The sequence below is a fragment of the Mirounga angustirostris genome, unplaced genomic scaffold (genome assembly GCF_029215605.1).
Source record: "Mirounga angustirostris isolate CCGP_5_RB_7025 unplaced genomic scaffold, mMirAng1.0.hap1 SCAF_8, whole genome shotgun sequence".
Taxonomy (NCBI): Eukaryota; Metazoa; Chordata; class Mammalia; order Carnivora; family Phocidae; genus Mirounga; species Mirounga angustirostris.
The window spans coordinates 64,530,465-64,674,643 of record NW_026991716.1 but is presented as its reverse complement, the minus strand read 5'-3'; the positions used below and the strand labels follow the sequence as shown (position 1 = coordinate 64,674,643).

The 144,179-nt window shown below is 38.8% G+C and overlaps 1 protein-coding gene and 1 long non-coding RNA gene across 5 annotated transcripts in view; both read left to right on the top strand.

Moving 5' to 3' along the window:
- Positions 1 to 13,433, top strand: part of LOC135365576 (uncharacterized) — a 20,656-nt gene extending 7,223 nt beyond the window's left edge. The window contains exons 4-7 of one of the 2 annotated variants that reach the window (XR_010413673.1): positions 50 to 127; positions 9,830 to 9,951; positions 10,753 to 11,208; positions 13,010 to 13,433. This is a non-coding gene — a long non-coding RNA (uncharacterized LOC135365576). The remainder of the gene's footprint in view (positions 1 to 49; positions 128 to 9,829; positions 9,952 to 10,752; positions 11,209 to 13,009) is intronic. The other variant, XR_010413674.1, reaches the window with a different exon arrangement.
- Positions 13,434 to 23,086: 9,653 nt separating this feature from the next.
- Positions 23,087 to 142,122, top strand: COL12A1 (collagen type XII alpha 1 chain). 3 transcript variants are annotated; one of them, XM_064597776.1, is made up of 66 exons: positions 23,087 to 23,532; positions 27,006 to 27,113; positions 33,809 to 33,925; positions 36,016 to 36,159; positions 36,594 to 36,653; positions 39,332 to 39,595; positions 39,771 to 39,935; positions 40,607 to 40,780; positions 42,926 to 43,216; positions 43,418 to 44,020; positions 45,177 to 45,449; positions 48,903 to 49,175; positions 50,803 to 51,075; positions 59,762 to 60,034; positions 65,071 to 65,337; positions 65,794 to 65,986; positions 66,865 to 66,986; positions 68,761 to 68,910; positions 68,992 to 69,111; positions 69,211 to 69,375; positions 70,136 to 70,282; positions 71,845 to 71,984; positions 72,575 to 72,704; positions 80,461 to 80,603; positions 80,915 to 81,044; positions 82,950 to 83,090; positions 84,216 to 84,341; positions 86,949 to 87,088; positions 87,524 to 87,656; positions 87,767 to 87,793; positions 88,240 to 88,382; positions 90,976 to 91,105; positions 91,544 to 91,683; positions 92,111 to 92,240; positions 93,697 to 93,839; positions 95,141 to 95,270; positions 95,953 to 96,095; positions 97,762 to 97,891; positions 100,071 to 100,190; positions 101,291 to 101,437; positions 102,171 to 102,287; positions 102,457 to 102,603; positions 103,141 to 103,215; positions 105,410 to 105,549; positions 106,872 to 106,995; positions 107,169 to 107,312; positions 109,054 to 109,218; positions 110,565 to 110,603; positions 110,707 to 110,845; positions 112,943 to 113,085; positions 113,575 to 113,684; positions 117,441 to 117,590; positions 119,473 to 119,550; positions 120,885 to 120,971; positions 122,424 to 122,477; positions 123,637 to 123,732; positions 124,935 to 124,988; positions 125,562 to 125,615; positions 129,852 to 129,905; positions 131,581 to 131,652; positions 134,893 to 134,928; positions 135,036 to 135,102; positions 136,466 to 136,654; positions 137,612 to 137,680; positions 138,680 to 138,850; positions 141,074 to 142,122. In XM_064597776.1, the coding sequence occupies exons 2-66, from the start codon at positions 27,041 to 27,043 to the stop codon at positions 141,247 to 141,249; spliced, it is 9,363 nt and encodes a 3,120-aa protein (XP_064453846.1). In that variant the 5' UTR covers positions 23,087 to 23,532; positions 27,006 to 27,040; the 3' UTR covers positions 141,250 to 142,122. The 3 variants fall into 3 exon arrangements, with proteins under 3 accessions (XP_064453846.1, XP_064453849.1, XP_064453847.1); XM_064597779.1 differs by having other exon boundaries at positions 139,872 to 142,122; XM_064597777.1 differs by lacking the exon at positions 87,767 to 87,793.
- The last annotated feature ends 2,057 nt before the right edge of the window (positions 142,123 to 144,179 follow it).

The window sequence follows — 144,179 nt, the reverse complement described above, 5'->3', positions numbered from 1 at the left end:
CAAGGAATGCATGATTTTTAAAAAAAATTCTAAATTTTAAATCCTTTAGTGCATCTTCCAAGAGGTTTCCTGGTTTCAAAAGTCACAAAGGGAAGCTGAAGATAGAACTTGCATTTGATAAAAACAGGTACTATTTTACTGTCCCCCCCCCCTCAGGATACTAAGCCTACTTCAGCAAGTAGAAGTAAGTTAGGAAACGGATCTGTTTTTGTTCCTTCTGTTTCTGCAAATATTCTTGTGTAGAAAATGATTTGGAATCCCAAAGTGAAATATGAAATGCCATGGAAGATAGTTACATTTTAGGATTTTGTAATCAAAGGCTGTCAGGGGTTGAAGTAAAGTCCTTCCCTGTTTGATTTTAACATTCTAGAATGGTCAGCTCTTATGGGCTGAATTACATCTTCCCCAAATTCATCTGTTAAAAGCCTCCTAGTATCTCAGAATGTGACCTTATTTTGGAAATAGGGCCTTAAAGAGGTAATTAAGTTAAAGCAGGATTGTCAGGCTGAGTCCTAACCCACTACGCCTGATGTCCTTATAAGAAGAGATTAGGATGCAGAGGGAGCAGCCACACCCGGTACTGGGGAAAGCGGACGGATGGACGGACAGACGTGTGAACACACAGGGAGAAGGCAGCTGTCTGCAGCCAAGAAGAGAGGCCTCAGGAGAAATCAAGCCCGTTGATACTTTGATCTTGGACTTCCAGCCTCTAGAACAATGAGAAAATGAATTTCTGTTATTTAAGCCGCCCAGTCTGTGGTATTTTGTTATGGAAGTCCTAGCGAACCAATGTGACAGACATCTGCCCATTGACTTATGGTGATGTAAAGTACAGTTTTTCGTCCCTTCATTTCATCACTCATAAGGGAAGGGATGAAAAAACTGCAAGTTAAGAGACATTTGCCAATAAGTCAAAATACAGAATTATATCCAATGCCACTTTTCTGGAAGGGGCATACAATTTTTATGAATAGGTAATCAGCTTCATCCCACCTGCACTGTATGTTAAATAAATGTTTACGGATTCTGGTTTGAAGGTGACATTACATCATCAGGCTGTCAAGTTTGCTCACAGGTCTCAATCCAACCTCAGAAAGAATAAGGGACTTGGAGCTACTTGTGATAATGAGGTGTTTGTGAAGGAGAAGACAGGGAATAAAATTTGACTCCTTGGTTTGACGCAGTGGATGGCTATGAGACAATGATGTTAGAGCTTGTTAATATTTTACATTTATTAGTAGATAAGGAAACACTTGATTTTATTTTTGTTCAGAGTTCCCAAAAGATGAATTAGTTTCCTGAAGAATATGATTCAAGATCTGTTGGACTAACTCCTTTATGTAAGGTTGTTTGGAGGCAAATTTGTTTCCTTTGTATAATACTTCATGTGATTAGTCTTTTGGCCTAATTATAAATTCAGTTCTCAAAACAGTTTGTCCCTAAGTAAATCGCAGTGCTGTTTTCTATTTGATTTTCTAAAAAAAGAAAATCTAATGGAGATGTCCTCACTAGTATTTATTTGTTATTATACTGCAATTAATGGAAATACGTAGTTATTACTCTTTTTCCTCCCAGGTCATTTTGATGCTATGGAAATTACCCGGGATGCTTTCTAATAAAATAAAAATAATAGCTCAACAATCTTATCTAGGTTTTCTCAGGCCTGTCTTGCAAAACTGGCCATCAGGAAATATTTTATCTACCAAAATATAGCACTAGCATATACAACAAAATGGTATTTCTTGAACTGTGGCTCACACAAAAAAAGATACACAGGGAGCTGAACATTTTTAGTATTTTCTTGCTCAGTTTTCAGTGACATTCTTGGAAATAAAAGCCTGACTTATAAAAAGAAAGCCAATTCTCTTTGATATGTTGATATGTAAATTTAGGAAAGGTCCTCAATGGCTATGGAATAAAAACTGGAAACGGCAACTGTAATTTTGTTCAATTTTGTTAACAAGAATGTAGTCGATTTGTTAGAAAAGGTGCCTGCTTCTAATAAGTCAATAATCAATAGTTAAAAAATAAGCATATATGTGTGGAACCTTTTATTAGAAAAAATTTGCCACTATCATCTACAGGAACACAAATTTTGCTCTTCCCAAGTGAGGAAAGAATTCACACAGTTGCACTTAATAGAAGCAGGACCAACTAGGCATATTTGACGAGCCACCTGCTGTGGAAGCTTTAAGGAAGGCCTACAGAGATGAAATTTAATACGGTAAAAAAAAAAAATATATATATATATATATATTTAGTTTTATTATTTATTATTCACTTATTTATTATTAACATATAATGTATTATTTGTTTCAGGGGTTCAGGTCTGTGATTCATCACTCTTACACAACACACAACACCCACCACAACACATACCCTCCCCAGTGTCCATCACCCAGCCACCCCATCCCTCCCACCCCCCACCACTCCAGCAACCCTCAGTTTGTTTCCTGAGATTGACTCTCTTATGGTTTGTCTCCCTATCTGGTTTCATCTTGTTTCATTTTTTCCTCTCTTCCCCTATGATACTCTGCCTTGTTTCTTAAATTCCACATATCGGTCAGATCATATGATAATTGTCTTTCTCTGATTGACTTATTTTGCATAGTGTAATAACCTTTAGTTCCATCCATGTTGTTACAAATGGCAAGATTTCATTTTTTTGATGGTGCGTAATATTTCATTATATATATATCACATCTTCTTTATCCAGTCATTTGTCAATGGACATCTAGGCTCTTCCCATAGTTTGGCTATTGTGGACATTGCTACTATAAACATTGGGGTGCATCCTTCAGATCCCTACATTTGTATCTTTGGGGTAAATACCCAGTAGTGCAATTGCTGGGTCATAGGGTAGCTCTATTTTCAACTTTTTGAAGAAATTCCATACTGTTTTCCAGAGTGGCTGCACCAGCTTGCATTCCCACCAACAGTGTAGGAGGATTCCCCTTTTTCCGCATCCTCGCCAACATCTGTCGTTTTCTGACTTGTTAATTTTATCCATTCTGACTGGTGTGAGATGGTATCTCATTGAGGTTTTGATTTGGATTTCCCTGATGCCAAGTGATGTTGAGCACTTTTTCATGTGTCTGTTGGCCATTTAGATGTCTTCTTTGCAGAAATGTCTGTCCATGTCTTCTGCCCATTTCTTGATTGGATTAGTTGTTCTCTGGGTGTTGAGTTTGATAAGTTCTTTATAGATGTTGGATACTAGCCCTTTATCTGATATGTCATTTGCAAATATCTTCTCCCATTTTGTCGGTTGTCTTCTGGTTTTGTTGACTGTTTCCTTTGCTGTGCAAAAACTTTTTATCTTTTTTTTTTAATTTTATTTTATTATGTTATGTTATATGCAAACAATGAATCATGAAATACTACATCAAAAACTAATGTTGTACTGTATGGTGACTAACTAAAGCTTTTTATCTTTTTTTAAAATTTATTTTATTTTATTTTTTAAGATTTTATTTATTTATTTGACAGAGAGAGAGCACAAGCAGGGGGAGCGGCAGGCAGAGGGAGAAGCAGGCTCATCAAGCAAGGATCCCGATACAGGGCTCGATACCAGGACCCTGGGATCATGATCTGAGCTGAAGGCAGACGCTAAAGCTTTTTATCTTGATGAAGTCCCAGTAGTTCATTTTTGCCCTTGCTTCCCTTGCCTTTGGCAATGTGTCTAGGAAGAAGTTGCTGTGGCCAAGGTTGAAGAGGTTGCTGCCTGTGTTCTCCTCAAGGATTTTGATGGATTCCTGTCTTACATTGAAGTCTTTCATCCATTTTGAGTCTATTTTTGTGTGTGGTGTAAGGAAATAGTCCCGTTTTATTCTTCTGCATGTGGCTGTCCAATTTTCCCAGCACCATTTGATGAAGAGACTGTCTTTTTTCCATTGGATATTCTTTCCTCTTTTGTTGAAGACTAGTTGACCATAGAGTTGAGGATCCATTTCTGGGCTCTCTATTCTGTTCCACTGATCTGTGTGTCTGTTTTTGTGCCAGTACCATACTGTCTTGATGATTACAGCTTTGTAATAGAGCTTGAAGTCCAGAATTGGGATGCCACCAGCTTTGCTTTTCTTTTTCAAAATTCCCCTAGCTATTTCGGGTCTTTTCTGGTTCCATACAAATTTTAGGATTATTTGTTCCATTTCTTTGAAAAAAGTTGATGGTATTTTGATAAGGATTGCATTGAATGTGTAGATTGCTCTAGGTAGCATAGACATTTTAACAATATTTGTTTTTCCAATCCATGAGCATGGAATGTTTTTCCATTCTTTCAATTCTTTCTCAATTTCTTTCATGAATATCCTATAGTTTTCTGAGTACAGATCCTTTGCCTCTTTGGTTAGATTTATTCCTAGGTATCTTATGGTTTTGGGTGCAATTGTAAATGGGATCAACTCCTTAATTTCTCTTACTTCTGTCTTGTTGTTGGTGTATAGGAATGCCACTGATTTCTGTACCTTGATTTTATATCCTGCCACTTTGCTGAATTCCTGTATGAATTCTAGCAGTTTTGGGGTGCAGTCTTTTGGGTTTTCCACATAAAGTATCATATCATCTGCAAAAACTGAGAGTTTGGCTTCTTCTTTGCTGATTCGGATGCCTTTTATTTCTTTTTGTTGTCTGATTGCTGTGGCTAGGACTTCTAATACTATGTTGAATAGCAGTGGTGATAGTGGACATCCCTGTCATGTTCCTGCCCTTAGGGGGAAAGCTCTCAGTTTTTCCCCATTGAGAATGATATTCGCTGTGGGTTTTTCATAGATGGCTTTTATGATATTGAGGTATGTACCCTCTATCCCTACCCTCTGAAGAGTTTTAATCAAGAAAGGATGCTGTACTTTGTCAAATGCTTTTTCTGCATCTATTGAGAGGATCATATGGTTCTTGTCCTTTCTTTTATTAATGTATTGTATCATATTGATTGATTTGTGGATGTTGAACCAACCTTGCAGCCCAGGAATAAATCCCACTTGGTCGTGGTGAATAACCCTTTTAATGTACTGTTGGATCCTATTGGCTAGTATGTTGGTGAGAATTTTTGCATCCATGTTCATCAGGGATATTGGTCTGTAATTCTTTTTGGTGGGATCTTTGTCTGGTTTTGGGATCAAGGTAATGCTGGCCTCATAAAAAGAGTTTGGAGGTTTTCCTTCCATTTCTATTTTTTGGAACAGTTTCAGAAGGATAGGTATTAATTCTTCTTTAAATGTTTGGTAGAATTCCCCTGGGAAGCCATCTGGCCCGGGGCTCTTGTTTGTTGGGAGATTTTTGTTTACTGCTTCAATTTCCTTGCTGGTTATGGGTCTGTTCAGGTTTTCTCTTTCTTCCTGATTTAGTTTTGGTAGTTTATAGGTCTCTAGGAATGCATCCATTTCTTCCAGATTGTCTAATTTGTTGGCATATAGTTGCTTATAATCTGTTCTTATGATTGTTTGTATTTCTTCAATGTTGGTTGTGATCTCTTTCATTCATGATTTTATTTATTTAGGTCCTTTCTCTTTTCTTTTTGATAAATTTGATCAGGGGTTTGTCAATTTTATTAATTCTTTCAAAGAACCAGCTCCTAGTTTCGTTGATCTGTTCTATAATGTTCTTTTGGTTTCTATTTCATTGATTTCTGCTCTGATCTTTATTATTTCTCTTCTCCTGCTGGGTTTAGGCTTTATTTGTTGTTCTTTCTCCAGCTCCTTTAGGTGTAGGGTTAGGTTATGTATTTGGGACCTTTCTTGTTTCTTGAGAAAGGCTTGTAGTGCTATATACTTCCCTCTTAGGACTGCCTTTGCTGCATCCCAAAGATTTTGAATGGTTGTGTTTCATTTTCATTTGTTTCCATGAATTTTTTAAAATTCTTCTTTAATTTCCTGGTTGACCCATTCATTTTTTAGTAGCATGCTCTTTAGCCTCCATGTATTTGAGTTCTTTCCAACCTTCCTCTTGTGATTGAGTTTCAATCTCAAAGCACTGTGGTCTGAAAATATGCAGGGAATGATCCCAATCTTTTGGTACTTGCCGAGACCTGATTTGTGACCCAAGATGTGACCTATTCTGGAGAATGTTCCATGTGCACTAAAGAAGAATGTATATTTTGTTGCTTTGGGATAGAATGTTCTGAATATATCAGTGAAGTCCATCTGGTCCAGTGTGTCATTCAAAGCCCTTATTTCCTTGTTGATCTTTTGCTTAGATGATCTGTCCATTGCAGTGAGGGGGTGTTAAAATTTCCTACTATTGTTATATTATTGTCAATGTGTTTCTTTGATTTTGTTATTAATTGGCTTATATAATTGGCTGCTCCCATGCTAGGGGCATAAATATTTACAATTGTTAGATCTTCTCGTTGGATAGACCCTTTAAGTAGGATATAGTGTCCTTCCTCATCTCTTATTACAGTCTTTGGTTTAAAATCTAGCTTGTCTGATATAAGGATTACCACCCCAGCTTTCTTTTGATGTCCATTGGCATGATAAATGGTTTTCCACCCCCTCACTTTCAATCTGGAGGTATCTTTGGGTCTAAAATGAGTCATTTGCAGACAGCATATCAATGGGTTTGCTTTTTTATCCTACATGATACTCTGTGTCTTTGGATTGGGGCATTTACCCCATTTACATTCAGGGTAACTATTGAAAGATACGAATTTAGTGCCATTGTAAGGTGACTGTTACTGTATATTGTCTCTGTTCCTTTCTGGTTTATGTTACTTTTGGGCTCTCTGCTTGCTTAGAGGACCCCTTTCAATATTTCTTGTAGGGCTGGTTTGGTGATCACAAATTCTTTTAGTTTCTGTTTGTCCTGGAAGCTTTTTATCACTCCTATTTTCAATGACAGCCTAGCTGGATAAAGTATTCTTGGCTTCATTGCAGTAAAAAATATTGTTAAAAGGAGACACAACTCTGCAAAAGACATTTTTCTCATTTTATAAATATATTATTAAATGCTACAGCACTATTCTACCAAATTCATCTCCTTATGTTTCATGAGATTACCAAGATAAATGAACATCTGAGTCAGGAGTGGTAGAGGGGGCAGAGATTAGACTAAATTATCTCTTTTGTAACCTATAAGAGTCTGTGGCTTCAGGACAAAGAAGCAATGAGCGTGATAGCCAGTATTTATCTAGCACTTCCCCTATGCTAGGCACTGTTCTTAGTGCTTTTTAAGTCATCTCTGAGGCTCCAGGGTTATATGGAATGAAAAAACAAATAGCTCCAAATCAGAGGCAAATTTTGACCATTATTCTAGAGGTTTTGGTTTAACAAGAAAACACATTATCTCTATGGCCCCAGTATTTTGAGGGATAGGGAAATCTCATCTTTGATTCAGCGATTCCTGCTTATCCTACACTACCCATTCTTCCCATTTCTAGCAGCTGGCCTGTGAGTGCCTAGAATAAAGCCTATGTGTTTCTTCCTCCCTCCCAGTTAGGTAGGGCCATGTGACTAAGTTCTGGCCAACAGAACAGAAACAGAAGTATTATGAGGTAACATGTAGGAACCTGCTTTCTGAGACTATGTATATGCTTTAGGTGGATCATCAGATTGTACTCTTTTTGTTGCCTCTTTGGGAAGGGACTTTTGTCCCATGAAGTAACACATCAGGCTAAATGATTTCTATATGTCTCTTGCAAGGACACAGCACAACAGCCAGCCAGTTTTTTGTGTGCTTAGCTTTTTTTTTTAAAAGGTGAAAATGTACAAAGAGGAAAGTTGAAGTCAAGCTACTACATTAAGGAATTGAAGTAAGTAGATAGAACATAAAGTAGGAAAATAGTAAATATTAGAAATGGAACAGATCAGTAAAGTCTGTGTTGATCCTTGAATCACTGAAGAATTAATAGGTCACTATGCTAAAGCAGAGTGCTTGTTTTTAACATGTAACAGTCTCATTTATTTTATGAACTTGGTTCTCTGGATTCTCAAGATCATCTGCTACTTTCTTGGGAAAATAACAGCTCACATTTTAATAAATCTCACTGCCATGGAACATACTTTCTGATGCATCTAACTTTTCTCCTATTCATTCATTACCTTATTCATTTTGGAAATTTGCAAGACTAGAGCTGATCCATAAAAACTTCATCTCTCTTCCTCTGTTTTTGTACTTTATACTTCCTTAGTTAAGGATGTCCTTTTCTTATCTGGCTGACTAACTCCTACAGCACCTTGGCTCAAGCTCAAGCATTCTCTCTCCTTAGGGAGTCCATTGTTTCTAGAAACCTGGTTTAGGTACCCCATTGTGTGCTCCAGCCCACTGAGCCTATCTCTACCAATGCACTTATTACTCAATGTTGTAGCTCTGTTTGCTCCTCTCTTCTTCTCCCCTGGACTATAAGCTCCTTAAAGTCACTATCTTTCATCTCTGTGTTCCTAGATACCAGCAAAGTGCCTGTCTTATAGCAAATCTACAATAAATTCTTCTTTAAAAATTTTTTTTCTCAGATCTGAGATTCCAAATATCTCAAACACATTTTTCTTTAATACATTTTTAAAGTTAAATTTATCAAGGAGTGGGGTGCCTGGGTGGCTCATTTAGTTAAGCATCTGTTTTTGGCTCAGGTCATGATCCCAGGGTCCTGGGATCGAGCCTCTCATTGGGCTCCTTGCTCAGCGAGGAGCCTGCTTCTCCCTCTCCCTCTACTTCTCTCCACTGCTCATGCTCTCTCTCTCTGTCAAATAAATAAAATTATTTATTTATTTAAAAGATTTTTATTTATTTATTTGTCAGAGAGAGAGAGAGAGAGAGAGCTCCCATGCTGAGCAGGGAGCCTGATGCAGGGCTCGATCCCAGGACCCTAGGATCATGACCTGAGCTGAGGGCAGCCGCTTAACTGACAGAGCCACCCAGGTGCCCCAAATAATATCTTTTAAAAAAAAATTTATTGAGTAAATTACATTTACAAAATACAATAAAATTAACATTTAAAATTGTACAGATTGATGAGCTTTGCCAAATGTATACAGTCTTATAACCACACTGCAGCTGTGGTATAGAACATTTCCATCCCCTCTAAAAGTTCCATTTGCTCCTCCGTAGTCAATCCCCTACCTCATCTGGCCCCTGGAAACCACTGCTCCAATTTCTGTCCCCACAGTTTTTTTTTTTTTTTTTAAAGATTTTATTTATTTATTTGAGAGAGAATGAGAGAGAGCACATGAGAGGGGGGAGGGTCAGAGGGAGAAGCAGACTCCCTGCCGAGCAGGGAGCCCGATGCGGAACTCGATCCCGGGACTCCAGGATCATGACCTGAGCCGAAGGCAGTCGCTTAACCAATTGAGCCACCCAGGCGCCCTGTCCCCACAGTTTTGCTAGTGCTATACTGTCATATAAAATGGAATCACGTGTAGCATGTGTGGGCATACATTTTCTTGCACTTTGGTTTATTGCACTTCACAAATATTGTGCTTTTACAAATTGAAAGTTGGTGGCAACCCTGCATTGAACAAGTCTATTGGCACCATTTTTCCACAGCATTTGCTCACGTCCGGGCTCTGTGTCACATTTTGGTAATTCCCGTAATATTTCAAACTTTACTGTTATTATTATATTTGTTATGGTGCTCTGTGGTGGATGATCTTTGATGTTACTATTGTATTTGTTTTGGGGTGCTACAAATTGTGCCCATATAGGACAGCGAACATACTTGGTAAATATTGGGTGTGTCCTGCCTGTTTCCCATCTCTACCTCTCCTCGGGCTTCCTACTCCCTGAGACACAACAATATTGAAATTAGGCCAATTAATAACCTTATAATGGCCTGAAAGTGTTCAAATGAAAGGAAGAGCCAATTGATGTGGAAACCTTCATTGTTGTCTTATTTTAGGAAATTGCCACAGTCACCCCAGCCTTCAGCAGCCACCACCCTGATCAGTCAGCAGCCGTCAACACTGAGGCAAGACCCTCCACCAGCAAAAGGATTATGACTTGCTGAAAGCTCAGATGATGGTTAGCATTTTTAGCAATATAATATTTTTAAATTAGTGTACGTACATTGCTGTTTTAGACATATTACTATGGTACACTTAACAGACTACAGTTTAGTGTAAAGATAACTTTTATACATGCTGGGAAACCAAAAAATTCATTTGACTCCCTTTATTGCAATATTCACTTGACTGTGGTGGTCTGGAACCAAACCCACAACATCTCTAAGGTGTGTCTGTCTGTATTCCTTTGTGTTTCACTTTTTTCACTGGACAGAATGTGTTTGAGACCCACCCACATTACACATATCAGCAGTTTATTCCTCTCCATGTCTAAGCAGTACCCATCTTATGTGTGGTCTAAATATGTTTAACTACTTGATGGACGTTATAGTTGTTTCCAGTTTTATTATAGGGATAACACTGCTAAAAACATTCACATGTAGATCTTTATATGGGCATATATTTTCATTTCTCTTGGGTAAATGTATAGGATTGGGATTTCTGGGTTGCATGGTAAGCCTGTGTTTAACTTTATAATAAAACATTAGCATTTTGCAGAGTAATCGTGCCAATTTATACTTCTACCAGTAGTTCATAAATGCTTTTAAAACGAGTATCATATGTATACTAGATTTCTGATTCTTTAGTTGTCAGATATTGCTAAGTTGCTTTAAAAAATGTGTAAAAATAAATGGATGGATGTACTGAGGTCTAGCTTTTTTTTGGTTGCCAGAGTAGAAAGAAATTGAATAAGACCCATTCCTCCCAAATAATTCCTCCACTGTTTTAATTATCAATATTTGAAATTCCTTCCTTGCAGTGTCATTGTCCCCCCAATACTTTGTTGGAACTCCAAGTCCTCGGGAAGCTGATCTGATAGGATCACTTCGTCAAGATTTATGAGGACCAGTTTCCAAAGCCCTAGCTGTGAGTCGAGTGGGAGGGCCATTCCGGGTACGGAGAGTCTGAGTCTGGGGACGAGCCAAAGACGGGAAGAGCAGAGGTCCGGGATGAGGGACACACACAGCAAAGGGCCAACAAGCCGGCTGGAAGGAGACTGGAGCCGGCCGGCCGTTGTATTCCTCTGCCAGCACTAGCAGCCGATCGGGGTTTGAGAACCAGCTGCACCACTTTCTAGGCACACGGCTTTAAGCAAATCCTGTAACTTTTTATTTAAACGTCAGATTTTTTCGCCCCTCCATCTGAGATGCTGAGGAAATAATAGTAGCTCCATCTGCTCAAATGATTGCTGTGGGCATTGCACTGAGACGTACTGGTAAGTACAATATATACTGCATGAGTGTCTTTTATTTTTTTAATTTTTAAAAGATTTTATTTATTTATTTGAGAGAGAGGGAGAGAGAGCACAAGCAGCGGAGGAGGGGCTGAGGAGCAGGAGAGGGAGAAGCAGACTGCTGCCAAGCAGGACCCAGGGATCATGACCTGAGCCGAAGGCAGATGCTTAACCGACTGAGCCACCCAGATGCCCCCAGGAGTATCTTTTAATTGGTCAATTTTAAAAGCTGCTTTCCGCCCTAAATTCTCTTCTGTTGAACCTTCTTTTGACTTTTGCTCTATAACTACCATGTCAATGGTCCCCTCTCTCAGATCCATTTAATCTCTTTTCCTGCCCCTTTAGAACATCCTATGTGCTTTAGAGTAGTAGTCTGTGATACTTTCATAAAATTTCTTCCTACCACAGTCCATCTCAGACCCAGAGAACAAAATTGTGAGGTTTTAGATGTGACTGAGATGTGCCTTCAGTTTGGGGTTGTGTGACATGTCCAAGACTACTCAAATTACATTGTGACAAACAGCTCATCAATCTGAGATGCTAGGAGTCTTCTTAATTCCTGAGGGGGTGTAGAGATCCTTCTGTGACTCTTCCCCTGTCTCTCCAACACAAGCATCGTTTCACAGAAGTTCAGACATAGTCATTTATAAAACGCCTACATTTTCCTGGACATTTTCCTATATTCCCTTTCTTTTTTTTTTTTTTTTTTAAAAGATTTTATTTATTCATTTGAGAGAGAGAATGGGAGAGAGAGCACGAGAGGGGGGAGGGTCAGAGGGAGAAGCAGACTCCCTGCTGAGCAGGGAGCCCGATGCGGGACTCGATCCTGGGACCCCAGGATCATGACCTGAGCCGAAGGCAGTCGCTTAACCGACTGAGCCACCCAGGCGCCCACCTATATTCCCTTTCTATTTATAAACTGCATTTGTTTTGCCTTTTTTGTGTTCCAGCATAATGTTTGTTTATAAAAAAGATGTCATGTAATCCTTGCAATGCCCTCCATGATAGGAAAGATGACATGAAGTTTTAGGGGAGTAAATGACTCGCTAGGGAAAACACATGTCTATGCCATGATGTCATCATTGATGAGTCCATGGCCCCTTTGTTCTCTGGGGACCTGCTGTTTCCATAGGCAGTCTAGCTCACAGGATGGTTTTGCTTTCAAGTAAAGCCAACCTCAAAATTATGCTAAGTGCAAGGGCCAGAAGTTAATAGGGGTTAAGGAATTTCTGAAGACAATAGTGCAACGAAGTTTCCTCTCTTCTTGGCAGCTAGTTCTCTAGACTGAACGGAGTGAGTCAAAATTCTTATTAAGGTCTTATTAAATCTGATGTCAGTAACCAGGATTATTTGGCACCTTGAATAGGGACTGGCTGAGCTTACTTTTTAGCTACCAACTGCCCAGCCCAGCTCAGCTCAGCTCAGCTCAGCCCAGATGTCCACAGAAGGTGGATATTTACCACTGCATTGCTATTTATCAGTGATAGTCTGCTGCTCATTCCCTATCTTCTCTTCTCTCTTTCTTCCATAATAATGAAACCTCAGAGTTTTAGATGGGCACCTGGGTGGCCAGAATAAACTACGTTGTCAAGCCTCCTTTGCAGCTAGATGTGGCCACGTGACTAAGTTCTGACCAAAGAAATATAATCACAGTCATCCAAAAGCAGCTTGTGGGACTCTTCCTCTGAAGACAACAAAGATTCCTGTGTGACCACCGTTCCCCACTTTTTTTGTGGTCCTTTGCTTTTTTCCTTTTGGCTAAAATTTGTGTGTCATAACTTAGGTCAGAACAGCCATCTTGGGCCATGTGGTACCTTCAGAGAGAGGCCTCACTGGTGGAACACTAAGATGATGGGAGCCTGCATGTCTGAGGACATCATGGAACTGTCACTGTCTTACCTGTGGACTGCCCACCTCTTGACTTCCAGGAGTGTTTTCGTCCCTGTTAGTTCTGTCCCCTGTTCCTAGCAGCAGAACCCTTCTGAGGCAACAGAGCACCAGCTGTGGATGCTTTGAGGAGAGGTGAGATTGGAAGTGGGGGTGGCGATGTTCTCATTGATTCCCAAAAGTGGTCTCAGGAAGGAAGGAGACACTGCCTGTGGTAGGATGTGAGGCCAGTGGGACGGGTCGGTCCTTCCACCTGCACTCAGACCACATGGCAACTGCCCTGCTGTTGCTTCAGCATCTGCAGCAGGCAGTCCTCGAGGCTGCCCCCCTTCTTGCCTGCTCTGCAGCAGGAACTAATGGTTCTGAGGCACCTGGTCTCCTTATTAGCAGCTCTGTCAGCTGTGCTGGTAAGAGCTAGGTGGGCCAGGCACATCTAGATGCATCCATCACTGCCTATTGGTGGCAGTTTTGTGTTGCTTTAACTTTCAAAGAATTCGGATGCAGATATCCTGTAATGGTGGCAGGCTTCCACTTCCAATCCCGTTCTTGAGGGGGTGCGGCAATGAGTTCCAACATGTTTTGCAAAATGAATGACTTGCCCAAGAATAATGGAAATAAGACCAACCAGGTGCTGGCACCTGGATCCTAGTCCTGGCACCAATGATAGAAACAAGACATTGAGCAGGCTCCTGAGTGGCTCTGGTTCTCAGGTTTTGTAAATGTGAAATGGCACACTGGGTCATGTGATTTCTTTCTTTCTTTCTTTCTTTTTTTGAAGATTTTATTTATTTATTTGAGAGAGAGAACATGCACAAGCAGGGGGAGAGGCAGAGGCAAAGGGAGAAGCAGGCTTCTCACTGAGCAGGGAGCCTGATGCAGGGCTTGATCCCAGGACCCTGGGATCATGACCTGAGCCGAAGGCAGATGCTTAACCGACTGAGCCACCCAGGCGCTCCAAGGGTTACATAATTTCTAAGACCCCTTTTGGTCTTACAGCCTGCTGGTTGTCCCTCATTATCCTTTCTCTCTTTCTTCCATAGGAATAGAACATCTGAGTTCTGTTATCATTCCGATAATTTCTATCACCATTAGATAGTTGAGGCCTACCATACAATTCTATTTCTATCTCTGAAAGTATTCAACTCACCTGTGTAATATACGTATAGTAAAACATATTACAATCTTTCGTTGGAAATGGAAGAAATATAGCAAATTTGTCCTTATCTTTGGTCTTACATTAGTAAGAATAAGAAATAAAGAGCATTTTTGAGTGTCTTTTGGCAAATGAAACTGGACCATGTTTTCGTCTGATTTCATCTTTAAAGCCAATGACGACAATGAAGCTGATTGTCTCCAGGTGTCACCTGGAAGGTGGAGTTGTGGAAACTTGGGAAGCAGGTGGGGATGGGTTTGATTCTGGCAGCCCCACTACAGACTCTATGGCCCTGGCCAATCAACTTTCCCTAAGTTTGCTGGTTTCCTCCAAATAATTTTCCAACTACTGCTGGCAACACAGAACCCACATTTAAACACTTCCTTGGAGCGCTGATTTGGGAACCAGCCCTACAGGTGATTGGCCCTCCTAACCTGCCAGTACTAGATGACCCCCTTAGTCTCAGGTAGTAGTTGGGTTCTCAGCCTGCCTTAGCACAGACTTCGTGAATAGCCAAGGGGCTTGGCTTAGAACAGCAGGTGTCAACCCTCACAGGCCATCAGAATTTTCCAGGCATCTTCAAAAATGTACAGATGCCCATGCCCCACTATGGAGAACAGATTTGATTAGTTTAAAGGTGGTGCTCAGCCACCTTTTTACAGGTGGTACAGGACTTTTTCGGACTCATTAAGTGATTATTTTATGCAGGTAGGCTCGAGACCCATTGGCTTAGATCTCCTATAGTCACCTTAAGCCCCATGGTAGGGCAGTAGGGCAGAAGTGGGAGGAATATCCCGAGCCAATCACAGAGCCCACACAAGCCATATTGGGAAAGCCCATTATTTATTTACTGAAATCCTCACCTTAGCTCCAGTGTAGACATGGGAATGAGCATCACACACTGGTAGAAAACGCAAGACCAGACCTCTCAACTTCATCTTCATAGGTAGCAATAAAAAGAGTAAAGTCACAAGACTTCATTTCAAAAGAGTGTTAATAAAAGCATAACCTCAACACTTGGTTCCCTACCTCTGTGTTGTGAGCATGGCCCTAAGTGTTCCTAATGTCAGAGATCAGAATCTTTTATTTTGGCGGCAGTTAGTGGTTCTGTTCAAAGCTATTGCTACCAAGAAAAAACCCAAAAATATAAGAAAAGAAGCCATTCAATAAATAAAACTACACTTAAAAAAAACAAAAAACAAACCTAGACCATGTGTGAAAGTTTGAAATGATTTTCTCAGTTTAAACAATGAGCGAGGACTTTATGTACTTTCAGTCTGATGAGTCCAGCACTTGGGCAGCATAGACAGGGGGAGGATGGAGAAAATTGTTTAAGCATTTCCCAGATGCTTTTTGTAATACATGCAAGGTTATGTATTCAGCCACCCATGAACAAGCTTGCAGGAGGGCCAAGGAACAACAGTGCCATCGGTTTCCCTTTGAATAACTAGCTGCCTGTCACATGGAGTGCAACTGTGACTCTTCAGTAGTTCTTCACACTTTGCAAAATTCTGGCAAAAAAGGGAAGGATGCATTTCTCTCTCTTAAAAATATCTGTAATGAAATCTGAGCTATTATTTATATTTTATATATATATATATATATATATATATATATATACACATATTAATAAAATGTAGTGGAAAGTTCCTCCAAACTTTCCTTCTTAGGAAAAAATAACCCCCCCAGGGATTTTGGTCATATGTAAGGCCATTTTGTCATGTTCTCTCTCTCTTTTTTTAAGATTGTATTTATTTATTTGAGAGAGAGAGAGCACAAGCAGGGGGAGCGGCAGAAGGAGAGGGAGAAGCAGACTCCCCGCTGAGCAGGGAGGGCTCCCCCCACCGCCCGATGTGGGGGGCAGGGCTCAGGGCTCCATCCCAGGAGGCGCTCCATCCCAGGATCCTGGGATCATGACCTGAGCCAAAGGCAGACACTTAACTGACTGAGCCATCCAGGCGCCCCTTGTCACGTTCTCTTAAAACCAGCTTGCCTGTCCCACTTCCCTAATTTTCCCCACGGCACATCATTCTTTCAGTCATCTGATTTTGCTCAGTCACTTTAAGATATTTTCCCATCCTGACTTCCTAACACCATTCATCTTCCTCTTCTCATGCCACTGTTGTGAGCGCCACAAGACAGACCCTCTGAGTCTCTCACCTGGACTCTGGCCCCCCTCTCCCTGTCTCCTTGCTTGCAGGCTGTCTTCTTAGCAAGTTACTGTGAGCCCCATTGCCAGATTAGTTTTTTTACAACAAGATTTTTATCATTCTTTTGTGTAACAAGCATTCATTTTAATATACCATGAAAGACTGTGAACTCAGATATCAGAGAGCTGAGTTCAGATCTGAGTTCCAAAATTAACTAGTAAATCACTTGACTCCTCTGAGCCTCAATTCCTTATCTATTAGCCTAGAGATAAGAATTAAATATCGTGGACTGACATATGTAAAATGCTTCGTGCAGTGTCTGGAATACAACCTGTCAATTATTTGCTCAGTAATTATTATATTTAAAGGAGTAAACTCCAGAATCTCAGCCACTTCCAAGCTCTAATACTATTCCATTGTGTTTACAAACTTTGTGCTAAAACAACTCTGCTTTATTTATTGTCCGACATTTCCTGTCCCTTTGCTATTTTTTCAACTTCTCATTTTGAATCTTGGGCTTAGAATGTTAACTGCTAGTCCTTTAACGTCTTCCTCCTCCAGAAATTCTTCAGGAACCGCTTCAGCGTATGCTGCCTTCTCCTTTCCATGAACTTGCAGCAATTCCTAGTGTGGGGAGACATGTCTTCATGGGTCCCTCATGCTTCTCATGTCTTGTGAGCAGGGGCACTTATTGCTTTTGCTTCAGAGGATCCTTCTAGGGTGTTTGTATATTCCTGGCCTGAGAATACAGAGGTAATTTCTCCCTGTGGGGCAAAGGGCAAGTTTGTTTACTGTTGAGTGTAACAAAGAGAATGCCTCCTTTCAGGGCAGAAGTCAGGCAGGCTCACTGCCCTCGGAAAAGACATGGGTTCCCCAAGCTCGGTTCTCTTCCTGTAATGCAACCAGCTGTGTACGGAAGGGTCACTGGGTCTTCTTTGCATTAGCCTGGGGGTCGGGTGCAAATGATGATCCTCCTGCTGCTGTGCTTGCTGTCAGTCCCAGTCCTTTGGGTCTGGTTCCTTGTGGTCGGTCCCAGTTCCTTGTGGTCGGTCCCAGTCCTTTGGGTCTGGTTCCTTGAGGTTGGTCCCAGTTCCTTGTGGTCGGTCCCAGTCCTTTGGGTCTGGTTCCTTGTGGTCGGTCCCAGTCCTTTGGGTTCCTGCCAGCATCCGGAATCTGTAGTATTGTTAACTTGTTAGCTTGCAAGTAGGATACCATTTCAGATCCTAGAATAGTTCTTGACAACTATTACTGTTATTGTTATTATTTGGTTGCTATGGCTCCGAAATATTTTTTCATAACAATCTCCTCTTTCCCCCCGCTTTTTTCTTGTCATGGGTCCGTGGAGAGACTGATATATAGAGCAACTGGTTTGTGGGGAAATTGCTTTTTTTTTTTTTCCTGCAGAATGTTCTGAATCATGGGTTGAGTTGATTGCTTCCTACGATGTCATTTGTCTTGGTTCTGTATACCATGATTTCCCCCCAAATTATTTTTCATGTTACACACTGTCTCCAGACCTCTCTTGAATCATTTGACTTTTGTTCATGTTTATTTCTGGCCTTTGTTACTACATTTATGTTTTTTTATGGATAGGATGTCTTTTGATTTGTCTTTAAAAAAAAAATTCCCCCACAGTTTCTAGTGAATATCATGATGAGAGCAACAGCGTTTGCTGAATGAATGCTCAAGATAGAAACGATTAAAGGAGGAGTCTAGTCAGATAATGGCCATCCTTTCCCTCTTTTCCACCAGAGGCCGCATTCCATTTCACCTTAGATTTAGGAACATTTCAAAGTCTGGGATTTGGTCTGCTTTGAATACCTGGGTATCTGTGCTTCATAAATGTAACTGAATGAAGTGGCAAGTGTATAAAAATGCTTTCTTAAGTGAAGCCTTAGTCTGGTTACACTTTAACTTACACTGGAGCTCCAACTGGGGCCAATGAAACCTACTATGATTTCATCACTGTTTCATTTCAGTCTACTAGGTAGTGAGTTTGAAGGCCAAGACCAAATCCTGAAAAATGGGTTCCTGTGATTTTTCACATTTTCCTGCAACCTGAAAGTTTATGTCAGTGCACAAATACCAACTGTCCACCCACAGAGCAGTGGTCTGACTAGAAATTCTGGACCTTATGCTACTTTGAGGGTTATAAAATAAATAGATATCAAGTCCCGAGGTCGTAAGGATGACTTGACCAGTATTGAATCTGATAGAAGTGAAGTGACAAAGGGTTGCTTTCTTAACTTGGAAGTGAACTTACTTCCTTGTATCTTTCACAGTTTCTCAAGGAGGTCAGAGCTAACTGAATAATCAACTCCCACCAGCATTGGACTTTTATTAAATTTGGAGGGTTCATCCTAAGAAGATACTGAATTAAGATGCAGGGTTTTTTTTTGTTTTGTTTTGTTTTTAAGCTTCATAGCGCTCCACGCAACCACAACTTTTTGAGGTCACATGCGGCCTGAGCTAGCCACCTTGGGGAGGAGGATAAATATGATGCACTTACTGTTTTCTACTCCAAATTGCTCCCATTCTGACAGGGAGAGATTGTTTCAGGACAAGTGAGAGGTGTGGAGGAGGTACACGCAAAGCCTGTAGACTTCATGAAAGTATTCTTTGTGAAGAAGCAGAGACTGTCGAGAAGGCAGGAGTGCAGAATGTCCCCTTTTCCTTCCTTTAGTGATGGCTTTGGCCTCTGGATTCTTCAGCTTTGCTAGTACAGACAGGGCAGTTGTCCACTGCTTCTCATTTTTATTTTATTTTTTTAAAAGATTTTATTTATTTATTTTTGTGTGTGTGTTAGAGAGACAGAGAGAGAGAGAGAGAGCGAGCACAGACAAGTAGGGAGAGTGGCAGCCAGAAGGAGAAGCAGGCTCCCCGCTGAGCAGGGAGCCCAATGTGGGACTCGATCCCAGGACCTGAGCTGAAGGCAGCCGCTTAACCGACTGAGCCACCCAGGCATCCCTCACTGCTTCTCATTTTTAATGTTAAAACATTTCGAAGCCATAAACTCTTCAGAGATGTGAGGGGGCCAGTGAAGTTGCCTCAGGTGACCCAGCTCTTCCTTGACAGAGTTTCCAGGGCAAGGCCTCATCTTAATTATCTTCATATCCAGTGCTCTGAGCTTGTCACTATACAGGCACATGGAAGGTGCTCATTAAGTGCATTTCGACTTCTTGGGTTCTAAAGGAGAGGATTCAGATACACCGTTTCTGATGCGACTTCTTGACTCCTCAGATACACTGCCTCTCTGCTCCTGAGAATTAGTGTAGCTAGAGGACCGCCTCCTCTCTTCACACCCTTACTAGAGGGCTTGTGAGGGCTTTCTTCACCCAAGACCCTTAAATCCACTCTGGATACAGCCTACACACAGCCCCCAGAACTGGACAAACAGTGCATGTTCAGCTCGGGTTCCTCTTCCCCTCCTCACCAGGTACCTCAGCAAGCACCCGCACCCGTACCAGGAACGCTGGCTAGGTTAACCACAAGCAAACCAGTGAGGAAGCCGCTTTTGCCTTTTTATGAATTAGGGACGCCCCTGTAATCTGAACTCCTTCCTGAAAGTAGCACCTCTTCCTTTGTTTACCCCTGACCAGGAAGCTTGCTCCAGCTTTGGGGCAAGAATTTCCATAGGCGGTTAGTTAACGGACACAAAGAAAGCTTATGCCACCTCCTCACTTGTTCTGCCATCTTGTCGGCTCTTAGTCATTCCTGGGAATCAGACAGATGAATGACACATTTTTCAAAAACTCTCTGAAAATTCTCAACCTCTGGTTCTACATTGTGTAACTTTGACCTCCGGCGCCAGTGCTCGCGCTGACCGCTAGATCGCGCCGTCGGACAAGGAATCCGAAGCTCCGGAACCGCCGGGAACCCCGGAGTCGGAGGGAGAAGAGGTGAGAGCAGACGACAGGGAGAGTGAGAAGAGGGAGATCCCGGGGTATAACCTGAGGACGAAAAGCCACAGAAAGCAACCAAACTGAAAATTCAACCAGCTGTGCCTCAGTCGATAAATATCAATTTGTTGCAAACATTAATGGATTCCAAGGGTGTAAGAACAGGACGCCTACAAAAGGGCAGATTGGAAGAGGATTTACGCGTTTTTTTTTTTGTTTGTTTTTTGTTTTGTTTTGTTTTTGTTTTGTTTTTTACCCGTTTGTTCACTTACCGTGCTAGAAGTCTAGCTTGCGTAAGAGCCCCCGGAGGCCAAATCTTGCAGATGTCGTGCTGGAAGGCCCCTGAGGAGCTCCTTCGGATATCCTTGAGTTGCACTCCTGTCCCCTGGGAATGGGTGTGTTTGCATTAGCTTGTCGATATTTGTGTACTCCCCGAACCAGTGTCCCTTCCTTCCTCTTCCTCTCATCCTACTTTGGAAGCATTGCAGAGAGATCTTTTCGAGGGACAAAGGGTGTTTTGAGGCCGGTGGCTTTGTTACAGACCTTTGCAGCAAATGCATTTCAAATGCATTAAACCTGTCTGTGAGCGACAATGCCTTAAGAGAGGATGGCTACGGGGGTCCCCAGGACGCCACTCTGCGTTGGAGAGCGGCATTAAGTGAGCGCTCTTGGGGGCCTCCCGCCCCAGGAAGAGGCACCCCTCAGCTCCCCGGCGGGTGACTGGCCGCTCAACTCCCGGGCTGACTGATACATGTGCAGCTCTGAGTCAAAGCAACAGCAGAGAACTCTTTTCAAACCAGTAATATCAACACCCAGAGTTACACTGCTCCCCAGTCAACAACTTCGCCATCACAAATTAAAAAACAACAAAAAGTACGTAAAGAAAAACACGCGCGCGCACACATGCACACATACACACACACCTGGACGAAATGCAAACCCCAGCCACCCTTGGCTGGCGTGCAAGGCAACAGTTTTCCTTTTCTAGACGGTGGGTGTCGGTTTCCCAAGGGGCGTCCCTGGCCGTTCCAGGCCGCTGCGCGGGCCAGGGCGTCTGCAGGGCGCGGCGCAGCGCGACTGGGTGTCCGGCCGGCGGCTGCTGGGACTTATCTGGCTCTCGGCTCTGTCCTTGACTCCGCCACCAGCCCACGTGCGTCTGTAATAAGGAATTTGAGTGAGGGTGCGGGTGGGGGGCTGGCCCGCGTGCGAAGGCTGGCTCTCCACTGGCTGGGGATAAGAGCTCAATGGTACCCGGCTGATGACCTCTTTCTGCGTTGTGCACGTCGGGTTATTCACGCCCAGGATGCGCTCCGGCCTTGGGGGTTTGTGCCGAACACCCGGGTTGTGAGAGTTTGAGAGCGGGGGAGGCTCTGCACTGTGCGCGTGTGTGGGCTCTTTGTGAGAGCTGCGCAGCTGGACTTCGAGTGGGCCGTGTGTACTCAGGGAATGTGCAGAGGTGGTGATTCCCATTTTTTTCCCGTTCTTTCCCTCCAATTTTCTCTCTGGCTTTCGCTGGAGGCAGCTGTGAGTGGGGCAGAGTGGAGTGGGGGCGGGGGAGGGCGCTCAGCAAGTTCTTGTAATTCTAAAGGCAAGTTCAGAGGACATCGCGCCTGTTGGAGGGAAGGCCAAATTTGCAGACGTCAGATCAAATAGGGAAAGAGAGGTTTACATTAGCGACAAAAACTCCGCTTTCACTATTGAGGGCGGTCAATTCCAGGAGCACAGCTCCTGCGTTCGCCTCCGAGCCCTCTCCTCCAACCGGGTTGTTCAACCTTGCGGGGTTAACCTCCCGACGTCAAGAGGCCAAAAGTGCAGAGCTTGTGCCGAAGGCACAGACGTGGGTAATCTGAACCTCTCCTGGAGCGTTTTTCTGATGCCACCGTTTACGAGCCCCGCGCTTCCTCCCGTGCGCCTGGCACCGTTTGGCAACCCTGAGTGCCAGGCTCCCTGCTCAGGCCAAGGGGGTGGAGCCGAGGGGGCAGGGGGCGGTAGAAAGGAGAAGATGCTGGCAGAATGTCAGCCCCCATTTGGCCTCCATTTCTTTGGCAGTTGGGGGAAACATAATTTCATTCGTCTCCTTGACCCCGCGGGGTTTTAAGGGCAAAGTTTTTGGTCCAAAGCCTCCGCCCCGGGGTCAGCTTATGCTCACGGTCTCTCCTGTGATTGCAACTGGTTCTCTGGCGGCTTCTTGTTCTGCGAATCCCTAGGTTTCATTGAGTCCCTCGCCCTCTCTCTTGGCTCAAACTAAGCCTCTCAGTTCCGTCCCAAAGCATCAGGGAAGCAAGACAGGACTGGGAAAGCCATCCCGTCGGTGAGCCCCGCGCGGGCTGCTGTACGGGCTTCCAATCGCCGCTCCGAGGTTGAAAAAGACAGAAGGCGCGCTGCGTGCACAGACAGTTAGTTAATGGAAACCCTGTAAATCGGTTTTAAGTGCACCCAGGACGGAGGGGGAGGAGAGTGTAGGTGGTGATGATGGGGGATGGGGCGAGGGTGGAGTGGGGTCGGTCGCACATTCTTGCAGTTCTGAATATAAGGCAGTCGCTCCCCTCCCTCCCATTGTTCTTAATTTAGAAAAATAAATTCATTAAAGAAAATCGCAAGGATAGGGAAACCCGAGCTCTCCAGCCCGCCCCAAGCGGAGAGTGCGCGGCTTCCCTTGGCAGCGAACCCGACTGCGGCTGTCCCCCTCCTCGCTTCCTCCTCCTCCTCCCTGCATCCCTCCCCCTCCCCGGCGGGGCACTGCTACTACGGGGATCGCCACCTCACGCCGAAGGAATGCTGGAAGTATGCACACGTTCCCAAAAGTAGACCTCCTTCACCGCCGGAGGAGCATACATCACCCCGTGGCAGCCGTCCACCTTCTCAGGCGTTTCGTAACCGAGTAAACTGAGAGCTGGGAACAGCCCTCTATTAAGTAGCCCGCGGCGCGGAGCCTCTTCCCACTCGACGAAGGCGAGCCATCGCAGACGCGTCCGCGCGCGGGCAGCTGCGGTCCCGGGCAGTCTCCGCGGGCTCCGCCGCGTCTGCCGCCCCTCCCGGGATCCTCATCCTCTTTGCCTCCTCGGTGGCCCTGCCGCTGCCCACCTCCCGGCAGCCGCCAGGTGCTCCTCGAGCGCAGCGCCAATTGCCTGGGCGTGCGGGGGTCACACCGAGCCCCGGCTTCTACGACGCCGGGAAGCCGCTGTCGCCGCCGCTACCTCGGTCACCACCGCCTCAGGTCGGTCCGGCTTCTAACCATTTCCCCTTACCCCGTACCTCACAGAGGTAACTAGGGACACTTGCTTCTAGCCTGTTCCCTAAGCCCTTAAGGGTCGCAGGCAAGAACCGTTTGGACTCCTAAGAGTGGAGCTGTGCCCGAGATTTGCCGGGTATCCTGGGGTTCTGTGATTCATTTTATCTTTGAGGGAGAAAGAATTGTAGCTTTTCTTTTCCTTCCTTCTTTTTTTTTTTTTTAAGATTTTATTTATTTGCGCGCGAGAGAATGAGAGACAGAGAGCATGAGAGGGGAAGGGTCAGAGGGAGAAGCAGACTCCCTGCCGAGCAGGGAGCCCGATGCGGGACTCTATTCCGGGACTCCAGGATCATGACCTGAGCCGAAGGCAGTCGCTTAACGACTGAGCCACCCAGGCGCCCTCATGTATTTCTTTTCTTTTCTTTCTTTTTTTTTTTTTTTAAGATTTTATTTATTTATTTGAGACAGAGAGAATGAGAGACAGAGTGCATGAGAGGGAGGAGGGTCAGAGGGAGAAGCAGACTCCTTGCTGAGCAGGGAGCCTGACGTGGGACTCGATCCCTGGACTCCGGGATCATGACCTGAGCCGAAGGCAGTCGCTTAACCAACTGAGCCACCCCGGCGCCCCGAATTGTAGCTTTTCTTAAGAGCTGTGCAGGGCGGCGGTGTGTGCGTAATGCACCCTGTTCAATGTTTGTGTTTGTAGAGAAATTTCATCTGTAAATGCTGTCGATTTCGATGAAGGGCGCCCCAGGTTCTGTGGCCACCTCGTTATCTCTTGGCGGTAGCTTTCCCGGGGGTGCGGTGGTGCAGCCCCGGCGCTGGGAAGGTATTTTAGTGACGCACAGTGCGGAATTCTTTGGAGGGCCGGCTGAGTGCTCTGCAGCTCGTCGAAGCTGCGCGGGTGTGTGTGGCATCTCGAGACAGATTCCTAGTCGAGTGTTCTGCTCCTTTGCTTTTCAAAGCATCTGAGATGGTGGGTTAATCCAGCTCTAGGGGACTCATCCTGGGCCGACTTTCTCAACTTCTGGAGAAAGCTCCCCCTCCCGACCTCTTCCCGAGTGCATTGGTCGAGGCCCTACTCGGGGTCCGTGCAACCTTTGAAGTAGTTTCCATCCAAAATCCCACATAGTGGGAGAGAGATCAGAGAGTTTGGGGCGCCGGGTTCATTTATGGAGCGGAGACGCGAAGCCAGGGAGCAAAAGAGGTACCCCAAGTCGAGTGTCCTTAGGGAAAGGTGACCCATTCAGGGCGTTCCAGGACCCCTTCCCCCGTCCTCCTCCCGCCTCAGCCTGGACTATGTAACCTAAAGTATGCGGGAGCACTGGGGAAGGATGGAGCAAGGAAGGAAATGAGCGCTAAACTCGCCCTTGGCTAACTAATGTCAAGGTCGCAGCGGGTAAAAGAGGAGGTAGGTGACTTGCAAAGGATCTGGAGGAACCCCGCGGGGTGGCGGGGGGGAAGTGTAATTTTCTTTTTTAACTGGACGCGGGAGTTCAAGAATTGGTCTTTTCCAGCGGGGTGGGGGAGGGGGCAAGTTGGTGGAAGGAGACCAATCCCTTAAGACCTCTACCCCCACCCGCTCCTCCGCAACTGACTCATTTTCATTCATGAGGGTGAAGTGAGGGAATCCTTCCTGACACGTAGGGGCGGCCGTTTTCATACATTTATGTCTGAGAATGTTCAGTGAAGCACTGAGCTAAGTATTCACATAAATGTTTTGGCTAAAAGGAGAGAAAACTTTTTTTTTTTTTTTTTTAACATATGGACGGAATGACTGGTGGGCTGGTAGAACTGACTGTAGGTTCCGATATCCCAACGCAACATGATTCATTCTTGCCGCTGAGTCAGGCAGCCAATAGGTGGCGCTCTAGACCCAGACAAAAGAACTTCCACGATTAAGGTTTTTGTGGAGTTCAGCGTTAAAAAAAAAAGCTGCACAGAGCTTTTTGATGGGTCGATTGTCAGCCTTTAACTTTTCGCGAGCACGACTGCCAACTGAGTTGGAAATTACTGTAGCAAAGTTAAGGCCAGCTGATGGGAACAATGGGCCAGTCTCACCTCCTGCTTTTCACTGATGGTAGAAAAGGGTTAGAAATGTCAAACAGCTGTTAATTAGGAAGAAAGAAATCGCCGGAGCCCTTGAATCTTCAGAGCAGCGCCAACATTTTAATCTTGGCTTCATAAAAAGGAGCTCTGGGCAATTTGGCACGCCTGCCCATCAGACGTTTAAAATGCAATTTACACTCAGGCTGAGGAAAGATGCCCTAATACATTGTGCCAATAATTTGGAAGGGCATGGTTGGAGCTTGTTAGTTTCTTTTCTCAAGGAGGGCTGGACCTTTGGCTCATTTTTGGATTCCCAAGCAGGACTTCGTTTTTCAAGCGTCCTCGTCTGTTGCCTTACAATAATTTATGTACTTCACCGTCAAATCTCTTTTTATGTTTTGCCTCTGGCAGCTTCCCAGTTCAGTTCATTGCTAGTAGCTTTTGTGTCTGGATTAGACCTTAGAATATTTTAGAAAATTCCCTTCTGCCAACATAGATTAAGCACCTACTGTGTGCTGGGAGTCACAAAAGATGAATAAGACTCTTTGTCTTTAAGGAATTAATAACCTAGTTACAGAATCAGGAAAAATCAGAATAGAACATATTCTCCTGTGGAGTGTATATACCTGTAATCTTTTGGAATCTGTAATCTTCTGTAATAAGTGAAGTGAAAATATGTCAAATGAAAATATTATTACTGAGAATTTTTATAAAAAATATCTTGGGAAAACAGACAAGAGTGTTTTTTTGTCTCTTCTATGTCTTGTCCTTTTCTAATTATGTATCTTAGAGTTGTTTTCCCCTCATCTTGGGTAAAGGATTTATCAGTTGTGAAGACAAAGCAGCTAGCAGTAGGGTCAGGTTTCAGCTGGGCCTTACATATTTCTGTGTAATCCATTTCAGACCTTAAAGAGCTGCATATTTGTAGGCAGAACAAAATGAAGAAAAAAAGAGTAGAAGAGGTTTATTATACTTTTCCAAATTACCCTGAGATCACTAAAGTACAGTTACCTAAAGAGTTCAGCAGCTAGGAAAAAGCTGAGGGCCAAATAAAATCCCCAGCTGGAAGAGACATTTAGTTGAGTCAGGGGTAAAATGACCTCTGAATTAGCCATCACCAAGGCAGGATGAAGTCATGTGGGGCCTGGTAGGGGATGCTAAGCAGGACCAACCTCCAGGAAAACAGGACCCTCTTTAAACTAGAAATCCCTCTTAGTGCCATGATTAAACTGCAGTGGATGACCTTGACTTCCACCGCTACACAATAGGCCCATTATGTGCTGGGTTGGGCCCTGCGGTTATTAAGGCAGATCTGGTCGGGTCCTGGCCTGGTTGCAGGCTCCAGTTCTAACCTGGTTCCAGGCCTGCCCGGACCCGGTCCTGATAAAGGTCACTGCTTCCTCCCGCAGATCCCTTCATGCGGCTGTGAGCTCGGAGGACGAGCATGCGGACCCGGCTTCCCCCAGCGCTTGCCGCCCTGGGCGCGGCCCTGCTCCTGTCTTCCATTGAGGCGGAAGGTAAATTGCTCTTCCTTCCCCCTCCCTCGGTGACAATGTAGAATTCTAGAAAGGACAAAGCAAACGATCTTGCCACTATTGCTTGCTCTGTTTTCCCTGTACTGCGTGTTTTCTCGGGATGTTTCTCTCCTCTAAGAGAAACGCCCCCTTCTCCTGAGGTCTGTCCATGTTCCAGCTCTCAGGTCCAGCTCTTTCGCATTCTGCTTAATCCATTCCGTACAGTGCTGTGTGGTCTCCTTGCGCTTGTCCCTGCGGTGTGCTGTCCACACTGCCAGCTACACTGCTGCCTTCCGAGAGGACCAGCCGTCCGGGAGGGGGCGACAGCTGCACCCAGCTCTACGAACAGGACGCCTCCTGGTGCTACCCGGGAGCCCCGGAGCGCGGGCGCGCTCGCTCGCGTGGCTGTTCACCACCTGGCTCGGGGCTGCGACCTCGGGGACAGCATGAAATAAAGGACTCCAACAGTGCCGGCTCTGCGCCTCTGTGTGTTTTGTGGGGAGCTCAGTCGTTGAGGCGGGCGGTGCAGGCGAACGAGGTGGCAGCCAAACAGCCTAGAGGATGGGTGGCAAGCAGAGATCCGGACCCAGAATGTGTTCTCGTGGCCCAGGGTCACTGCTGTCCCTGTTTGGTTTGCGGGGCTCGGAGGAACGTGGCTCAGGCCCAGCCCCGCGCAGACAGCTTGGGTCTGCGTCAAGGTTTCCAACCCAGGAAGCAAGCGGGCGCCAGGCAAGCCAGGCTCTCTGTCCCTCCCTTCTTCCCTCCCGCATCAGACCTGAGTGGAGTCGGTCAGGGGCTGGGACATGGGTGTCGTGGTCCCCAGGTCTGCAAAACGGCTCCGCCCTGTAGAAAACGAAGGACCTTTGCGAGATTTTTCAACCTCACTTTATTCTTTTCATTGTGTGCCCTCGATACCCTCATTTCTCAGTATTTATTTAAAAAGTTATTTCTGTATATTAACGTAGTGAGAGCTTCTGTTCCCTCAAGTTATCATTCAAGACCTGACAAACTAGAGTTATTGTTTTGCAAGGTAAATCGGGTAATACCATAATAGACATCTTAATTTTTTTTTTTTCCCAATAAAATGCCCCTGATGGAGTTAAGGGAGGAAAGAAAAGCGTGGGGCAGCTGTGGGAATTCTAGGGTGGATGGCACTTTTTTAGAGATTATGGGAAAGGAGAGCCGGCTCATCACAACACTACGATTTTAAAAAACTTTCTATTGTTTAATTTTCCACTTCAGGAGGGCAGGTACCAAAAAAAAAAAAAAAAAAAAAAGAAGATTAGGAAAAACAGAGAGGTTCCAACATTTGTGGCCTGCTTAGAAAAGTGACAGAAACTTGGTGCTCTTCTTATCTGACCACTCTGTGAATGTAGAGGCTTTTCAGAGTGACTTCCGTGAAGTAATACTCAGATGAGGTTGCCTTTAATGTTCCTCTCTATGTCGTTGTTAGGAAGGAATTTTATTTGAGGAGCTTCTGGAAACCCTACTAAAGATATTTTTAGATAATTCACTGAAGTGACCTATTTATCGCTCATTAAGAAAATACTTATTTGAAAATCAGAAAGATTTGAGAATTCTTAGGAAAAGAATTAGGTTGGAAATGATGTAAGTGGAAAAAAATCCATTCTCAATTGGATAATGGCTGGTTAGCAAAGTGCAGTTAAAGAGAACATTTTAACATTGTGTGTCAACTATACAGCAAGAACAAAAAGAAGAGAACATTTTACTGTCTACATTACTGATTATTTCTGCATTTCTCACATTTTATCTTTTCAATCTTGCTTTCTTAAGCTGTGTCTTTCTTGTCTCCCACCTCCTTAGGGTCAGCATTTAATAATTATATTTTAATGTGATTCATTTTTTTGGCCTTATTCTCTAGTTTGCTACTGTCAAAAAGAAATATATTGTAAGCCACAGTAGCAAGCCACATGTGTAACTTAAAATTTTCTGGTTGCCACATTAAAAAAGGAAAAAGAACCAAGAGACATTACTCTTTATAGTATATTTAACTTAACCCACTATATCCACCGTGTTATCACTTCAACATGTAATATAAAAATTTTTAGTGCGATATTTTACAGTTTTGTACTAAGTCTTTGAAATTGGATATGTATTTTACACTTGCAGTGTGTTTCATTTTGAACTGGCCACCTTTCAAGTGTTTGATAGCCCCATGTGGCTGGTGGCTCCCATATTGGACAGCACAGCTTGGGTGTTCACTACCAACTAAGTGGTCTCATGAGCTTGTGAAGGGCTAACAAAATTTGTGGCGAAGGCCTTTCTGGGGACAGTGGCTGGAAAGAAAATTTCTTGGACACATTGGGGGGCATTTCAAAATTTCAGGCACCCCTGTTTCCTACTATGTCATTTTGAACTGAGTTGTAAATTGACCATAGTTACTTTTCTTTCCCTTTTACAATGTCATGCTTGAACTCTTGAATTCATACTATTTTCCAACCAATTTCTATTTACTTAACTTTTTATATGTTGAAAACAATACTTTTTTCGATATTAATTAAAAGGTTTTGGCATACACTTTTTTATCTCCTCTTTTTTATTGTGGTACCACTCTCTTCCTGCTGTTTTCCTTCTATCTGCTTATACAAGGAACTTTATTTTTCATAATATAGTATTTTGTCTTATGGAAATAAGAGTGAAATGAATTTTTTCTGGCCTTTAGTATTTGTAATTCTTAGCCATAGCATAGACTTTATTGGCCTTGTAACTTGGCCAGTGTTCTGTATGACCTAGAATGGATGAATCATTTTTGGTTCATGTATCATATAGTATGTTAATTGTCATTTAGAAAACCTAACACTTTGCATTTAAAGTTTAATGGCCAGTGTTACCTGAGAATTAGACACCTTTCTAATTAATCTAGAATTCAAGATGAACATGTCTTGTGAAAAACAGGGTTTTAATTTTAGTAAGTTTGACTTGTATTTATAATTTATGAGAAATAACTGGATATTATCAATTGACCAGTGAGTTGAGGCCATTAAAGACAAGCTTTCATTGTCTTGTGTCTAGGTTAAAAGGCTAGTTAATATATATTTCTATAGTTCTGTGTCTATGTTTATCTGATAATACTGTGTCATAACAGAAATTTTGGACTATAGGGCAACTTACAGATCATCTATTCTAATTTTCTCATTTGCAAATGGGAAATGAGGACGAGAGGCTAAATAACTAATGTAGTTACTTCAGGACAAGGTACAGATGAGACCTAGGTTTTCTTGTCTTACTTTAGTGCTAGTTTGCCTACACTGTGCTTCTTGCTGGAAAACTGGTCAACCACGAAAGAACACATTTTGTAATGTGTACAGAATGATCCATCACTTGCTAGGTCTTGCCAGTCCATCAAGATAATATTTTGGTATTATGTTTTGCTTTATCTTTAACATATTTTGTATGTTACCAAAACTTATTAGACAATTCTCCTATCTGTCCATCTTTCCATCCATCCATTCATCTCTGCACGGTTGGTAAATTTCCTTTTGGTTGACATAATGAAAAAAACTGTTTTGTAAAATATATATCAAGATAGATACTTTAGATTTAAACAAAGTGTGTAAAGTTAATTTGTCAAATTCTATCTATATCTGAACTGGAAATATCTGAATACTACATATTTATTATTGAACAGGCATCAACTAATTTTTTTATAGAATAGAAAATATATAGGTATATATTAATAGGCACCTATATACAAATATTGCTTTCTAAAGTTAGTCATTCATTCAAATATTTCTTCTTCTTTACATTGTATGCTTTGGAGTCTGACTATGGGATCAAAGTTTTGCTGCTTATTAGCTGTGTTAATCTCTCTGAATTTCACTGACTCATCTGTGAAACAGGGAAAACAGGGCACATTATGAGGGATTGTTATGAGAAGAAAAAGAGACAATATATAAAGTGACTTGTACTCTGCCTATTGTATAGTAGACACTCAGAAAATGCTAACTATAATTATCATTCCTAAAAAGCCCCACATCCTGCCAATGTAGGTAACAAAAATAATACCAGAATGCAGTTTTTATAGCATAACTTATTGATAAGGAAAAGCATTGTTCCTAAATGGGAGATTAAAACTACTGGAGTTATGAGTACTTAAAATTTTAGTCTTTTCATTATTGGTATTCAGGTTTTTGAATATATGTCTGATTGCAATATTATTTATTTATAATTTGAGTTCTATTTCTCTTGGTTTGGATTCTCATTCTATGCAACTATGGCTCTCTGCAATCATAATCCATTGTAGATAGCTCATATTGGAAATATTCTGGCATCTGCATTGTCTTGGGGAACATAGACACAGCTTGTGACAATGCAATGGCAGGTGTGAATTATTTTTATGCAAAAGAAAAGATTTTCAAAATTAACGAAAATACGTTTTGCATTGATTCAAGTTGACATGGGTCCATACTCACACCTGCCTTGTTATCTTTTTTCATGAAATGAACAAGCAAAAACGTATAAATGGAGTGGCAAGCCTGGAGGGTTTTACACGTGATACAAGTGGCAGGAAGGAAAGTGGAGTGGGCTCTCTGGTGCACACATGCTAGTTGGCCATTCTTTCCTGCTTCTGATTCCCAAGTACCACATCTGAGTTTCTATGAACACCTTAAAATCCTCTGAAATGTTAAAGACTTTTCCCAACAGTCAATTTTTCAGTTTTTCTGGAATCCTGGTCATTTGGAAACCAACAAGGTGGGCCGCTGCTGCCCTTCAGCAGTTTTAACCTAATGTCTGCTGCTTCAGGTCAATTTCCCTGCAAGGTTGGTGGTACTGTTTTTCCATGTACTGATTTTTTTAAAAAAGCATGCTCAGGCCAGTTGTGTCTGCCTTTGCATTAAATTTGTCCTGAGCCATTGCTACTGGAACAATATTTTATAATGATATTCTTAATACCTCTTGTTCTATTAACATTTGTTGCATGCTTGTTATACTAAGAGATGACTCCAGCTAAACCTTGCAATATGACTACAGACAGCAGAATTAAACTATGCATGTAGATTAATAGTCTAATCTCACTGCCTGTGTATGGATAGTAAGAAAATAACATTCATTCCATTGCTAGTATATCCAATGAAAATAAAAAGCCATCTCCTACAGTTGGAAGCCGCAGTTCATCAAAGCAAATGTTTGCTTAATTCGTTTTATTTCCATTAAAACATGCTATTAATATTACATAAATCCCTAACCCCAGTTAAATTCTGTGACTCATGTCTCAAAGCTACTACTGTATTTCAATTGACCTCTATGAAAACCTAAAAAGGGATTGTAATCCCTCAAAAGAGATGCAAAGAATCTGACTCACAAGGAATACTTTCAGACTTAAATACCTTAAGAAAAGGATGGCTGAAAGTCATCTTACTTTGTTGACCTACTTCAAGAGTAGTAATTTATAATGCATTGACCATGCACTGACAGTGAGTCAGTACAATGCTGCATGATGAGGCATGAACATTGCAGAGAGAATATCATTATAAAATATTTCTGAAACGTCTTTGTGTAATGACTATTGTACATGGAGGCTTTCGTTCATTGTGGGAAACTAAAAACAAGTCAACATTTCATTGACACATGCATGAAGCTGTATAGTTTTGTATGTAAACTATTTCTTTCTGTACTTTTCAATTATTCCTGTCATTGACTTCTCCAAGTTTTTATGCACAGTCATGTCTTCAGATCGCTGATCCTTCTTCACTGTTTCCTTTAAGTTCTGTAAATAAATGTCCATAAATATATGGTTTGATGTTGTCTTTTCATAATTAACCATCATTTTGTAAAGGACCATACTGGCATTTTAATCTAAAATGCCACTTCTAGTATGGAGTATACCTGCTGCAAAGGAAAATAACAGTGTTGGTTTACACCTTGCAAACATACAGCGTATTGGTGTAAACAGGCAGAATATTAGTTTTATAAACATCTGTATATATACTTTTTATATATTTATAAATTATTGACATCTTTTATTACTATTTTTGAATATTTGTCCATGTGAATGTGAATATACATTTAAATGTATATTTCCTTGTGCAACTGTTATGTTGCACAAGGAACAGCAGAATGTTGTTTAGCAGAATGCTAAATTTCCCATGACTTCTCCCTTTCATTAAATTTCATCTCTGCACAGACTGAGATTTATCAAACAAAAATTATAACAAGACAATGATGCAGAGAATCAAAAACATCAGTGATTCTTTTCCACATTATGGGAAAAAAGTACTATGTCAATGTTCTAAATTAACTTCTATGGTTATAAGCAGGTTGTGATTTGGCATGCTTATTCAAAATGCTCTCCGCATGTATTGAGATCCCTTTAATTGTTATGTGAATTGTTTGCATATGTGGTTATTATCTGTGATTTCATTGTATTTGTATGTACTTGTATCCAAATATGTTTCTATTATGCTTGATTTTGCTGGCCATTCTTGGATGACCTAGCAACTCAAGAATCAAGAGTGTTTTGTGCTGTCTTCTGTAATATGTATACTCTCTGATGTTTTGTCATATCTTGTCAGCTTTTAATTTTATTCTTATCCAACAAGATATCTTCTATATTTGTTGGAAACAAATTTATGCAAAGACAATTTTAGTAAGCTTTGCTCGACACAATTCTTTATTGATTAATTTAACCACTTTGTGACATTGGAAAATGTAATTGATATCAACTCTCTCTTTTGCAGTTGACCCACCTTCAGACTTGAATTTTAAAATAATAGATGAAAATACCGTTCATATGTCATGGGCAAGACCAGCTGATCCAATTGTGGGTTACAGAATAACAGTGGACCCTACAACAGGTAAGTTTTGAGATATTGGGGTTTTAAAACAGAGACATCAAAGATGATATAATTCAGTCATCTCTCCTCCTTCCATTTCATTATGAGAAAGCTGAAGTTTAGAAAACTTTAGGAATTTAGCCAATGTCACCAGATATTTGGTGAACTCAGGTCTCCAGATTTCCAGCCTAGTACTCACTATTATATTTTTGTAGTGTTGAGCTTTATTAAAATGGTTCACTGTGCTAAGCTGCTGTTATTAAAAGTGGAGTTTTTTTTTTTTTTGCTTGATCAGAATATTGCTGGTAATATTTGATTTTATAAAATAGAGTTCTCACTTCTTGATATTCTTCTTGAATTAATCTTTTCAATATTTAAAGTGTCAGGTGTTGAAGTGAGTTGTTATGCCTTACCCAGTGTCCTACACATTTCAGTACTCAGGAAACATTATTCTGGAATAATGGTGAGCTGCCATGATGGAAGAGAAGAATTTACTTTGGCTAGGTGGATTCCACAGATCCTAGGCTAAGAGTCTTTGAAAAACAAAACAAAACAAAATAAAAAAGCACCTTGTTTTGGTTGTTCTCAGGAGTTATCTTTAGTGTTTATGATGTTGCCCAAGGGTGGAGAACTAATCTCTGTTGATTAACTTTCAGTTTTAACTTGGAATGGAAAAACAACCATTTCTACTAGCACTGGCCAGGTGGTAGGAAGAAGTCTTATCTGGCCGATGGTAGAGAGGGATGGTATTAATATAATTTATCACTACAGCTGTGTTTAAATATTAATGCCCTTTAAAAATACTAATGATTTAAAATGCTAATTTCTCAAGGAATTGGGAAAAAATTTTTTTGATAGGATCTGGGAACTTAAGGGGTCAAGAATTTACTTTTTCTTCTTTGAATCTTTTCTCCCCAAATGTACTGGCAGTTAACACATTCATTCATTCCAAAGCAAAAAAGCTGTTGAAAAACAATTCTATCCAGTTTCCATGTGTTGGAAATTACTGACTCCTATACTCCCCAAACTGGCACTGACACCCCCCAACCCGGCAGAGACCTGGTGTCTTGTCCTGCGGGGGCCCGGGTTGGTTCTGCATGCTCCACACTTAAACCAGGAATGTTTCTCAGGGTTCTATTATACTACCTGTTACTTTTCTTGATTATTTCTGTTTTTTTTTTTTTTTTAAGATTATTTATTTATTTATTTAATTGACAGAGAGAGAGAGAGATCGCAAGAACAGGAACACAAGCAGGGGGAGTGGGAGAGGGAGTAGCAGGCTTCCTGCTGAGGAGGAGCCCGATGTGGGGCTCGATCCCAGAACCCTGGGATCATGACCTGAGCTGAAGGCAGATGAGTAACGACTGAGCCACCTGGGCGCCCCTTGATTATTTCTGTTTTGATGAAAATTTAATATAATTAAAAATCCTAGCAGGCACTAAGTCCCTAGGAACTACTGTTTCCTGATTGAATTAAGAATGAACATAATCTAGAAGGGAGTACATATCTGTCAGTATATAAGTATATACCTAATATACTGTATTTTGAAATGTTTGATATGTAGTTAAGTCAATTCAGAGGACTGTGGCTACCCATTAATGTATGCAACCATTTGAGGATGGAGAATGCATTGCTTCCACACAGACTGCTTCCCACCAAAGCTTAATTTTAACCTATGTGTTTGTTGTTCTTGAGTTGATTTTCATCCCCTATTTGCCTTCCTTCACTCTCCTCCAGCACATAATTTAAAATTAAATTATTTTTTGTTTTATGTCTCATTTATGAAATAATTTTGTTACTACCATTCACCTTCAGAAAAATGGGAGATTTTGGTTTGATATTCTGGTATATCTTTATTCCAGAGGAATCCTTGAGTCCTCAAACAAATATTGAATATGATTATCATAAGTAAATGCTATGCCAGTCCATTTGTAGAATTTCAAAGTTTTGGTTTCAGAAGATAGAAGAAGATAATGTTTGGATGTTCTGAAAAAATGTATATATATTTAATTTTTTAAATTTTGAGTATATCTGGGAATTACATTATATTGTGTCATGTTATATGTGAAAGATATTTTATTGCATTCATATTTTCCTTCCTGTATTTCCAGATGGGCCCACTAAAGAATTTACCCTTGCAGCTAGTACCACTGAAACTTTATTATCAGACCTTATACCTGAAATAGAGTATGTGGTGACAATCACTTCATATGATGAAGTAGAAGAAAGTGTACCCGTTATAGGACAATTAACAAGTAAGCACACATATAAAGTACCCTTGTGCCTTTTGTTTTGCAGAAGATTTCTCCAACTTTCAGGTTTAATCTGTTATGCAGAGTTACTTTGTATCAGTATTAACTATTCTTTCTATGATCCTACTCATTTATGGATGTTAATAATTCATTCTTGATTTATAACCCTGGTCTTTGGAAGCAGCAGGAATGTTATGAGTGAAAACTATTAAAAACAGCAAACTTTGCCAGGCAACAATGTCAATGTCTTTTTGAAATATATCTAAAATCTCACTAAAGATAATTTATTTGCAAGGCATTGCTTATTTGGCAGTATTTTCTGAGCAGCTGGGCACGGATCATGTATTTGAAAGACAGTGGTGGAAAACAATATGTATTTTTTTAGGAAGTATTTGTACGGGTTCATTTCTTTTTGTAATAATCAAGTTTTGACTCAGTTCAAACAGGTGGTCCGGCAAAGCCAGGAGAGAAGAAACCTGGAAAACCAGTGATACAAAGTAAGTATTTCCCTTAATATTTTTGCTCAGATTTATAGAAGTTACAAATGTAATATAAAGGAGATGTTCCAACTATATCCATACTTTGAATTTATTCACTTAATTTCTATAGGTGTTATCTAGGAGAAATATGGACAATATAATAGTAATATATGACTAAACAATTATACTACTTACACTCTGAGTTTCTAGTCAATATTTCATTCTACTTACTAAATATTCATTTTACTGAGAGTAAACTGAATTGGTGTGTAGCTACATTTTTTTTTTTTTTTTTGCAGGACTTTGGCAGTAGGTGAAAAACAAAGCTCACCACTAGACTTAACTCATTTCTCAAAGACAAATCAATAGAAATAGGGATATATGAGGAATATAAAGCCAGAACACCAGAGAGATGCCCTCCTTGTGTTTGAAGAGTTTCTTGCCATGAAAATATATTTCTAAATCTCTGGATGTGTTATGCTCACCTCTATGGTATTACATGCCTTTCATTGATGGCAGTGTCACCATTTCCAGTGTCTGTAAGACATCTCTGGTAACACGTGGGTCTTAACATATCTAAAGAATAGTACACATTTTCCAGAGATGATGTTGGGGTGAGAGATGGAAGTGGAGTCTTATGCAGTTTGAAACAACTTTCCTGGTCATTCTGATACATTCTGGCCCCACCTCTATTATTATTTCACCTCCACAAAGAATCATGGAGGCAAATTAGAAAAGAAAAAGGCACGAGAAACGCTGTTTACAGTGTTATTTATTTATTTATTTATATTATGTTCTTTATAATATACAAATGGGAGCCCAACCCCAAACAAAACAAGATACACAATGTGCACTTGTAACCAAATAAAAGGGATTTTATTCAATCTAGGTTTGGCAATTTGTAGCCTCCTGCCTCCTTTGTCTTCTATTGCTTCGTCTGACTTACCAGGATGGACCCTTAAGGGGTTTCTTGGACTTCTAATTTGCCACCTTATAAAGGTTGGATTTATAACCCAGGAGGACAATAAAAGGATTTGAATACAAAGTCCCCTTTATCTGAAATTTTTCCCTACAAATGCCTGTTTATCATTCTTTCTGATGTCTAATAATCTGAAATGAACTTTGTAGTATGCAGTTATAATGCTAATATTTTCCCTGAACCATTGATATTTATTCTAAATCAAAGCATTATACCAAATATTGACTATTTAATAGACTTAAATGGGCCCATTAAATGGTATGCAAAAATTATTTAGGCATGCAACTTGTGATTTAGCTTGCAAAATTTTCCAAGACCATTTCCTTCTCTTCGTAGCCAAGTATTTCCTTTATTATCTACCAACTGATTACAAAGATGAAAACATCTTGGGCGCCTGGGTGGCTCAGTTGGTTAAGCGACTGCCTTCAGCTCAGGTCATGATCCCAGGGTCCTGGGATCGAGTCCCGCATCGGGATCCCTGCTCTGCAGGGAGCCTGCTTCTCCCTCTCCCACTCCCCCGCTTGTGTTCCCTCTCTCGCTGTGTCTCTCTCTGTCAAATAAATAAATAAAATCTTTAAAAAAAAAAAAAAAAAAAAAAAAAGATGAAAACATCTTCAGAAAATTCACTTAGTGTTGCCTTTCAATACACATTTTCATGAAAATCAGCTTGTTTTCCTTCTGACTGCGGAGAAAAAGAAAGATATGGTGTTCATTTATAAAAGCCAATCATTGCATTTAAAGATATAATATGCCTTTTTTACTTTTGAATGGAAATATTTTTCTACTCTTTGTTTTGTAAAAGTAGGTTTTAGATGTCAAATTTAAATACACCGATAATTAGGACAGTAAGATATTTTTGACTATCTTGCATCATATTTATACTTCTTTTTACATCTTTTTTTTTAAAGATTTTATTTATTTATTTGAGAGAGAGAGTGAGAGAGCATGAGCTGGGGGGGTTGGGGAGGGGCAGAAAGAGAGAGAGGGAGAAGCAGACTCCCTGCTGAGCAGGGAGCCCCAATGCAGAGCTCGATGCAGAGCTCGATCCTATGACGCTGGGATCATGACCTGAGCCGAAGGCAGACACTTAACTGACTGAGCAACCCAGGCCCCCTTATGCTTTTTTTTTTACTTCTGTTAGACTCTATTAACCCTCTAGACTAACCCACTGCAAACTTTAGACAATTATATTCTAAAATGCAGGAGAATTTTAAAAGATTTTCTCTTTTCTTCCACTTAAATACATCTCCTTGAATAGGCCAGCAATTGTTTTGTATTTATTGCTAAATACCAAGGATTGAAGACACTGCTCATTTTATGTATCTCCCAGATGTTTTGTGTAATTTGTACTCGGAGAGAAGAGGAAAAGGATGTTGTTTATAAAAATAGGTTGACAGCATGAATACTTTGGTCACATGCTCTTGGAGAGTAGGTCATGTATCTATTTCTCTCTTCTTGCACAATGTCTTATATAGTAATTTAGAGCCATGTAGTTCCATAAATGCATCTCAATGAAGGCACTGAAAATGCTTCTGTGTTTGTTAATAAAATATTATATTCTTTTGTGCATGTCAGTTGTGGGTGAAGAACAATGTGAATATGTTCTAATGAACAAAATGACTTAAGGATACAACAGTTTTTCAACGTTAGTTTGTATTCATTAAAGGTGGATAAAATTAAGAATACATCAATTAAAAATATATCAAATGTATTTCAGAATGCTCTGTCAGTGCCTGGACTGATCTAGTGTTCCTCGTGGATGGCTCATGGAGTGTGGGAAGAAATAATTTTAAGTACATTTTAGATTTTATTGGTGCTCTTGTGTCTGCTTTTGACATCGGAGAAGAGAAGACAAGGGTTGGTGTTGTTCAGTACAGCTCTGATACCAGGACTGAATTCAACTTAAATCAGTACTACCAAAGGGATGACCTTCTTGCTGCAATTAAAACAATTCCATACAAAGGTGGCAACACAATGACAGGTATGTTTTACAAATTTTATTATTGTTGAAAATAAATGAAATACCTGTTTGGGGAAGAAATCAAACATTGCACAATTTTCATATCTTAAATAATCTTGAAATTAATCACATGGTTTTTTACTTTGGCAAAACTGTGTGGTAAGGAGTGAATGAATATGTTTCTTTTTCACTTCAGGGGATGCCATTGATTACTTAATTAAAAATACTTTCACGGAATCTGCTGGAGCAAGAGTTGGCTTTCCTAAAGTGGCAATTATTATTACGGATGGCAAATCGCAAGATGAAGTGGAAATTCCAGCAAGAGAGCTTCGAAATATAGGGGTTGAAGTTTTCTCTTTGGGTAGGCCACATTTGGTTAAGTATTTTCTCTTTAGACCTCCCTCAATACCTAATGCTTATGAAGAGGAAAGGTGGATTCCTTAAGGAAGGATGCTATTAGAAGTATTTAGTGCATTTTACAGTGTAGTGTTAAACCATGTCATCTTTGAGTAAAAATTCTGCTTATGTATTTCTCTCCTATAACTCCCTTAGCCTATGCATTGTGAGGTGGTATTCATATTTTTGCCAGCCCTCTCTACTTTTCAAAGAATGCTGGGCCAGTGATTCTAAGAAAGATCCTCCTTGTATTATCATTAAGTGCTTTTTAAAATGTGTTTCCTATATTATGTAATACTTGAAGAATTTGGAGGGTTCCAGCTCATTCAGGACTCTGGAAGAAAAAAGTATTATCTTTACAGATGGCAGGGACAAATGATGGCATGCTTAGGATGAGAGCCTGCTCTGTTTTATTAACCATTCATTTTCCTTTTTGGCTGGCCACTTTCTGTGAAATTATAAAATGCCTTTGTCATTTGAACAGTCGCATATTCGTTATGAAGCAAAGCAATTCTGGTTTATGACTAAATAAGGACTTACAAATGTCTTTACTTTTGAAGGACTGAGAAAGCAAAGAACTTCCCTAATTCAGCACATTTTTCTTTTCAATATATCCTTGTCCTTTTGTTTTTGAAGGCATTAAAGCTGCAGATGCAAAAGAACTCAAACAAATCGCCTCCACACCTTCATTAAACCATGTTTTCAACGTGGCCAACTTTGATGCAATTGTGGATATTCAGAATGAGATCATCTCCCAGGTGTGCTCTGGTGTTGATGAACAACTTGGTGAATTGGTTAGTGGAGAAGAAGGTGAGTGAATTGTTCAGTGTTCCCCTGTGTTAACCTTTTCCATTATTGGATAGCTTTTATAGATTTACAGGTAGTCTAAAAGTAGACACATTTACTCAAATACATCTTCGGTGATTCTCCAATTGTATACTCGATTATATGGTTTTTCAGTAACTCAACTTGTTGATATCATTTCCATTGTTCCCCCTCCCCCAGTAGAGCATGAAGTAAAATCCTTAAAAATCTTTTTTGGAGAAGTTTGACTTGCTCTTTTTCTCTGAGACCATTTTGTGCATATTGAGTGTCCATAATTACGCTATCCAGGTACTTGCTTTAATGATCTTACACTCCGATGTAAACACTGACAGGCTGGGAAGACATGTATTTTAGCATACAGCAACATCAACTAATGAGAACACTGTTTCTATTAAATGGTGAAACAAAAAGATTTTCTATCATCATTCTCTCCATGTTTTCAAAACTTTTAAGAATATTTCAAAGATCAGTTTGATCCTTCCACATCTGGAAAATCTTCCCATTTCTATCAGTTATTGCTTCTAAATACATGGGAGAAAGAAAAGACATTTCAGAAGACATTTCATCAACATCCTTTTGGGCATTAAAAAGTCACAGTTTCCATGATTGTTCTCCTCTTAGCCTGAGAATTGACAAGTGATTAAAGATAAGTTCTAAATAGCTACATCTTCAGTCATATAAACTCTTTAATCTCCAAACCCCAAGTATTTTGGCAATGTTCGCTGGCTCTGATTCTAGTTCAGAACCCCTTCTCATTACTTCATGGGCTCCAAGCCTTTTTCTTTGTTTTACTGCCTAATGTCTGATTTTTTTGCTCTGTGTGATTACAAAATTGACCCCTTCATCCCACTTTCCCCTGATTAACCTCTCTTTACTTAGTCTTTTAAACATTCTAATGCTGACCTATTTTCCCTGGGGTGCATGTGTGAGGGTAGACCAAACGTCCGTCCTGCCACTGTTTGAAATCTGCTTGTATGAGGTGCGTGGCTGCATTGCAGGTGTTCATGCTGTTCCTCGGGGCCTCTCTTTCTTCCTGGCTTAGCCTGTGACTTGTTTTCCCTGTACTGTCTCTGCATCCCACAAAAGTTTTGGCCAAACATCCAGTTGGCACATCTGTTTCTCCCCCTTGCCCCACTACTTGTCATGTTTTAGGCATCGTTTTTAGGCACTCCGTATGAATGCCTTTTCGAGGAGGCTGTGAGGAGACTTGTGCCTGTTTGATCATCCACTTCTTGCAGGATGAGATAAAAAAAAATTGAAGTATAAATTCTGGGAAGTTGGTTCCACTGATAAATGTAAAAGTGTGAAAATTTGATCTGAAATATCTTAAAATATTTTATGTTATCTGTTAAGTACATGATTATGTTTCTATGTTGTGTAAGGATAGAAATGTTTTAGGGAATCAATATTTCCTTGTTAGTATATGTGTTATAAAACATTGAGTCCCTCTTGGTGGCATTATGAACATAGTTGAACATTTTTTCTTGGCTTAAAATAAGTGAGAATAAAATTGTCTAACATTATAAGAACTGTTATTTAAGAGCTGCTGAACCCTTCATCTTTATGTATTATAAAGTGTCTTTTAAAGATTATATTTTAGTCTTTATAATATCATTAAAAGAGAAGAAGAATTGAGTAAGTCATTGATTTAACAAACATTTATCAAGTGCCTACTTTGGTACCTAAGAATAAAGACAATGAGTAAAATATCAAAACCAGAGTGGAAATCTTGGTCCCAGAGAATTAGGCTTCAGACATCTTATCATTAATTTCTCCCAATGACTTCCTTTTCCCCTAATTTTCTCAGCTCCCTGACTAAAAATCAGGCACTGAGTCTCTTTTGGTTTTGGATAGGTATAGGTGGAAGTGGAGAGTTGGGATTAGGCAACTCTTCTTGACTAATTCATGATTAATTTGGATAAGGAGAATTGAATGTCCAAACCTAAGGGTTGTATCTCACTGTTGTTTTTTTTTTAATAGTTTATTTATTTATTTAAGTGATCTAAACACCCAACGTGGGGCTTGAACTCATGACCCCGAGATCAAGAGTCATAGGCTCCTCCAATTGAGCCAGCCAGGCACCCCTACATTTCACTGTTTTTAATCACTGTTCTGCTTGTTACTTTGTAGTTATTGAACCTCCTTCAAATTTGGTTGCCATGGAAGTCTCATCAAAATACATTAAGCTAAGTTGGAGTCCATCTCCTAGCCCAGTGACTGGCTATAAAGTCCTTCTTACACCAATGACCGCTGGAAGCCGACAGCATGCTCTCAGTGTGGGGCCTCAGACCACCACGCTCAGTGTTCGTGACCTTTCAGCAGACACAGAATACCAGATCAGTGTTTCGGCCCTGAAGGGACTGACATCCAGCGAACCCATTTCAATAATGGAGAAGACTCAGCCAATGAAAGTTCAAGTGGGTAAGTGAATAGGTCTATCATTGGGTTTGGTATATGTGATGGTCTGTTTGACAGTATGTCTTACTGGTTCAGGTTTAGTTTCAAAATATTTGCAATGGTTTTCTTTTAAATAAGTGTGCTTACTAAGAAAACCAGATATCTATATTTCATGATTAATTTATATTTGTTGAACTGTAATGGGCTTTTTTTTCCTTTTTACAGAATGCTCACGTGGTGTGGATATAAAAGCCGATATCGTGTTTTTGGTTGATGGTTCCTATAGCATCGGGATTGCAAACTTTGTTAAAGTAAGAGCTTTTCTGGAAGTTCTTGTAAAAAGTTTTGAGATTTCACCAAACAGGGTACAGATAAGTCTTGTCCAGTACAGCCGGGATCCTCATACTGAGTTCACTTTGAAAAAATTCACCAAAGTTGAAGATATAATTGAAGCAATAAACACCTTCCCCTACAGAGGAGGATCTACAAACACTGGGAAAGCAATGACTTACGTCAGAGAGAAAATATTTGTTCCTAGCAAGGGTTCAAGAGGCAACGTACCAAAGGTCATGATTCTTATCACTGATGGGAAATCTTCAGATGCTTTCAGAGATCCTGCTATAAAACTAAGGAATTCGGACGTGGAAATCTTTGCAGTTGGTGTGAAGGATGCTGTTCGCTCAGAATTAGAAGCTATTGCCTCTCCTCCTGCTGACACCCATGTGTTCACAGTGGAAGATTTTGATGCTTTTCAGAGAATATCTTTTGAACTCACACAGTCTATCTGCCTTAGAATTGAGCAAGAATTGGCAGCTATAAAGAAAAAAGGTTAGTAGGCTTTGTAGAGCCAAAATTATCCCTTCATGAACAAAGCATTTTTTGGTTCTAAAATTGTGGATAATACGCTTCTCCGATTCTTTCTACATACAGGAAAAAGCAACTTCCCTGTCTTATAGAAACCTATTGAGCTTAGTTTATTTAGCTGAGATATGACTTTCTCCTGGGTATGGATCATGTATTTATTGGTGAAAAAGCTATTTACCATGAGCCATGAGATGTTTTTGATCCTAGATCCTTAAGCTGAGCTGGGCACCAGCTTTATCACACCTATTTGTCATATTCAATTCAACAACCTGTAGTTGAGTGTCTACTATGTGCTAGATGGTGAGCCAAGTCCTTTGAATTAAAGGTGACGAGAACATAGTCCTAGAACTTTGAATTCTTCTTATGCATTCCCTTCCCTGGACCAATTTTGGGCACCGTTCCTCACAGCTGGAATTCCTTATCCTCTTTTCTTCATTTGTTCAAATTCTATTTGTCAGCATTCAGTAAAAAGTCCCAACTCTTTCATTAAGTCTTTCTTAGCTGTTCTAGTGCTGTAACACTTACTACCACTTCCAGTCATCCGGGTTCATAGGTACTGCTCTGTTTTGTTAATAATGTGACACTCTCCTGTCTTTTCAATTTGATTGTACATTCCTTGAGACCAGCAGTGAGCCTTAAACATTGGCTCTTCCTATTATTTAGCTTAATGAATATTCTTTGGTTAGGAAGAATTCCTTAATCATTACTTTGAAATGTCTGTCTACCACCAAAAGTTAATATCTGATTGCCGAGGATTAATGGGAAAATATTGCTGGGTTCATTTTAGGTCTGTTACTGTTTGAATATTCCAGTTGTGGGCAGGACCATTCCATTACTGCTTTGTGTTTAGAAACCCCATTCAGTTAAATTTTAATTAAGCATTTAAACAGTGTAACTTAGTATTGTGAATGGTCAAGACAAATGATCAAGACCGCCTGGTAGGGCTGTAAATGAGAGGCCTTCTCTCAGAGGTCAGGTGTGGAATATTTACTCAGTACGTTTGTCTCAATGACTGTTCCCCCAATGAACATAAGCCATTTCAGAAACAGTCATCAGGTCCATTTTTGCTTTATAGATTTAAACATTTTAACTGTGTCCTTTTTTTTTTTTTTTTAAATAGCTTATGTGCCTCCAAAGGATCTTAGTTTTTCTGAGACGACTTCTTACAGTTTCAAAACTAACTGGTCTCCTGCTGGAGGAAATGTTTTTTCATACCACATCACCTACAAGGAAGCTACTGGGGATGCTGAGGTCACAGTGGTGGAGCCAGCGTCAAGCACCAGCGTCATTCTCAACAACCTGAAGCCAGAGACGCTGTACTTAGTCAACGTGACTGCAGAGTATGAGGATGGCTTCAGTGTTCCCTTAACTGGAGAGGAGACCACTGTGGAAGGTGAGATGAGGTTTCTGACCCTATTTTCCAAAAACTAGCAATTTATTGTGGAACCAAGTTACAGTTTGAAATAACCGTCTCCCCTATAGAGATGGTGAATGCCTCTGTAAGATTCAGCATCTATAAAGTACAGCTCTTCATACATCTGTTTAAAAAGCGAAAAACTTTTATATAAAAAAACCCCTAGATTTATTTTGATGAATTAGAAGTTAAGAGGTATAGAGAACTGTTAATAACTATGGAATTGACTCTTGAAATACTGCTTAAGGCCAGATTTTTCTGTCCCGTATTTCAGCATGTTACGTGCAAATACTTCTGAATTTTGTTTACTTTATCTATGGATGTGATGGCAAATATATTACCAAATGTTTTTTCTTTTTAAAAATTGTGGTAAAATACATATAACATAAAATTACCATTTTAACCATTTTAAGTATACATTTCAGTGGTATTTAGTTCATTCATATTATTATGCTACCATTACCACCATCCGTCTCCAGAACTTTTTTCATCTTGCAAAACTGAATCTCTGTACTAATTAAAAAATAACTCTTCATTTCCAACCCCCCCCGCCCCACTGACCCTGGCAATCACTATTCTATTTTCTGTTTCTATGAATTTGACTACTCTAGGTACTTCATAGGAGTGGAATTATACAGTATTCAACCTTTTTTTCTGACTTATTTCACTTAGCATAAGGTCCTCAAGGTTCATCCATGTTATAGCATGCGTCAGAATTTCCTTTCTTCTTATGGCTGAAAGATATTCCATTATATGTTTATATCACATTTTGATTATCCACTCACCCACAGACAGATACTTAGGTTGCTGCCACTTTTCAGCTATTGTAAATAATGCAGCTGAGAACATGAGTGTACAAATTTTACCAAATGTTTTAAGGATTATTTGTTTAGATATATCCTCTTTACTGGATAGAATTGAGTACTTTCTGATACATTTCACTACATTGGACATTTAAAGGATACCAAGGAACCTGGTTACGAGAAGGCTAAGACTAGGCAATTACTCTTTAAGATAAATATCGCAAATAGTAAAAGACATGTCAATTGTTCTCTATTTTTACTGGGGATAGGTGAAGAAGCTGAAACAGATGCATGAGGAAATTAAGATAGTTACAAAGAAGTATTTGCTAACAGGGAAAACATATATTGGCATATCTTGCTGATAAAAGCTAGAGAATCTTTTTTCTCTGAAAGATTTTTAAAATAAGATTCATCTTTCCTTTTTATGCATAGTTTAGGTATATTTCTACCTGAAGGCCAGCAAATAAAATAATGGCCTAAGTTGACTACTTTTCTTATGATTTTTGTATTGAATAACCTAGAAGTCCATACTTAGATATTTCTGATTTCCTTTTTTTTTTTTTTTTTTTTAAGATTTATTTATTTGAGAGAGAGAGAATGCGCACATGAGTGGAGGGTGGGGCAGAGGTAGAGAATCTTCAAGCAGACTCCCCGCTGAGCGCAGAGCCCAATGTGCAACTTGATCTCAAGACCCATGAGATCATGACCTGAGCTGAAATCAAGAGTTGGACCCTTAACTGACTGAGCCATCCAGGCACCCCAATATTTCTGATTTTCTGATGATTTCTCTGTAATGCCCATATTGTTGCTTGAAGAGCCTGGCCCTTTTCCTTCAGCACTTTAGGATGGGGATGGAAATATGTCTCAAGAAGAAATTTAAGTCTAGAGGGTCTTTGAGTAGAGCCAACTGCATTCATATATGCTCTAGTTTTCCCTCATTGGGCTCCAACAAAAGCATTTGGTAATACATTTCCAATTCCATTGTCTGAGTGAAATCTGGAATTTAAACTTTCTTTAGTCAATAAGGAAGTTTCTGATTTCAGTACCTTTGTTAGGCCAATTATTGAGCTCCAGCTTATGTGTCAGGTACTATGATAATTGCTTTCCATGGATTATCTCATTTAACCACATCAATAATCCTATAAACAGTCATTTTTTTTTTTTTTTTTTACTATTGGGTAATCTAAGGCTCAAAATTACACATTCAGCTTCAAAACTAGTAAAGTAGTTCCTCTTGATCCTCAGCTTCACTTTCTGTGGTTTCAGTTGCCCATGGTCAACCACAGTCCAGAAGCAGATGATTTTCCTTCTGACTATTGTTAGAAGGTCAATAGTCGCCTCATGCTGTGTCATGATGCCTGTGTCATTCACCTCACTTTATCCCATCACGTAGGCATTTTATCATTTCACATCATCTCAAGAGGGCTGAGTACAGTAAGATATTTTGAGAGAGAGACCATATTCACATAATTTTTGTTACAGTATATTGTTATAGTTATTCTATTTTATTATTAGGTATTGTTGTTAATCTCTTACTGTGCCTAATTTATAAATTAAGCTTCATCATAGGTATGTATAAGAAAAACATAGTATATATAAGGTTCAGTACTATTGATGGTTTCAGGCAGCCTCTGGAGATCTTGGAATGTAACCCGTGCAGATAAGTGGGGGGTGGGGAACTATTCAAATTCATCAGTTTATCTGCCTCATTTGTTCTGGCTAATTTAGTCTTTTTCCTTGCCATGTAAAATGAGTCATGGGTGTAAGTCTGCCAGCTGCCATTGCTTTTCTTAAGGGATACACTTTCTTTCTCCCTGAAGTGATCTACTGCTGTGTTGGCTATTTAGATAAACTAATTATATGTGGGATAAATGCAGATGTATTGCACTGTGCTTTCACTCCAGCAGATTGAGAAGAACGTGTGGTCCAAATGGACAATTTACCCCTTAAATGAATAAGTAATTTAAACATGTTTGCCAACTACAGCCAAATGATGTTCTCCTTTAGGCTCAATGAAAATCCCATTTAAGATTGTGAGTCTATGTACATTACCCCCATTGCAATTTGACCTCAAGATTTAGATCCAACTAGCATTCATTAAGTACAGTGTGTTTGGTCCAACACATGTATAATCTAATTATCCAAGTCAAATGACTATATAGATAAAAAAGTTAGCTGTGGAACTGACTGGACAAGACACTTCATTCAGTTGGATAAATATGGTAGAACTGGGTGTTTGGTATTATTTTTCTACTTTTCTGAGAAAATCTAGTTAGAGGGAAAGCCTTGGCTACCTGTTTCAAGAAATAAAGTATTTTTATTCTTGAATTTTATGTCAACATGAATTTACCATTTAACAGAGTATTTATGATTTTAAAAGTTTACTATTAGATACCTCTTTATTTGATTAAAAAAATTAACAGTACTTTGTTTCTTTCTGTGTATTGCAGAGTATTAGTTGTTTCAGCATCTAGTTAATGTCTGGCTAAATGAATGCTGTAACCAGAATGTTTGACAATAAACTGCTTTTGAATTTGCTTAGAAAAATGTTATAATTTGGTGATCAAAAGCTTAGTTTGCATTTTTTATGTAAAATAAACTTTTTTTTTTTTTTTAAAACCAATTTCAGTAAAAGGAGCACCTCGAAACCTAAAGGTGACAGATGAAACTACAGACAGCTTTAAAATCACCTGGACTCAAGCTCCAGGGAGAGTTTTAAGGTACCGAATTATATATAAACCAGTTGCTGATGGAGAAAGCAAAGAAGTTACGACCCCTGCCAATCAGAGGAGGATAACACTCGAGAACCTGACTCCAGACACAAAATATGAAGTATCTGTAATTCCTGAATATTTCTCAGGACCTGGCTCTCCGTTGGCTGGAAATGCAGCCACTGAAGAAGGTAGAGGAAATATGCTGACTTTATGGTAACAACCCAAATCTTAGACCTCAAGGGATCCTGTAGGCAGCTATCCAGACACTACAGCACATGAGACATTATCTCAATTATCTGAGTATCTTAGACTGTAGTCCTTTCAGACTGGGTTACTCAAATTTTTCACTTACTTGTGACAGTGATTTTTTGTGTTGATAGAACTCAAATGCTATCATATGGCCTAAATATTCTTTAAAAAATAATATTATTAAATATTCTAATATAAATTGAAGGATGACTAGGGATTAAAAATCAAACTGCTATGCACCATTGAAACAAATTAGCTATTACTTCTTCAGGAAGATTTTAAAATATTAACCTGTTTTTATTTAAATGGGATGGTTAGACTCCCAGGATAGATTCTGATATTTGTTGCAAATTATTAATGTTTAATATTTATTTCATTGAGAAAAATTAAGGCATTTCTAATTTTCATTTTATTCCCTATCTTTAAAGTTAAAAATAACAACAACAACAACAACAACACATTAGCAATAATGAACAGTTATTAAGGACTTATTTGTATCAGGTTCTGTGCAAAGAGCTTTTCATATATTATCTCATTTGATCCATGCACGGAGTCAATGGAATTGTTAATATTATTATCCCTTTTTATAAGGAAATCAAGGCTAAAGATACTAAATAGTAATTGAGTCATGCTGCTGATAAGCAGTGAATCTGAGGCAGACATTCATAAGGAATATCCATTCTCAGCTCAGTCTGCATCCCTACTTCCCTCCCTGGGGAACCTAGCTAAATAGCCTTTTCTGCCGAGACCCTTTCTCTTTCCATCTGCTTTCTTCCTCCTCTCTGCCCTTTGGGAAATCATTACCTTCCTTTTTCTCTTTCTAGTTGGGGATCTAGGGGCCTTTGTGCTGGGGACCATAAAAAAGACACTGACTCTTCATCTTTCTGTTTTCTAGAGTAAAGTGGCTAGCTGTTGTGTGCCCGGTGGAGAGTGTCACAGGGTTGGGTGACTTGGGACCCTTTGGGGATGACATGACCACTCTACCAGAAAAGTCATGAAATGCCAAACATCATAGTTGTAAAGGGATAGGCAGCCTTTGAGTTTTACCTAAGGCAAGGTCTCACTTGGGCTGTTTCCTCTCTTAAGTTTTTTTCTGGGGATAGCCTTTGATCATTTATCATTTTTATCACATCAGTGTATTTTCTGGCCATTACATTTAGTTCATAGCCAATAAATCCTTTTTTTGAGGCTTTCTTGGGGGCGTTGATACCTACATTGTGATACTAATCAGTGTATTTACAATTTGTAATGCTTTGTTCCACTTTCAGAGAAAAGACTGTAGTTTTTAATGTCAAAGATTCTAACCTGTGTAAACACAGAAGAGGAATTGGATGCATTTTGCTTTGTTGCTACTAACACATAAGGCCCAGTTTAGAAGTGCTGAAGCTCTGTTTGCTTGTCAACAGTTAACAGTTGCTGTGATAGCTCTCAGGATATAAATTTGATGCACGTGCGCGCGTGCGCGCACACACACACACACACACACACACACTTAAAGCAACGAAATGTCTTTCAAGTCATTTTATTAAATAATGAATTTCAATGTTGTTGTTTTTTTTAATGAAGTTAGAGGGAACCCAAGAGACTTAAGAGTTTCTGACCCTACAACGTCAACTATGAAACTATCTTGGACTGGGGCACCAGGGAAAGTGAAACAGTATCTCATCACATACGTCCCAGCGGCAGGGGGTGAAACTCAAGAGGTCACTGTGAGAGGACATACGACCAGTACTGTGCTGAGAGGATTAAACGAAGGGACACAATACTCCTTGTCTGTGACGGCTTTGTATGCATCCGGGGCTGGAGATGCCCTTCATGGTGAAGGAACGACACTGGAAGGTAATCACTGTCATGTTTTGTAGAAATCCCTGAGTTTATTCGGGATTGCATTTAGGAAGTTGCAATTGTTTGCAGAGAATCAAGTCTAGAAACGTGCTTTCCTTTCTCTTAAAAGGAATTTGTATTGAAAAGTAAGTAACTACAAAACTGCCTCTTATTCAGAGATGTAGAATGTAAGCAACTGTAAAAAATTAAATTTAATCAGGAAAAGGCATACTGGGAGCTGAGTGCATAAGAAGGCCATAGAAATATGTTCTTAAAGCCATGGGCTGGGTAAGTGGAGAATAGGTAAGTGTGTGACATTTCATAGTGAGAAGCGACCTTGGGAAACATCTGTGGATGAAAAGGATTTGGGTTGCCCACAGTAACAAAGCTGCTTCCATCACTAGGAGCAGACAGGAACCCTTTCTGACTCCGAGTCTCTTCTCATTCACCATGCATAAAAGCATTTAGCTTGAGAAATATGAGGATCCAGGTTTCTGCTTTGTTTGTTTTCTAAACGACCTCTAAAGTTCAGTTCTGTGTTGTTAGAAGGTTGAAGTTAATGCAGTATTTAGCAAGAACCACCAACAAGACTGGAGCTGTGTGCTTGGTTCTCCAGACTTAATTGTCAGAGGGCTTCATATTTCTTCGAATCTTTTGAAATATAATGGCAGCTTCCATTTAACTCATCGCAACTACAAAGTAAGTTGTGTAAGAGAGAGAAAATACAAATTTAGCCTAGCCACAGTAAGAACGTTGTGATGTTAAAAAGAAGTATCAGTGGATGGTTATGATAATGAGTCAGTACCATAGTCTGGGGCCTAAATGAGAAATCAGGCATTGATTTCTTCTTGTTATCATCATCTTTTATATGACCTATTTAATGTAAGTATAGGAAGAAAATGAATCTGAAGTATCTTTTGTGATGCGAAATCACAGTGACTTTAGGTAAAATATCTGTCAAATTTGGAGGATCCAGGAGTTTGGAGGTTTGTAGATGTTGTAGTTAACAGGGACAAGGCCCACAGTAGGCAGTTTTCATTAAAACTACAAGATTTAGTCAAGAATTAAAAACAAACAGCCGGGATGCCTGGGTGGCTCAGTCAGTTAAGCATCTGCCTTCAGCTCAGGTCATGATCCCAGGGTCCTGGGATTGAGTCCCACATTGGGCACCTTGCTCAGCAGGGAGCCTGCTTCTCCCTCTGCTGCTCCCCCTGCTTGCACACTCTCTCTCTGACAAATAAATAAATAAAATCTTTAAAAAAAACCCACAAATAGCCAAAAAATATTCTAATCAATCCTATCTCTAATATTAATCGAGAGTTTAATTCTAATAGTCCATGAAATTTATTTTTAAAAGAGGATTTAAATGAAAGATTAAATACCAGCATGTAAAATACTGATTACTACAAGAGTCCTGGTTTGACTACTTAGCCATGCGACCTTGAGATGGTTCCTTAACCCCTCTGAGCCTCAGTATACCCATCTATAAAGAAGGGATGATCATTGCTTCCCCTGCATCCCAGATTTACTGTGGAGATCAAATGGGGAGACTGTACGTGAAACTTTTTGGGAACTGTAAAATACTATATGTATATAAAATTCATCAGGAGGAAATGACATTCACTTTAGAATTGGTATCTAAAAATATGGCTTTTGTAAGTATTTCAGAGATATTGATTAGCTGCACTAAAGTTTTGAAAGTAAGAAGAGGTAGAAATAGAAATTGCCTTAATTACAGACACCTAATCCGAACAATAAAACATGTCATCCTTGTATCTGGAGCAACATCCAGAATTTCTGACAAGTTTGTTCTTCTGTTTTGACCTTTTGAGGTTCTCCTTTTCTTGTGCTTCCCAAAGGCTTTCAACATAGATTGTTTATAGGATGTTTTTTAAGGATAAACTTTTGAGCTTTTGTTTTTTCCAGAATAATTGTAGATTATTCATGTTTGTGAAAATTTCTCCCTTATAGGGAATATCTTGGAAATACTTTAATAGTTTTCCTTCTTCTTGTACCTTTTAACCTTCTGATATTCTTCTGCATTTTCTTACCTTAAAAAAATATATTCATACATAGAATTTTCTTGGGGTTAAAAATTAGGCATTTTTACTGAGAATGATATATTAATCTTTAGAAAACAAAATACACATTTTAATTTAACAGCAAACACATTCTATCAGGCTTTGATTTTTCTGGGCCAGGTGAACAGCTGAACTGTTTATAATTTTATAGCTTTGTACAAGTAGTATAGAAAATCTACCAAGTTGTATGCATGTGTGAGTATGTGCCCATGCGTGCATGCACACACACACACACACACACGTATTTGATCAGAAATTATGTCTAAGGGAAATACATGTGTAGCAAAATAAATCTTAAAAATTACTGTTTTCCATTTCCTGAGAAGGAGGGAAGCAAGATGATTAACTATAGTTGATTGATAACTAAGTTGTAATAATACATTTTTTTCTATTTACACCAAAGCTCTTTACTACAGTGAAGGATTACATAAAATGCTGACAGCCTGATTTTATGAACATATTTATCCCATTGCATTATGTGTGGTAAACTTGACAAATATGTGAAAGCATAGTTGTGACTAAATTAAAATAGTAGAAGATTTTTGCCCCTGGTTATTCCATTTCATTTTATTGTATTAACTCAGCCAAATCCACATACCATATACAAGAATAGGATATGATGGTAAATGCAGGGAATGGAAAGCCCGAAACAGAGCCAGGCAACTGCTTTTGAGGGCCGCTGTTTTTCTAATCTGTTTTTCTCTTGGGAGAGAAGGTGGTAAGAGCAGACCTTGAAGGAATGTTTCTTCCATCCAGAGGCATGGCTCAGCCGGCAGGAGCCTTCTGTAGGTTGAAAATTTTATAGATCGCCTCAAGTGCATTCTATTCAAATCAAAAAATGTAAAAAAAAAATATTTAGTGTGGTCTACAACCGTCCCTAACTTGAATCTGTTTCCTAGTTTGTTGAAATGTAGCCAATGATCAGAAAATGCCCCTGTCCCTGGAAGAGACATTTATAGCATCGGCATCAGGGAAGTTCATGGTTTGCTCTAGTACTGTATGAAATAGAATTACACAGGCAGTGTTTATTACTATTTCAGATCCAAACTTTAGAGGAATCTGAGCACAAACTATTAGGTTTGATTTATGTTGTTCCCCCCCGCCCCGGTTGTTGTTGTTAAAATAGATTTAACGTAATTACTAAAAAGACTGTTGTACATGTAAGTGTCCTTCAGGTTGTGGTAGAACTTTTAGTTGTCACCGTTAGTGTGTAGAGAGAGGAAAACCTGCTCTTACAAACCTTGAAATGAATAATGCCCATTTTAATTCCGAGATTTACCACAAATGAATGAAAACTTCAGTTTGGGAATAATACGGTTCTTTTTGTTTTTGACTGTTGGTTTTTGGCTATGGAAAAGATGACTTTTCAAAATTTCCTTTGTTTCAGTTGCTATAGCAACCTGCCAATGTCCTAGACACAGACAGCTTCCTGTACATCAAACCAAGCTCACTCAGCTGACATTTTGTTACAATGAGGTTTTTAGCACATCATAGGAATTCCTCTGCATGATGTTGAGTAACATGGGGCCTCTCCAAGACGGACTAAATAAGGTCTCTGTTTCCCTAGATTTACTGCTATCTCATAATTTGAAAAATCATACATTCTGGGTATAGCAACGCTGAGGTTTCCAGGGAACTTTAGCACAATTCCCAAAGAACAATTCGTATTTCATTTCCTGCGCATTAATGGCTCATCAGAGAAATATCTAGATCACATCGGAGACATAACAATTATGGAAGAAATCTCACATAGGCTTTGCGGTTGAAGGGTGATTTAATTGTTAAGAGGTTTTCAAGAACTATGTATTGCTTAATGTAGTTGTTAGCTTATCAATAGGGAACTTTGTACTTTGGGATGATGGCTCTAATTCACTGGGGTTGTAAATCAAGTGTGTTTCCACATAAACGTGGAAGCAGATTTTCTGTATTCTGCTGTGGAAAGTTGGATGACTTTTGAGCTGAGCTCTAACGGAAAAGACAAATTGATTTAGAAGAGGATTTACATTACATTTTCAATTTAACTTCTATTTTTGAAAGTGATATGTGAAACTCAATAAAAGCCGACTGGAACAATTTATACAGTTTCATTGCATTATGATTAATTTTTCAGTTATCATCATTGGCTAATTTGTGTTATAATAATTATATTTGAATTGGATGATGATTTGCTTTTCAGAAAGCAAATGGAAAAGGGCTAAGGAAACGTAGGAAAGTTACATAAATGAGGCATTAGTTCTCTGGCCTTGTATGTGGAAAAAAGTAGAAATCAACCCCTTGTGGATGTTCAGATCATGAGAAATACACCTGTCTAAATTACTTCCCACAGTAGTAGCTCAGAGACGCATGTGAGCAGGCATGAGAAAAATGCCTTTTGAATATATCTAAATATGGTTTAAACAGAGCAGAAATGCTGAGTATCAAAATTTCAAAAAACTGATAAATTTTGGGTGTTTAAACGTATGACAGAAAAGAATGTTATTCCTTATAACTATACTGGTACTATACTGGGGAGACTAGGATAGCTGGGAAAACTATTGAGAAGGATAAAGTTGAAGGCATACCATCATTATAGAAGAGGACTTATTTGAAACGACTGCCAGAAATTCTATTACCAGAAATAAAAGTAATATACAAAGCATAGGCATATGCCCCAGAACAGCAGAAAAGAGGTACTGTGAGATTAAATATTATTGAAAACAATGCCACTTATGTGAAATCCTGAATAAACTGAAACATCATAAAACAAACATTTATAAGTCTTGGGGGCAGAGCAAAAAGAGGAACTTGAGCAAGTTGGGAACCTTTGCTAGAGCAGAAGTGGATTCAGGTTCTGGGAAGCATAGTGACAAAGGGGCAAAAAGACTACTGGATTTGGTTCCTATTCCCTGGACCTGTCTATGGCTTCCCCTGTTGAGATACAGTAATGCCTCCTGCAGAAAGGCTATAGGCTTGTCTTCTGACATCTTTCCTTTCTTATTCCTCTCTCTTCCTAGGTTCTCTAAAAAGAGACCCCCAAATCCAATCTAACCAAACCAAACCAAATAATCTCTTCTGTGTTATGGATGTCCAAGTTCCTTATATTGAGGACAAAACCTACAGTTCAGTATTTTATTTTATTTATTTATTTATTTTATTTTATTTTTTTAAAGGTTTTATTTATTTGACAGAGAGAAAGACAGCCAGAGAGGGAACACAAGCAGGGGGAGTGGGAGAGGGAGAAGCAGGCCTCCCGCAGAGCAGGGAGCCCGATGTGGGGCTCGATCCCAGGACCCTGGGATCATGACCTGAGCCGAAGGCAGACGCTTAACGACTGAGCCACCCAGGCGCCCCTATTTTGTTTATTTTTTAAAAAGATTTTATTTATTTATTTGTCGGAGAGAACACAAGCAGGGACAGTGGCAGGCAGAGGGAGAAGCAGGCTCCCTGCTGAGCAGAGAGCCCGATGTGGCGCTCGATCCCAGGACCCTGGGATCATGACCTGAGCTGACAGCAGACGTTTAACAGACTGAGCCACCCAGGCGTCCAAGAATAATAGAGATTTAAAAGATTTTTCAGTGCTTAGGCATATCTCCAGATATTCCAATTTAATTGATTTGGGCAAGGCCCACTCTTTGACACCCCAGGTGATTCTGCGTATCCTATCCAATCTGGTCCAATTCTTTTGCCCCAGGGCCCCAGGAGGTGACATAGCCTGCTGGTAGCCTGCTCAGCTGGTTACACACCAGGTCTTAAGGCCAAGCTTGGCTTCTTCACAGCCTGCCAGTTGTATCACAGGGTACAATTCAATTGCTTCATTTTTTTGTAATCCAATATTTATCCAAGCCAAGATTCCATTAAAAAAAATATTTTTTAAAGGGTTATAGGTCTGATAAAATTTGCTTGTCATGAATACATCATATTCTTCAAAATTCTTGGGTGTAATGCAGCAGCTAGGATACCCAACCCTCTAGCTTTTTTGAAAAAAAAATTATCAATGTGCTTGACAATGGTATAAACTTAATATTTAGGAATATTCTTATCAAACTGACTGACTGACATATAAGAAGCTTATTGAAGCAGTTTATCTTTTCAATCCTAGCTTCTGGATGGAGGTGCCTTTCTTCTTTCTTTTGATTCCATATTTCTTTGTTACTAACATGGAATGTTGCAATGACACCTTTGGGTGTCAGAGGCAGATTCTATAATTTTTTGAGGATTGTTTTCTGTAATTGAGAATTTACTCAGTGCTCATTGGAATTAGCATTGTCATGCCATTAATTAGAACTTAAAAATGTTTTTTAGTTAGTATTTCATTTGTATTTTTTAAAAAGTGCTTTTACAGACTCTTTTTGGGACACTGATACCTTGCAAAGGTCTTTATTGCAATTTCACTAGTATTTTGTTCCAGGTTTATAGCTTCTGAGAGTGTTAAAACAGTTGATTAAAATCCATGGGAATGCATGTCTAGCGAACTAGGCTCCTTTTGTTTGCAGCCCAGAAATATCTCTGTGAATGTATTTTTGCTTCAACCACAATTCTTTTCCTATTGTTTTCTCACAGTGGAATCATTAGCCTGTGTTTGTGAGATTGATGTCTGTTGTCATGGAAATAAATAATGTCACAAATTCAGTGCTATACAAAGTAGGGAGGAGAATGTGCTGAGACACACAACCCTGGAGCAGACGAGAAGCTGAAATGATTGTAAACTACTCCAGTGTTAATTTGGAGGATAATTCCCACAGTCTAGCCAACTTATTCATCTTATGAATGTCATCAGTGCCGTTTTTAGCTCATTTAAGTTCAGTCACTTTCAAGTACAACAATTTTGCAATGGCTGCAATACCTAACTGCAATTTAGGCAATTTGGAAGGGGCACATGTGAAAAAAAAAGGTGTACATCAAGCAAAGGAAACATGTGCTCTGCCTTTAAAACTTAGAGACCAGTTGCTGGGATATCAATGATCAAAACAAAATAAGACATAAAAAACAACAACCAAACTAGATCAAAGGAACAGTTTGTTTATATTCCCGTAAGTAGAGAAAATATAAAGCTATGTGGCCATTTCAGTAGCCCACACAGTGAAAGAAGGCCTTCAAGTGACAATTAGCCTCAAATACTGAGGGAGCAAAGTCAGTACGTTCTTGAAAATAAGTATTCTTGGTTTCAGTGAAATATGTAACTAATTTCCCTCCAGAGATGAGATGTCCTGTCAGCAGTTACAGTTATTTATAATGGAGTTAGAATTTTCCATTTGTGCTTGGGGTCTGGTAGGATGCCCAGCTCCTGTTTTATTTATTTTTCCCCTCTAAACTCTACAATATGATAGGTTTCTGTCTACCCAGATTTCTTTTTTTTTTTTTTTACTTAGTGTTATCTTTATTCTTTGTGTTGAAATTTAGTTGTTTAATTATGAGTATTTTTAAGGTATTCATTTTTACTCTTTGATTCAAGTAAAGTAATGGTTCAAAAATCTTGTAACAGCATTATATATCATTTGCTTGAATTTACAACAATTACTGGTGAAATGTATGCTGTAGAGGCAGATAGTTTTATGTTTATGTCATGCTGTGGCATAAACCCTAGTAAAGGTAGCCAATATAAAGTGACCTGTATATTTATCTTACATTTAAATTATGGAAAGTGAGGGTTTTATTGGAAGACATCTGTGCCTCCTATTAAGTTTTGGTTTCCATATTTTTCCATTTGGGTTGTATTTTTTTTTTTTTTTTTTGAATTGAAAGAGCCAAAATTTAGTAGCAGACATTTTCGATCAGCTAGAACAAGTGGTGTGTTTTATTTTGATGACTAATCGCTTTGAAGTCTTCCAGAAGAATGATGGTTTTTAGTTTCGTTAGAGTTAAGCTATATTGCAAGTTTGCACTTCTCCTTTTAAATTGCATGAGCAAATAGAGTTTTCACCAAAAAATGATGCTGGAATTAATTTTTGCAAGTGATATGCAATTGTTGAAGTTATTATAGGTCATACATTGAAACTGAACTTATTTAAATTACATCAGAGAGAAAAAGATGATGGTAAAGAAATAAAGATCTTTGTGAACAATGGCTATGTCATAAAGTAGACTGACATAGGTAAAATTTTGGGATTTAGATGACTTTTTTTCCCTTGGAGAACGATTTTTTTTTAAAGATTTTATTTATTTATTTGACAGAGAGAGAGAGAGCGAGAGCAGGAACACAAGAATGGGGGAGTGGGAGAGGGAGAAGTAGGCTTCCCGCCGAGCAGGGAACCTAATGCGGGGTTAGATCCCAGGACCCTGGGATCATGACCTGAGCCGAAGGCAGACACTTAACGACTGAGCCACCCAGGCGCCCCTGGAGAACAATTTTTTTAGGCATGTACTCCTTCATGTTTGGGTGGCGTCCTTGTCCTGAAGGGCCTTCCAATCTTACTGAACATGAGGGGAGCAGGGTGATAGGTAGGAATCAGAAAGGAACCTAGAGTTTTATTCCATCAGTCTGCTCCACTAATGGGACAGGACAGACAGCTCAGAAAGAAGAAATGGTCAACTTTAGACAAACTGAGTTTGAGTCCAGCAAGTTAGGATGTCCACCAGGATGAAGGACTATTTACATATCTAGTAGACATTGAAAAATGATTCCCCTTTAATTTCTATTCTAGAACGTGGTTCACCTACGGATTTCGTTACTAAAGATATCACCGACACATCAATTGGGGCGTATTGGACATCTGCTCCAGGAATGGTTCGAGGTTACAGGGTCTCATGGAAATCGCTTTATGATGATATTGAGACTGGAGAGAAAAGTCTTCCCGGAGATGCAATTCATACTGTGATAGAAAATCTGCAGCCAGAGACCAAATACAAGGTTTCAGTCTTTGCAGTTTACAGCAGTGGAGAAGGAGAACCTTTAAATGGAGAAGTCACGACTGAATGTAGGTAACATCATGAGTGTGTTGGGTGTGTGTTGGTGCTAATTAATAGCTATCAGCTCAAGTGACAGTTTAATCACTTGCCTTTATTTTTCGTTATATGATAAATGGGGATGAAAAATTAGGATCTTTAAAGACTGGTTTAAATTCAGGTTGGTTTAGTTCACTTAGCATAAAAATTATATTTTGAAATATTGAATACCATCCAACTACCTATATTTGTCTCTGTCTTTTTTTCCTGATAGGATGGTCAACTAGATAAGAAAGTCAACTAGTGAAAAGATCAGGAGCCTTGGAGACAGAATGCAGGCCCATTTATAGCTGTATGACCTTGGGCAAATTACTTAACCTTCTTTGAGTCTCTGTTTCCTTATCTGTAGGTTGCAGTCTCAAGAGTTGTCTTGATTAAATGAAATAACGATGTGCAAAGCACCAAGCATAGTGCCTAGCCACTTAGAGTTGACTGAGAGTGGCTATGGAGACTATGATTATTATATGCCCAAGACCAATCCTAGAGACTTGACTTTATCCCTCTTGTATTTGGTAAGGTTAAATCAAAAGTCCACTCAGTTTTCTGGTGGCTCAGATGTACTTTAATGTCATTAATATTCTTTCTGGCGAATGATTTTGACTGACTTATCATCATTTAGTATCAGCTGGTTGGTGAAAGATGTGCCAACCTTCCTTAATTCTCTTCCCTAAGAAGCCGTTTGTTAAGCATAGGCATTTCTAAGAATTTATAGGAGAAAATTGTATTCCTTTTGTTCTGGGAAGGTTTTAGGAAAAGGGGAAAGAATGGCACATTCTTGCATTTCCTTTTATTAGAAAGAAATGGAGGGACTGAGGAATTTTTCTGGTAAAGGAGGGGAGGGGGGGTGCCATGAGCAATTGCAGATAAGCCCCATATCCTGATTTTAAGTTGTCCTTGAGTTAAAGTCTTTTGGTCTGAGTTGTCTGAAGAACTCATCTCTCTTTTTTAATCACTGGCAAATTCAGTAGGATGTGTCTAAATTTAAATTTGTGTCAAAATTAACCAGATTAAAAAAAAATCAGACTCCTTATTGGAAATTTAAATATGTGAAAAGGCTTATTTCTCAGATATTCACATGATTGGTTTCCATGGTAGTAAATGAAATGTTGTGTCTGAATATATTGGCTCATCTAGTTCAAGAATCTGGCAGAAATTCATTCCTATTTCTGGCAGAAATTTATTTGTTGTAAAGAGAAATCATGATATAAACTAGGTCAGATATGACAAATACAGCTAAATTTATCTGTAGGAGTAAAGATACAATTCATGTGGTTGAGCAATTACGAAAGTATATGTATTTAGAGGGAAGCTTTTCCAAAAATTATCCTCCATTGTGTCTTCTTCCAAAAAGACTGAGTCTTCAGATATTTATTTGGGATTGAAAATTTCCACAAGGGATATGTTTTAGCTAAATGCAAATATGTTAGCAGAAATCCTAAGTAAACTTTCTTCTCCAAGAAGCTGAGCCTCTAAGAAATTATCAGTATTTCTTGGCTAATTGATTGATTTAAAGGTAAGTGAACAGAAAGGTCTCTTTTGAACTAGGAGCAGACTAGGGAGGAATGAAACATGTGTTTTTTTTGTTTGTTTTTGGTTTTTTTGAGTTTTATTTCTGTGCAAACTGCTCAAACATCTAAGCAGGTAAGAAAGAAGGCAGGAAACTTTCTTTGTGCTACTACCATTTTGTTATATTTTATTTTGCTCTCTTTGTGGGAAGTAAAGCAATTTAGAAAGTGCTTGAGAAATCTGAGTCAGATGTGCTATTTTGGTGGTGGATGAATCCTAAAGTATGGATAACTGGGCAGTCACTAGGTCATTCTCTTAGAGTTTCTTATAGACTTCCAAGAGGACATTTTGGAAATATTTTCAGGATTGCTTTTACCTAAAACTTAGCAATATGGTATGCAGACTGTTGATACAATGAAACCATGCATTGTGGCTAGAAAACCAGCAGATGTGAACCTTTCTATTGGCTCTCCAGTCCAATGCAGCTGGTTTAGCAGAGGTGCTTTGGATATTGGAAAGCATCTCGTGAGAGTTTCTAAAATGTGAAAAGAACTTACAATGTGAATGTTGCAGCATTTTATAGTGTGTGGCGTACCTGTCAGTGAAGTGAAAAATCTTGCTTTTTACTCATGGGATGCCAAAGGGGCTTTTTTCTTCTCCCTAATATCCAAAGTTTTCCATTAAAGCCAGGGTAAGATATGTTGTACCTTATGCTCACATAGCTGCTTTTAAGATTTTCTTTTTATCACTGATTTGAAGCAATTTGCTTCTGATGTGCTTCATGGTTTTTTTTTTTATGCTTCTTGTTCTTCTTGGATCTGTGAGTTTATAGTTTTGTAAAATTAGAAAATATTTAGACCATTATTTTTTCCAAATACTTTATTTATTACACCCCCACTCTCTTTAGGTATTCCAATTATACATAACTTCTGTTTGAAGTTATCACACAACTTACTGTAGTGCTGTTGAGTTTTTCAATCTTTTTTTCTTGTGTTTCATTTCAGATAGTTTCCATTATCCTGTTAACAGGTTCACTAATGTTTCTTTCTGCAATTTCGAATAAGCTGTCAATACCATCCTATGTATCTTTCATCTCAGATATTGCATTTTCCATCTCTAGAAGTTCAGTTTGAGTCTCTTTTATATGTTCTATGTCTTTACTTAACATGCCTACTATTTCTTCTACCATTATCAATGTCTGGAATACAGTTGTCATAGCTGTTTTACTGTCCCTTTTGAATAATTATGTTCTATGTGTCATTTCTGGTTCTGTTTGATTTTTCTTCTTCTTATGGGGTGTCTTAGTTCCAACTGCCATAACAAAATATCATGAACTGATGGCTTAAGCAACAGAAATTTATTTTCCCACATTTCTGGAGGCTGGACGTCCAAGATCAAAGTTCTGGCAGAATTTGATTTCTGGTGAGAACTCTGCTCTTGACTTGCAGATGGCCATCTTCTTGCTATGTCCTCACATGGCCTTTCCTCCTCTCTGCATGTGGGCGGGGTGGGGGGGTCACAAGAGCATGCTCTGATGTCTCCTCTTCATTTTATAAGGATTTCAATCCCATCAGATTAGTACTGTACTCTTATGACCTTATGTAATCCTGATTACCTCCCTAAGGTCCCATTGCCAAATACTATCACATTAGAGGTTAAGGCTTTAACAAGTGAATTTTGAGGAGACACAACCATTCAGCCTATAACATATAAATCACATTTTTTTCCTTCTTTGCATGCCTGGTAATTTTTATTAGATGCCAGACTTTGCGAATTTTACTTTGCTGGGTGTCAGATATTTTTACATTTTTATAAATATCCTTATTTTTTTCTCTGGGATTCAGTCAAGTTACTTGGATGTAGTTTAATTTTTCTCAAGCTTTCATTTAAGTTGTGTTAGAACTAGACCAGAGGATCCTTTAGTTTAGGGATAACTTTGTCCCATTAGTGGGGCATTACTGGGGACCTGCATGAACTCTAGGAATCAATTGTTCCTTCTGCTCCTTTTGGGTGGTTCTTTCCCTAGTTTTGGGTAGTTTCCTCACGCATATGCACTGATTAGTACTGGGCTGAAGACTCCAGGAGGACCTCTTGCAGATTTTTGGAGCTTTTCCCTCTGTTACACCATCTCCTCTTCAATACTCTGGTCTGCAATTCTAGATGCCTTGGGCATCACAGAACTATCTCCTCAATTAAGTGAGATCACCAGGCTCCATCTGGTTTCTCTCTTCCTGAACTGAGGCTGGAAATTCTCTCTAAGCAATAAGCCAGGATAACTATAAATCTCACTCTTATTTCTTTCTCTCTCTCAGGGATCATTCTCCTACATTGCCTGACGTCCAATGTTTGAAAAATGTTGTTCAATGTATATATTTAGTTTATTCAGATTTTTTAGATGTTTCATGTAGTCCTTGCCTATTTGAACATGAAAATTTCTCATAGGATTAAGAAAGATTCTTTGCAATGTTTCCTTCAGTTTAGTGTCTTTGTTTAGAAAATGCTTATGACCTTTCAATATTAAGATTATTATTTTTTAAAGATTTTATTTATTTATTTGAGAGAGAGAGAATGAGAGACAGAGAGCATGAGAGGGAGGAGGGTCAGAGGGAGAAGCAGACTCCCTGCCGAGCAGGGAGCCCAATGCAGGACTCGATCCCGGGACTCCAGGATCATGACCTGAGCCGAAGGCAGTCGCTTAACCAACTGAGCCACCCAGGCGCCCAATATTAAGATTATTGAATTGAGTGAAATGATCTTGCTTATAAACTCTAACTATGTAAAAGAAAAGAGATGTGTGTTGGCTATTTGTGGATGTGGGATGATCTGTTTCTGATACAGTTATTGATAATTGTGAGATATTAGTAAAAATTATTTAATAAATAATATTGATTATATATTTATGAAACACTTTTTACATATAACGTTTCCTAAAACACTCAGTGTATACTGATTTATCTTTAGAGCCCTTGAGATATTTTTATGTGTTAGAATTTCCTATTCTTTTGTATTCAGTTTTACATGTCCACGGCAGTCAGAAAGAATAGTGTTAACAATAATAGAGAACTCTAGTTAGTCATTTATAGACTGTACCCTTTTCTGAAGAGACTCAAATAATATTTCTGACCCTAAATTCATGATTTTTAGTATTCCCCACAGCATCATTGCCACAAGAATTATTTACAGCTGGAAATATAATAAAAATTCTAAAAGCTCATCTCCGGAAATGGATGTTTTCTTTACTAAAGTCCCTAGAATGCAAAAGGAAATCCGTGCAATAAGAACTTCCATTTTTTAGTTATTAGCTAGATAAAGAGAAAACATCTTACCATGATCTCACCAAGATTAGGCTCACACGCCATTATGAATTTATGAGAGATCATAATGCTAAGCAAGAGCACAGCGTACATATTTAAGAAACCACAGTTTCTTTTCACATAAATGGGAAAGTAGACGTGTGTATTTTCTTTCAGAGTATACATGTAATCTTCCTTTTATCTCACAGTATCCCAAGATTCAAAAACCTTGAAAGTGGATGAAGAAACAGAAAACACAATGAGAGCTACCTGGAAACCAGCACCTGGGAAAGTCATCAACTACCGGGTTGTGTATCGCCCCCGTGGGGGTGGGAGACAAATGGTTGCCAAAGTGCCACCCACAGTCACCTCAACAGTGTTAAAACGACTTCAACCCCAGACTACATATGACATCACAGTTCTCCCAATGTATAAGACAGGAGAAGGAAAGCTTAGGCAAGGATCAGGAACAACAGGTATAAAATAATAATTTTGGGGGGGGGAAGAGTATGATATTTTAAAGGAAGGCTTTCATACATCTATTTGTAAATATCTAAAATTAATTCTGTAATAAATTAAATTATAATATTTAGATAGGATGCCTAATTAGCATTCTATTTTTACCACTCTAGTTCCTGGTAAAATGATTCTATATATTAATGTTCGAATGCTAATCTAATCTTCTCAGTTGTGAGAATTATTTATATGTCCACTTGGTAGCACTTGGTTATCAGGATTTTTATTGGCTACTATATCCTGTGCTGCCTGACTTAACCCTTTTGATAAATATACAATTTGAAGTGTGATGTATGTGATGATTCCCATGTATATCACTTAGATATTTCTAATTCAATTTCTTACTGCAGGGCGGGGAATAAAAAACCCAAAGCTTAGTCTTATGGATAATATTTTAAAATTTTTTATCTTTACAGCCTCTCGATTTAAGTCGCCCAGAAACCTCAAAACATCTGACCCAACCATGTCGAGCTTCCGAGTGACTTGGGAGCCTGCCCCCGGGGAAGTAAAGGGTTATAAGGTCACATTCCACCCCACAGGGGATGACAGAAGACTGGGGGAGTTAGTGGTTGGACCATATGACAATACAGTTGTTCTGGAGGAACTTAGGTAAGAATGAACTATGTTCAGTTTTTGTTAAAAGATTGAATAATTTATGGAAATTAGTAGGCCTTCCACAGATAATCACTTATGTGTTTGCTAGCGGAGGGTTTAGAATCAGCATCAGTGGAAATTATTCTCTTATTCTTGGACTTGCTGAAGTTGAGGTTAGGATTCAGAGGCCAGCAGAAGTTTTTGTAATGTTTTAATGATTTTTGTTGTTAAGAGATCAGGAATGGCATTTGTTCAATAACATACTGCTTTTTAAAAATTAACGTCCATATTACACGATTTCACCCAAAGCAGCTTGTCCTTAGCCAAGCCCGTGGAAATGTGGGGTTCTTGTGCCTTCTGGAAAGGCCCAGGTGACTCACGCTGAGATGCTGAGTATGAATCCCCTTCCAGGGTGGGCCACGGGAGAGAGAAGCAGGACTTTGTGCTTGGTGGCAGCTGGCAGGATTGGGGAAGGGTGGGCTGATTAAAGGTCTCGCTTCAGGCTGTGCAGCGGGAAACAAGGAAGTCTGAGTTTGAACAGCACCCTACATTCATTACAGTGGAAAGAATGGACTACTGTGCATTGCCTTTTGGAAAGTTTGTTTGTCTCAATCATTCCTGCGCCAATATTGAAATCTATATAAACGCTCACTATTTACTTTTATCAGATTAGAGAGAATGAAATTTACTGAGCCCACTAGGTGCCAGGCACTTTGTGTTACTTTGTAAGATACAACATTTAAATTATTTTCCTGAAGCCCATTGCTTCGAAGCAGTTTGTTATAACCTGCTTTAAGTGAATGTTTGTAAATCAAGATGAATGTCTTTAATAAAGCCAAATATGCTACCACTTGAGCCAGTATACATACAGACTATATATTTTAACATTTCAGGGCAGGTACCACCTATAAAGTAAATGTTTTTGGAATGTTTGATGGAGGAGAAAGTTCGCCACTTGTTGGACAAGAAATGACAACTCTTTCTGACACAACTGTAATGCCCATTTTATCTTCTGGTAAGAAATTGAGTTACATTCTCCTAGGAAATCTTAATATTATGAAACTACTTCAGGTGTGAACTGTTAGGTTAATCACACAGTGAAAAGCAGCTATAAACATTTTATACTAAAATGTATTTAAATAATTTACATGCCTAAAAACATATCTTCAAATATCCAGCTAAGCATATCTTTGGCAATATTTTTTTAAGGTCTGTCTTGTCAGCATTGCCATGCTTGCATAGTACTGTATTATTTAAAGATGAGTTTTTGCAGTGGGTAGGTAATATATATTTTCTCTCTTTTTGATGACTGAAATGCAATTTTATTTTATTAATGTAGTTGCCGAAATGATTTATTTGGGCCGAGCAAGCAGAGTTGGGTTATATAAGTAGGTGGACAACCATGACTTGGGAAGCAACACGGTAACATGAACCCTTTAGATATTCCTGCTCCTGCCACAATTACAGCTTCGAGGTGCAGGAAGGCTAGTTTTGAACATTCTTAGAGGTGGAAGTAGTGGATAGAATTTACTTCCACATATTTTCCAGCATTTGATAAAAAAGAGTAGATCTGGGCAGGGTAGGGGAAGGCTCGCAAAGGCTTAGGTGTCTGGAGTAGTATCTGGGAGTCCTCAATCCTGATGGAGTGTACTATATGTGAAAGACACCTTTGTAGTGCGATGAGCATCATTTAATTTTTCTCGATGAGCTTTTTAAAACAATATAAAGATCAGATGCTAAGATGGCAAGAAGTTGGAAAAGTCATAGCTGGTAATGTAAGCTCCCAGAAAAGAGGGCATTTAAAAAATATGGATGTGGATAAAATAAATGGAAGTGTCAAATCCTGCTGTTTTGTATGAATGTTCTACTGTTTCTGTTATGATGATATTAACTGACTTATATTTTTATTTTGTAGCCTGTGCACTGAGGATATTGGGATTTTTCTCTCTTTCCAAAGCACCCTAGCTTTGTATCAGTGTTTGTGCTTGTTGTCTCTACAGCTCTCAATTTGTATATTTGTTTGCATACTTCTTCTAAATTGTCTTCCTTCTTTCTTGTTTTTTTAAATGTGCAGACTTCACCATCTGTATTTACCTAACTGTTATACATAGTAGATGATAAAGTTAAGCAGCTACCAACTCAGTAATATAATAGCTATCAGGTTTTAAAACAAGGTATCTTTATTTCAAAAAGGTCTAATTTTAAGAGTCATGTGTCTAATCCTTCATGATATGTGGAATGATTACCCAGAAACTTAATTATTTTAGAAGAGATGTTTTTAGCTCACTAAAACCTTTCTTAGCTCACACATTTTATCAGTTCATTTCATACTTGTCTGCTAATGACCATTACATCTTATGGAAAACTGCAGCATTTAATCTTTAGAGCACATTAAAATTTTATTAAAATTATTAATGCCTTATAGAAAGATGGCTGTACATTCTCATTTTTATTTCAGCTCTTGGGTTTGTGAGCCCATTCCCATTTACAGTGATGGTTTAATTTAAGTCTCCAGGGTCTACAACTGTGGCCAGGAAATAGAGTCAAAGATGAAGGAAAGATTTGTCATAGAAATAATCATTGGAGGGACTGGTGATTCTCATGAATGTTATTTTAGCTTAACGAACCATATGGACATGTATGCAGAATCTTGACCTCCAAATCACAAAGCTAAGCTACAGAACTGAAGCAGCTAGGCAAGCATCCAGGGATGGCAGAGGCATGGCTAGGAAGTAACCCTGCTAAGAATTTACTCCTGACTCTGTCCTGTCTCACGATTGCCATGTCAGGGATGGAGTGTCTCACCAGAGCAGAAGCAGACATTGTGTTGCTGGTGGATGGATCATGGAGCATTGGCCGGGCAAATTTTAGAACCGTGAGGAGTTTCATCTCTCGCATTGTGGAAGTCTTTGAGATTGGTCCCAAAAGAGTACAAATTGGTAGGTCTGGCAATATTGAAGACCTTCAGACATTTTCATCATGCTCTTTTATATATGCTAATGCCAGTGATGTTATTTTAGCTCTTGCTCAATATAGTGGGGACCCCAGAACAGAGTGGCAGCTAAATGCTCACAGAGACAAGAAGGGCTTGTTGCAAGCTGTGGCAAACTTACCATACAAAGGAGGCAATACTCTCACAGGTGAGTAAGGATGATGTGGTGTGCTTTTAGCTCTTGCTTTTGGTCAGAACTTGTGACTGAGTAATGATGTGACTGGTTCTCTTTTAAAAATCCCACTAGGCATGGCTTTGAATTTCATTCGTCAACAGAGCTTCAGGACCCAAGCTGGCATGAGGCCTCGAGCTCGAAAAATTGGTGTTCTCATCACCGATGGAAAATCACAAGATGATGTTGAGGCACCTTCAAAGAAACTCAAGGATGAAGGCGTGGAGCTGTTTGCTATTGGTAAGCACTCAAAAGGCTACCGGTGCCCCTGGGGTTACAAAAGCTGAGGATATTTTTGTAGTTAAAAAATAGTTTTTGAAGCACAAAAAAACCCAAACAATTTTCCCTATCACATAATTTATCAAAATGATATGCCAAGAAGTTAACTCATTTTCTTCTTTGCCCCTCGTAACGGGACAGAACTACATGGCTTCTTGGAAGAAAGTAATGGATCAAGAGGACAAATGTACTATTAATAGGATTCAGGAAAATTCCTGTTTGGTTTTCCACGGCACCATGTTTATTTTTGATAGCCATTATTTTACTTTCCAGAAAAAACACTCAAGAGACACTTTTTGGTGGGAAATTGGTGCTAGAAGCATTTAGAAGGAGCTAATTAAGAATAGCCTTTAGTTTATATTATTTTTTCTTTGTTTCTATTTTGTAACTATAGATAATCATTTTATTATTGAGGAAAATCACATATATGTTCTGCTTTAACATTGAAAATTCAAATGCTTTTGGGCGCCTGGGTGGCTCAGTTGGTTAAGCGACTGCCTTCGGCTCAGGTCATGATCCTGGAGTCCCGGGATCGAGTCCCACATCGGGCTCCCTGCTCAGCGGGGAGCCTGCTTCTCCCTCTGACCCTCCCCCCTCTCATGTGCACGCTCTCTCTCATTCTCTCTGTCTCAAATAAATAAATAAAATAAAATAAAAATAAATTAAAAAAAAAAAGAAAATTCAAATGCTTTTAATTTGAGTATGTCCTTTTTCCTTCAAGGTATTAAAAATGCTGATGAAGATGAATTAAAGATGATTGCAACAGATCCTGATGATACCCATGCATACAACGTGGCAGATTTTGAGTCACTCTCTAAGATTGTAGATGACCTCACCATTAACTTGTGTAACAGTGTCAAAGGTCCAGGTAAGATTAGCCCAGGGTTTCTTACCCTTAGCACTATTGATATTTGGGTCAGATAATTATTTTGGGGATGGGGGAAAGGAACCCTTTCGTGTATTGGGAGATATTTAGCAGCATCCCTTGGCCCTGCCCACTGGATGTTGGTGGCATCCCCTGAGTTGTGACAACTAAAAATATCTTCAAATGTTGCCAAATCTCTGCTGGGGAAAATAATGCCCTCATTTTAGAATCATTAGTTTAGTCCCTAATTCTTTCTCTGATTTGTTTCTGATGGCAGCAAACTAGAAATGGCTTGTAGCTTATTTGAAGGTAAACAAATAATGTGGTAGAAATTGTTCATATGCTTTGGGTATTGAGGATGCATTTATTTGACTTTTCCTTCTTGAGTTTTTCTCTCCAAACATTTACAGATTTTCTTTTTGGATTTTGAACAACAGACTGACCTTTTCCCTGGAGAAATAAACCAGCCAGGAAGCCAGAATTTGTAGGCTTCTGGCTCTGGATTAGCTGAGAGAGTTGTAGTTTTATTTAGTTGGAGAGGACTTTGAGTGGGGATGAAAACATCTTTTATCTGTTTTCCTTTATTTTTTTTTAATCAACTATGTAATAGTTGCATTCATTCTAGATTCCCAGACAGTAAAATTGCTTGATAATTTTGTAGGCTTGATTATGACCCAACTATAATAAAGGTTAGAGTACTAAGAATGGAAAAGCTTTCCCCAGCTTTACAAAGACAGTTGAAAGAGTTTTTATGAGAATGATTGACATGCTAATGAAGTCATTGGATTAATTCTCTTTAAATTATGACTGGGGACATCTTTCTAATGGTCATAGTGAGCTTAATATTTCTATTTTCATTGATGTTAATTCTAGATATTTTTCTGTAGTCATTCTGTTGTTCATTGGTCATTTCACTTTATCGACCCACAGAGAGCACAATCACAAGCAGTAGGGTGTTCCCAAATTTTAAAAGATTTCGTTGTTTTTCTTCTTTCTTGACTAAGAAAGTGGTTAGCTTCTCTTACTACTGAACTAGGTCCTGTAGGGGAACTAAACATAAATAAGAAACCAATTCCTTTCTCACAGAGCATAACCTATAGTTAAGGAGATAAGACATGATGAATATAAATAATCAAATGATAATGAGGGCGGTGAACTTGGGTGGTACCAACAGTGATAGAGACAATGGAATTGCCAGGACACAAATCCTCCTTCAATAATTATATGTATAAGATTAGAGAAAGGAGGACGTATTCAAGGATGATTCAGAGGTTTTTGAGTTAGGCGAGTGGTAAACTGGTGGTGCCATGAGGAAGGGTGGGACCAAGTTTTAATGAAAGACAATGAGCCCAGGCTTGATTCTTCTGGGGCTGAAGAATCCTTTGCCTACCCATTCAGGGTGGTCTTACGAGCAATAGGACTCTAGACTGATATACTGTGTATCAGTATATAGGATGTGTGTACAGGTTTGAAATATGGGAATAATACTATTTTAATCTAATTTAAAATTTCATCACCTTGCTATGATAATGAAAAAAGCGTATGTATTTTATTTCCATGTGTAGGTGACTTGGAAGCACCTTCTAACCTAGTTATTTCTGAGCGAACCCATCGTTCTCTTAGAGTGAGCTGGACACCTCCTTCTGACAGTGTGGATAGGTATAAGGTGGAATACTACCCAGTTTCTGGAGGGAAACGTCAAGAAGTGAGTAGGCAACACCTACAACCCACTCCTTCCTGATAGTGAGATTGAGTCCTTCACATTAGGGTTCAGAAAGATGTTGGGTGTGGAACAAGGAGGATGCAGAGTGGGGCAGAACTGAGTCAGCAATAGTGCTTTCATTTGGGCTTAATTAAAGGGAAAGAGCTTTGCTTAAATTCTATGGTTTCTACAAATTGCAGAATGTCAATATGGTTTTTAATTAAAGGATGCTTGATTTATTTGTGAATTTATATTAGAGTCATGGAGTTGGAAGGAAACATTAAAGATGATCTAGTTTCATGTAATGTATGGTGATTAACATAACAATAAAAAAATTTTTAAAAATTAAAAAAAAAAGATGATCTAGTTTTACCCACTCCTTTTACAAATAAGGAAACAACAGCTGGAAGAATAAATTATATGAATTGTCTAAGATCTCACTGTAATCTGGTAATTTCCAAAAACAAAAGACAATGGCCTCATTGAAATATAATTTCTAAGTTCATTACAGTTAACGACTTTGTAATTATAGTAGAAAAGAGGGAAGCAATTACAACATAAGGTATTATTATTTTTTTTATTTTTTCCCCTAGTTTTATGTGAGCCGACTGGAAAGTAGCACAGTACTGAAAGATCTGAAGCCTGAAACTGAGTATGTTGTTAATGTGTATTCTGTGGTGGAAGATGAATATAGTGAACCTCTGAAGGGCACAGAAAAAACCTGTAAGTCTGATTAAAAAAAATTTTCTCATTATCTTTTTAAAGATAAACAGGAGGCATTCCATTTGGGATTTTTGGCAGCCTTCCAAATCATTCTTTTATTCAATAGCCATTCAACAAATATTTACTGAGTGTGTTCTTCATACAGGTGCTCAATACTCAACTGCTCTTACTGGTTGTTCTTGCCATCATGGGACCCCACTGGTGGAATGAGTAGTCATGGCCGTAGATGACTTAGAGAGATAACTTACCTTTCATAGAGTTACTCACTTCTTAAGAAAGATATCATGTGGGGAGTGGGACTAAGATTAGGAAGGCGAGCTGTGCAGAGGTGACCTATTCCAGTTTTGCAGGTGGTCAGATCTTCCTGCTGTCAATGAAATCAATCCTTTTTCTGGCCTTTGCCTCCTGGTCTTTACTAGAGAAGCTCTAATGGCTTTGACTTTGAGTAGAACTTTTGGCAGAGATGTTCCTGCTCCTATTCCTGGCAGGGTTTCTGAGGCCTGGTAGGATTTCTGAGGCCATATGAAAAAACTCTTTCCTTCTCCCCTCTTCTTGGCTGGACTCCAGGGGAAGGAGGCCACTAATAAGTCAAAGAAGTGGGCATCACTCTCTCCAAGGTGAGAACTGACTCTACTTAATCTTCAGTTCCATAAGTCTTTATCTCTTCTCTCTCTCTTTACTATGTAAGTTGTAGGTGTAGAACATTGTAAGTCAACAGTTGTATATACTAAAAAGTGATCACCCCCCAAAGTCTATTACCATCCATCACTCTACACTTGATCCTCTATCCCTTTCACCCACCCTCCAACCCTGATCCCCTCTGGTAACCACTGATTTGTTCTCTGTATCTATGAATTTGGTTTTGTTTGATTGTTTGGTTTTTGTTTGTTTGTTTATAGGCTCCACATATGAGTGAAATCAGATGCTATTTGTCTTTCTCCTGGTTTATTTCACTTAGCATAATACCCTCAAGGCCCATCACAAATGGCAAGATTTCATTCTTTTTTATGGTTGAGCAGTACTCCATTATATATATATTTCATTATATACATATTGTATATATATATATATACATATTGTGTGTGTGTGTATATATATATATATATATCTCTCTCTATATATCTATCACCTCTTCTTTATCCATTTATCCATCAAAGCACATGTCAGTTGTTTCCATATCTTGGTTATTATAAATAATGCTGCAATGAACATAGAGGGGCATATATCTTTTGAATTAGTGGTTTTGTATTCTTTGAATAAATAGCCAGTTGTGGAATAGCTGAATCATACGATAGTGCTATTCTTAATCTTTTTTGCAGAATCTCCATAGCATTTTCTATAGTGGCCGCACCAATTTGCAATCCCACCAATAGTGTGTGAGCTTGCCAGCACTTGTTATTTCTGGTCTTTTTGATAATAATCATTCTAACACGTATGAGATGATATCTCATTGTAGTTTTGATTTGCATTTCCGTAGTAATTAGTGATGTTGAACATCTTTGCTTGTGTCTGTTAGCCATCTGTGTGTCTTCTTTGGAAAAATATTTATTTACATCCTCTGCCCATTTTTTAATTGAGTTGTTTGTTTTATTGTTCTTGTTGCTGTTGAATTCTATGAGTTTTTTATACGTTTTGGATATTAACTCCTTATTGGAGTTATAATTTACAAATATCTTCTCCCATTAAGTAGATTGACTTTTTGTTTTGATGATGGTTTCCTTTGCTGTGCAGAAGCTTTTTAGTTTGATGTGGTCTCATTTGTCTATTTTACTTTTGTTTTCCTTGCCTTTGGAGTCTGAGCCACAAAAACATCACCAAGACTGATGTCAAGGAGCTTACTATCTATGTTTTGATTCTAGGAGTTTTACGGTTTCAGGTCTTACATTTAAGTCTTTAATCCATTTTGTATTAATTTTTGTGTGTGGTATAAGGTAGTGGTCTAGTTTCATTCTTTTGCCTGTGGCTGACCAGTTTTCCAATACCACTTATTGAAGAGACTGTTTTGATTGCATTGTATATTCTTGGCTCCTCTGTCATAAATTAATTATCCATATATGTGTGGGTTTATTTCTGGGCTTCTGATTCTGTTCCATTGACATGTATGTGTGTGTTTGTGCTGGTGCCATACTGTTTTGATTACTGTATCTTTGTAGTATAGTTTGAAAGCAGGGAGCATGATACCTTCAACTTTATTCTTCTTTTCCTGTGATTGCTTTGACTATTTGGGATCATTTGTGGTTTCATACAAATTTTAGTGTTATTTGTTCTATTTTTGTGAAACATGCCATTGTAATTTTGATAAGGATTGCATTGAATCTGTAGGTTTCTGTGGATACTATAGACATTTTAGCAATATTAATTCTTCCAATCTATCAGCACAGTATATCTTTCCATGTATTTGTGTATCTTCAATTTCATCAGCATCCTATAGTTTTCAGTCTTTCATCTCCTTGGTTAAATTTATTCCTAGGTATTTTATTCTTTTTGATGCAATTATAAATGAAATTGCTATTCTTAATTTGTCTCTTTGATAGTTTGTGATTAGTGTATGGAAACACCACAGATCTCTGTATATTGATTTTATATCCTGTGATTTTACTGAATTCATTTATTAGGTCTAACAGCTTTTTGGTGGAGTCTTTTAGGGTCTTCTATATATAGTATCATCATTTGCAAATAGTGACGGTTTTACTTCTTTCTTCCTGATTTGAATACCTTTATTTTTCTTGCATAGTTGCTATGTCTAGGACTTCCAATACTATGTTGAATATATGTGGTGAGAGTGAGCATCCTTGTCTTGTTCTTGAACTTGGAAGAAAAACTCTCAGCTTTTTCCCACTGAATGTGATGTTATCTGTGAGTTTGTCATATATGGCCTCTTTATATGAGGTACATTTCCTCTCTAGCCATTTTTTGAGAATTTTTATCAGAAATGGATGTTGAATTTTGTCAAGTGCTTTTTCTGCATCTATTGAGATGATCAGGTGACCTTTATCTTTCATTTTGTTAATATTATGTATCACATGGATTGATTTGTGAATTTGAGCCATTCTTGCATCCCTGGAATAAATCCCACTTGATCATAATGTATGATGCTTTTAATGTATTGTTGAATTTGGTTTGCTGATATTTTGTTGAGGATTTTTACATCTATGTTTGTCAAAGATATTGACCTATAATTTTCTTTTTTTGTGTCATCCTTGTCTGGTTTTAGTATCAGGGTAATGTTGGCCTCGTAAAACGTGTTTGGAAGCATTCCCTTCTCTTTAATTTTTGGAAGAGTTTGAGAAGGATAGGTATTAAATCTTATTGGCTATTTGGAAGAGTTCGCCAGTGAAGCTGTTTGGTCCTGAACTTTTGTTTATTGGGAGGTTTTTGATTACTGATTCAATCTTCTTGCTAGTAATCAGTCTACTTAGGTTTTCTATTTCTCTCTAATTCAGTCTTGGAAGACTGTATATTTCTAAGAATTTACCCTTTTCTTCTAGGTTGTCTGGTTTGCTGGCATATTATGGTTTGTATTAGTGTCTTATGATCCTGTGTATTTATGTGGTATCAGTTGTAACTTTTTTTTTAATTTCTGATTTTATTTGAGTCCTTTTTCTTTTTTCTTTGTTTAGGTTTGTCAATTTTGTTTATCTTTTCCAGCTCTTCATTTCATTGATCTTTTCTATTTCATTTTACTCTCTATTTCTGACTCTGATTTTATTATTTCCTTCCTTCTACTAACTTTGGGCTTCCTTTGTTTTTCTTTTCTTAGTTTCTTTAGGTGTAAATTTAGATTGTTTATGTGAGATTTTTCTTGCTTCTTGAGGTAGGCCTATATTGCTATGAACTTCCGTCTAAGAACTTCTTTTGTTGTGTATCATAGATTTTGGTATGTTATATTTCTTTCAGTTTTCTCTAGGTATTTTTTGATTTCTCCTTTGATTTTCTTGATGACTTCATGGTTGTTCCATTGTATGTTGTTTGATTTTCATGTTTTTGTATTTTTTCCAGTTTTGTTATTGTAATTGATTTCTAGTTTCTTACTACTGTTGTCAGAGAAGATGCTTGATGTGATTTCAGTCTTCTTGAATTTACTGAGACTTACTTTGTGGCCCAACATGTAATCTATCTTGGAGAATGTTCCATGTGCACTTGAGAAGAACATGCATTCTGTGGCTTTTGGATGAAATATTTTGTATATACATGTATATATATACACATACTATATACATAATATATATATATCTATTATGTACATTTCTATTATGTCCATGTGATCTAATGTGTCAATTAAAGTCAATATTTCCTTGTTGATATTCTGTCTTAGGATCTTTCATTGCTATAAGTGAGGTGTCAAAATTCCCTACTATTGTTGTTTTCTTTTCAATTTCTCCCTTTAGGTTTTCAAATATTTGTTTTCTATAGTTTCATGCTCTTTTGTTGGGTGTTTGTAAATAAACACTTATTTATAAATGTTATATCTTCTGGTTGGATTCATCCCGTTATTGTAATGTGGTGCTCCTCTTTGTCTTTTAGTAGTTTTTGTTTTTAAGTCTATTTTGTCTGATATGAATATAGCTATGCCATCTTTCTTTTCATTTCCATTGCATAGAATAATTTTTCCCATTCCTTCACAGTCTGTATGTGTCCTTACTTCTGAAGTGAGACTTTTGTAGGTAGCATATAGACAGTTCTTTTTTCTTTTAAATCTATTTAGCCACTCTTTGTCTTTTGATTGCTAAATTTAGTTCATTTATATTTGAAGTAATTATCAATAGCTATGTACTTATTTCCATTTTGTTGTTTTCTGGCTGGTTTTGAAGTTCTTCTTTGTCCTTTTTTTCCCTCTTTCTCTCTTCCCTAGTTGTTTGTTGGCTTCCTTTAGTGTTATGCTTAGATCCTTTTTTATTTTCTTTTATGTATTTAGTATAAGTTTTTCTTTGTGGTTACTGTGAGGTTCACATGTAGCATCCTATGTATATTAACAGTCTCTTTTAAATTGATAGCAACTTAAATTTGAACACATTCCAAAGCTTTACATTTTTATCCCCCATATTTTATATTTTTGATGACACATTTTATGTCTTTTTATTTTATGTGTCCTTTAGCCAATTATTGTAATTTTAATTAATTTTACTACATTTTGACCTTCATACTTTTTGACCTTCAGACTTGCCTTATCAGTGATTGATCTACTACTTTTACTATCTATTTACCTTTTCAGTGAGATTATTACTTTCATATATTGTCTTCTTATTAATGATTGTCTTTTCTTTTCAGTGTAGAAAAATCCCTTTAACATTTCTTATAAGGTCAGTTTAGAGGTGATGGACTCCTTTAGCTTTTGCTTCTCTGGAAAACTCTTAATCTCTCCTTCAATTCTGAATGATAATCTTGCTGGGTAGGGAATTCTTGTTGGAAAATTTTAACTTCCAGCACTTTGAATATGTCATGACCCTTTCTTCCAGCCCGTAAAATTTCTGCTGAAAAATCTGATAGCCTTATGGGATTTCCCTTGTATGGAATAAATTGATTTTCTCTAGCTATTTTAAGGTTCTCTCTTTATTCTTAACTTGTACCATTTTAATTATAATGTGCCTTGGTGTGGTTTTCTTTGGGTTCATCTTATTTGGAGTTCTCTGGGCTTCCTGAACCCAAATGTCTGCTTTCGTCCCCTGATAAGGGAAGTTTTCAGTTACTATTTCTTTGAATAATTTTTCTGGCCCTTTCTCTCTCATCTCCTTCTAGGACCTCTATAATGCCAGTATTATACCATTTGATGTTGTCCTAAAGGTCCCTTTAGGTATCCTTATTTTTTAAAATTCTTTCTCATTTTGTTGCTCTGTCTGGTTGAGATTCATTGCTTTGTTTTCCAGCCCACTGATTTGGGCTTCTACTTCATCCATTCTGCTGTTGAACCCCTCTAGTGTATTTTTCATTTCAGTTATAACTTCTGTTTGGTATTTTTTTTCTATTTTCTATCTCTTTGTTGAAGTTCTCACTGTGTTCATCCATATTTCTCCTGTGTTCAGTGAACATCTTTATGACCATTACTTTGAACTCTTTATTGAGTAGGTTGCTATCTTCATTTCATTAAAATCTTTTTCTGGGAATTTGTACGGTTCTTTGGTTTGGAATATAGTCCTCTTTCTCTTCATTTTGCCTGACTCTCTGTGTGTATGTATCAGGCAAAACTGCTACCTCTCCCAGTCTTGAAGGAGTGATCTTATGTAGGAGATGATCTATGGGGTCCAGAGTGCAGTCTCCCCTGGCCTCCAGAGCCAGGCACCCATCTTGTGGGTGGGACATCTCTTGTGTGGACTGTGTGCACCTGCTGGCTGTGGTGGGGCCACAGCTGTGGTGCAGGGTAGGTGGGATATGGGGCACTCACCCAGCCTGGTTGTGGTGTGACTGCTACTGGGGTAGGTGGAGCATGTAACATGCACACCGGTGCTAGCAGACATGAGGGAGAACACCAAAAATGGTGCTTCACGTTCTGTCACTAGCAAGTTAGAATGAGATTGCAAAAATGACACCTGCCAGTGCTTCTGTCCTTAGAGAAACTCACTGCAGGTTCCTCCCTCTCTGGCAGCTGCTTTAAGATTAGTAAGCACGTCTGCCTCACTTATGATCTAGGCACTTTCCAAACTTGCTTTTATGCTGGATCTCAGGGCAAGTGGGTTTGTGTGTGAGCCCTTTACGAACAGGTTCTCTATTCCCTACAGTTTTATGGTTCCCCTGGACTTCATTCCCTGGACTTTTCAAAATGAGGCATTTTAGGGGCTTCTCTTTCAGGTGCTGGACTCAAAGATCAAGGTGCTTGATGGGGGGCACACTCCTTTCACTTCTTGAGGGAAAGTTCCATATTTTGGGAATTCCTTCCCAATTGAGGGTCACCATGCTTGGGGTGGGGTCCCGGGCAAGGCTGAGTTTCTACCTCTTCTACCTGCTTGATATGTCTCTTTTATCTTTGTTGTGGAGGCACTGTTCATCTAGTTCTCAGATCCTTTTCAGAGGATCTGATTTCTTATGTAGCTATAAATTTACTGTAGCCATGGGAGGAAGTGATTTCAGAGTGTTCTTATGCTGCCATCTTGAACCCCTCCTCCACGTTTTCTCTTACTAGCCTTCATATTATACCCTAGGAGGTGGAAAATAATGTATTTCATAATGGGCAGGATTAATCTGATAATTTCTTTAAATTTTAAACTCAATCTTTGGACAATACATACCAAGCTATATGGGTATTAAATGAAGAGGAGACTGTAAATCTTTTACCATGCATCATGAACCTATCTTCAAAGAGCCCATGAATCCCCTAAGTTACAGTTATTAATGTATGACACTCTCACTTAAATTTATTTTTTATGAAAGTTGAAGTAAAATACTGTGCTGGTTACTTATGTATGAAATTCTATGATTGTAGACTGAAAATAGTCAACTTAAAGATATTCCAGAAAAAGAGATCGAAATCTCAGGAAGTTGGTATCTATTTTGGCTTCCATACAGACTTATTGGAATGCCAGTTGACATTTAAACTTTCTTCCTCTATGAAGTAGTTGTAACTTGCAGTCCTGAATATGAGATGAAACAATGAGATTGGGTTTTTCAGGAGAGAGGAAAGGATTCTATTGACACTCACTGACTTCTCACAGCAACTCATTCTCTATTTAGCATATATAAATATCACTTAGTAAGTAGGAAACAACAATTAAAAATGAGTAGAATGACAGGAATTAGACTGATGTCTGCCTTTACATTCCAACAGTACCAGTCCCTGTGGTCAGCATGAATATTTATGATGTTAGCCCTACCACCATGCATGTGCAATGGCAGCCAGTGGGAGGGGCTACTGGCTACACCTTGTCATACGAACCCATCAATGCCACCGAACCAAGAAAACCCAAAGAGGTGGGAGATATTCGTTTCTTTATCATTAGGTCTTTCTGAGACTTTATAGTTTTCGAGTCCGCATTAAACTGCATATGCATATGAATGCATTTATAACTTTATATGCAAAACAGAAGAATAGAAATTAGACTTGGGGCCTGTGACACATTTTAAGAAACATTGGCATGAAGAAGTAAATTCATTTCAGAGAGATGAAAAAGAAAAGTTGTGTTATCATCTAGTGGTTACAAATAGGTTGTAATGGGCTATCCCCAGTAAGTGGAAACATTTGATTTGAATGTCTTATCTCCCTTTGGCATGTCCATATGCAGATGCGTGTGGGGCCGACAGTGAATGACGTGCCACTGACTGATCTTCTTCCCAACACCGAGTACGCAGTCACAGTCCAGGCTGCTTTGCACGACCTCACTAGCGAACCTGTTACTGCTCGGGAAGTCACGTGTAAGATATTGCCAGCATTCCTTCTTCCCTTATTGCTGTAAACATAATGTTCATTAGGATTTTTCTTTCCCCCAATGGTGCTATCGATAATTTGATAATTTATGCATAAGTCATAGGGTTATTTATTCTTTATGGCAATCAAACTTGAGAATTAAAATTAACTCTGGACTTATGACAGCATCTTAAATTGATCCTAGGATGTCCTTCTTTTTCACATTAAACACAGCTGATACTGAGATGTTTCTTACAATTGATGGTGTACTTTTGGCCGAGTGTCAGGGCATGGAGCATAAAATGATGGTACATCTTAAAGTTGATACTGTTGTAGATCCATGAAGTTGGGTAGATAGCACTGGTGAGAAGGGAATGTTGGGTGAGTGTAATTTTGGAGGAAGATATACTAGACTTAAGATTAAGATGTTCCAAGCTCTTGCTGAAGTAGGTACTTTATGGCACATATGGAAAAGTCTGTTTCAATTAAGTGAGTTAATCAGTTGACTCAATCCAAAAACGTATTGATCATCTGTTAACTCCAGTCACTATGCTAGATATTGGGAATGTACCACTAGGTAATACCAGGCGGCGCAGAGCATGTGGACTCCTTTGTGGTTTGCACTTCTCTTGTGTTTGTTGATCAGTCCCTTTTGTGTTTTTGGTTTGTTTCACTGGCATTTAGGTGCTTTTTCTTGAGGCGTGATAAGGATTGCACTTAGGACCCTTGCCTTTCCTGGCTGGACATTTTGTTTTATGCTTGTTGACGTCATGATGAGATAGATGACTTGGCTTAAATTTGAGGGTCAGCCCACATTTCTAAGGAAATTAAGAAGATGAAAGAAATCTTCAAGGGAGAAGGGGGACTGAGAAGCTTGATAAGGCAGAAAAGAGAAAGAGCCCCTGAAGGGTGGGACAGTATAAATTCATTGACTACAAATAATCAATTTTTATATATTAGACCCTGGTGGTTTTGTAGAAATGGGGTAGTGGCAGATGGAAAGAGTGGGAAGCCAGCTAGGGATGGAGACATGTATTCTCAAAGTGCTGGGAGAGAAGATCCAAAAGTCATAGTGGGATGAAAGGCAAGTGTGGTCATGGGTTTGATATGGAGTTGACTGCACCAGTGGAGGAAGGGAGGCCACAGAGAGATGCCGAGAGACAAAAACATTGAAGGGACAAAGGTGCAGAATCATGGAAGTGGAGGGAGACATTCAGGAGGAGAGATGTATGTACAGAGTTGAAATGAGAGACAAAAGGAAATTGGTCAACGGGCAGCTAGAAAGTGAGATCTGTCTCATATAACAAAAGAAAATTTCTTTGTTAGTTATCCTCATCTCTACTCTTTTTAAGGTAAGGCTTTGACTTGGCAAAAATTTATCAATTGGATTTTCTTGTAACAATTTAGGTCCCTGTGGATTTTCTTATAAGCTTATCGGGTGCTTAATTTTGGCCTGTCTTCATTCTTCACTCTCATAACCATTTGTTTTTCTATCATTTTCTATTCTTAAGAGAGCATAAGTCTTTTGATTTTGTTTTCTATCTTAACTGATTTAAATATCTGAGAAAGAAACATGAGCTTTTGTGGTGGTACATTTGTGGTGAATCATGATTTACTCTAGCTGAGCAGTAAGTAAGAGCTTATGAAAATAGAGTAGAAGTTTACATTAAAAAGAGAAATTAGAATTGCAATAACAATTTCAGCTTATCTTATTAAAACACAATCCTTCTTAAAAGGATTTGAGCTCTACCTGGTAGGATCGTAGTACTTTTATCATCAGAGCTATTGGTTTGAAGTTATTTTGCTGCACACAGTTTAATTTTCTCTAAACAACTCCTTGAAAGCTTGTGTGACTGCTTTAGAGCTGTGTGGTTGAGAGCCACCTGTGGACCTCATTTCTGATGCATCTCCAGTGCCTTTACCCAAACCTCGAGATCTGAGGCTCAGAGATGTGGCTCATAGCACCATGAATGTCTTATGGGAACCCGCGCCTGGAAAAGTCCGTAAATATATCGTCCGCTACAAAACACCAGAAGACGATGTCAAAGAGGTAGGTTGAAGATTAGAATGGATTTGGAAATATTCGTTTTCCTAGTAGGTTTAACAACAGAACCCAAACAAGTACAGAGGATAGCATGTTTTGAATATTTGTCACTTTATTAAATAGTGTTGAAAGCTTGTTATAGTGGTAGAGCAATTTTTGAATATCGATAATATATTGGATTGTGTTGTATTTGTTTTAGAAATGTTTTCTTCTGTGATGCTACTCTCAAAATCATCATCCCTTAGTAGACAAAGAGTCATAGAATGTAGATGGTACTTCCTTCTCATCCAGATATCTTTTATGGTGCTCTGCATTCTGTGAATTACTAAAAAATATCATATGATAATGTGTCTAAAAATAAAAGCCAGTTAGGGGTGCAGGAAAGAAGAGGGGAGTTTATCAGATAATAGGAAGATAGGACAGTGGAGCAGGACTAGAGAAAGGGTAAATAAATAGATTCTTAGAGGAGTGTCCCTTTGGCCATGAGCATTTTTGAGATGATGTTGGGGCAGATACCTGTTTCCATGACAACCTAATTCAAAGTGGGAGCAAATTGAGGGCTTTCACTAGAGAATGGGTTTAAAACTTATGTGTGCTTGGGGGCGTATTAATGTCAGAATCTCAGTGACATTTTTGGAAGATAGAAATAGTTCCTGTAAGCCCCTAGTTAGTGACTGTGCTGGTCAGTTGGATTACACCAAAGCTAATTTATACATATGTGCGCATTCATTTCATTCTAGGTTTCAATTTCAAAAGAGGCACAGTGACCAGTGGGTCTCACAGGGCTCTTGTGCACAGCAAATGAGATAATGCACAGGAGAACATTTCTGAGAGAAATAAGGCAGTGATACAAAGGGAAACAGAGAAACTGCTGGTGAAAATGATTAGGTTGTTTGAATCTGTAGACGGTCATTATTTACTGAACCCTAGCATTCAGCTAGAGCCCTAGGACATACATTTTCCCACTTTGGAAGCATTTAAACTGTCTCCAGGTCTGGACTCTTATGCATATTGGAAAACATTGCTATTTTTTGTAGTACAATTCTTATGCTCTTGTGCTAAGAGGTACAGTGAACAGCAGACATGTTAAAACTAGACCCTTCCTAAAATTGTTCCACTGCTCTATTATAGGTAGAGGTAGACAGGTCACGGACCAGCACCCCTCTCAAAGACCTCATCTCACAAACCCTGTACACAGTAGATGTTTCTGCAGTGTATGACGAGGGGGAGTCTCCTCCAGTGACTGCTCAGGAAACTACCCGTAAGTTGTGATCATGCTTCACTGATAATTAAGAAATGACATCACGTGACTGTGTAACTGAACTTATTGGGTCATTTTGTTGCTTGGTGCTATTATTTTTGAGTATTTAATATTTGAATTCACAGAATGCTTTTCACTTATTTTCTTCCCATCTTCCACCTTCATGTCCATTCTTTTTATTTATTTATTCATTTTTATTTTTCAATTAAGTTTTAAAATTTTAATTTAATTTAATTTTAATTTCACTATAGTTAACATATGGTGTTACATTAGTTTTCAGTATACAGTATGGTGATTCAACATGTCCATTCCTTTTATGATAATTTTTATCCTCCTATTATTCTATCAACCACTGTCATTAATTCATCTTCCAGATACTTAACTGGTGTATGTATGTGTGTGTTTTGCGTGTGGGGGTGTGCACATGCATGCGGGTGAGGGGAGCAATGGGGAGGAAGTATATTCTTGATGCATGTTGGACATTTTCTCTGGGAAAGTTGTGTTAGTGATGAAAGATTTTTTGCGATCTTACTGGAGGTAAAGTGCTATCAGGGGTAACAAAATACAAGTATCTTTGCCCTTACTAGGTCATGATTTCATTGTGGAGATAAGAAAAATTAATTGACAACACATGGGATGATGTAGGGAAGGCAAGGCAAGTGGCGCTCAGATTGCATGCTGTTGGATGTCAGGTGAAGGGGAGGCTTGGACAGTGGAGAGGCAGGGGAGATGCAGGGCAGCCCACCTAGGCTCCTCTTCACCTGCTCTATTTTGTTGCTGCTTCCGGAGATGTCTCTTTCTTTCCCTATCAGGGTACTTCCATAGTATTTAACCCAATTATGATTGCCTGTTGGTTTTTTCCATCTATTCTGCTTTCCCCTTCCTCCCCCCAACAGTGAAGGCAGAGACACTGCCTACTTTGTACAACTTTGCATCTCCAGTGCCTGGCACTGTGCTCAGCACATAATTTCTTACTCGAATAGTGGTTAAGAACTTGAGGTCTAGAGCCCGTAGTGCTCTGAAGAAATATAATGAGAGTTACTTACATAATTCAAAATTTTCTAGTAACCACATTTGAAGAAGTAAAAAGAGGGGAAACTAATTTTGATAATGTATTATATTCAACCCAATATATCAAAAATATTATCATTTCAACATGTATCAGTAGAATAATTATTAAGTTATTTCACATAATTTTTTTCCATAATAATTCTTTGAAATCCAGTGTGCATTAATTTTACACTTACAGCATATCTCAGTTTGGACTAGCCACATTTCAAGTACTCAGTGGCTGTATATGGCTAGTGACTCTGATAGTAGACAGCACAGGTCTAGAGAATTTAAATGACTTGCCCTGCTTCATCTGGTAAGCTACTGGTGGGATCAGTCCAAACCTGGAGCTTTTACTTCCTTGTCCTGTAACTCCCTCACTAGAGCCTCAAAAGCTTCTCCTTTCATACCAAGCTGTCTATACATGATCGGGCCTCTTGTCAAATGGCACAGCTTCCTCCTTAACATCAGACCGTATCTACGTCTGCTTCTTTCTTGCCACGTGATCCCTCTTAGCAATCTCACTTGCCTTCTTGGCGTTGGTTCTTACCTGGTAAGGGCAGTGTCTGGACATGAAAACTGGTACATATGAGTAGCCTGATAGCTTTGCACAAGCATAACAGGTGTAGTAGAGAAAAAAAAAAAGTCAGGAAAAAAGACTAGTGATTGCAGGTAATTTAGTATACTAAATCAATACTTTCAATATGTGTTTTTTAATCCTTAAGATTTCCTAATAACTTTCAGTGTAGCCAAAGGGCATCCTTAACAGTGGTTTGTTTTCAGTTGTGCTTATGGAAGTGGTACCACTCATTTTATCTCAGTGAGCCTTTTCATTGTCATTATTAGAAATACATTTTTGATGGCCCTGGATTTTGTGTAGTCGGCTTTGGTCAGTAGTGTGTAGAGAAATAATTGATGATGAAAGTTCAGAACTGAGGGCAGACCTTCCAGATTCTTTGTGCTGCGAACTAACTAGAGTGCCGGGTAATGGAGGGGCTTTTAACTGGGGTTTCAGTAGTCATCTGCACTGTAGGGTTATTCCCATCTCTGGACATGGTCAGTACAGTCTGTTTCACTTGGGTTTAACATTAGGAAAACCTCATGCATGGATTACTTAGATCATAATATTTCATAGACCATGATAGCCAATGCACTCTCTGATAATTAATACCAATGTTTGTGCTTATGTGTACTGCTCTGTGATCAAGTCCATGGTTGTGACATGTAGATGTTCAGCTTTCAAATATGACATTGAAAAAAAATGTGTGCGATGCAGAATGATTAACTGGGTTAACTGGGTTAGAAGAGTCTTACTAAGAGGTACTTTTTTTTAAAAATCCATTTTAATGGAATACAAATAGTAACCTATTATATCCATATGGTGTTTGAAATTTTCGGAGCTTTCTCTTATACTTCCCTTTCAGATGAACTGAACTGGTAAGATACTTGGTTCTAAACAATGTTTTCAGCCTGTTTCCTCATGTCCATGAAAATAAAACAAGGTGGTTTTATTATATTGTTTGTTCAGAAACTTAGTCCTGCTTTATCTCATGATAGGCACCGTGCCAGCCCCAACAAACCTAAGGATTACCGAAGTAACACCAGAGAGCTTCCGAGGGACTTGGGATCATGGAGCTTCAGATGTGTCCCTCTACAGGATAACCTGGGCACCTTTTGGAAGCTCTGATAAGATGGAGGTAAAGTTAATTCTCTTCCTTCCCTCCTTTCTTCCTCCCTCCCTCCCTCCCACTATTCCTTTCTCCCTTTTTTCTTCCTTTTCCTCCCTCCCTTCCTCCCTCCCTTCCTTCCTTCCTTCCTTCCTTCCTTCCTTCCTTCCTTCCTTCCTTCCTTCCTTCCTTCCTTCCTTCCTTCCTTCCTCCCTTCCTATTTTCCTTCCTTCCCTTCCTTCCCTTTTTAAAAAACATCTTATTTCATGACAAGGAATCTTGTTTGAAATACGTATTACCCCTGTTGCCTGAAAAGCCTCCTTTCCTATTAGTGACATTTGAACTCCTGGCATGCATCAAAGGTGGAAGAACATCTGACTAAATAATGTCAGCAAACTGTCATTGAGAGTATGAGAGACATGGTGACTTAATTTTGTGTTGTTTTTTTTTTTCTCTTTCACTAAGACCATCTTAAATGGAGATGAAAATACTTTGGTGTTTGAAAACCTGAACCCGAACACTCTCTATGAAGTCTCTGTTACTGCCATTTACCCCGATGAGTCAGAAAGCGATGACCTGACCGGCAGTGAGCGCACACGTAGGTGTTCAGCTTTCAAGTAGGACATTGTTATTTTAAAGTTAATTAAGGTAATAGAGCTATAGCTATATTAGTAATATTTCCCCAAATTCTGTTTTTTTTTATGTTAGCACGTTTGATACCCTTAACAACACAAGGTAAGAGTTTAATTTGCTGAGCTGTATGAATGACCAAATCATGAATGAATGAATGAATGAATGAATGAACAAGTGAATGAATGGAAAATACCACAAAATCCATCATAAATAGATTTTCTGCTTTTAAATTGGAAGGCATTGATTGGAACCTTTTTTAAAAACCTTTCTTGAAAAACGTTTCTTTACTGTCATTTGTTAAGGAGTCATTTAAGATTCCATGACAATCATTTATCATGAGGTCAAATTTAATCTTTTTTTTTATTATGTTATGTTAATCACTGTACATTGCATCATTAGTTTTTGATGTAGTGTTCCATGATTCATTGTTTGCGTATAACACCCAGTGCTCCACCTAAAAGTATACTGATTTTCTTGTGAATGGTGCTTATTTTGGGAGGAGGCCTCATTCTATGAGCTTACTCTGTTTCTCAACAATCTTTTTTCAGCTCCAAAAAGTGGCCCACGAAACCTTCAGGTGTACAACGCAACCTCTAACAGCTTGACTGTTAAGTGGGATCCTGCCAGTGGTCGTGTGCAGAAATACAGAATCACTTACCAGCCTTCAACAGGAGAAGGCAATGAGCAAACGGTAATTTTTTTGAAAAAAAAAATAATAACTTGGACAAATTCTACCTCTTCTCCTCAAACTCCTTCCCCCCCACCGCCCCACCACAAATGTGTAATTAGTCATACTACTTTGAGAGATGCAAAATTTACCGTAATGAATGGAGTTATTTGACTCAATTCCTGATGGGAACTCAGTGGACATTCTCATGGGGGATGAAAGTTGCTTTTCATTGTAGGTGGCCCCACAGCAACAGGCATGTACTTCATGCATAGACATTTCCCTTAAAAACTGTTAGGGTGGATTATCTATGAAGATTTCTAGGTTTTTTTGGTCTTTAGATTTTTAATCTGTATCTCTCTAACTTAATCAAATACTTAAAGTTTGCCAAATTTCTGTTATTGTAATTTTCCAGTTTTTGCATATCACAAGGTATCTCTTATATCTGGAGTTTCCAGATCTAGATCTGTTTATCATTTTTATATTTATCCAAATGGAGGTTTCTGAGAAAGATGGTATGACTGTCAATAGCCTTCATCTTCTTTATCTTTCTGATCTTCCCTTGTTTAACAGAGTCCTAGTCCATTTACCTTGCTTATGTTAGTTGTCTGTTTTTGAACCTTCTCCAGATTTGCTTTGTGAAATGTATGACTAGAACTGCACATATATGATCAGAGGTCAGGAAACATCATGATTTTTTATGCCAGGGGGGATGCCTCCTGATTTATTTCAAATGCCTCTTTTGGTAAGGCCTAGTATTTTGTTGACATTCTTTGGGCTATAGTATTTCCTCACATGGTCTTAGAGAGAGAGATGAGTTATTATCAGTTAGTCACCTGACTTGCTGAGCTCCAGCAAATGGGTTCTACATCTTCCCAGTTTAGAGATGTTAGCAAGGGTGGATGCTGGCAGTGGTTAAAGGTTTCTGATATTGCATATTAAGTGAGCTTAGCTGAACCAGAAACTCTCCCATCCTCAGTGTAACTTTTGAATTGATCTTTTGAGGTTTCCATACAATTGGTCTTAGGTAGTATTTTTGGATAGAAATTTTGTCTAATTAAATAGGTTACCAATAATAAACTAAATACCAACTGTAGTCAACTGGCTTTTGTAGGAAATAAGATAAGACACATTGGATGAACTGATATTTTCATGTCAGAAACAGAACTTCTTTTTCCTATGCCAGGCCAGATTTAGGTAAAACTATAAAGCAGGGGGGGCTTGTCTTCAGCATTTCCTTGCTTGGTGGTAGCAACCCTCCAACTGCTGTCCTTAGTCTCTTTACTGTCTCGCAGAGGCTTGTTACAACTTGAAGGAGTCTCATAAACTCATTCTCTGGAAAGTGTTAGCTGATAATCCCTCGAGGTTCGTTATTCTTAGGGATATTTGCCTTTTACTGCTAGTCCATGAAATAAAGTAATGAATCACTGATACTAGAATCATTTTGGAGATTTGGACAGGAGAAGTAGGTAGACAGCTTACTCATAGGGCTAGTTCTACTAAGTGGATGCCTTCAGATTTGTTAAATATCAAATGGCTTGTACGGATGTTGATACTTTTCTCTCATAACATCAAATATTCAATTTAGTAAAATTAGCCACTGTTGTTCAATTTGCCTCATATTGAGGATAAGTGCAGTGTTTCATTGAGGTTTTCTCTGGAACTCAAAGAGTTGATGGGTGGTAAGTTGGAAACATCTGGACTGTTACTAGCGCATCCAGCCTTCCAGATGTGCACTCTTTGTGGGCAGCGGGCCATTTTCATACGATTTTAATTAGTATCACATAAGTATTTGAATTCGGTAGACTGTTAACAAATCATACCAATTTTCTCTCAACAAGATAGCTAGATGGCCTTAAGCACTGAATAAAAAATTCCAAACTCTGTAATTGGAGGAAATTGAAAAGCTTCATACCACTAGGCTGGTATCACAGAGATGGCTGGGAACCACGGCCTGAGTGTGGTCTGGCTAAGGGTCCATCACATAGTTTGCACAGCTAATGCTGTTAGAATGGCAGTTTTGTGGGGGGAAACATCAAAGTTTTAGATCTTCTGCTGAATGATTTTAATGTGTTTTCTAAAGCGAATAAAAAAAACCCCTGTACAAAAGTAAAAATAGTAGCAAACGGTGTGGAGCCGCTAATATTTGGCAGTTCTTTGCTATCTTAAAGCTCCTTTCCAGCTCACTCATGATTAATGCCTTTTGGGGGAAGAGATCTGTGAAATGAAATGTGTTTTGGATGAAATTTTGCTGTGCTGGTGGCGAGCAAGTTGGAATATCTTTTTGAGGTCACCAGTTTAAGGCTTAGAGTGCCTTTTATGATTTAAGGTGCATATTTTACATTTAAAATGATACCATAACTATCTATGGTGAGCACTGTGAATTGTGTAAGACTGATGAATCACAGACCTGTACCCCTGAAACAAGTAATACGTTATATGTTAATAAAAAAATTTTAAAAAATGATACCATAAGATATACTTTAAACCTTCAGTGTGGTATGTGTTTCCAGATTTTGGCCAGGGTCTCAAACAGCTCCCTTGCAGAAAGAGCTTTCTCTAACAGATCAGTGAGATGGAGAGAACAAAGCTAACACTTAGCCCTGTTTTGCTCCAGACCACAATCGGGGGGCGGCAGAACAGTGTGGTCCTGCAGAAACTGAAGCCTGATACTCCTTACACCATCACTGTGTCCTCCCTCTATCCTGATGGCGAAGGAGGTCGGATGACGGGAAGAGGCAAGACCAGTAAGTACCAGACTCCTATAGCTTCTTTAATAACTACCACAGAATCCCATCTTTACCTGGAAACAGTGGGGTGACTCGGTTTTGCTAATCAAATTTTAATGCATTTTTAAAAATGACATTAATTGCTTTTAATATCCTTGCTTGGAGTTAACCGGTCTCTGTTTATGGAGAAAGACATTTATTACTTTCTAGGATTAAAAAGCAACAAACTAAAACAAAAAACCACCCTGGGACAAAAATATCTTGTGGAGAGGAGACATATGTACCAGATTACCACAGACTTTCTTTTATTTATTCACTACTTCAACAAATATTTGTAGGGGCCCCACTGTGGGGTCCCTGCCATGTTCAAGGTGCCTTGGAAATATCAAGGTACCTGCATTTCAAGTGTGCTTGGTGGTTAGGATCATAGTGTCATGTGATTTCTGTGCATTGCAGAACCTCTGAATACTGTGAGGAACCTCAGAGTGTATGACCCTTCTACCAGCACTTTGAATGTTCGCTGGGACCATGCGGAGGGAAACCCTCGTCAGTACAAGCTCTTCTATGCACCAACAGCAGGTGGTCCAGAGGAACTGGTAATTATGTCCTGGAGTGAAAATTACATGTTTATTTAAACTATAGCTGAATGCTTTAAAAGCTGAGCTAAAAATGTTAACTGATTTGCTTTAGGGTTGAAGAAGTTCGTATTCATTTACTAGAACTTGACAGAGGGTAATAGATTGTTGCCTTAGTGCCAGGGTGATGGGGAAGAGGGGGGGATTGAGCTGGGGGAGGTAATTATTTCTGGAAGTTCTAAAGGGGGATCCTAGAGTGAGTTTAGGGGTCTAGAGAATCTTTATAATCTCTTGTAAGATTATAAGGGGTGCACCTTATATCCCAATATTACAGAACTTGCTTCTTGACTTGGTCTTGAGTTAGTATTTTGCGTATTACATTGTTTGAGGTATTATTTCTTTTACAAGTTTTTCAAATCAAGTGCTTTACGTTTATTAAAATGTTTAGGTACCAATCCCTGGGAATACCAATTACGCCATTCTTAGGAATCTGCAGCCAGATACCCCATACACCGTTACAGTAGTTCCTGTTTATACTGAAGGTGATGGAGGACGCACATCAGATACTGGAAGGACATGTAAGTTGAGAAGGAAGAAAAATTTAGCTTTTTCATTATAAATTTTGCTTTTCATTATAAAGGCCACATAGGCCCACTAAGAAAATTTTGAAAATTCTGAATGATAAAATAAATATATACCAATTACCCATGATTTATCTTCCAAACACCACCAACTGTTAACACTTCGATGTATGAAATAACACATTTATTATGGTGTTTTTCTACTGAAATGATACTATCAGGATTTATGAATGTGCATACGATCATCAGTCTGCTATTTCAGTCATTCTCTTTCACTGACGAAAGTTCATTTTGCTTTGCTTTGTGCTTTATACATTTGTGTGAAGCAGTGCTTTGTAATTGGCTTTGAGAGTGTGAATTGTTTATCACATTACTTGATGCACATTTCTCTGGTTTGCTCATGAAGTGCTTTTGGTCATCAAAATTCTGTGTGCTTTCGTTTGCTGTTAACATCTTGAGAAACCAGTTTATAGCAGTTTTACTGTTCTTCATAACAGTGCTTGCAGGCTTTTGTGTATACTAATAAATAATTTCTTTGGCTTTAAAAATATACTTGCTGATGGCTAAAAGGAAGCAAGTATGGGTGGCTTCTTTTGGTAAGAGATTAGTGCTCTAGAAAGATGATGTTGTCGACTCAAGTAGACTTTGGGGTTAATACATGGATTTAATTTGTATGTTTTTCTAAGTCCCACTTGGGGCAGTTAATTGAGAACTGAATGTATGTTCTATTTTTCCCTACTTTTGCCTTTTATTTTTTAAAAAAAATTTTTAAAAGATTTTATTTTATTTATTTATTTGAGAGAGAGTGAGAGAGAGCACAAGAGGGGGTAGGGTCAGAGGGAGAAGCAGACTCCCTGCTGAACAGGGAGCCCGATGCGGGACTCGATCCCTGGACTCCGGGATCATGACCTGAGCCGAAGGCAGTCGCCCAACCAACTGAGCCACCCAGGTGCCCTTGCCTTTTCTTTTAATCACAGAACACATCAGTAGCTATTTCTTGAATGAAGAAGGAATGAATGAAAGAATGAATAATTGAAGCCAGCGGACTGAATTAGATGGGCTTCATAGCTGTTGTCAGTTTGTACTTAGAAGGCAGACACTACAATTCCTTTTCTCTATCTCTCCATTATCTGTGTTGTAAAACCAAAGCTTCTTTTCCAGATTCTTGTCCCTTATTCCTTGTCCTTTTATGGCCAGTCCAGTACTACTACTTTTACTAGCTTGTTTTTATCGGCAACAACTTTGCTTCCATATCGACAAAGGCCATAATTGGCTAACTAAGACTAAATTTGGATGTGGAGGGTTTTAATCTGCTTTTGTGGGTAGATAATTAGAAATGGAAGGAGGACAGGTTTTATCCTGTTACAGAGCGTAAGTCCTAGAGAAGTGATCGTGAAAGCTCAACATATATAAACAGACTTCAGCATAGATGTGTCGGCTTTTCTTTCCTCAGTGGTGAGAGGGCTGGCAAGGAATGTCCACGTGTACAATCCGACGCCAAATAGCCTCGATGTCCGCTGGGACCCCGCGCCCGGGCCCGTGCAACAGTATCGCATCGTGTATTCTCCTGTGGCTGGTACGAGACCCTCGGAATCTGTAAGTATTTTGTCCTCTATGAGTTCATTCCAAGAATTGTGTAGATTCCCTGCGCCTCCTGCCATGGCTGCTGGGCCAGAACAGTAAGTCAGCTGTTGGTGTGGCCCCCAGTCTCATGGAAACGTCCTTTCCTGATGAACATAGCCTTGTGTTTGTGCCTTGTTTGCTGGCCTGTGAGAATGCCAACCACAAACATGATAATGAATAATGTTTAGATGGTTGCTCCTAATGATTCAAGGCAGGTGTACTAACTACAGGGTTAGTTGGCAAAAATGAATTTTGGGAAAATACAAATTAGCTATACGACTTAAAAAGCCCAGTAGTAAATGCAAATCACTGATAGACCTTGTCGATATGGGCTTTTGTTGTAACATAGAAATGTCTCTGTTATGAAAATCTTTTTTTTAAAAGATTTTATTTATTTATTTGAGAGAGACAGAGATAGTGACAGAGAGAGAGAGAGAGAGCGCACAGCAATGGGGAGAGGAAGAAGCAGGCTCCCCACTGAGCAGGGAGCCCGATGTGGGGCTCGATCCCAGGACCCTGGGATTATGACCTAAGCCGAAGGCAGATGCTTAACCCACTGAGCCACCCAGGTGCCCCATGTTATGAAAATATCTTAATGTTTGCCTTCACTGGCTCTTACAAATTGTCCAGTTTATTTTCTGTTCCCAGTACTATTCAGTTTTATAAGTAGATTGACAATGTAAGAATCAGAAACTACTAATTTGAATAAGAGTAGTCTCAGAACACCTAAGGGAAAGTAAATCAACAGACTAATTTATGTCTTTATAAATATGGACAATGGTGGTGAACAAAGAAAAACAAATGATTTGCCTGTCCCTGTGTATGGTAGGACAACATTGCCCTTATCCATTTGTGGAGTGGCTCTCTATTTTAACACCAAATCTCTTCCCTACTAGCGTGTGTGGGGGACCCCTTCTCTTATGTGTGTCTAACATTCGGGATGCTCTGTAGGTAACTACCATGAGTCCCGGATGTGGTATTTGGGCATTTTCACAATAAACATAAATGAGAGATGATTGAAGCTAGTAAGGGTAGCTCAGTATGTTTATTAGCTTAGTGAGTGTGAACTCACTTTTTTTTGGGAGGGGGAATTTCTGAGGAGAAATTGTATCTCACAGTGTGGCTTTGTCGGATCTCAAGAGGAAGTATAGTAGTTAGCTTCTGATGTGCCTAGGCTCAGCTTTTTATTATAAATGTTACTATGTTGACTAATAGAAGACCTGATAAGCATTTGAGTTGCTGTCAAGCAGAATTTGGCATTTCCTCCCCTCCAGATTGTGGTGCGAGGAAACACGCGCACGGTTCACCTGGAGCGGCTGATTCCCGACACACCCTATTCCGTGAACATTATAGCTCTCTACTCGGATGGAGAGGGGAATCCCAGCCCTGGCCAGGGCCGAACGCGTGAGGCAGAAATCCTTTCTCCACCCCATTCCCTTGTAACTCGGTTGGCAGGGCTTCTCTGAGTGAGTGAGAAGAGGGAGGCAGGTGGTGAGAGAGAGGTGGTGAGAGCTTTCTCCACCTCTGCACAGGTGAGGGTAGGCCTGGGCATGCCGTTCTGCCTGGGCATCCCCACATTCAAATTCCAGGCTGAGGCTCTGGGCCCGTGACAGCCGTCGGGGCTGAGTGAACTGCTGTGGGCCATTTTCTCATCTGGGACTTAAGTTAAGGAGAGGCTTTTCTCTTCTGCCCTGCAGTGAGTCTTGTCACCAAGCGGGCACTTTAGAAATGTGAGGGCTCCGCCTCTATGTTTCATTAAACAGGAGGTGGTTATAGTAGTTTAAGATAATCCCTTGTTCTCCCAGTCTCTATATTTAAGCTCAAACCTAGCTCAATGTCACTGAAAGTTCAGCATGTAACTGTAGCTCTGAAATGTAGCACTTTCTGTTGTTTATGGTTTCACATTAAAACCAGAGGAGGTCTATATTTTATCATAAGGGAGTAAACATCCTAATGAGTGTGAAACTCCCACAAATGACTTCCTTAATCTGACCCGTGTAAAACTCTTTTATACCCCTCCCGCCGCCCCCATGTCCACTGTGCTCACAGGCAGGCAACTAACTTGATTGTATTTTTATTTATTTAGTACCACGAAGTGGACCAAGAAATATGAGAGTCTTTGGGGAGACAACCAATAGCCTCTCTGTGTCCTGGGATCATGCCGATGGGCCAGTTCAGCAATACAGGATCATTTATTCTCCCACTGTTGGAGATCCCATTGATGAATATGTGAGTCCACTTCTCACTTAGTTGAGCATTTTGTAAACTCTTACCTGGTTGGAAGGTGAAATTAAGCTTTTTTCTTTGGGAGTGTACTGTGATTACAGTTGAGTAATTGTGTGACAGTCATGCTTTATATGACTTCCTCTGACATGATATTGGGAACACTCAAAAGCGTCTAATGTGGCCTCCCACATTACAGAGAATCAATGTCTTTGGGCCCATTTCTGTCCTAAAGCCAGATCGGAAAATTGTCTTATTGCATGAAATGCATATTTCTAGCCACCAAATTTTATTCATGGAACTGGGTCTAGTGAGACATGATACCTAATATTCTGAGCTACTTAATGTTCAAAAGATGTGACCATCCAAATCTTATCCTTTCTTTAAATCTCATTTCTCTACAAGATACCACTTAAGTATTCAAGTGCTAACTGATGTCTCTTTTCTTTAAATTTAACGTTTTTCATTACACTTTGGTTTTGGAATATACATCCTCTCATATTAGTTTCAAACTTTTTGTGTGTCACACTCTCTCTCGAGAACCAGATTTAGGTTTCTTGGAGCTTCCTCATTGCCCTCACCAGGCATATCCATTTGCTATGGATGGAAAAACTCACCACTCTTTAAAAAGTGTACTGATTGATAGAAGCCATAGGTCAGGAGAAAATTACACAAAATACTGATAATAAAGCGGTTAGGTCTGTGGTTTGCAACCATTTTGCCACAGACCCTCTTGGATCATTCCACCTTTGTTCTCCCCATGTTATGTTTCATCTATTTGAACTTGATATGTTAAGCTTTAATTCAAACCTGCATTTTTATTCATCAGAAATACATGTAACTGTCATTTAGAGTTTCTGATCAAAATGAGATAAACAGTATTACCACACTTAGTTTGCCAAAGCATAGAAGCTGGTGCTTTAGCGTTTATTCAGCATTGCCACGGACGAGTACTTGACTTCTCCCCACTTTCTGAAAACATTAAAATATAATCCCCCCCAGTTCACTCTTTGTAACCCGGGGACTCTGTGCTGCGAATCACTGGCGTAAGCGAGGCACGTTGTTTGTAGAAGTAAAGCATAGTGTTGGAAGAGACATTGAGAGATTTATCTGGTTTGCATCCTCTTCATGGAGGTAGTTGAATGTATTTTCCACTTCCTGTTTTTCATCTTTTCCACCTAATTAGTATCAGCCAAGCTGATACTCCTGAGGGCAGGCTCAGAGCGCATGTGTGCTCACCAATGCATTCCCAGCGGCGATCACCGCGCCCGGCCCACAGTGGCTGCATGGTGCATCCTTGTTGCAGGCATGCAGGAAAATGTAACACACAGATGGGAGATGGAGACAAACGTAGGGCTGCTGTGTGCCTCAGTAGTCAGTAGTATGCACCGAGGTGTCATGCGTGGTCTTACCTTTCCTCCTCACAACTTCCTCCAGAGACAGGAAGTCACAAGGCTGGTAAATGGCTGATCTGGGATTCGAGCTCAGATCTCTCTGACCCTCAAACCATTCTTGCATGCTGCACAGAAACAGTGCAGACCTTGACATGAGCATTGTGTAACAGAAGCAAAACATGAAGAAACCGTCGCTGTTTATAGAAATAAAACGGTGTTGTCTTTTGATCTGGAAGGCCTCTGGCTGATAATTAATTTGTAATTTAACTTCCCTACAGACCACAGTCCCAGGCAGAAGGAATAATGTGATGCTGCAGCCGCTGCAACCTGATACTCCATATAAAATTACTGTTATTGCTGTTTATGAAGATGGAGATGGTGGCCATCTAACAGGAAATGGAAGAACTGGTAAATGTCTTATCCCTTTTATAATCTTTAAGTTTTGCCTTTACCAATGCATCCCAAATACTACATAATGCTGCATTAACATTTACATTAAACATGGAATTTTGGCAAAAATGATATGGGAGCAGAATTTTATGTTAACTTTTTAGAAGTCCACTAAAAGAAGAAAAAGGAGACAAAAATCTGCATCTTCTGCTTTGTTGAGATAGTTTTGTTTCTGCTTTGGAAAACCATCGCATATTTTCTTTTTTTTTCTTTAAAGATTTTATTTATTTATTTGAGAGAGAGAATGAGATAGAGAGCATGAGAGGGAGGAGGGTCAGAGAGAGAGGCAGACTCCCTGCTGAGCAGGGAGCCCGACGTGGGACTCGATCCCGGGACTCCAGGATCATGACCTGAGCCGAAGGCAGTCGCTTAACCAACTGAGCCACCCAGGTGCCCCATCGCATATTTTCTGAATAATGTTTTAATTTGTGTGTGATCAGTGAAGGAGGTAGCTGTTAACTCAGTCAATGTAGTATCAGCAAAAAACACTATCCTGATAGAATCTTAAGTCATAAAGAAGCAAGATGATTATCAATCATCTTTTGTCTTTACAATTTTTTTCTATTGTACCAAGTAATTTACAGAAAATTATTTGCATTTGGGCCCCTTTCTAACTTACATAGGAATCAATTTCTTTTCTTTTTTTTTTTAAAGATTTTATTTATTTATTTGACAGAGAGAGACACAGCGAGAGAGGGAATACAAGCAGGGGGAGTGGGAGAGGGAGAAGCAGGCTTTCCGCGGAGCGGAGAGCCTGATGCGGGGCTCAATCCGAGGACCCTGGGATCATGACCTGAGCCGAAGGCAGATGCTTAAGGACTGAGCCACTCAGGCGCCCACAGAAGTCAATTTCTTACTTTTAGAGCAAAGGTTCTCCAGATTGGTTGCTTGTTGGAATCACCTGAGGAGTTTTAAAACATGCTTGTGCCTGGGTACCACCCCCAGAGATACTAATGGATTTGGTCTGAGGTGTGGCCTGGATCTGCTTATGTTCTAGTGTACAGCCAAGATTGAAAGTCACTGGTTCAGCATAAAGGCAGGCTGGGCTATAGGTCTGAGTTCTGTTACTGGTCAACATGGGCGTTCCTCTTTCCACTTCATTCTGCAAAAATCCACTTAAGTAAATGATTTCAGGTGCCTTGCTACATTCGGTTGCCCCAACTCTTTTGGTGCTTAAACAATCTTGACATTACAGAATTTGGGAGAGGTAACATTTGAAAGCTCCCAAGGGAAAAGCGTGACTAGAGTTGTTTTAGCTTAGTCTCTCAAGGCCAGGAAATTTATATATTTATTGATGCTTATTGTCTACAGAACTGAGTCAATGGAGACTCAGTTTAGTGATTCAAGATGATTTAAATTGAACAACCTTTCATTTTTCACATTCCCTTTGGTTTTAGAATATATTTTGGTACTTTTCTGGGGGAAATGGCATGTTTTAGAATTTTGTGCTTTTCAATATATATAAAAATTCTTTACCAGACTTGAATTTTCCAGGATGTGCCAAAGCCTTTTCTAGTTTCTCTTGCAAAAAAAGTTTTTAAGTTGAATTCTCTGTTTGTGTAATGAGATAAATAACTCAGGGATGACTCAGCATGCTGCCTGACAGCATTGGTTTACAGGGTATGTAGTTGGAGGCAGTAAGTACCTCTGGAGGCTTGAGGATTTGCTCTAGGTTATGCTGGGGGAGGATAGGAGGGTGCTGGGAATGAACATCATTTTAGTCACTAGCTAGCTGTGTGGTCTTGGGCAAATCGAATCTTATTTATGTGATAAGTTGGTTGGACTAGACAGTTTCTAAATTGTTTTTTGGCTCTAACAATCTGTGATCTATAACATGTTAAAAATGGTATGAGATCTCTTATAGTTTCTGTAATTCTACATTATATAACCTAACAGCTCTGGGACACATCAGTTCCCGAGTCCATTTGAGTGCTGTTTGAATTTGGACAACTACTAAACTTTCTGTTGAACATTGCAAAACTTTTAGATTGTTTTCTGGATGAGGGCGTTATAGGATTTTATTAAATTATTCCCATGGGACCGCACTATCAGTACTCATATTCAGTACTCATAAAGTTCTATGCCCTCCTTGTGTGTCAATGAAAGGTCAGTAATGTGTGCCAATATTTGCTTGCAGTGGGACTGCTTCCACCACAAAACATACACATCTCTGATGAGTGGTACACGAGATTCAGGGTGTCCTGGGATCCTTCACCGTCTCCGGTTCTTGGATATAAAATTGTGTATAAACCAATGGGTAAGGAAGAACATTTATTATCATAAAAATGCATCAGAAAGCTGTTTGTTTATGAGGGAGTTCATTAGATTCTCTTGATAGTTCAGTTGTCACATCCCCTCCCACTAGAGGCAATAAATTTTTGGAAATAATGTTCTAAGCCAATAGTCTGAAGTGTCATTGTTACTATGAGTGTAGATGAGACTCTCATTAAATTGCATGATTAAAAACTTTGGCCTGGTTCATAAAATTACACAAATGGAATCTGTGTCCAGACATTCTATAAGTTATTATGATTGTGAAATAATGCATATTTAATCAATATAAACTCATATATTTTCCATTATGTCAAGGTGTTATCCCATTTGGGGCATATGCATTTTAGTTTATTCTTGCTGGGCTTGCTTTCAACTTCCCATTGACATGTGCACCTAAATGGATATCATCTTGATTGACTGATTTGCTATCTTTATTCCTGTTCTGTCTGTATGCTTAGCAAAATGGAAGAAAAATACTCTTCATCTCAATTTTGCCAGGGTCTCTTCCACACCCCAGAAAGGGTGTGAGCTAGGAAAAGATTAAGGAGAGAGGAAAAGATTAAGGAGAGAGGACAAGAGAAAGGAAATGTGGGCCTTAAGAGAGATAACTGAAGTGAGGAGGAAGTGTTGGTAACTGAGGACCTTTAGTAACCAAACTTGTGGGACGAGGACCAAGACAGAAGTTCTTAAATCATCTCTACAACAAATTGGAAAATGTTAATTGAGCACCTACTATATGCAAAGCACTATGCTGCCAAAGTGGGGCTTAGAGAAGAGGCTTTAGGATTTAGAGTAGTTGACTGTGTGATTGAATTTATTCATTAAAGGAACATTGATGACATATCTACTACATTCTAGGTACTGTGATATGTATGCTTTGAGAATAAGAGGTGAAGAATTGAGTCTCTGCTTATAGTTTTGTATTCACTATATAATGGAATGTGTGTTACAGTGAGCAAGTGCATGATGGGCTGTGGAATTAATGGTATTCATACTATCATTTGAGTATAAGTTATTTGATTTTAAGGAAAATATGAGACTGGGGTGGAATATTTCTTTGTCTTTTTGTGATTGTTATTAAAGGTTCCAATGAGCCCATGGAAGTTTTTGTTGGAGAAATGACATCATACACGTTGCACAATCTCAATCCTAGCACTACTTATGATGTGAATGTTTACGCTCAGTATGATTCTGGACTCAGTGTCCCTCTGACGGATCAAGGCACTACCTGTGAGTCATGTATCTTTTCTGTGGTTGTAAGAAAAATGTAGCACAAATTGCAAGGTCAGCCTGTTTTAATTTTATTTCTTCTTAACATATGCATTGTTTCCTCAGCATTAAGTAAGTGGCTCTTTCTTGTCCAGCCAAACAAATATATAAGGAATATAACTGAGTATACAAAGATGTATGTGATGAGATATTTTTACTTCTCATAAGATATATTTTGAATTTTAAAAGATAAAAAGTATAGAAATTATGATTTTATCCATGAATTATCTCTAAAATGAGATTTGGAATGCTACGTACTTTTTTGACATATGATGTTTAAAAATATATTACCTAAATGCATTGATTTAATTGAAAGTTTTCACAGAAATGCTGTGATTACTGACTCAGCCCAAAGATAGATTTTGTTGTCAACAAGTACTGAATAACTATTTAAAGACTTAGGAGATAGCCCTTTAGAAAAATTTCTTATTATTTTACATGAGACGATATGTAGTGTCCAGTGGGACTATGTGGTATTTCTTTCTATTGAAAATTAGTGATAGAAAGAGAGGTCTGATTTAGCTGTACCACAGTCTCATGTATGTTTCATGTAAGTTTCTTACAGGGAGACATACTAAGAATTTAGGCTTTTTTTTTTTTTCAGCCACAGAAGTTTTAAAATTGTGTTATGATTAAAAGTATGCTTTTTTGTCTTTATTTGCAAAGTAAATCTATTTCTTTTTTTATTTTGTAGTGTATTTAAATGTGACAGATCTGAAAACTTACCAGGTTGGGTGGGATACATTCTGTGTTAGATGGTCACCTCACCGGGCAGCCACCTCCTACAGGCTAAAATTAAGCCCCGCAGATGGTACGTGTACCAAAAAAATAAAAAATTAAAAAAATAATAATAAAGAACTGGAGCACATAGTAGCGACATTTTAAACTTCAGTAAAGGAGTGAAAGAGATGAAATGATGTATAAAAATGTCTTTAAATATGGTTGATGGTGATACTGGTATTTCCTTTTGTCATAATCAGGAACCAGAGGACAAGAAATCACAGTGCGTGGATCAGAAACCAGTCACTGCTTCACTGGTCTTTCACCAGACGCTGATTATGGTGTCACTGTTTTTGTGCAGACACCAAATCTCGAGGGACCGGGAGTCTCTGTCAAAGAACATACCAGTAAGTTTTTGAGTAATCTGAAAATCTCTGTATGGCTTCAGATTAGAACGTTCTAGGTGAGGGAGACTTAAGTGACTCCCGTGTAGGCACTTCTTCCTATGGACCACAGTAATTATAATGATGGCAGATTCATGAAGAAGGAATCTGTAGCTGGTTCAGGACCTTTCTCTATAACAAATCCATGTTTTCCCTGTTACAGAGTTGGTGTTATTTTAAGGAAAAGGCTACAGGAGGGAGATAAGGTTCTAGCTGGCAGTGAGAAGGTGAATATGCACCCGTAGTAGTGACTTTTACTCACTGACCCTATTCGAAGGTCTTTCATGAGTCCTTTGAGTCGTGGCTTTGCTTTCCACAGCTGTAGTCAGCGTTCGAATGACTACAGATGACACCGCATTTGGATAAAATAGAATTTCCAGTCTATCAGTGCCAATGAGACTTGATTTGCTATCTAGGACTTAAATTGCTCATAAAATGGACTTCCTGTGATATGAAATTTGCACAGGTTCTGTTCTTCTAATTACTCTTTTTTAATTCTAGCTGTAAAACCAACAGAAGCCCCTACGGAGCCACCCACACCTCCTCCCCCTCCGACAATTCCACCGGCCCGGGATGGTAAGTGGCGGTACATTCAGCTGGTAGGAATTTATAGCCTTCTTAATTATGTAGCCTATACATGATTTCCAATTGATATAGGGTATTTCTGATCTACTATTCCTGCTGAAGAATTTTTAGATTAAAAAAAAAGATTATCAGTAATTGTTCTTCACCCCCCGCTCATTTTGGTGTGTATGAAATCAGTCATGAACTATAGCGCTTCAGTTGGAACTCTGTTTCCTCGATTTTGCGGATTAATGTCTAGTGATACTTTGCATAGTCCATGGTCACATGATGGACATTCTTTCTCCCGGCTGCCGGCATCAATAGGCGCTGTGAACGGTTTTGGCTGTATCTTCAACCTACCCCTGGGGCCTTTGGCTTTGGAATTCCTGGCTTCTGCCCTGGATTGCACAAAGCCAAAAAATGTTCATTCACTGAAGTTTGAGACATAATTGTCACTTGCAGTGAACTGGCAAAAGACATGCTGAGCTAATAGGACTGGTCTCTCAGTAATTTGGGGCAATTCTCAGTGTTTTATCAGATTAAGTTTAAGCTAATTAAGTACTGGTTTATTCTTTTTCCCACATTCTGTTTCCAGCATTTAATTGAAAGAGCTTCAGATTTTAAAAACATTTTTCTTTTGTCTTAGAAGGTTCTAGAATGCTACAACTTTATTACACCTATTAAATAAATAAAACTAAAAATTAAGAGTGTATTCTTATAGGATAAAATAATATTATACAGGGCAAATAGTGTTATTATAAGGTAAAATAATAATGGGTTTCTTTAAATTAGACTGGCTCCCCGGGCGTCAACATCCAGCACCAGAGTGGTGCATTTGTTACAATCCATGAGTCTACATTGGCACATCATTTTCATCCACAGTCCACAGTTTACATTAGGATTCACTGCTGGTGCTGTATATTCTACATGTTAGGTTTTTATATACTAAAATTTTAATTTTTTTTAACCCTCCAAGTCTGAAAATTCAAATCAAAGACATTGTTTTATTCCTTCCCTTTCTTCCCTCCCTATAATTCTAGTGGCCTAATTTAAAATGAAAAGACACCTGGGCGCCTGGGTGGTTCAGTCGGTTAAGCGACTGCCTTCGGCTCAGGTCATGATCCTGGAGTCCCAGGATCGAGTCCCGCATCGGGCTCCCTGCTCGGCAAGGAGTCTGCTTCTCCCTCTGACCCTCCTCCCTTTCATGCTCTCTGTCTCTCATTCTCTCTCTCTCAAATAAATAAATAAAATCTTAAAAAAAAAAAAAAAAAGAAAGAAAGAAAAGAAAAGAAAAGAAAACATGAGGGCGCCTGGGTGGTTCAGTCGGTTAAGCGACTGCCTTCGGCTCAGGTCATGATCCTGGAGTCCTGGGATCGAGTCCCACATTGGGCTCCCTGCTCGGCGGGGAGTCTGCTTCTCCCTCTGACCCTCCTCCCTTTCATGCTCTCTGTCTCTCATTCTCTCTCTCTCAAATAAATAAATAAAATCTTAAAAAAAAAAAAAAGAAAGAAAGAAAAAAAAAGAAAAGAAATACATGAGGGCGCCTGGGTGGCTCAGTCGGTTAAGCGACTGCCTTCGGCTCAGGTCATGATCCTGGAGTCCCTGGATCGAGTCCCACATTGGGGTCCCTGCTCGGCAGGGAGTCTGCTTCTCTCTCTGACCCTCCCCCCTCTCATGCTCTCTCTATCTCATTCTCTCTCAAATGAATAAATAAAATCTTAAAAAAAAAAAATGAAAAGACACCTTATTTGCACCAAATCTTCGCTAATTATACACAAAATCTTATACCCACTGATGGCTATTCTCAAATTCTGGACATCATTGCTTTTCATTTGATTTCCTCCTCTTCTCTTGTTTGAAGTCACTTGAACAGTTCCACGAGGAAAGAACATATATTTGCATAATGGATCTAAACAGATGGAGTAATTCCAGAGCAGAAATTGAGGGCCAGTTAGACTAGTGCTTCTCAAACTTCATTGTGCCTGTGATTTGTCCGGGTATCTTGTTGTTGTTAATCGGACCCAGGAGGCTGGGGTAGGGCCAAGGATTCTGCATTTCTAAGAAGCTCCCAGGAGATGCTGCTGCTGCTGCTGAACTACACCTTGAGTAGTGGGGTTTTAGGCTACATTTCTTGGTTTTGTAACTTCATTTGAATGAAAAAATTCATGAGATTTGGGGTTTCTCTGTTTTTTTTTTTTTTCCCCAGTATGCAAAGGGGCCAAGGCAGATATTGTATTCTTGACTGATGCCTCCTGGAGTATCGGGGATGATAATTTTAACAAAGTTGTAAAATTCATCTTCAATACTGTGGGAGCCTTTGATGAAATCAGTCCTGCTGGAATTCAGGTGGGTACTGTTTCATTGGTGGCTATTCGTTTGTAATGTCTTGCTGTTTCGTTGGATATTTGTTTGTAAGTAGAAAGGCTTTTCAGTATAAACTATGTTCTAACTTTTGTTATTTACTATTTTCTTGACACATGAATTTTTGGGAAGGAGTTGGGTATAAATGGCAAATAGAAAAATAAACCCTCCTCTAGGTATTCTCTTGGCTAGATGATTCTCCTTTTGAAGAGTTTAGGGCATTCCTATTCTGACTTCCTGCTTAAGACTTCTGATGATGATACATTTCCATAAAAGGTCATCTAATGTTCTGGAAATTAAATGCATTATGATTGTCATACCCAGTGAAGTTAGAGGACTCAGTGATGAATAGTGACTGGAGTGGGTGTGCGGCATTTCGTACTTGGTCATTGTGGCATCTTAGATTATGAAAATAAGAGATTTTGACATAAGCCACAAATAATTTCATAAACAAATCACTTCTTCTTTTATGGAATATACTAAATTTCAAATCCCCAAATAATCCTGGGAACATTTTTCCAACCCAAGAAGAGTAAAAATTCAAGCTAGTTATAGTCTTAATTTAATGGATTAGCAACCAAGCCATCTTTTTCATCCTTTTAGAAATTGAGATTTCTAGTAAAGAGTAAAAAAATAAGTACTGTATTTTATTAACTTCTATGTACCAGCTACTATCTATACATGATTATCAGTCCTTAAAACAACTCTAGAAAGTAAGTATAATTGTCTCCATTTTACTGATATGGAAACAAAAGCCCAGAGATGCAGAGAACTTGCCCTGTGTCACATGGCTACCAATTGGCAGAACCAGGATTTGAATTCTGACTACGAAGCCTGTACTCTGTCCAGTTAATCATACTGTTACTACACTTGCAGTGAGTGCTGATTATTATCACATAGGCAACATTTTAGTATTACCATGAAGAGTGGATGCAGTTAACGAGAAGAAGCAGTTGACTGAGAACCAATTGCTTCGCTGACATTTGAGCTCAAGATGGTGTGTTCTCATTTCTAATCCTGGGACCTCACTCTTCCCTAGCTTTGCCCATCCCTTCCTACATCCTAGAGAAAGGTTGTGGATACCATGTGAATACAGGATATTTACAATGTTAATATTATCGACAATTTCATCGCAGAGTAAAAATGAGAGAATTTAATGAGACAATAGTGTCAGTGTTATAACATTAGCTATAAAGAGCTTATAATATTCTGTCAGATCTAAGACACTGACACCAGGAGGGGCCACTGGAAAATTAAAATATAAAAAGAGGCATCTTAACCTCATCACCGACCACATTTCCTTTCAGGTCTCATTTGTGCAGTACAGTGACGAGGTCAAGTCTGAGTTCAAGCTGAACACGTACAATGACAAGGCCCAAGCCCTGGGGGCCCTCCAGAATATTAGGTACCGGGGAGGCAACACAAGGACAGGTACAGTTAATCGAAGTGTACGTAGACCTTCACTCTCCAAAGTGTGGGGAGTGGTAGAACTGAGTGTGCTATCACATTTCATTATTCAGATTCCTATCAGTTGAGTGTGACTAATGGCACTTGGATAGTTTTCACAGAACTGACACTAAAATGTTCCATGCCACACTCTATAGGCAAGGCTCTCACATTTATCAAGGAGAAGGTCTTGACCTGGGAGAGTGGCATGAGGAAGAATGTCCCCAAGGTGCTGGTTGTGGTCACAGACGGTCGGTCACAGGATGAGGTCAAGAAGGCGGCTTTGGTCATCCAGCAGTCAGGTAAGCACGGGCAGTTTGATGCCTAGTGATTGCACTCATTATCTTCACATGTTCTGCATGTTGAGGAATGATTGCAAAAGATGAAACTGCTGCTTTTACTTTATTGTTCCTGCTTTACTCTGGACTCCGTACCCTTGAAATGTTGGTTTATATTTAATCATGGATGGTTTAGTAATTGCTCCAAAAGGACATGGTATATATCTTCGTTGAAGATGTGACTCGGGGTGTGTAAAAGAGCAAATCTACCTTCCCCGTAGTGGCTGGAAGGCTACAGAATGCAGTAAGAGAATGCTCCTAGAATAGGCTTCATGCCACAGCGGACATGAATTTTGGTGCTGGGTCCCCATGCAAGGAGAAGCATAGGGAAGCCTTTAGCTTTAGCACGTCCTTGCAGATGCAGACCCGATGCAGATTGCTGAAAAGAGGTGTAGTGAGGCCTCAGGAAGACATCTTTGGGGTCGACCTTGAAAAATCAAATACCCTGAGAGCCTCCTGGCAACACTGCCCATTGCATTCATTTTTTAGGATTACTAGAGATGAAATGAGGTCTTACCAGTACTTGCATTCACACCCTCCACACTCCCGATTCCCAACCCCCAGGCAGAGTCCAAGGTTAACATATTTTGGAGCGAATTCTATTTTGTGCATGACCTATTGTAGTAAATTACAAAACAATTTGTTATATGGAATTTGTCATCTGGACATACAGGATTCTTTGGCTAAAAGTATGAGTCATGATTACTGCTAAGGCATACTGTCTTCTTTCAATACAGATTGTTCTTTGCACTGACTTTTTTTTTTAATAAATTTTTGCCTTTATGTTACACACTTTAAGAAGATATCCACATATTTTGGGCTTTTGGCTGATTTAAGTTTGGGGTTATGAATACTTGCTCAAGTTACCTTATTCATATCTTGTTAGAGAACTAATTTCTTATATAGTCTATTTTTTCTACTTTCAAATTAAGCTTTTGGAGTGAAGTCTTTGTTTATTTGTATTAGCCTACATAAATGAAAGTTTATTGCCAGTGGGAATTGTCAACTCCATTTTGCAAGTGGCTAGAGTGCTGCCTTTGAGCCTGAGTTTGTTGAGAATATCAGTTTCAAGAACTCAAATTTTAAAATGAGCCCATTCTTGGGGCACCTGGGTGGCTCAGTCGGTTAAGCATCTGCCTTCGGCTCAGGTCATGATCCCAGAGTCCCAGGATCAGGCCCCGCATCAGGCTTCCTGATCGGCAGGAAGCCTGCTTCTCCCTCTCCCACTCCCCCTTGCTTGTGTTCCCTCTCTCGCTGTCTCTCTCTCTCTCTGTTAAATAAATAAATAAAATCTTTAAAGAAATAAAATAAAATAATATGAGCCCATTCTTGGTTTCTGAATCACATAAGCTTAAAATGTTAACGGTGCCTAAGAGAGCTGTAGAATAGATGGGTATATTAGGACTGGGGGTCTCTGGAAGGAAACGTGCACCACAATAAGACTTGCTGCTGTTAAAATGTGCTTCTCTTAATTGTTAGGATTTTATTTTAGGAAACCCAATTAGTTGAGTTTTCTAAGCCAGAAAATAGGAAGACCTGGAAAAAGTACCTGTTTATTAAAGAGAGTTTATGTCAATTAAAAGGACTTGCTGCATCTATTGAGAAAATCCAGCATCATTTCTGAAAAGATTTTATTTTGAATTGCTGAAACAACAAAGGACAGAAAAAGGGATCTGTAATTCACTCTATAAACACTGCTTTGCAGGGTTCAGTGTCTTTGTAGTTGGCGTGGCTGACGTTGACTACAACGAGCTTGCCAACATCGCCAGCAAACCAAGCGAACGGCACGTGTTCATTGTTGATGACTTTGAATCTTTTGAGAAGATTGAGGACAACCTCATTACATTTGTCTGTGAAACTGCCACTTCAAGTAAGTCCTGGTCCAAATGGATCCACAATCTCACCAGTTTTGGAAGATAACAACTTAGTGGACAACTGTCTGTCCTATATGGGATCAAGTCTGTGCATAAATAGATCCCAGGGAAATCACTTGGGAATCTGATGAATCATTGTTCCTATTGAGATCGTGCTAAATGTGTGTTTGTCAGAGGTCCACTTTTAGCCCTGACGATGTAATATTCCTTGTATGGAAATGAAATGTTTTAACATACCCTTTTCCCACCATCCCGATGCTATGACATTTGAGTAAATTAATCTTCAGCTTAGAAACGCATTTCTGTAAGATGAAGGTTTTCCCTGTTAGTAATCAATTGGTATTTGTTCTGTAAACATCCGTGCTTCAAGGGAGCAATGAAAACACTGACGTTTGCATGTGCACTCCATAGAAATGCACTTGGTTCTCATTTGTTTTTTTGGGTGTAGAGTTTTTATTTTTTGCCAAGACTTCAAGTTCAGTTTTTAAAATACAGTGAAGGACCAAAGATTAATTATTTAAGTCAATTTATCCTCTTCCCCATCTATAAGTGCTGATTCTTGGGATATTATATTATGGAGACAGTTCTGTGGCTAGTATAGACCCCTAGTCCTAGGAAGGGCTATACTTTACAAGTGTTATATTTCCCCCTATTAAGCATTACTAAAAACTCAGAACTCCAGGTCAAGGTGGCAGTAGTCAACAAATGGCCGTGGTTTACTGTGAGAGCTTACGCTGAAGCTCGGAATGGAGCTGCGCTGGGGAAGTGGGTCTGGATGTACTGTTGTCTCCCTTGTACTGCAGGGGATCCTGAAAGCCATCCCCTGGTAACCCTGGCTCTGGGGGTTCAGGGTGAAAACTATGGCACACTTGTCACTGTTAGGTGATGTTTGGTGGCCAACATGAGGCTTGGCGGCATGTCAAAGATGGCTGAATAGGGGCAAACTCCTCCTGCCTTTGCATACATTTAAAATCCCCTGGGAGAAAGCTTCTTTCATCTACTGAGGAACATCTGAAAATTTAATTCTTTTTACTTCTATTTTAACTTATTGCATTCTCTATTAAAATCCTTTCATTCTGTTTTACTATTCATAAGAACACTGTAAAATGCCCACTTGGGCTGGAGAATTAAAGGAGAAAACATTGATTGTACTAGTCGGTATGAGAATTTCTACCACACAAAGGAAGTGTGCAAAAAATAACATATAAAAGGGTAGATTGGTGTTATTTTTTATAAATGAATGAACAATTACTTGGTACATGTACAGAGCTGACTTCTGTGCATATACAATGTTTGTATTTCATGTTTGTGAATCGTACTTAAAGAGCACTGTACATTGCAGGTTGTCCTCTCATTTATTTGGATGGCTACACCTCACCAGGTAAGCGTTTATACCCTTGAACTAATTTATTTCAGGATTTAGGCAATAAAATCATTAAAATAACCTCATTTCAATATTTGTTTTTCTTTTTTTTGTTGTAAAGGTTTTAAGATGCTGGAAGCATACAACCTGACGGAAAAGAATTTTGCTTCTGTACCAGGAGTCTCTTTGGAGTCAGGGTCTTTCCCCAGCTACTCAGCTTACAAGCTTCAGAAGAATGCCTTTGTGAATCAGCCTACGGTGTAAGTGTGACAACTAGAAGGTTCCTTTTCTTATAATGGGCCTGACACTTTCCTGAGGTTCTTAGAATTGTGCTGACTTCTTAAAAGCAAGAAGCTTTAGAATTGTCAGCAGTCTCTTTATGGATGATTTAGTTTAGTTTCCTTAAATACAGTCGGGTTAAGTGTCTTCCATCAGGTCCCACAGGAGACTAGGACTCAAGCCTTGCTATTCGCAGGCCCAAGAATGTCATCTGGTTCTGTATTATTATGGATTACGGACCTTTTAGGATTTAAGGCTAGGATTGTAGATTTAAGGCTTCTTCGAAGGGAGGCTGTTTAAACAGGAAGGCAACTAATTATTTTGAACATTTCTCCCTGTGGTGCAGAGGGACTGAATGGAATAAGTGCAGAATGCGAGCGAGCCGACGTTCTTTTTAGTGTTTCAGATCTCCAGAAGATGAAATATTGTGGCAGTTTTGCTTGTCCAAGATCAGACAGGCAGTGGTTAGTTTTTATTGGCCAGGGCTCTGGCAATCTGTTGGGTTAGCTCTAGCTGTTGTTACTTTACTTCATGAAAGTTTGCACCTGGGTATCATAACTAAAATATGTATTTTTTTATTCATTAGAATTAAAACACTTTAATGTTGAAAATGTGTGTTTGGCAGCTTATGGAGAGAAAAGAACAAGAAGAAATAAAGCCTTCAGAATCTTAGGGCAGGGCCAGAAAATGATGTCTGAAATTTGAAATGCTTTGGGAAAGCTGATGGAAAATTCAGACTAAAACCAAAGCTAATTTCTTTTAAGAAAGCACAGATCATATTGTTGTAGTTTGACCACACTGGAAGTTCCTAACTCTTTTATGGTTAACCATGTTGGTTCGCAGCTTTAGGTTTGTCAGTGAACCTTAATACCCAGTGTTTAACTTTCAGTCACCACAAGATATGATTCCTACATTTTAACTTACGACAGCCTACTGTGTTCTCAAGAGTCAGAACTTGTGGCTGAAAGAAGCTGAAAGAAAGAAGCATAAATGCAATTAAAAGTTTTTCATAAGTACTCACTAACTGAGGAAGGAGAAAAATGGATTGGGAGAGAGATGAATTAATATGGAGAAGATAATATTTTTAATATGGATTATTATGAAGATAGTGGGTTTTTGCACATACAAAAGACATTGTGTCAGCTTGCCCAGAACACATGTTTTAAGAAGCAGGGCAGCATGGTATTCCAGAGGCACGAGTGGTGTGATACTGGGACATGAAACTTCAAGAGACATTCTGTGCCCTCTGTCAAAGTTTGTGGAGGAATAGCTTCTTTTCTGTCTAAGAGCTGATAAAGCCTTTTTGCTACCTTCAGGAAGAAAGTATTATTAAATGGTCTCAGACAGAAACCCATCAATCCTGCTTCAAAGGCTCCCCCAGAACAATGACTGACTCAACTCTGGAAGAACACACGGGACCACATGTTTTGTCTAATAGTCTTAGAGCCAAGAAACACTTCCTTTTAATTGAATCACATCCTTTATCATCACTAAACGTTTGCACATGTACATGGCTTTAACATTTATTACTGGTTTTATTTTTGGGAACATGTGAGCTTCTGGAGATTATGTGATTTATTTGATTTCAAGGGAGGAATTTGGAAGTGTAAAAATGATTAGAGATAGGGAAGGAGAAATTAAAACCTTAAGCCATATGACTTATGATCTCATACCTTTGACATTGGGAATTAAGTAAGATTCATTCTCTTTAAATTACATCCATAGATATAATGTTTATCATTCTAAAATTATTATGTAATTTTATAATCATCTTTGTGTCTAGAAAAAATTAACAGGATATCAACAGTTTTTAACAGTAGGATGAAAGACCATTGGGCAATTTCCCAGACTTTTGTGCCCTTAGCAGATTGTAAATAATCTATTTACATAATAGATCTTTAATGTGTGTTCTTTTGATGTGTTTCCTAAATTTTTCCTCCTCTCATATGTAACCAGATTATTATGAATGGATTCTAATACTACCGATAATGGGGTTATCCTACAAATATTTAAAATATCCTCTATTTCTGGTGAGAAATCCTTATTAACTAATTAATCATTTATGTTTTATCCAACAGAGATCTACATCCAAATGGACTCCCTTCTTCCTACACGATTATATTATTGTTCAGACTTCTCCCAGAAACTCCCAGTGACCCTTTTGCAATTTGGCAAATCACAGATAGAGACTACAAACCACAAGTTGGAGTGATTGCGGATCGTAAGGATTTTTATCTTTTTTTTTTTTAATTTTTTTTAAAGATTTTATTTATTTATTTGACAGAGAGAGAGATAGTGAAAGCAGGGGGAGTGGGAGAGGGAGAAGCAGGCTTCCCGCGGAGGAGGGAGCCCGATGCGGGCTCGATCCCAGGACCCTGGGATCATGACCTGAGCCGAAGGCAGACGCTTAATGACTGAACCACCCAGGCGCCCCAGGATTTTTATCTTATACTAAGGCACATGCATACATATTTTTGATTATGTTTTCTCTTTCTGTCTCTTTAAGAACCTTCTGAATATATATATATTTACTTGATATATGCTTTTATGTTTAAAGTTTTAAAAATATATCAGTAAATATTCTAATTACATTTTATCTCAACCTAAATGATTGAATATTTTAGAAATCTCTACAGCAGATGTTATTTGTTAATACTTTCAACATAAAGCATACGTGTGTGATTTAATAACAATTACGTGTTGGTTACAGCTTCTAGCAAGACCTTATCATTCTTTAACAAGGATACAAGAGGTGAGGTGCAAACTGTTACATTTGACACAGATGAAGTGAAGACATTATTTTATGGAAGTTTTCACAAGGTAAAAACATAAAATTATCTGTTTTGTTATAGAAAAATAATATGACTTAAAAATTAAAACTAATGTATAATTTATTAAAATGTCAGGTTAAATTGGTAGAAACATAGCTATGTCTTTTAAGAACAAAATCTTATTTTAGAGGATTTGATTAATTCAAGAATATTTAAAATAAAACAATAATTCTACTAATAAAGAGATAACTAGTACTAACATTTTGATATATTTTCAGTGCTAATATCCTTTCAAAATATGAGTCATGTAGTATATATAGTATTGGATGCCTATTTTTTCTACCTACCATTTTATTGTGAACCTTTATGTCATCTTATTTCAAAAGCTTAATTTTTGTGGATTGTATTTTAATTGATAAAATTATTCTTTTTGAGAACACAGTAAGCTCCTTCTGCTTGCTTGTTTATTGAAAAGTTATAAACATGCTAGTCCAAAAGTTATGATTATCTACCAAAATAATTAATATACAAATTTATGAGATTAACTTTTCAATAAACACACTTATGAATTCTCTAAAAAATATTAAAAGTTCTAAGATGCCTTCTTAGGGGATCGTCTATTCTTGTTGATCTTCATTAGTTTTTTGCATGTCAGCATCAGAGGATAATATAGACTTTCTATCAAAAAATGATTAATTGACACATTAAGTACTAAAGTTGGGAGCATTAGAAATGAGAAGAACTGTTTAGGTTAGGAATGGTCTTTTTAATGGTATTCCTTCATCCGATGGATTGAGTTAACAGGAGGAATACCACTTGGGCAACAGTATGGCAGTCAGAAAATTAGTCCTTGTGCATAGAAGAAAAATATTTCCAGTTCAGTCTGATTCTCAAGCGAAAATTGAACTTTCCTGTACTTGAATAGTTCAGCTAGATTTCTTGCAGATTCTACTCCTGAGAATCTTGGTTTCTTTCCAGAATGTTTTTTTTTTTTTAAAGATTTTATTTATTTATTTGAGAGAGAGGGGGGAGGGTCAGGGGGAGAAGCAGGCTCCCTGCCGAGCAGGGAGCCCGATGCAGGACTCGATCCAGGGACTCCAGGATCATGACCTGAGCCGAAGGCAGTCGCTTAACCAACTGAGCCACCCAGGTGCCCCCCAGAATGTTTTTTTATTGATGAATCACTCTTGCCAGGGATGGCAAGGGACTTTCCTCATGGAGCTCAAAGTGGCTTCAATGTGCGCATTAGTGAGAAACATAAAAAAAAGAAGAAGAAGAAGAAGAAAAACAAAGATTTCTGAGTATAATGGCATATCTACTTAACAGTTTACAGATTTCCATGATGAAGTACAGTAAAATAAATGCCTCACCAGGAAAGCAAATTCTAGTTTGACAGATATTATTAGCTTCAACTGCTCCTTATCTGATAGTAGATGTTGAATTTGGCTAAGTTCTTATGAACTTTTTTGGCTCATTGATACACCTATTAAACTTACATTTGAGTACTTGCTAAAAAGAACTATTTTATTTTTCCTTCCATACCACTGAAGTTATTAGAAATTTAGTCTTCTATGAGCCAACTGATAACAACTTAAAAACTATTATTTTTAAATTTCTAACTTTCATCAAATACTTCATTTTACTTAAGGAAAAAAGGGCAGTATTTTGCAGAAGTCTGTAGTGACAGTCATTAATTACAAATTAAGATAATTTTTTTGACATTTCCTTCTTTGCTTGCCTTGATAGAATTTGTGTTCTTAGGTTTTATGTAATGCCTCTTCTTTTTCCTTCTGACAAGTTCTCTTGTCTACTCAAATCTCTACCTTCTTTTTTCATCAGACCTTTCTTTTTTTTAGTTTCTCCTCTACTGTTTCACTATGCTCTTTTTCCTCCTCCATTCCTCCACCCCATTCTTTTAACCTATTCTCACTTATCAATTCAAGTGCCAAATTCAGTCACTATTGTCTATTTACATTCTTTACTGATCCAAAGATTCACTTTTCTTTCATTTTACATCTAATTTGGGAACTAAAGTTCTTCAGTCTTTTGGATGAGAATGGGTGGTACTCTGATAGCAAGAAATTAATGAACATGACATGTAGGGGGCTCTGGGAAAGAGAGGGTGGATAGGCTAAAACAGCTTAAATAAGGAACGGCAGACAGCTATGGCTTCTTAAGGATTCTCTTGACAAGTTTTTGTGTCTCTGTTCCAAGTGAGAAGTTTATAGTAAGAAGAAAAAATGGAATAGATGAAAAATAAAGATTTAGGGAATGGCAGAGCTTGGGAAGGGAGATGATTTGATGAGAGTGTTCCTATTGTTTTCTACTTGTCTGTGACCAAAAAATGTTTCACAACTGGGAAATAGTCCCTAAATACTTGGGACAGTGGTCTATAGATGAAGAGCCCACTCTGAAATGTTACTATGAATGTGTTTAAAATGTAATGAAACATACTGAAGAGATTGTAGCAAAATATGTTTTTAACATGAGTTTCTTAATGGTTGGTATTGACTGACAATTGGAAAAATTTTGTTACAAATTAAAAGTTTTGATTTTGAGATAATTTTGGGGGTACTATGATTTTTCAAATACTTTGTGAATTTTTGGCCCTGAGTTTGTTCATACAAGAGCCAACAAATAAATTTTTTTTAAGCTGGGTGTGGAGCCCAATGCAGGGCTTGAACTCAAGACCCTGAGATCAAGATCTGAGCTGAGATCAAGAGTTGGGCGCTTAACTGACTGAACCACCCAGGCACCTCAAGTTTTAGTTCTTATTAGATAATAAATATCTTGAGAATGCATATATGATGTTCTTCTTGAATTCAATATTAGATGATTGTTTTAGGAACATTTAAAATTTATTTTTAGTAAACTATGTATCACTTTTATATAAAAGTAATCAATATGTAATTCACACTTAAAACTTATAGATGCACTAAATTAGTGTTTTGCTGGTGATTCTATATGGGAAAAATATTCACTGTTTAAAGACATCTCCAGAGATTATCCTAATGCTTATTGACTCAAAGCATTTAAGAGAATTTCTGTTTCTTTTAACTTGGAGCCAAACTTTTCAAAGTAATCATCAAGTACTTACTTGAGTATATGTGCTGTGATAAGTGGAAACTATGAGCATAACTATAAATGAAAAGATTACCTGCAACCATTTTATACATTGTTGAAATACAAATGTTTTGTTAATTATCTGCACTAATAGATTTCAAATTCTGAGTGTCCTCAATATCAGATAAGAAATCAACATAAGATTCTTTCCTTATAAGGAAATTGAATCTTGTATCTGTTGATTTCCAGAACTAAATCTCTGTACTTCTACATGTGCTAATTCTTTACTATGTTAGGCATCTATATGGTGTGCAAGTTCTTTTTGACTGAGATTAGGGAGTAACAAATTAAAAATTGAATTTAGCAAAGCCAGTGGAAGACATTTGAAGCTCCTTTCTACTGAATATAATAATATATTAATAATTTCATAACTTGTATTTGAATAGTTCTTTATAGTTAATGGAATCATTTCATCTACTACTCATCTCTGGTCATCTCAGTAAGGTTACATATGGGAAAATAGGAAATTATGCTGTATATGTGGATGAGGGCTCATTCAGTTTGATGTTGTTAATAAATGACATTGACATTGCAACCTGGTTCTTGGATTTTTAGTCCAAGACTTGATTTGGGTTAAGAGTAACTTAAAGAACATATTTTTTAACCTGTGATCTGAAAAATGCAGAAGTCAGCCAAGTTTTTTGGGGTAGAAATTTTATAATGGAAACAAATGATCTTTTAGGTTCATATTGTAGTGACCTCAAAAAGTGTTAAGATTTACATCGACTGCTATGAAATCATAGAAAAAGACATCAAGGAAGCCGGAAATATCACAACTGATGGTTATGAAATTCTTGGAAAACTTCTTAAAGGGGAGAGGAAATCAGCCACAGTAAGTAACCCTTTTTTTTTTCCTTGGTACCTTGTGTTAAGATTGCAATAACATTTAAAAAATAATCCATGAGTTGTTTTTTTGTTTTTTTGTTTTTCTCAGTGAGTTTTTTTTAAGATTTTATTTATTTATTTGAGAGAGAGGCAGAGAGCATGAGCAGGGGGGAAGGGCAGAGGGAGAGGGAAAAGCAGACTCCTCTCTGAGCAAGGGAGCCCGATGCGGGGCTCGATCCCAGGACCCTGGGATCATGACCTGAGCCGAAGGCAGATGCTTAACTGACTGAGCCACCCAGGTACCCCCTCAATGAGTTTTAAGTTGTCAAATTCCTTAGACTGAAACATTGAAAAATTACATTGAGGAAATACGCTACTGACAGAACATAATAATGTGCTTGACTGCTAGAAACAAAATAAGATGTCAAGGCACCAGGGAACATCATGTAGTCATCTTGAAATAGGATCAAGTTGGAGAGTACAACACAAATAGTTGCCAGGATAATCAGTGAAATCTAAAATAACTCATTTTTTGTTCTTCAAAGATAGCGATGGTTAGTACAAATTTTGGCAATCAAGACATTCAGCATTTGTAGCTTAATGACACAGACATGGGCTGTCACTGTCATAGAGCCTACGCTCTATCACAGAGGAGTCATCCGTCTGTCTCAGAAGGAAGATCGGTGTAGTGGGGCAGCCAGCTGACCGACCGCATTACTCACAATTTGCACTGGCTCAAGTTTGAGGCAGAAGCATGCCAAAAGTATTTACAGTGCTATCTAGTAATAAAATTTTAAATTTAGAGTTTTCACTGTCTCAGGCTAATTAAGTTCATATTAAATGTCCATCAATGATAATATTATTCTAAAAGCAAGGTTAACATCTTTGGCTTCTATTATTATTTTTTAATTGCATTTATTTAATTTAGCTTTCTTCCATGGACTGGATTTCCTTCTCCTAGATTCACAAGTGAAGTTTTTATTCCACGATGTAGAAAAAATTAGTGCAAACTTAATATATGGTGATTAACATCTGGACTTTTAATTTAATTAAATTTTTAATTTTTTTAGAGATTAATAGAATAGTTAATATGGTTAACTGTCTAAATTAATAGCAATGATAGTGATGATTACTAAGATTTATCAAGCACTTAGCGTGTACTTTTTAATTTTTCTTTATTGAAGTATAGGCGACACATAATGTTACGTTACTTTTAGGTGTACAACAGTGATTCAACAAGCTTATACGTAGACTTTTTATTGAATATTGGATTTGTTCTTTACATAGAATAATTATAACAGGTTTATAAAAGGATGGCTATATCCAAGCAATCTTTGCCTTTTCACCAAAGGAGCTTTATTTTTAAAATGTAGAAAGATAGAAAACATATACTATATTGAAATAGTTAAACTGAGGGTAATCATAAAAGTTATTAGTCAGCCCCCAGGTAAGAATTTATGAAAAGAAAAGCATCAGTTTCAGGATAAATGAGGAATGGCTTTTTAAAAAATGTTATTTTTCTACAAGGGTGGACTCTTAAAAGTTGATTTAAATGTGTATAGTCTTCAAATTCTTAATTAAAGTCTTAATTCCTAAATAAAGCAATTAATGTTCTCTTTAAAAAGACAAAACTCAATCAAGCATTTTATTTTAGCCACGGAAGTGAATCAGAAGTGGGAATTTCACATATGCATTTTGCCTTAATATCTCTTTCTCTCAGGCATAGGTTTTTATGTTCCTTCCTTATGAAGTAAGGATCACGTTGCTCTCAAGGGTTTTCACCCTTGAGAGAGTCTTTGTGAGAAATTGGCAAAGGCTAAAATGTGGAAACGTTAATATAAAATGTTTTTCGTGCATCTTTAGCTGATGTTGCTGTTGGTTGTTTGCAGTTCCAAATCCAGAATTTTGATATTGTCTGCAGTCCGGTGTGGACCAGTCGAGATAGATGCTGTGATATTCCCTCTAGGGTAAGTAAAATGGAATGGAATCGTGTCATGTCTTAATAGTCCTCCCGGAATAAGGGATGTGGATGCAGATTGTCCGGGAGAGAAAGTAGCACTCAGCAACTGAATCTCCAGGATGGAGCTAAGGGACAGGCATTATGTGCATGCTCATCCCTACCACAGCTCAGGCCAATGACCCCTCCTCTGAAAGCCAGGAATACACAAGACCACATCTGGAAATTCTCCCTAATGGCCAGAGTGGTTATGTGTAGTTAGAAAAGTCCTGCTGAGTCAGTGGGTTTGATAAATCTACTTATTACAAAGCCCTCCTATTGCTTGTAAAATATCAGCATTTTACAGAATAAACCCTGATCTCTGTGGATATCCAAGGCTTATGGTGGACGTAACAATATTACTTTGTGAGATGATGATTTTCCCTCATTGTATCTGTTAAGTGGTAATAGGTACGAAGCTGAACATAATGATGGATTGGACTCTTTTGGCAAGCAATGAACTGCATACATCCACAGGATGAATGTGTGTTATTTATTCAGCAAATACTTATTGAGCACCTATTTATTATAAGCCAGGCAGAATTCTATGTGCTTGGGCTACAGCAGTGAAAAGTGAATATTCTAATGGAAGGAAGGTGGAGAGAAAGAATTAACAAGTAGCTATACACTACATTACAAAGTAGAAAGTCCTATGATACAAAGCAAATCAGGGTGAAGGGATAGAGAGCCAGGTGAGTACTGTCAGCCCCCAGTGATAAGGTGAGGTTTAAGCAGAGACCTGAAGAAGCGAGGGAGCGGATAATATGGATAAGGGAGAAACAGCATTCCAGTCAGAGTAGACTGTACATGCAAAGGCCCTAAGGCCACAAAGTGCCCTGAATATCTGAGAAATATTAAAGTGGGGCTGGAGCTACATGAATGGAGGGACGGGGGCAGGCAGTGAGATGGGCAAGGTGGTGCTGGTTTGCAGAACATGTAAGGCCCTGTAGTCCCTGGAAAAGATTTTAGATTTACCCCAAATAAAATGGTATTGATATCTGAGCTACTCAGCATTTCTCTAACACTGGATTAGGGAAAATTGTATTAAATTACCAGTGGTCCCCGTGGTGGTTTCGTAAACATTTCTTTGTTATTTAAGGTTTCCTAAAGTAAAACAAAAAATAAAGACATAAAGGACCAAAGCAAGATTCAACATAAGACTATTTGTCATGCTAAATACAAATTATTTCTTCACGTTGAGAAACAGATTTCCTTGTGTATATAAGATAAATGTGTGTGGTGGGGGGAGGATTGGAAGTCATTTTGATCTCAATTCACAGGCAAATATGCTTTTCAAAATTTCAGAGAGATGAAGCAAAATGCCCTGCTCTTCCAAATGCTTGCACATGTACACAGGACAGCGTTGGACCTCCAGGTCCACCCGGGCCTGCGGTAAGGGAACTGCAGCAGTCCTAGCTTTTCCTCTAAATCTTCGACGTGATCATCTTTTGGCCAATATATAGTGGATAAAATGCTTCCAGCCATCTGTATTTTCTAGGACAGAGCAAGCTAAATTGTAGACCATTTTTTGTGGTATGTTTTGAGATCTGAAATGGAATAAATCAAGAAGGAAATTTGAACACATTTGCACACACTTTTCCAGTCATGCAGGAATGAATGATATTGGCTAGTATTTAAGAGCTTTTCTCTTAAAGATGTGAATCTGGGTTTCCATCTATAATCACATGAGTTTGAAAATTTCTTCCATCTCCTAAAAGCTTCCTGTATATATGTTATGGAGCCATGGTTGAAAGGCTGATCCAGAGCAACTTGTTTAGAACCTAGGATATGTATATTTTATGTAGCAGAAATATCATGAGAATAACATGTAAGGAGGGAAATTTACATATGTGATGATATTATAAACTCCAGGTGAAAATATAGGGGTTTGGAATAACTGGAGGAAGAAGTCTATGACCAGGTCTGCTCATGGGGGTGGGGAGGCCAAGAAAGTGCAAGGAACAACATTGAAGATTGCAGTGATAGATTACACTAATCAGTGTGGAACACCTTGATTTTGTCAATCCGGCATCTAACCTGGTATGGTTTTGTGGGATGGAAGGGATACCTCTAAAGCCTATTGGCTTCTTTTAAGAAAATGGCTAATTAATGTAGGAAAAGCTCAGAGATTCTCAGAACACCAAATTTTATCATACTTGGGTGATAGCAAATAATGTAAATTGATTTTAGGTTAATTACAAACCAGCTCCTCACATATAGAATCAAATGTCACTGGAATTACCACCATTCATTTATTTTTTATTAACAGTGACTTATCTGATTTATATTTGTAATCATAAAATTATATCCTGGATATAACTTAGATGTTTTTGAGAAGTAAGGGTTTTTTTATCCTCTAATTATAAGATAATACTATTGGATGTCATTGTCATATTTATTTTCTCTTTGTTCAGTGAACTCTGAATTCCTGCTACTAAAGTACATGTTCTGAGATTCTGAGAGTTTAAAGATACTCTTCTTTTTGCATATTAATTTCTCTGAAGAATGCATTCATATAATTCCAAAACAGAATTTTCTCCTTACTGTATTTAAGTAATGCTTGTTTTTTTCCATTAAACTTCAAATTTTCAAATAAATTTCAGAACTTGCTAATGATTAAGAAAAGTTCAGAATATAAAAGTGAGACACTTGAAATGTACAAGGTTTTGAAATTCTCTTTCCCCACATATTTATATGACATGTAATATTCACTTCAATATTTTGAAGGTAGCTATAGAAGTATTGCCTAGAGAATGCCCTGCTTCTTGAAGTAATTTCTATATATCAACTTCTCCCTACTTTCCTTATTGTCACCCTAAAATGTGTTCTTACTATGTATTTTAGGGAGGACCTGGTGCTAAAGGTCCCAGAGGGGAAAGAGGAATCAGTGGGGCAGTTGTAAGTATATTTTAGAGCGCATTTAAATTTTCATGTATATGTTGAAGTCTGATTGTTCAAATTTCTACTAAGGGGATATGAGACCTTGAGCAAGTTAGTTCAAGTGTAGTGTGCTTTAGGCAATATAAATACTTAGGCCTTGTCTCTGATTGTCAAGACGATGAATTAGACTAGCCAGAGAAAGAATTGTCCAAGGCATCTCACTCCCATAGGAACTACACATAGGGAATCTGCCCAAGAACCTAAGAACGTTCTGCTGCATGCAACACGGAGACACAGAACGTTCTGCTGCATGCAACACGGAGACACAGAACGTTCTGCTGCATGCAACACGGAGACACAGAGCCGGTCACGCATTCATCAGAAGGAAGACCCACAGGGAGCAGAGTCCCGCTGGAACCCTGGAGAGGGCTGGGAGCAGTTGTGCTGCTCTTTATTTCACCTGTCTCAGAGAAAGAACTGAGTGGCCACGCATGCGTTCACTGGGGGTCATCAACCCCTTTCCACCAGGTCCAACTCAAGCTTATTAGGGCAATCTATTATGACGATAATGTGTACTTTTTGTCATAATATTACTAATGATAATCTAACCCAGTTAGGAAAGGGTGAGGCTGGGATGCTAACCCAGGGTCCCGACTCCAAGTTTTCACCTTTTCCACCTGGACACGTTGCAAAGAAGCTCCAGCATAGTGCATCTTCTTAGTGGATATCTGTATTTCCTTGCTTGATACACATTACATATATACATTAGTCCCAGAAATAAGCCCAGTCTAAGAGAAATCAGGACTAGCTAAAACTAAATGAAATCCACCAAAATTCAAGCTTTGATCTCATATGAATTCATGAATATAAATCTATGAATGTATCATATTCAGTGTGTTTTACTTCTTTTAAAAATCTACTTCTAATGGGACTTTTGGAAATTTAAGTGCTCTTGTGGTGAAAAGTGTTATTGTGCTTTTCAACTGATCTTTAATGAGTAATAAAGGGAAGAAAGGAATGGTATTAATAAATGCTTTTATAGGTGTGTAGGTTTCTAAAATGTTCACAAACATTATATGATTGATATCTTAGAGTTATGATGATAAGCTTCTGATTGGATGTTAGCCCTGGAAGGTCATTACATGACTTTGTGGTTGTTTCTCTCTGTGTGTTTTAGGGGCCCCCTGGCCCTCGTGGAGACACAGGTCCTCCAGGCCCCCAGGGTCCTCCAGGTCCCCAGGGACCCAACGGACTCTCTATTCCGGGAGAACAAGTAAGCACGAAGGCTTTCTGTATTTCAGTGAGGATGGTGGATTAACATTAAGTTGAAGTGGAATATTTTTTACTGTATTTTGCCAAACTCAAAAGTTTTCTGGGAACTCAACAAGGTTAGTCATTGGGATAACTTCCTATGACTATAATTTCAGATATGTAAATAGCGTATGTAGTAATGTATAAATGTGTAGATAAAATTATTGCCACTAATTTGACCTTTAAAAAGTAATAGGTGATGCATTTATCCTTCAACATCCTGAAAGCTTTGAAATTACTTTCAGCCTTGGAAGCTCGTGGCTAATATTGATGATTTCAAGGCAAGCTTGCATTGTTTATCTAGGTCATTACTTCCTTAAAAAAACTTTTAAATAAAATGTTGACTTTTTGTTCCAAATGCAAATCTGAAGTTACAAAAAGGTTTTTACCCTTTAAGACTCATATTTTATTTAACTACTACCATTTTTTCTGTGCCTTAAAATAAACAAAAAAATACAGTAGATGAATAAGCATACGATATAATTGCATAGTTTTAAAATTGAGTCTAAACTCCCTGTTAAGATGCCTTAACAGATAAATTTTTTTGGCACTTAGAGGAAAAATAATCAATATCAGATATAGCTAGAAATGAAACATGTGGAGGGATAGGGCTTTCTCGCTCAAAAGTGTTGACTACATCTACTTTTAGCTTCTTCTGTCCAAAAGGGAGTTTTGGGGCCTTTACCTGTCTTATTACTATTATTAAATTAATCAGTTTTAATTAATTCAACTTGGCCTTTGTAACAATGTCTTTCTAGCATGTAGTTATAAAGACCAAAATTATGTTACAACATAATTTTCATTGATTGACTATCTTTCTATTAATATTGCACCTAATTAGATACATTAAATAAAAAATAGCTTTTTCCCTTCAAATTTTATTTCTGTGAAAACCCCATATGTTAAACTATGTTCTTTTAAAGTAGTAGGTATATCATCCCGTAATTATATAAAATTATCCTCTAATAAGTGGAAATCAGAACACAACATTTACAGTTTAAAAAGTGAGCATCAATCTCCAAAATGATTTATTCACCTACACAATATAAAATGTGTTTATATTGGATTTATGAAGTGATGGAGATTTCAGAAGTGACTCATGTCTTCCCCTTTTACTTAATCTCTGTAAAATGCCTGAGGACTGTTTTCCCATTGCTGTTCTAGGGGCGCCAGGGGATGAAAGGTGATGCTGGAGAACCAGGACTTCCCGGCCGAACAGTGAGTTGTTCTTCAAGTTGCCTTTTCTTTCCCTCGTCAAGCGCCATTTGAAAAGTTGCCCTTGTAGTGCCCCAAAAGGTGAATCCGGGTGAAGCAGCAGAGCAGAAGCCAGGCTATGGGCTTCCCATGATTTCCATTTCATCCTGTGGTCTTAGTTGTCAAGTTTGTGCTGTTCAATTCAGGTGTCGGCTTCTTGACAATCATCTACTATATGGCGGGCACTGTGATTAGTTCTGGTTTTCTATTGCTTTTCAGAGTCCCCTGAAATATTTTTTAAGAGATTTTATTTACTTGAGAGAGAGAGAGAGAGTGAATGCGCATGAGTGGGGGGAGGGGCAGGGGGAGAGGGAGAAGCAGACTCCCCACTCAGCAGGGAGCCCAGTGCAGGGCTCCATCCCAGGACCCTGAGATCATGATCTGAGCCGAAGGCAGATGCTTAACCGACTGGGCCACCCAGGCGCTCCCCCCCACCCCCGCTGAAATTGTTTTCAAGCATTTTGAAGAATACAAAGTGTTTTTTCCCACGTAGGAACTATATTACAGCGTTTCACTTGTTTGTTTCCTTTTGTGTAGGGAACCCCAGGATTACCTGGTCCACCAGGACCAATGGGACCTCCAGGAGATAGAGTAAGTTATCTTGGGCAGGCTCTGATGATGTTGGATAGGATATCACATTGTTGCCTATTAATTAAGAACCCTCCACAATTCAGTCTTCATGGCTGGAGATGCAGGATTCACAGGTCTTGTGGGAGGCTGAAGAACTAGTATCAGTGGACTACCTGACACCAGATCAATCTCAAGGTCCCATGAAACAAAATGGCGGGACTTTGGGCAGGTCCTTGAAATTTTCATTTTGGGAATTTTAAAAAACTATCCTATTCAGAAAAAAAGTTCATAAAAGGAGTGTTAGCTGATTGGAAAGAGACTCAAGGATCCTAACAAATTCTTTTAAATCCTAAGATTAAGTTCTTTTCATGAGGCAGCTCTTATGTAACTCTGAGAGTAGTCTTAATTTCCATGGCATTTTCTATGAAGTCAGGACAGCTTTTCTATCACATGTAGAACTCAAATTCCACTTTTACACCTTGAGGATGGGATAGACAACTGGTACTTAGTAGGAATTTTGCTCCTTTGTGGCAACTTTTGGAGTTCTCTTGATTTATGATGGAATTGGTGCAGGAAACCTCATCTTTTCTAGGACAAGTAATGAGAAGCACAGTGAACATAAATTCTATGTTCTTTTTTTTTTTTTTCAAGATTTTCTTTATTTATTTGACAGAGAGAGAGACAGCAAGAGAGGGAACACAAGCAGGGGGAGTGGGAGAGGGAGAAGCAGACTTCCTGTGGAATGGGGAGCCCGATATGGGGCTCGATCCCAGGACCCTGGGATCATGACCTGAGCCGAAGGCAGACGCTTAACGACTGAGCCACCCAGGCGCCCTTAAATTCTATGTTCTATTCAATGTTACAGAAACATTTGGTTTCATCGGAAATGACGAATACCTTAATAAGAGATTTTAGTGTCACTCAGAAACAAGGAACTGTTGACTTTTCAGTATCTTAGGGGTCAGACAACAGCCCAGAGTAGTCTGTATTCTGACTAACCAAGTTAAAGCTTGTGATTAGCAGCAGGATCTGAGAGAGCTTACTGTAATAGCTGTCACTAACAAGCTGATTTGCTAACCTTAATACCTCTAAGACACCAGGCAGAAGAGGAGGGTAATTCAGTTGGAGCCAAGATTTGCCCAGATAATACCGAATGGTGGCTGATATGCCAGTGAACTTTATTTGCCTACTTTTGAGTTTGAGAGAGAGAGAGGTCAGAGAGAAGACTGTGTTCTTTGGAAATCTGTGACCTGGAGATGGTACTTATGTAATACATTCTTCTGACTCTTCTGAGACTGGCGCTTCAGTTTTTTTGAATTCTTATTTTATAATAAAAGACAGTAGTAAGATTGCCGAGGTGACAAGTTGGTCTATTCAATTAGAAAACAAAACCAAAGATACTGCAATTAAGTGATGATGGGCTGACTCACTTGGTGCTGTTATTATGGAAGTCTTGTGGGACCCATCCCGTCCAGCCAGTGTGGGCTTCCTGCAGATTCAGTAGGTCGCCAGTGATACCCCATCAACAGATTCTTCCCTGAACTGGTGGTCAGGCAGCCATTGCCACCATCACTGCTTCTCTGAACGAAGGAATGGGAAGGGTCTATGCTTTTTTGCTTTTTCATTCTCAAACTCTAATTTGTGAATCCAACTTTGTGGTGAGGTCACCCAGATCTCCCAGGCTGAGAGTGAGGAAACTTCTCAGGAAATCATTCCCCTCTTTCCCACCCAGCCTTGTTCACCTACCTACCACTTAGTTTCCTACCACTAATGCTGAAAGTAGGGTGCACAGCTGATGGAACACAAACAACTTTGGAAAGTTAGATAGACTTTGGTATAGGCATCATGGCTGAAAAGAAAGAAAGAAAGAAAGAAAGAAAGAAACTTGAACTCTGTGGTGGAAGAGAAGAGAAGAAAGCTCAGGAGAGCAAGCCCAAGGACCACAGTGAGGAAGGAAGACTTGTTACCTATATGGAGTTGGGAGGAATTGGATGTGTGTGTTGTCTTCAGCATAAATGATTTGCAAAATGAGGCATAGCTTTGGGGACCGTTAGAAAGAAACAAAAGAATTGCATGTATAGGTATCTAATACATGTGTATTCATGAAAACAACCATGGGTCTTCTCAGCCAGCTTCACTTAAGGGGAAGCAGCAATAACCACTGCAGCTTTGAAAATGGAGAATAAAGTAAAATTATAGCACAAAGTTCTGCAGATGGCTCAGTGGGCAGACCTTCTGAAGACATCAGAATAAGATCCTCTTCAACCCAACTTAGACATATGTTTCTTCTAAAAGAAAATGTTGGTTGGACCTAAGTGTTCATGGATGGACATTTGAGATATATATATATATATATATAACATTCAGCCTTAAAAAGAAGGAAACCCTGTCATTTGCAACAACATGGATTAAATTTGAACCTGGAGGACATTATGGTAAGTGAAATAAGCCAAGCACAGAAAAAAGAAATACCAAATGATCTCACTTATGTATGGGATCTAAAAAAAGTTGAACTCATGGAGGCAAAAAGTTGCATGGTGATTGCCATGGGCAGGGGTGAGGGGGATATGGAGAAATGTTGGTTAAAGGCTATAGAGTTTAGGATGGATGAACTTTGGAGATCTAATGCACAGCATGGTGACTATAGTGAATAATACTATACAGTATACTTGGAATTTGCTAATAGAGTAGATCTTTAAATGTTCTCATCGCACTCAAAAAATGATAACTGTGTGAGGTGATGTATCTGTCAATTATCTTGGTTGTGGTCATCATTCCACAGTGTGCACATACATCCAAACATCATGTTGTACACCATCAATACATACAACTTTTGTCAATTATACTTCAATAAAGCTGGAGGAAAAAAAAGAAAACGGTTGATCAGGAATTTCTTAAGCTGACTGAAAGAGGATTATTCAGAAACATAATACTCACCTAAACAAACAAATAAAAGAGTGTCCTATATTGACATTGGAGAAATTTAGATGGAAGAAATGCAATTCAAACTGCCTAAGCAATACCACCGGGGCATTTTTGCTTCTTCAGTGGCTCTCAGAAGCAATGTTGATGTTACATCAGATGAACTTGGAGTCTGTTTTTTGTTAAGCAGGCCTGGATCTCCCAGAAAACAGTCTGAAATCTTTATCTGTTTAAGTTTCTGGAAAAAAAATGGGTGGTGGTGGAATATTTCTAACATAATTTTAAAGAAATAATTTAAACCTCCTCTGTCGTAAAATCAATGGAAGCATGGATACTTAATGCAGGCAGTTATCCAAATGCTCTTGATTTTTGCTCGAATCCGAGAATATGGATGAAATTATCAATCTTATTCCCTGCAGAAAATGAGACAAAAATCTCCTTTGACAGAGGAATGCAAGAACTATAAAAAAGACCTGACTCAGAAATCCTCTGCTGAATTTCAGAGATCTTGCTGTTGGAATGAGTGCTAACTGGGTAGCAGAGTGACTCATTCCAGGCAGAGGTCATCTGGCACTTGGATGGAGGCAGGTCGTGAGAGCCACAGAGCAGGCCTGCAGGGCAGGGTGGGGCACTGCAGGGGCACATCTGTCTTTCCAGTCAACCTGACACCCATGCACATCTGGCCTCCTGTGCGAGATGAGGAGAGACAAATCACTAAAACAATTAGCTGAGGATCTGAGGATTTTCTTTCGAGTCGAAGAGGGTTAAGACAACTTCACACCTTTCCAGGGTCGGGGAGAGAAATGCCCCTGGAGTGGAGATATCAGTGGTCCTGCCCTTGGCTGCCTGGCCATTGCTTAGGAAGCGAGGGAATTTTTACTCAGGTGGTTGGCCTTTCCTTCATCTTTTACGATACCATGAGTTTTGGGCAGCAACATATCCTTTCCTCCCACTTTGATTCTTTTTGGGCTAGTTTGTGAACATTGACTTTTCAGTAGAAAGTGTTAGCCTTGCTCTAGGCTTCCTAACACGCGTACAAAAGCAAAAGCTAGCATCTTTATAAAAGGAGTCTACCTTCTTTGGAGAAGATTAATGTGACTCTTAAAATGACTTTATTTATAACTATATAAATGAATAAGTAAGGAAATTAACTATTCAGTAAAAGGCATAACATAAATTGGAAAGCATTTTTTTGGGGGGTATATTTGTCTTCATAGTGGAAGGTTACTTGCAGTTGGGCACTTCACTCTTCACTCTTAGTGAGCTCTTTAGTGCCTTTCCTTTTCTCTTGGTCATTATTTCACTAATCTGAAATTAATTTTATGTTTACAATAGGGCTTTACGGGAAAAGATGGTGCAATGGGACCCAGGGGCCCCCCTGGGCCACCGGTAAGAACTGAACGGATTACACTGTTGTCTCCCCACCACAACCCCTGCCCCCATTTGCTTGGGAAAAGCCCAGGAACCTGGCCTTTGAGGCACATTCTGTCAGTGCTGTGGGGTACACTGTCAAGGGAGCTGTTGGCCTTATTTTCCTAAATCAAAATGGGTTACAGAAAACAGATGTATTAAAATACAGAGTCTTTCTTTTTAAACAAGTTATGTTTGAAAAATAGAAAAATACCCCTAAGTTGGCCACTAGCTGGTTAGTGCTCCTGTTCCTTCCAACCCCACACTGAGTGGTAGGGTTTTTTTTTTTTTTTTTTAAAGATTTTATTGATTTATTTGACAGAGAGAGACACAGCGAGAGAGGGAACACAAGCAGGGGGAGTGGGAGAGGGAGAAGGAGAAGCAGGCTTCCCGCCGAACAGGGAGCCCAATGCGGGGTTCGATCCCAGGACCCTGGGATCATGACCTGAGCCGAAGGCAGACGTTTAACGACTGAGCCACCCAGGTGCCCCTGAGTGGTAGGGTTTTAAGACCTTACTCGTTACACTCTGTTCTAAAATTTTAAGAATCTATGGTCTATTAAGATTTTAAGAATCTAAGTATTTCAATTTTAGGGATATTTATTACTGACCACTATCAGTCATTCTGAGGAAGTAAGTTTCACCCAAGGAGGTCTTCTAATTAAGATCTTTGGGGAAAATACTGAAGCCAATGATTTGGAAAGTGGCATCTATATACCTGCATCTGGGTGAGATCATAATGAACTTGTGTGAGGTGATGGATGCTCTTCATGTCTGATGGTAGGATATGAAGACTTGAGAGCATGTGTTAAAATGTTATTATTTATGTTTAATATGTATGTCCTCAGGTAGAGGAGAATTTAAGTGTATAGTAAACTTGCATTTTAAATATTTACTACAGATTTAAATATTTACTATAGAGCTTTGCATAATTGACAAAGTAAAGGATTAACTGTCCTACAAAATTTGATGATTCTATTTTAAGGAAATTTTAGGCTTTAGAACATAAGGTATTGGTTAGGAGATATTATAAATATTTTATGAAAAATATGACTAAGAATTTTAAAACTGTGTTAAAAGCAACAGGGAGAAATTCTTATGGGGTGAAGGGTGCTCACATGATAGAAGAAAGTGGAAGGGTAGAGAAGGCACCAAAAAAAAAAAAAAAATGAATTTCTAGGCAGAGAGCAGGACTCCCAGCAGCAAGCGAAGACTAGGCCACAGTGGTGCCCAATTTAGCACAAACCCAGCTACTTTCTTAATTTCTTCCCCAACCAAAGTTTTCACTCTTGTCTTTTGATGGGTTTTCTGGTTTTGCAACAGAGATAAACTAAAACACCAGGATTGCTTTCTGCCAATTCATTTCGTAACCAATCTACTAGAATCACAGTCTGTGAATTGTGAAACTGTGTGTAGGTACAGATTTTTTTCAAATGGTCCTAAACTGTATTTGGGAACTATATGCTCCACAAGATTGAGAATTATCAAGATTTTCTTTTTTCTTCATGCTATCTTAAAATTTGGTTTTACTCTTCCCTATTGCGTGCCGCTTCTGTGAAAGGCTTTTAAAGCTGGCCACGTTTGCTAGTTTACTTGAGATGGGATTTTTCTTTCATTGTGTCCTTCCCTTTCTTGGCCTGGCCCATGTGTTGCAGGGAAGCCCAGGCTCCCCAGGCGTCACAGGACCCAGTGGGAAACCAGGAAAACCCGGAGACCACGGCAGACCTGTAAGTGGACAGATTGTGTGTCAAGAGGCCTTTCCCTGTGGCTATAAATAACGAGGATGCTACAAGGCTTTGGCCTATTCATGTTATCTCTGTCATAATGGGTTTAAAGCATTTGTTGAAACTATACTAAAACCCATGGATTTCACTTGGTACCAGTTCTAAAATTTTTCTCTCTAAGTTATAACATTTGGGGATGAAAATTGTGGTCATAGGGTTTCTTTAAAAGGAGAATGGGATCTTGAGCCAAGACATATTTTTGCACTGTATAAACACTCAAAGCTGGGTCAGCAGAATGATTCTTTTATTTAGGAATGGTATGCTGCTTAAGATAGAAAAATACATGATGGTGGTTCTCAGCGCCTCCATCCCGTCCAGAGTTTTGCAGATGTTAACCCTTCATGAAGTCATCCAGCCATGCATTCACTCATTTCTCTCTCACTGAGGATGCTAGAACAGTAGTCCCAGGATTAAAAGGATTTTTCTAATCCACTACTTTACTTTTTTATACGGCCCTGCTCCAATTTATATACAGTTTATCTTTCTTTCAGTCAGATGGTTTGATTAAAATAATAGTTACGATGGCATTATGCCGATCTGGTATTTTCAAGTTAGTCCCTCCAAAACTGAATTTGAAGTTCCTAAAATCACAAATCCAGAAGTATTTGTAATGACTGTTGAGCATCATCTTCTTCTTTACAACCTTTTTCTTCTTTGTATATATGAATTGTGAAAATATTTTCAACAGTTTATTTGTCTCAATTGAATTCTAAAAGATAAAAATTTATGTCAAAGATAATGAAGTCCAACTATTAGCAATGACACAAGTCCATCAGGGCTATTCTCTGGACAGAAATCTTTTTTTTAAAAGTATTGTCCAAATTATATAAACCCCAACTTAAAAACTGTTTAATGTCAAAGAAACTTAGGGTAGAATCTTTATGTGACAGAGCCTGCCTTCCATGTTTACATAAAATTAAGCAAGCAGCATAAAGATGAAAGGACTCCTGATATACTTTACAATCTGTGTGTACCCTAGCACATGAATTTATTACTCTCTTTTCCTCAATGAATCATAGCAGAAACTTCACAAGAGCAGTTAAAAGCACATGGAACTTTTCTACCCATTCAGAATTCTATTTCATTTGACTATGACTGAAATGGAGTTTCACATAAGAATCTACCTGATGTAATTGATGGCTGGAGCTAGACACCTAAAAGAAACTTCTGCTCCCTTTACTTGAAATGTGATCTCTAGATACTGGCAATAAAGATGATTCTTACAAATCATATATACTAGAACAATCTCAGAGTGGCAGTAAATTAAAAAACACACGCGCACACACACACCAGGAACAATCTCAAAGTAGCAGTAAATGTAGGATAAAAAATTCCTTGAAATTTACAGAAGGCTCCAAACTAAGTCATAATAGTGTTTCCATAAGAGTCTAATATTTTTGGCAAAGGGAGCACCAAACTCTGGTTTCTTATAATTTGGTAACATTTATTTGGACCTTACCTACCCTCTTTTTTCCCTTTATTTTCCTCATCCTTCTAAGGTGGCAAATTGCTCCTTCTTTTCTTCTCTTTTCTGACGTACCTTTAATTTCTTAAACTACAACTAGCAGATGGGTGTATAAAGGTCTGAGCAAAGAGCTTGGCTCAATCACTGTTAGCTCATGTCATTAGCTATGGTCACCAGTTGGTATCTTCTTGCTAACTTGTAACACATGATGTTGTACAGAGGGTACTTTAAGGAACTGCTTGTGGAATATTTGTAGTCATTCACTCAACACCTGGTTAGTGCTTAAATGTGTTAGCCTGTGTTCCAGGGTCTGGGGATACAACAAAGTTTGTGTAAACAAGACAAAGTCCTGGCCTTCATGGAGATTCTTCTAGTGGGGGATACAGACCAAAAATGTGTAACTAAACAATATCGTTTCTGGTGGTGTTGAGTGATACGAAGAAAAAGGGAAAAGAGTAAGGGGTCAGGGAGTAATTGTGATAATGAGAAGGTGGCTATTTTAGATATAGTAGTCAGGGAGCCCCTTTGAGGAGGTGACTCTGTTGTGACGTGAGGGAGGAAGCTGTTTGAAGATCTGTGGGAAGGAGATTCCAGGTACAAACAAAAGCCCCGAGTGAGGAATGAGTCTGGCAAGTGACAGAACAGCAGAGAGGCCTGCATACCCTAGATGAAGGGCGTTGAAGGGGAGAGGGATAACAGGCAAGGTCGGAGAGCTGGGCAAGGTGATCATGTGGACCATCTAGCTGATGATACGGAATTCTTATTTTGTGCTAAGTGTGATGGGAAACCCTTAGAGGCAAAGGAGTGACATAATCTTATTTCCCTTTTAAAAATATCACCCTGGCTTCTGTGTGGAAAATAGACTCTATAGGGGCAAAATGGGAAAACAGGAAGGCCAGTGGAGAAGATATTGGAGTTGTTCAGGCAAAATTCTTGGAGGCTGTAAGAAGTGGTTTGGTGTGGGGTATTATCTGAGCATCAGGTTTGTCAATGGTTTGGATGCTCCTTCCATGATAGCAGTTGGCAGCCTAGAAACACATTATGGAAAGACGAAAACGTCTTGCACTTTAGAAAACTTTTTAAAGATCCTCTGGCCAGTGAGAGGCTTGGCAGAGTAGGGACAAATATTCTGTGGCTGTGTTTCAATTTGGGACCACCATTTGGATTGAGTTATTTAGTAAGAGAGACACATGGTTCCTTTTATACTCAATGTACACACACACACAATAATTGGAAGAAGTTAGAGATATATATTGAGTTAGGAAATTGACCAAGAGCCCACTGGTTCTTACTAGAACTGAACCTGGATTAACTTCATGGACCATCTAAAACAAGAAGCTGAGCTATGCAGTCATGGTGTAAAGGAAAGTATAATGGTACCAAGGGCAATTTCTCATCCATATTTTAGTTCCAGGCTTATACCATGAACAGCATCATGAATGTATGCAGAATACATAACTTCTAAATCTGTGATCATAAAATTCACATCTCAGCACTAATTTGGAGGATATGTTTTTCTGAGAGAGACAGACAGAGAGACAGTGAAAGAAAGATTCCTTTTTACAGACAGGCAAATGCGAGTAATGTGGATAAAAATATGCTGTGTCATTTTGCTAATCTGTTAGAAAGCAGACCTTGCTGTCTTTCATCATGTGCCTTCATGAATCATTTTAGATCATGTTTGTCAGTTTCTAATCTATGAAATTCCTGTATTTCAGGGTCCATCTGGATTGAAAGGAGAGAAAGGCGATAGAGTATGTATTTCTTAAAATTTGATTTACGTTTATTTTGTGTGTTAAACATTGAAGTCTGAAACTATAGAAATAATATGCTAATGATTCTCATTGATTTAATTAACAAGGGAGACATTGCTTCCCAGAACATGATGCGAGCAGTTGCAAGACAAGTCTGTGAACAATTGATAAGTGGTAAAACTTCTTTTATTTTTATTTATTTATTTATTTATTTATTTATTTATTTATTTTTTATTTTTTAAAATTTTTTTTAAAGATTTTTTTTATTTATTTATTTGAGAGAGAGAATGAGATAGAGAGAACATGAGAGCGGGGAGGGTCAGAGGGAGAAGCAGACTCCCTGCCGAACAGGGAGCCCGATGCGGGACTCGATCCCGGGACTCCAGGATCATGACCTGAGCTGAAGGCAGTTGCTTAACCAACTGAGCCACCCAGGCGCCCCTTCTTTTATTTTGAATGTATGAATGGTTTTTAAGTTTATTGCAGGAAAATGCAGAGTTTGAGTCATAAAGTTTCTAAGATACATGTTTCAATTTCATTTTGATGATCTTGTATTTTTATTCATTCTCAGTTTTGGATCTGGTTAGATAAAACTAGTGATATTTTAATGACTGTGTCATTAACATAAAATAAGAACCCAAGGTAAAATAATAACTTGTTATCCTATACTTAATCTGATGCAAAATCATTGAAAGGGCTTTTCAATTTCCTTATTAGGATTTTCAGTGATCTTCATCTGGGTATATGTAGAAGCAGCAAATGTTGGATTTTTAAAGTTTTAAACTCTAAGTTATTCTATGACTTTAAGGAAGGAGGCCCATCAAGATTAATTTGATCATAGAAAGTACATTTTGGTGGGGACGTTTTTATTTGCCTCCTTATTTTTTTCAGACTCTTTCTTCTTATCCTATGAAGTCTACCAAGTAATAAAGTTCAGTGCCCACAAACCGAGTATGGCCTTAAACTCAAGGTTCCCTATTTCAGAAGTCTTAACAGTGTTTCTTCAAGTGTGATCCTGAGGAACACCTGCATTAGAATCACCTTGTTAAAAATGAGGGTTCCTGGGCCACACCCCAAACATAGCCAATCCCTGTCTTTGGAGATGAGGCCCAGAAATCTGTATTTTTCAAAGGATCCCACAGGTGGTTCTAATTGGTACTACAGCCTGATTATCATTCTTAGTTAGGTACACACAAAAATCGTATACTTTCTTAATTTGAGAAAGGTTCTCTTTTGAGTGACATCATCTGGCAAAACATAAGGCTTTATATCAGAGCCATATTAAACGTTTACAACTCTTTTATGGTTGATAGTAATGCTGTGGCTTACTGGTCAGTATTTTGTGGAGACAGTTGTTTATCAGGGATCATTTTATCCTGGATGGCTGGAGTGTTTTATTTTTAGGCTTCTAATTAGAATGTGTCCTAGAGGGGGAGGGATAGAGATGGATTGCACTAGGCACTAAGAGAAAAGAGTTTCACCATCTCATCCCTTCCCTACTGGGTTTCTTACTAACAAGTCTTCTTTCTGTTTGTAGGTCAGATGAGCAGATTCAATCAGATGCTGAATCAGATTCCAAATGACTATCACTCCAATCGCAACCAACCAGGCCCACCGGGTCCCCCAGGCCCCCCTGGCAGCGCAGGGGCCAGAGGAGAACCAGGACCTGGTGGGCGACCAGGCTTCCCTGGCACACCAGGGATGCAGGGACCCCCGGGTGAACGAGGTGGGTTTCTCTGGCTGCTACGCAGGGATAAAGAAAGTTTGCAAGTGTGGGATCTGGGTCAGGTTGAAAAGCACGTGGAAGACTGAACTTGGCAACTGCTTTAACTGTTCTTGTTTGGACAGCCCCAGAAGAGCTGTGTGTCCATGAACCTGTCTTTTCATTCAGGCAGCCCCAGGCCATCGAGATCTGTATCAAAGAACACAGGAAGATTTTGTCAGGAGATCTCAGTAAAGATAATGCTATATTCTGATGGTTGTTGTCATTGTTGATGGGAGAAACTGTATTTTGGCAAACTGGGACGCTAAAATCTGATTAATTATTGTGACTGGCAGGAGTTGGGCACCAACTGAATGTACTTAAGCAGCCCTACAGTTTTAGATCCAAATTCTTTTGGTTCCTTTATTCAGGGCCTGGCACTGGCCTTACGTGTTTGTTTGGCTTTAATTTCATGGTAGATAAGTGTCATTGAAGGAAAAGAAGAAAAACAGGATTATTTGATTCCAGATGTTTCAGGACTCTGGGTGTTCGCTTTGGTCAAAGCAGCAGCTAATATTCTGGAGAAGACTTAGATACTTCGGTAATTCTGACGGTTTGGTTGTTGTGCAACGGGGCTACCAAAGATAAGATACCTTTAAGATGTTTCTCAATGAGTTGTAACTATTTGTTCAAGATTCCTGTTCTAAATTACTGTTTCTAAAAAGAATATATTTGACATGTTTGTTTTCTTCAAATAATTTTTCCCCTGACTTGTAGCCAGATTTGTTTCTTTGCCATGAATCTGGAATTACCCAAATGTCTAGAAAGAATTTGGCTTCAAGAGTGAACTTCTGTGAAAAATTAGGTTCTGCTTTCACTAGAACAAGTGAATTACTTGAATTAAGCATTATCAGTTAAGATGAAAACTATGTGTTTCCCGATAATTTTCTCGTTGTGCTTTCTCTTTTTGTCCTTGCTTAGGGTTGCCGGGAGAGAAAGGTGAAAGGGGTATTGGGTCTGCAGGACCTCGAGGGCTGCCTGGCCCCCCAGGTACGTTTGCCCGGACATCAAATAAGTAAGCAGCAGAAACACTGGGAGAGCATACAACCCCGAGATTCACCATCTAATCCTCTGAGCTTCAGGCAGACCTGCCACCACGAATATATTTTAGCAAGAAGTTCAGCTTGTATAACCTTCTCACTTTTATGTTCTCTTTGTTCAAAAAACTATTTGACTGTGTTCCATTAAGCATTTACTATAACTTTAATATAAGAGGGTAAGAGTTTTAGTGACACAGAGGGTTTCTGTTTTCGTTTTATGGAATTCCTATTTGTTTTGTTTGGCCACATAGCCTTTAAGGATGGTGTTATTTCCTGTTTCTTCTCGTATTCTTGAAGATGGTGCTAGCAGACCGAGAAAATAATATTCTCACTAAAAAGCCTGACACATTGCAAGATTTCATTCACAGTTTCTTTATTGATGTTTTGGAAAGAAATAATAGTCGTCTCGTTGTTTTATGCATTTCATTTCCTAAACTGAAAATGGATTTTTGTTTTTCTTCATTGTAAGGTCCACGAGACCCTTGTAACCAAGGTCAGCCCTAGTGGTTAAATCTTTACATTTATGTTAACCATAAATAAGTATAACTTGATCCAGAAATAACATCCCTTTGCATAGTCTGGAAGTGTGAAGCAGGCGCTCCCATGTTTTCCTGGTAGTCTGATGTGGCTAATATAGCCATTTTCTTCAGAGAGTTTTATCTCTGTAAGAGTGGGAGCCATTTGGGGAACTCATTGATATCTTTAGTTTGGCTTAATTCTTGGTAAGTCAGTTTTCTTTGGATAAAATCATTAAAGTAGTTCTATCTCTGTCATTAACTCTCGATGGATCACTGGTAAGAAAGTTCCACACTTTAGTTCATACTGGTGATCTCTTAAGGAAATATTTTTTTTTCTGTACCCTAGTGCATCATCTAGTCTTGAAAATTGTTGATTGCCTCAGGAGATGTATTTAACAAAAGGAGAAATCTTTGTTTTAACCCCATACTAGGTCCACAAGGGGAATCCAGAACGGGTCCACCAGGGTCCACAGGATCAAGAGGTCCCCCTGGCCCCCCGGGTCGTCCTGGAAACTCAGGTATCCAAGGCCCCCCAGGTCCTCCTGGATACTGTGACTCGTCCCAGTGTGCCAGCATCCCATACAATGGGCAAGGCTATCCAGGTATGTTGTTGCCCGTGTAGGAACCCAAATTCACCTGAATTAAGAACGTTTATGGGAATCAAGTTCCCTAGGATTGAAGGAAGGTTGATTTGGGGATTTCTTGAAGATATCAACTCTTTCAGTTACGTGTTTTGATTATGTAGTAACATTGTTTTCTCTCAAAGCGTAAAACATTACTTCATTGTTAGGAGTTAAATAATTATTTGCTTTTCCTTCCTGTATTTCTACATTTGCCAAATCACATTGTAAACCTCTCCTTAATTTCTTTTGGAAGTTCAGAGAATGCAATCAAATGACTTTTTTTTTTTTTTTAAACCTAAAGATTGGGAACAGGGATTTGTTGAATATAATTGTAGAATGTCAAGAGTACATACAAAAAATTGTTTTGAGAATCTAATATTTAGGCAAACTACTTGATAACATGGTGCAGACAACTGAAAATAATTCACTGTCTCACACTGTCCATAGTATTAACGGTCGTAAAATCTGGGACTTGATTTTTTCAAAGAATTGTAGGGCATATCTAGTGTTTGACCATTATTGAGGCCAGGTCTCTTATACCTGCTTTTGGGGATGTGGGGACAGGGGAGATACGTTGATCTGGGAATAAGAAACTCATGCTGTGGTCAGTGGTGACCTTTTCATCAGCGCACCCTCAAGCATCTTGCAAGTTTTAAAAATGATACTGCTGTTTGATATGGTTGGCTACTAGCAAATAGTGCATGAGTAGTTGAATATCTAAATATCTATATATCTATATATTTATGTGCATACTTATATATGACCAAAAGTAATAATGAATTTTAATGCCAATTTCTTATGCAACTCGTTCACAAAATTATAATTTACTTCTTTATAAGATAAATTTTAATTACCTCTACCTTATGGTATGTATGAATAACTGGAAATATATGGATATATATATATATATTTTAACCATTACATACTTAGATGGATGTGTATATATATTTTTTGCATAGTAATTCAACTTTTAAAAACTATCATCTTTGACCTGTTTCAGGTTCCGGCTAACAAATTTTCTAAGTCGCCAGTGCTGCTTACAGTTTGAATACATGAAAATCCTGTTTCTGAGATGTTTGCGCACGTGCTTATTAGGAAATGAGTCTGTATGGAAATTTCACCACAGATATGGTTAAAGAAGCGGGTGGACATCATAAAGGAGGGTGGAGACTCTTTATACTAACTTGAATGAGACAAAAGCAGTGGTGTTAGTTTATAAGCCTGATGCATTTCAGTAATAATGTAGAAAAATATTATTAAAAAAAAAGTGCAAACCCACAACCATGAGGAGCCTCAGTCGTGAAAGAGGCGCATAATAAAACTACTAACCAGCGGAGGTCATGCCATTTTGAGAAAAACAATTAACCTGGTTAAAGAGAAATGTCTTATGTAAATAATAAACTAATTGTGGCTTGTAAATGATTTGTATGTGATCCTGTCCACTAAAATCACTTAACAATTCTACAGTAAGCTTCTGCATCAAAGCCTGCTGCTTGCTCTGTGCCGGAATAACACCGAATGGAATCTCCTCATCTCTTGCTTGTTAGCGATGTGTCTGATTCAGGGCATGTGTCTTATTATTCTTATTTTTTGTACATGTACTCTCATTTGGGTTTTGTAATTGCAAGTTTCAAACCAAAGTTTTACAATCACTTTTTTTTTTTGCTTCCTGTTTCGCTGTAGTCACTGGGGTTCCTTTACCCACCGAACTGTAACTCAGTCTGTGGGAGAGACAGCCACAGAAAATGTCCTGTACTGTATATTACCTGGTGATAGTTGAATTTCACCTCCACAGTTCAGTTTCTAGGAGCCAATAACCCTTCCCTTTATCTCCTCATCTTTCCAAATTGTTCTCTGAATTGAGGAGTTTGAACTCATGAACAGTGGCTTGGGGATTCGCGAAAATCCTACCTAGGTTTCTGCTTTTACATTCTTTGGCGCAGCCTCTGACCGTTCCCAGGTACTTGTGCAATGATTGTATGTGCTGCTGGATCCTTGAAGGTTAAAAAAAAAAAAGTGCCATTTTTATTATTTGATCATCACCAAATTCTCTCTGCAAATGGACGTAATCAGAACATTGTAACTTATCTATTTATAGTGATGAGATTAAGACTGGAGTGCCATCACCTCGGGTGATGATTTAGCTTTTGCTGTGTGTGTGCCTTCCAAATCATGCCATAACTGTAATGTTGAATCGGACAGAGCCGTACGTGCCCGAGGGCGGGGCCTACCTGCCCGAGCGCGAGCCCTTCATCGTGCCGGTGGAGCCCGAGCGGACAGCCGATGAGTACGAGGACTACGGCGCCGATGAGCCTGGCGACGAGCAGCCTCCCCACGGGCGCTGGCGGCGCGCCCTGCCCCGCAGTCCGGGGCAGTGAACCTGAGACCGCGCGCGCAGCGCTGCCACGCTGGGGGGAGGTGTTGGGATTTTCATTGACAGGTCAGACAGCCGTGTACGTCTTATCTGCGATGTTTCTTCCGGCGTTGCTTCATCCAAGAGTATGCTTTCTGACTGTAGAGAACCTTGTTTCTGCAGGAAACCTAGCTCGCTGCACGCAGTCTTGTAGACATTTTTGCCTTTGCCCTTGAAATGCTTGCAAAATACTTTGCTCGCAAAAGCTGCAAGGAGAGAACGTGCCTTGTGCCTTTAGTTAGCACAAAAGGCAGCCTCAGTGAAACTCCTAGGTTAAGCAGTAAGTCCTGGAACCCAGGACGACTGTATATTTCGAGAGGGCAGTTCATCTTTTCCAGTACTTGTTTGCAATTCAGTTACACCACGATTCAAGTAATTCCCCTCCTCAAACGGAAAAGGAGGAAAAAAACCCAACTCCATTGCAATTATTTATCTTCCTCTTCTATCTTCTGTTATATGTTAGGGCATAGAATGCTCTTATACATCTCCTTTAACAACCACAAACTTTAAGCCATGTAGCTGAAATTATTGTATCAACTGGATACAGTTCCATATTGCCTTAAACCTCCTTGTTTTAGACACACTAACATTTATGCCAAATTGCAGATTATTCTGCAAAGATGGAATTGCATGTTTGTGTTGTATATTTAGTATGAACTTTTTTTTTCCAGAACATAATGTTTCTTAGTTATCAAAAGCAGTTGGAAAATGTTTGCAAGACTATGAATATAGAATTGCTGCTTTTATATTTTAACTGCAGATTGTGAATTTCACTGCCTTATATTATTTATTTCTGAAACAAAAGAGGCATTTTTCAATAAAACTACTGAAAATTTGACATGGTATGTTTTTTCTTTGAATGGCCTTTTGGAGTGTTCAGGCGGTTGTCACAACAAACAAGTTTATATCCTTGGATATGGTTACAAATCTTGCTAATACTATTAAATTATGCTAAATAACTTTAGATTTTTAATGATACAGTGAAGTCATAGAGAATGTTGAGAGCCTTAAAAAGCTCAGCAGATTCCAAAGGCTTTATTGGGAATCTAGAGGATGTGTGGGTTGGTGGAAAAACAACGAGGTATCCTAGGAGACCACAAACAACCAACTAATCTTTAACAACCCACATGATTTTGATTTAATCACCTTCCTATACCATATTTTACCCAATAACATGTTTAATGCAAAAAGGAAAATTCCTTAATGGAAATTTTTACATTTAGTTTTAAAAATTTTCTAAATGTAAAAATTTCCTTTTGCACTTTGGTGAATTCAGTAACTTCATTCTAAATAGCAAAGAAAACAATGTAAATGCTGGTTTGAAAGAAACATCAATCGAAGGAGAGAGGTAGTGATAAAAAATTTGCTTCAGAGTAAAACATCTGAGTTAAATACTTCCCGGAGATCAAGATCAAAAGGAAACGACAATAAATGAATGCATTGTGTTCAGGAGGTTTCCAGCAGATAGTGCTAAAGTCATAGCATTCACCTGTAATTCCCCAGTACCTACATTTAAAAAAATTTTTTTGTTATTATGTTCAATTAGCCAGCATATAGTACATCATTAGTTTTTGATGTAGTGTTCAACGATTCATTAGTTGCGTATAACACCCAGTGCTCATCACCACACATGCTCTCCTTAATACCCATCACCCAGTTACCCCACACCCCCCTCCCTTCTGTAACTTACATTTTTAAAGTTAGAAGAGGCCACTGAGACCATCCCAGTTCAATTTTTTGCTTTATGGAGAAGGAAACAAACTCAGCTAATTAGTATCAGAACAAGACTAAGACTCTAGGTCTCGTGGTTCTTAACCCAGTTTTATTACGAAGTACTCCCCACTCTCCCCTCCTGGGAACACGTACTCTCCGGGCAGGAGCTTTCAACCCTTACAGTTCTATGAATTTATTCTGATTAATTTTCTGATTCACTTGCGTTTCTGATGCTTCTTAATAAAGAACCTTTGTATCAGGAGACTGAAGACAGGTTCAGTTCCTTGTCACTGACCCAGCTGAGTACCAAGACCACATGAGTTTGGGGCACAAAGGAATTCCATCTTCTCTCACTGGCTCGATGTGGGTTTGATTTTTTTTTTTTTTAAGATTTTATTTATTTATTTGACACAGAGAGAGACACAGCGAGAGAGGGAACACAAGCAGGGGGAGTGGGAGAGGGAGAAGCAAGCTTCCCGTGCAGCAGGGAGCCCGATGCGGGGCTCGACCCCAGGACTCTGGGATCACAACCTGGGATCATAACCTGAGCCGAAGGCAGATGCCCCTTTGGGTTTGATTCTTGACATCAGCGATGCCCTGAATTAACTACCTGCTAGTCTGTGCTGGGAAAAGGGATGAGGGGCCAAGGGTTCTAACTAGGGGATAAGCACAAAATTAATATCTAGTAGAGCTACATGTTGTGATTTTTATTTTCATAGTATATTTGCTCCTTAGGTTTGGTAAATCTTATGTTAAAATTATTTCTGTAATACCTGATCGAGTGGATACAGACAAGTGATAGGGAGAAGAGGCCAGGTATCCCGGGTTTAAAAACTAATGGTAAAACCCCGCAAAATCAAACATGTGAGTGCTGGTTTATTTATTCAAACTTACTTTGGAGGAAACATAGCACAACCTGAAACACTTATTCTAGCTCTTTAAATTTGAAAGTGTTATAAGAAATTCATTTTCTATCATTTATATTAGCAGCTAGGGCTCTTATTTTTAAGAAACTAGTCTGAAAGGTCAGAAGGGATTGTAGCTTCGAATGAGGTCTACTGTGGGAGATATTTCAAAAATTTAAAAACAGCACATACATAGATACTAATTTCTGAGCATTCTTATAAGAATATTTTGTACAGTGGGATTAACAATTTTTTAAGTAAGTTTAACAGGTGGCTG

Bases quoted from the DNA above. Each gene is read 5' to 3' on its own strand.
- COL12A1 (XM_064597776.1), top strand. From the start codon at position 27,041: ATGCGGACCCGGCTTCCCCCAGCGCTTGCCGCCCTGGGCGCGGCCCTG. The intron at 39,596-39,770 runs GTATGTTTTACA...TTTTCACTTCAG, and splicing joins AGGTGGCAACACAATGACAG to GGGATGCCATTGATTACTTA. The intron at 103,216-105,409 runs GTAAGTGGCGGT...TTTTTTCCCCAG, and splicing joins AATTCCACCGGCCCGGGATG to TATGCAAAGGGGCCAAGGCA.